Consider the following 144179-nt stretch of genomic DNA (forward strand, 5'->3'; position numbering starts at 1 on the left):
TGTTTTCTGTCAAACCTCAACATGGATCAGCCAATGTATACATATATCCCCTCCCTTTTGAACCTCTCTTGCATCTCCTGACCCATCCCACCACTCTAGGTTGATACAGAGCCCCTGTTTGTGTTTCCTGAGCCATTTAGCAAATTCCCATTGGCTATCTACTTTACGTATGGTAATGTAAGTTTCCATGTTACTCTTTCCATACATCTCACCCTCTCCTCCCCTCTCCCCGTGTCCATAAGTCTATTGTCTATGTCTGTTTCTCCATTGCTGCCCTGTAAATAAATTATTCAGTGCCATTTTTCTAGATTCTGTGTATGTGCATTGGAAAACGATATATATCTTTGACTTTCTGACTCACTTCACTCTGTATAATAGGTTCTAGGTTCATTCACCTCATCAGAATTGACTCAAATGTGTTCCATTTTATGGCTGAGTAATATTTCATTGTGTATATGTACCACAGCATCTTTATCCATTCATCTGTGGTGGACATCTAGGTTGCTTCTGTGTTCTAGCTATTGTCAATAGTGCTCCAATGAACAATGGGATACATGTGTCTCTTTCAATTTTGGTTTCCTCGGGGTATATTCCTAGGAGTGGGATTGCTGGGTCATATCCTGGTTTTATTCCTAGCTTTTTAAGGAATTTCCATACCATCTTCCATAGTGGCTGTATCAATTTACATTTCCACCAACAATGCAAGAACATTCTGTTTTCTCCACACCCTCTCCAGCATTTATTGCTTGTAGACTTTTTGATGAGGGCCATTCTGACCAGTGTGAGGTGATATCTCATTGTGGTTTTGATTTGCATTTTCCTAACAATGAGCAATGTTGAGCATCTTTTCATGTGTTTATTTGCCATCTGTACATCTTCTTTGGAGAAATGTCTGTTTAGGTCTTTTTTCTAACTTTTGATTGGGTTGTTTGTGTTTCTGGAATTGAGTTTTATGAGCTGCTTGTATATTTTGGAAATTAACCCTTTGTCAGTTGTTTCATTTGCTTTTATTTTTTCCCATTCTGAGGGTTGTCTTGTCACCTTGCTTATAGTTTCCTTTGCTGTGCAAAAGTTTTTAAGTTTAATCAATTTAGTCGCACTTGTTTACTTTTGTTTTTATTTCCATTTCTCTAGGAGGTGGGTCATAGAGGATGTTGCTTTGATTTATGTCATCCAGTGTTCTGCCTATGTTACATCTAAGAGTTTTATCATTTCTGGTCTTACCTTTAGGTCTTTAACCCAATTTGAGTTTAACTTTGTGTATGGTGTTAAGAGTTGTTTTAATTTCTTTCTTTTACATATAGCTGTCCAGTTTTCCTAGCACCATCTAATGAAGAGACTGTCTTTGCCCCATTGTATATTCCTGACTCCTTTGTCAAAAATAAGATACCCATAAGTGCATGGGTTTATTTCTGGGCTTTCTATCTTGTTCCATTGGTCTATATTTCTATTTTTGTGCTAGTACCCCTACTAACTTGATGACTGTAGCTTTGTAGTATGATCTGAAGTCAAGAAGGTTGATTCCTCCAGCTCCATTCTTCTTTCTCAAGACTGTTTTGGTTATTCGGGGTCTTTTTTGTTTACATATGAATTGTGAAATTTTTTTTTCTTTTCTAATTCTGTGAAAAATGCCTTTGGTACTTTGATACGGATCACATGGAATGTGTAGATTGCATTTGGTAGTATAGTCATTTTCACAATATTGATTCTTCCTACCCAGGAACATGAGATATCTATCCATCTGTTTATGTCTTTGATTTCTTTCATCAGTGTCTTATAACTTTCTGTGTACAGTTCTTTTGTCTCCTTAGGTAAGTTTATTCCTAGATATTTAATTTGTTGCAATGGTGAATGGGATTGATTCCCTAATTGCTCTTTCTGATTTTTCATTGTTCATATATAGAAATGCAAGTGATTTCTGTGTATTGATTTTGTATCCTGCAACTTTGCTAAATTCACTGATTAGCTCTAGTAATTTTCTGAGACTATCTTTACGGTTTCCTATGTACAGTATCATGTCATCTACAAAGAGTGAGAGCTTTACTTCTGCTTTTCTGATTTGGATTCCTTTTCTTTTTCTTCTCTGATTGCTGTGGCTAGGGCTTCCAGAATAATGTTGAATAATAGTGGTGAAAGTGGACACCCTTGTCTTGCTCCTGATCTTAGGGGGGATGCTTTAATTTTTCACCATTGAGAATAATGTTTGCTGTAGGGTTATCATATATGGCCTTGACTATGTTGAGGTAAGTTCCTTCTATGCCCATTTTTTGAAGAGCTTTAATCAGAGATGGATGTTGAATTTTGTTGAAGGCTTTTTCTCCATCTGTTGAGCTGATCATATGGTTTTTATCTTTCAATTTGTTAATATGGTGTATCACATTGATTGATTTGCATACATTGAAGAACCCTTGCATTCCTAGAATAAACCCAACATGATTATGGTGTATTAGCTTTTTGATGTGTTGCTGAATTCTGTTTGCTAAAATTTTGTTGAGGATTTTTGCATCTATGTTCGTTAGTTATATTGGCCTGTAGTTTGTGTGTGTGTGTGTGTTGCCTTTGCCTGGTTTTGGTATCAGAGTGATGGTGGCCTCGTAGAATGAGTTTGAAAGTGTTCCTTCCTCTTCAATTTTTTGAAAGAGTTTTAGAAGGATAAGCATTAGCTCTTCTCTAAATGTTTGGTAGAATTCTCCTGTGAAGACATCTGGTCCTGAACTTTTGTTTTTTGGGAGATTTTTGATTCCAAAATTGGGAGCTTCAATTTCAGTGCTTGTAATTCAGTTGTTCATAATTTCTATTTATTCCTAGTTCAGTCTTGGAAGATTGAACTTTTCTAAGAATCTGTTCATTTCTTGCAGGTTATCCATTTTATTGTCATATAGTTGTTCATAATAGTCTCATAATCATTTGTATTTCTGCATTGTCTCTTGTAACCTCTCCTTTTTTGTTTCTAATTTTGTTAATTTGATTTTTTTCTTGATGAGTCTGGCTAAAGGTTTGTCAATTTTGTTTATCTTCTCAAAGAACTAGCTTTTAGTTTTACTAATATTTATTTACTATTGTTTCTTTCATTTATTTTTCATTAATTTCTGCTCAAATCTTTATGATTTCTTTCCCTCTACTAATTTTTTGTTGTTGTTCTTCTTCTCTTTCCAGTTGTTTTAGGTGTAAAGTTAGGTTGTCTCTTCAATGTTTTTCTTGTTTCATGAGGTAGAATTGTATTGCTATAAAATTCCCTCTTAGAAGTGTTTTTACTGCATCCCATGGGTTTTGAGTTGTCATGTTTTCATTGTCATTTACTTCTAGAAATTTTTTTATTTCCCTTTTGATTTCTTCAGTAACCTGTTGGTTATTTAGAAACATGTTCTTTAATCTCCATGTGTTTGTGTTTCTTAACAGTTTTTGTGTTTTTTTTTTCTTGTAATTGATATCTAGTCTCAATAGTGTTGTGTTTGGAAAAGATGCTGGATACAATTTCATTTTTCTTAAATTTACTGAGACTTGTTTTGTGACCCAAGATATGGTCTGTCCTGGAGAATGATTCGTGTGCACTTGAGAAGAAGGTGTATTCTTCTGCATTTGGATGGAATGCCCTGAAGATATCAGTGAGATCCATCTAATGTATCATTTAAGACTTGTGTTTCCTTATTAATTTTCTGTTTTAATGATCTGTCCATTGTTGTGAGTGGGGTATTAAAGTCTCCTACTATTATTGTGTTACTGTCAGTTTCTCCTTTTATATCTGTTACTGTTTGTCTTATGTATTGAGGTGCTCCTATGTTGGGTGCATAGATATTTACAATTGTTGTGTCTTCCTCTTGAATTGATCCCTTGATCATTATGTAGTATTCTTCTTTATTTCTTGCAGTCTTCCTTATTTTAAGGTCTATTTTGTCTGATATGAGAATTGCTACTCCAGCTTTCTTTTGCTTCCCATTTGCATGGAGTATATTTTTCCATCCTCTCACTTTCAGCCTATATGTGTCTTGAGGTCTGAAGTGGGTTTTTTTGTAGACAGCATATATATGGGTCTTCTTTTTGTATCCTTCAGTCAGTCTGGGTCTTTTGGGTGGATCATTTAATCCACTTACATTTAAAGTAATTATTGATATATATGTTCCTATTGTCATTTTCTTAATTGTTTGGGATTGATTTTGTAGATCCTTTTTCTTCTGTTGTATTTCTTAACTGTATAAGTCCCTTTAACATTTGTTGTAAAGCTAGTTTGGTGGTACTGAATTCTCTTAACTTTTGCTTTTCTGAAAACCTTTTTATTTCTCCATCAATTTTGAATGCAGTCCTTGCTGGTACAGTAATCTTGGTTGCAGATTTTTCCCTTTCAGTACTTTAAATATATCCTGCCATTCCCTCTGGCCTGCAGAGTTTCTGCTAAAAGATCAGCTGTTAAGTGGTTGCTTTTCCCTTGCTGCTTTTACTATTCTTTGTGTTTATTCTTTGTTAGTTTGATTAGTATGTGTCTTGGCGTGTTTCTCCTTGGGTCCATTCTGTGTACGACTCTTTGTGCCTCTTGAACTTGATCGACTATTTCCTTTTCCATGTTGGGGAAATGTTCAACTATAATCTCTTCAAAAGTTTTCTCATACCCTTTCTTTTTGTCTTCTTCTTCTGGAACCCCTATAGTTTGAATGTTGGTGCATTTTATTGTCCCAGGGGTCTCTGAGACCACCCTCAGTTCTTGTCTTTCTTTTTACTTTATTCTGCTCTTCAGAAGTTATTTCCAACATTTTATCTTCCAGCTCACTGAGTCATTCTTCTGCTTCAGTTATTCAGCTATTGATTCCTTCTAGAGTATTTTTAATTTCAGCAATTGTTTTGTTTGTCTCTCTGTGTTTATTCTTTAATTCATCTAGGTCTTTTTAATTGATTCTTGCATTTTCTCCTTTATGTTTTCCAGGGTTTTGATCATCTTTACTATCAATATTTTGAGTTCTTTTTCAGGTAGTTTGCCTATTTCCTCTTCATTTATTTGGACTTCTGTGGTTCTACTTTTTCCCTTCATTTGTGTAGTATTTCACTGCCTTTTCAATGTATTTTTTTTAACTTATGTATTTGAGGTCTCCTTTTCCCAGGCTTCAGGTTGAATTCTTTCTCCTTTTGGTTTTCACCATCCTAAGGTTGGTCCAGTGGTTTGTGTAAGCTTCTTATAGGGTGAGATTTGTGCTGAGTTTTTTTGTTGTTGTTTGTTTGTTTTTGCTCTGATGGGCAAAGCTGAGTAAGGTGGTAATCCTGTCTGCTGATGATTGGATTTGTATTTTTGTTTTGTTTGTTGTTTATATGAAGCATCCTGTACAGGGTACTACTGGTGGTTGGATGATGCCAGGTCTTATATTCAATTGGCTTCCTTTGTGTGAGTTCTCACTAGTTGATACTCCCTAGGGGCTTCCCTGGTGGCTCAGAGATTAAAGCGTCTGCCTGCAATGCAGGAGACCCGGGTTTGATCCCTGAGTCAGGAAGATCCCCTGGAGAAGGAAATGGCAACCCACTCCAGTATTCTTGCCTGGAGAATCCCATGGAGGGAGGAGCCTGGCAGGCTACAGTCTATAGGGTCACAAAGATTCAGACACGGCTGAGCAACTTCAGTTCAGTTCAGTTCAGTTCAGTTTACGGTTAGTTCTCCGTTATTCTAGTCTTTTGGAGTCAGTGCTCACACTCCGAAGGCTCGGGGCTTGATCCCTGGTCTGGAGCAACGATTCCAAAAGTTGTTTGTTATGGCATTAAGTGAGATTTAAACAAATGTCCAAAAATGAGAATCCAAAGATGAAACCCAGAAAATGGCAGTTACATAATCAGGCAAGTAATAATTAAAATAAATGGAATATACACACATATATATCCATGAGCAAAATCAAAACAAAAATAAAGTACAATAGATTGACCCAGCGAACAAAGGAAATTGAAAATTATATTTACCAGTTAAGAACAAAACTAACTAAATCACAAAGTGGAAAACAAAAGCAAAGTGGCAAGTGGGGAATAAAGCAATGAAAACAAAACTAGCAAATATATTGAGAGGAAAGGAAAGGAAGAAAAGAAAGAAAGAACAGATATGCAAAGTTAAATAGAGGCAGGTAAAGAAGATTTATATACATTAAAGATTAACTGGAAGGGGAAAAGAACAATAAAGAAAAGAAATAAAGGAATAAATGTAGAAAAATAAAAATAATAGGCTTAAAAAATTAAAAATAGAGGGAAATTTTTAAAAAAGGAAAACTCCCCAGAACTGCAAAAGCCAAATGTAGAGGCAGAGGTTTATAACAACTATGGAACATATGATTGAAGAAGAAAAGGTGAAAAAAGCTCAAAAGCGTAACTAGATTTCATAGTGCCAATAAAATCGACAACTACAACAGAAGTGGAAAACAGAAAAAAAATAGGAAAAAATATACAAAAGCATCTACAAAACAAGTCAAAACATAAGAATAATAAGTGATTTTCTTGAGTCACTGCAGTCAAAGTCCTTCCCCTCCCCTGGGAGTCAGAGTCCGCCTCACCTCCCTAGGATCCCTCCAACACTGTGCTGATCCCTGAACCTGTTTGGGGGCAGCTCAGACTCTAATCTGGTCCTACTCCTCTGTGTTCTTGCCTCCAATATCAACAGCTATCAGAACTAGTGCATTTTGTTTTGTGGAAGCTTTCAATGGCCTTTTATAAATTCCATAGGCACAGAGTCTGCCTAGTTGACCATGTGGATTTAATCTGTTTGTACAGCTGGTGGGAAGGTTTTGGGTCTTCTTACTTAGTCACACTGCCCTTGGGTTTCAATTGTGGTTTTATTTTCACCTCTGCATGTGAGTCGTCCCCTGGGGTTTGCTCCTGTGGCTGTCCTGGAGGACTTGGGTTTGCCCTTGTGAGGGCCAGGTGTGGAAGTGGTGAAGCTGCTTGGGTCACAGGGGTTCTGGCAGCTCCAGGTACTCAGGGGAGTTTGAGGCTAGGGCAGCAGGAAATATAGTGCTCTAGAAAGATATGGAAACCAGTTTTGGTCAATATACTACAGTATTCTTGCATTGAGAACCCTCCTCCCTGACAGAGGAGCATGGCAGGCCAAAGTCTACAGGGTTGCAAAGAGTCAGACACAGCCAAAGTGACCCTGTGTGCATAAACACAAGACTTTTTTTGCCTGTGGCTGCTCTGCCCCAATGAGAGTTGAACGTGAAGGTGGCGCAGCTGCTTTGCTTTCAGGCATCCTAGAGGCACCAAGTGTGCAGGGACATGGACTGACTCTGCCACAGGAGTTCTGGCTCTATCAGAGTCTTTTTCGGAGCCTCTTGTAGCTGATGATCAGAAGGCCTTTGGCCAGTCTTTCTCTGTAGGTCCACCCACTCAGGCACTCAGAGGGCTCCTGGGGTCCTTCTCTGTTGTTCTGCATGTCAGGCACATAGAGAGAACCCCCTGGCTGGGGTCCTATCTGTAGTTCAGGGTGTCAAATGTTTGATGGGCCAGCCTAACTATTGTTCAGCTGCCAGTGCTGGTGTGTGGAGGGAGAGAGGCTATGGTGATGGCTCCATCCCCTATGCATGACTCAGCAGTTTCCCCTTGCTTCCATGGCTGCCTGGCTTTCTTCCACAGGCATTTCCCACCACAATCTCCTCCCTCACATCCCCTTGATCCGTCTCTCCGCAGTCAATAGCAGCCCTAGCCCTGGGATTGCTTCACAATCCCTAAACCCCAGCTCCCAGCCACTGGGCCTTCCAGGGGATCTGCATCCCTGTCCAGGGTATATATGGCTGCAGCAAGGACTGTCTGATCCTTATTCCATTTCGGCTGCCACAGATCAATGGAGAGAGAAGTACTCCACGTCCACCTACTCCTCTGCCAAAAACTCTGATTCAAAAATAGTAGTTTTAAATGAAAAAAAAAAAAGTTTGAGAGTTAAAAAAGTAGATTTTTATTTTGATGGTAAACTTCTCTTAGAAGAGTATACAGACCTAGAAGTGAGAGTTGAAGAGCGTGTGCTAAGGAGACTCACATCAACTGTGTCAATATGAAAAGAAAACAAGAACTAAAGGGATAATGTCACACACACCAAATTGTTTGAGTTAAGGAAGTTAGAAAAATTAATAAACCCATTGAATGATAGATGACTTCTATCAAATATCTATGTAATTTCACTTTTTTTTAAACTGTTTGAATTGCATCAAAAATGCCCAGAATAAGAATATTGGACAGATGTAACTTTTTTTTTTCCTATGAAAGGTAAACTTTCTCTTAAAAAAATGTAACTAAAGTAATGAGGGGGCTTCCCAGGTGGCTCTCGTGGTAAAGAATCGGCCTGCCAATGCAGGAGACACAAGAGACACAGTTTCAGTCCCTGGGTTGGGAAGATCCCATTGAATAGGAAGTGGCAACCACTCCAGTATTCTTCCTGGAAAATTCCATGGACGAAAGAGCCTGATGAGTACAGTCTGTGGGGTTGCAAAGAATCCGATGAGACTGAGCAACTGAGAACTCAAAGTAATGAAAAGAACCTGAGCTAATAATTTTATGTTTATTCTCTATATTTTATGAAATAAATACCTCTCCAAATAATTGTAACAATAAAAGTTTTACTTTACAGGACATTTTAAGAAATGTTGAAAAGTTTAAAACATACCTGACCAGAAGTTTTTGGTTTTTTTTTTTTTAATGATCATTGCTTTGAGCCTATGGAGTTAATGAATTGCTTTTTCCTTAAAGCAATTATGCTATCCAACTTATTTTTTTTTTTCTCTTACATTTCATTTCTGTTACTAAGATGAATTTAAAGTACTTTAATTTTGAATAGTGCCATGTAACTAAGTGCAAAGCAACATCATTAAGTGACACTTTAAAATTTCCTTAGCATGGTAAAGAAACAGAAACCATATTATTTACCCAGTAGTTTGATAAGTGGTTTCTTTACTTAGAGGACATTTTGGCAGTTCTGTGTCTCTCCACCCCTACAGTAACAGACTCCAGCAATACCTTATTGTTTAAAATTACAATTTCACTCCTAACTCTAAGGAGATGATTGACATTATGCAGCTTACAAAGATGTATAATAGCATTTAGAGAATGGTGATTAAACTTAGATAGTCTATAAAAAGTGTGGAAAAGTTAATTTTAACTCAATTGCTTTGAAAATCAACAAATTGATTCATGAAGTAAGTTTAACATGTAAAAAATTTAAATGGCCAAATTATTAGGAAGAGTTCATAGTTTTTCTTCTAATACTTGATTTGCAAATGCAAATCTGTTCCAGGTGACTGATCTATCAGTAAATAATTTGAGTGTAGCAAAGTGGCACATTTGCTTATGGTTGGACTTGCCCCAGTCACAGATGAGCCTGAACATAGTTAACTTCAGCCACCTGAAATGAACTGCATGGGAATAACCACACACACATACGAACACCCTGCCTCAGGTCACCTTGTGTCATGGGACCCTCCCATATACATCTGATGTTACAACTCTTTGTAAGATTTCATATAATTCTCCCTCCTCTACCACACAATAACACACAAACTACAATCCTTCTGGCATACACGTCCCAAAACATACTTTCAGTATTGTTTAAGGTATACTGCTTTATTTATTATAATACACGTGCATTTTAAACTACTTAATATGTGTATAACTCTACTATCACTTTTGTTAAATTTCTATCTTTGTTTTATGTTCTACTAAGAAATTTTTTGTATCCCCCTATTGCTCTTTTGCCTCACGACTGTTGTGGCTTTTTAAGGCATGATTTTGTCCTGCAGCATAATTTTCAGTAACAGATGTGTCACATTAGAGCAGGGTTAATTGTAACTTTTTGTTTTCCATTTTTAATGGATTTATATGTTTCAAATATTAGAAAGAATAAAATGACTGAAAGCAAAAGTCCCTCTTTAACCCCTGTCCTCATCCATATTGTAAGTCTCATGAATCTCAGTACTATTAGTTTGTTGTTTACCCTGACAAAATAGTTTCAGGCAATAATCCATCTCTTATTTTTAACTGAATGGCAGAATGCAATGCAAATTTTCTGTACCTCATTTTTAAAAATTTAATAAATTTTGAAAATCTTATTAAGATTCTTTAAGTTTTCTCATTCTATTGTATTACATATATTATAGTACATAAACAATTTATATACATAAATAGAGCATACCCATGGACATTTATATTGGCATTCCAGTCTTAAGTTATCAAAAATAGTACTGCAATAAAAAAATGAACATACTGCCTAGAATTCTATGGGTTATCTAACTGGAATTGCTGAATCAAAAGATGTGATGCACTTGAAATTTTGATAGGACTGCAGAATAGGTTTATGACATTTTATGCTTCCACCAGTAATGAATAACACTAAGTATTTTCCCACAGCTTTGAATATGACAACTTTTCAATACTCAGTATTAGATAAATGCTCTATATTTCATCAGATTATATTAAGCATACCGACAAACACCTAGGCTATGTCCCCTATTATGTTCCATGATACCAGTGGAACATAATACCATGATACCAGTCAGCATCACATGATACCAGTGAGCATCCAAATGCTCAACAGATATTTTTTTGAAAACAAAAGCCCTATAGCCAAAAATAGCTTAGAAAACCTTGAATAGAATATGTTTCCCCTAGAAATTCTCTGAACATTTGACATGCTAATGTACGTCTTGAATACTGAAGATGAGAATATAAGTGAGATATTTCCAAAAACATTTAACCATGGGACACTTATTAACTTAGCATTACACAGATGGCTAGCATTCCTTGGAACATAATTTTAGGGTTATAATTTGTCTAGAGGTTAAGTAACAAAATATTTTAATAACATTATTTCTTTATTGTGATTGATTTCTCTTATTTAATACCTGAGGCTCTAGACAAGGAATAATACAGCTCAAAGATTTATGTACAAATCCTGGTGCTTTGCCAGTATTAGTTTTAGTCACAGAAAAAAGAATTCTACTGCCCTATTGTAATTTACAAAAGTGACTAAACGAGGAAAAATAATTAGTATAGTCAAAGTATTACTAACTGTGATATATAATAAAATATCTGCAAATATGAACCAACTTACCTTTCAGAAGAAAATAAAAAATAGTATTTTTGTCCTAAGTATATTTTATGGGCAGAGAAACCTACATAAGAGAAATTACACAGAAATACATTACTTTTTATATTCTTTTTCCATTACTTTATCCTCTTTATCACTTTCCCATATAGCTTTCAAAATCTTCCAGGCAAAACAAGTTTATGCTCTTATAATCCTTCTTATCCACATTAATTACAGCTAATGTATTAATGCATTTATGTGATAAAAGTTCTGACCTTCAAATAAATTGTGTGAACCCTTCCAAAGTCAAATCTTATTGGTTTTGTAGCTTATTCCGTTGAGGGAGGCTGTGATGAAGTGAGAAGAAAAATGAATATTTATTGGTAAGAATGTGTAGCAATCTTTCTTGAAAGTATTTTGTGTAAAACATAAAATGAACTAAGATCCATATGACATTATTAGTATTAATGATAATTGCATAAGAATTCAAATGTTTGGTTTTTTTTATAACTAGGCTATTTGAAAGGAATTTCTTAGTCGAATTTAGAATAGATACAAAGGTTTTAATGAGAGAAAATTACAAATTGGTAGGCAGTTTGGGACACTAGATGGAACTGATGTATTATTCATCAGGCATACATGGGATATCAACTTTAAGAGAGACTTTTTTAGAAATCACATAACAATGAGGTGTCAGTGGCTCTGCAATGAGTACTTCCTCAGTGCTCTCCACATACCTTCCTTGATTTCAGCAATTTATGTATCAATTCTGGAAGGTGGGTCAGTAACTAACCAACATCTTAGTGAAATAAACTTATTTAGTAATTATTTTTTTTTGTATTGAAATATGCTTTAATATTATGTTTTGCTCATCTGATATGACACAAGCATTTGCATTTATTTGATTTTAAATGTTAGAGTCAACATCCTTCAGCAGAAGACACACATATTTTTGAACAAATTTAGTTTATTACTTGTCCCAGTGAAGGAGAACAAGAATGTTCGCTGTGGTTTTCCAGGGTGTGTATCAGTAAGAGTGTTAGAGGATTTTTGCTTGTGTTAGATGATTTTGGCAAATTTACTGAAGTGAGGTTTTTCTCTAGATTGGAAGCAGAAGTAATTCTATGATTAAGTATTTTACTTAATTTTAGGGAGGAAGAAACACTAGACTCTAGTTTAGCTGTAACTTGTGAAGATTAACAATTACTTGTATTGGTCAGAAAAGGAGGGTGTTTGGTTATCTTTGTCACTTAGATAATGTTCATGCTTTGTCTTCTTTAGACATTATTAAGGTGTGATCTTAGATTTGTCTTCATCCATTATGGACAATTTAATATTGATGGTCTGTGAAATTCTCCATGTTTAATAGAGTACCAGCTCTAGCTGTGAAGCCAGGCTAGCTTGTGGCTACACCAAATCCTGGCTGAATGTACTAGGCCAGCTCCTGGATGTCAGAAACTGTTTTTCTGTCTCTCAGATGTACTCTTCTTTGGACTAAATGCTAATATGAGTTACAACTAAATTTAACCTCAGGAAAAAATGTAGCTCTTTTATTTCTTCCTTTAGCTTTAATTGATTTAGCTTTAGATTTTAATTAATTTAGCTTTAATTTTATTTCTTCCTTTAGCTTTAGCTTTAATTCAGCTGTAGGATGTTTCAATAATGTTATCAACTGAAATGTTTTGTTAAAAGATAGGGAATCATTTTTTCTTACTATACATATTTTTTATTACTACATTTATTATAGTTTAAGAGTTTTAATAAACTGTGTGTGTGTGTGTGTGTGTGTGTGTGTGTGTGTGTGTGTGTGTGTGTGTGTTAGTCACTCAGTCATGTCCAGCTCTTTGGGACCCCATGGACTGTAGCTCACCAGGCTCCTCTGTCCATGAAATTCTCCAGGCAAGAATGCTAGAGTGGATTGCCATTCTCTTCTTCAGGAAGCTATGTACATATCTTCATAAATCCCAAACTAATATTTAAATATTAAAATACTTAAATGGCATATATAAGTATTAGTTTCATAACATGAGAACTAAATGCCCATTAAAAATGAGTTGTAAACAAATATGTGTATAGTGGTTGAAGTTTCTAGTTAATGAATATGTGGTTATATATATAGTGAATTTAGGCAAATTTTTGTTTACATTATTAATGTTTCTGAAGGAATATCCTTTTGCTTACCATGAAACCTGTTTTAAAACTTTGAACTATTGTATTCACCTAAAACTTAGAATGTCAAACCAGATGGTTTCCAAATTATGTGGCATCTATCTCGATGGTTTGCATCCTAGCTATTACATCATTCATATCATTAATGTGGTTGTTATTCCTAACAATTCTTTCACCTTCATTTCCCATAGACCTATGTATGATAATGTTATGTTCATTTCACCTACTAAATATTTCTTGGGTTCATTCATTCTTCTCACATTCCGTTGCTAACTTCCTAGCCCAAGCTAACATTAATTTTTTTTTTTAATCTACTCAGTGCAATAGATCAAATGCACTATCCACATCTAGTCCTGGTTTTTTTTTTTTCTCATCTATTCTTTGTAAAGCAGCCATATGAGGTTTTCAATCACAAGTCTTGCTTTGTGAGAAGTTATATAATAAAGTCTATTCAAAGTGATAGTGAAGCATGGAAGAAGTGATTAACCTGTTAGATAGGCTGATTCTAAAATAAAACCTTTGTTCAGTTGATTCTTAAAGGATGAATGGCAGTCCAAATGCTAGATAGTGATAAAAGGGTAGTAAATGAAAGATTTCAGGCAGACTAGTAGCACAGGGGTCTATTTTGAAGAGATACAGAATGGTCTGTATGGTTGTTTAGAGATCCAGAAGTCCAGGGTATAGTTGGAGAAAAGATTAAAAAATGAAACTAGAAACTAGAGAAGTACAAGATTAGGAGTGTTCCTCTATGCTATGCTATTCCATGATGGTTCAGCTCTTCTCAGTATTAAATTGGAATCCCACAAAGATTTTAAAGACATGGTAGCACACTAAATTTTTGTTTCAGGGGAAAAATCACTCTAGAAACAGAGAATGACAACATAATAAGGGAAATGAATTTAGAGTAAAAAATTCTGTGGAAAGGCATCATAAAATTCTAATGAAGTCTGTTAGGAACATGATGTAAAGCTGGTCTAGTTGACTTGGACAGGGCATGTGTATTGAGGCTATATAGAGGAGACAGACTTGGAAAACTGACAAATATTGAACGTGCAGGGAGATAGAGAATGACAATAGATTAAAGACGTATAAATGGGCTCTCCAATATTATGCTGGTGAAAATAAAGTATAAGAGAAATAATATACAAGTTGATCAACATGAAAGAGGAGGTCTGAAGCCCAAATTTAAATACATTGAATCTTTGGGGTTCTTTTCTATCTTAAAGGTCATCCTAGAGCATGGGAAGTAAAGAATAATTTTTGTTTGGATGTGTAGGGGCCAAATGTGGGAGTGGGAATGTCTATGAGACTACATAGGATATATATGCTTCCAGAGTGATTTTTTTTTCCCCTGAACAAAAATTTAATACTGTTACTGTCTTTAAAATCTTTGTTGGATCCCAATTTAATATAGAGAAGACTCGAACCTGCATAGCATAGCATAGGAAACAAGACTTTCCTGATCTTGTACTTTTAATGCTTCTAGTTTCCTTTTTTTAATCTTTGCTCCAAATATACAGAACATGAAAGAAGATGCTTAACGCAGGCAGAACACTACAGACAACTTCTCTTTAGGAGCAACTAGTCTGGAATGATTTCACAGTGTTTTACATTTGCACATTTTATTCTATTTTCCCCTGGTACTTCTGAATACTTGATTTGTATTTTTGAAGTTTTGTTTTTGTTATTTTAACACCAACCTGTTTCAGCTATGCTCAGGGGAAAAGAGAAAGATGGCTTCTTGTAACAGAGCATTAGAAGACACTGAAGTGGGAATCCCAGGAGCTGGCAAGTTTGTGGAAGCTGGAATCAAAGTTGGGAGAATTGTAAGGATCAAATTTTAAATTCAGTGGAGGAAGTAAAAGACATTTCACTAGTCTTTTTCTTCCTGTCTGGTAAATTCTCTTACCAGGGTAAAAATACATTCACAAATAAGCAGATTTGCTTTAAATTATTGCTCTACTTTTATCAGGTTAAGTTCTTAAAGGTGACTGACAGCTTTCTTCCTAAAAAAAATGATAGCTGCAATACAACGGACCAGTTTAAAAAAAAAAGAAAAGCTTGCAAGTTCTTTTTCAATTCTTTTGTTTGTTCATAAAGATTTTAAAAGCCCTCTAGGACAGAGATTACACTTCATAGAAGTATATTTTACTGTACATATCCTGAGGATCCAAGCATGGTGGAAAAGCATAGAGTAACTTCAGAATAAATATTGCACAATTCTAGTTTGTTGATTAGTATTAGCCCATCAACTCAAATGTGAGATTAGATAATTTGTATTGTTCATTAACATGTAAAATTAGACTTAAAAGTATTCCAAGAATGTACTTAAAAGTGCAGTTTAGGAAATGGCAGAGGAGACTGTATTTTTTTTTTTTTAAGTGAACTTGTTTAGTAGGAAAAAAGAGGAGATATGTTGAATGAAAGAGAAATCACGATCAACATAGAAGACTAAAGAAAATCATATGTAAAAAATAAACTATTTAATTATAAGTGTAGTTCAATGAAATTTTCATCCATTACTAGTATTCTAAGTTGTGAATAAAAGCTAATAATTTATTTAAAGGCTTTGCTTTAAAAATATGTGTGGGAGAGGTTTATTTTAATGGTACATGCAATTTACCTTCTATATCATTATTCTAGTAATAGCCAGCCTCCCACATCATGGTTTCTTTAACACTTCAAAATATTTTTACACATTAAAGACAGATTCTTTACCATCTGAGTCACCAGGGAAGCCCCACATTAGACTATAAACTTCAATTGAAATATACAGGCAATATTTTGTATTTGGGGATGTAAATTTTGTTTCTTTTCTAAAAGTTGGAATTACAAGAATAAAGAAAGAGCTCAGGTAAACATTTTTAGTTTCTATGTTAAAGTGATAATTTTTCTTTTTCAAGCCATGACTAATATTTAAGCTACTATATAGAATTACAGAGGATGATTTTATTTATTCTTTTAACTTTAAATTTTATAGTTTGTTGAAAACACATGAAGATTCTCCATTTTTAACAATGATCTAAAGATATAATAGTATTGGAGCTATAGGCAGCAATGAAAAAAAAAGCTGTACATAACTATAAAATCTCATTTTAATTCCACTCAATGTTTGATGTAAAAAGAAATGGAGTAAAAGCATAGGAAGCAAAACATTGCTTTAAAACATGGTTCCTAGCATTCAGAAAATAAATGGTCATGTGAAGAGTTGACTCATTGAAAAGACCCTGATGCTGGGAGGGATTGGGGGCAGGAGGAGAAGGGGACGACAGAGGATGAGATGGCTGGATGACATCACCGACTCGATGGGCATGAGTTTGAGTAAACTCTGGGAGTTGGTGATGGACAGGGAGGCCTGGCGTGCTGCGATTCATGGGGTCGCAAAGAGTCTGACACGACTGAGCGACTGAACTGAAATGAACTGAACTGAACTGAACTGATGCTGAGTGAAGTAAGTCAGACAGAGACAAATATGATATTGCTTATATGTGGAATCTAAAAAGGGATACAAATGAACTTATTTATTGATCCAATAGGAATAGATTTACTGATGTAGAAAACAAATTTATGGTTACCAGGGAGTAAAGGGTGGGGGAGGGATAAACTAGAAGATTGGAATAGACATATACACACTACTCTGTATAAAATAGATAACTAATAAGGACCTACTGTATAGCATGGGCTTCCAGGTGGCTCAGTGCTAAAGAATCTGCCTGCCAGTGCAGGAGCCACAGGAGGCATGGGTTTGATTCTTGGATTGGGAAGATTCCCTGGAGAAGGAAATGGCAACTGACTCCGGTATTCTTGCCTGGAGAATCCCATGGACAGAGGAGCCTGGTGGGCTACAGTCCATGTGGTCGCAATATCTGGACATGACTGAGCAACTGAGCAGGCAAGCGTGTAAAATATAAAATAATCGCCTCCTGTCAAAATATTTAACTTAATCTCAAAGACTCTTTTTTCCAAATAAGGTAACATTTACAAGTTTCAAGGATGAAGATATCTTTTGGATAGCCATTATTCAATCCACCACAAATAAGGAAAAGATATTTTGACACTAAAGAATATCCAAAAAAGTCAAAACTAAATGGTGAAGCTAGGGCACTGAACGCAAAGGGAAGAGAGGAGGGAGTTAAGCAGGAGAGAAAGAAAGAGTCAGACTAATGGAGTTTCGCAATCACCGTAGATGATATTAATCCAAACAGGTCCAAAGCTCTGTATTATATTCCTTCATATATATATACACACACATATGTGTGTATGTATTCCTTCATAAATATTAGACTAAGACCTCTCCTAGGATGGTATAGAACCAAGTTCTCTTTTTCAGACGGATCCAGCTTGTGACAAATGCAGTTAGCTAACCGTCTGCCGCTGCTATATCTGCTAGATGTTTGCCATATCATTTGCTCTGAGACTATGCTTTCCCCATCTCTCTTTCCAATCACTCTCCTGTTATTCAAATGCATTTTTTCCCAATAAATATTTTACACTTCTGATGTCGTACTGTTTGCTGGTGGACCTGAATGGACACAGTTGATACCTGGAGTCACCCAAGAAGGCAGATGTTAAAACTGAGTCACCTCATACCTGTCAAGGAAGATTACATCCCAAGTGGTGTGTGCTGGATGGCTTGTCCTTGTCCTTGGAGCAAGATGGCAGCCCCTTTCCTAAACATGTCACTGATGGCCATCTGGGGAAATGTCCTGGTAACGGGAACTAACTACTCATGCAATGCTTCAGGTATTTGAAAGGTACAAGAGAGCAATGTATAAAAGTTAGGCGTAATTGGTTGTTACTAAGTTGCATTGATGTTCCTAGTGGAGGAATAATACTTTCTTAGAAAAATATTAGAATTACTTTATCTTGCCTATACCAACAAGTACTGTTACAATGTTTCAGAACATTAATAGTAGTTAACTGGTCAAATCAGTGGAATTTTATGTAGTACTTACACTGTTACACTATGTGGTGGTTCTCAAATCATAGGTATTTTCCCAACCTCAATGAAATGCATGTTTACACAGAGATTGTACACAAATAATCATAGAAGCCTTATTCATACTAGTCAAAAAACTGAAAACAATTCAAATAGCCATCAATAGGTAAATGGATAAACAAGCTGTGGTTTGTCTCTATAGTGAAATACTGTCAGGCCACAGGGAAAAGGAATGGAATATGGCTATAGGCGATGTTATGGATGAATCTCAAAATGACACCTTAGAAAATACATGAAATTCAATCAGATATTCTGAGTCAGTAGATCTTGGAACAAATCAACATTTATCCAAGTGTTCCAGAGTATAGGCTTTCCAAAGAGCTTTAGAGAAAGCATATCTAGACTTGGAATTGAATGCTATATATACTCAATAATGTATCAGAATATAAATTATATTTATTTTGAAGTGGTTTTATGTGAAATTGGGAACTCCAATCCCAGATTATCTTTTAGAGTAATGAGAGTACCTTCCAAAGATTTGAAAGGTAGCCCAAGTCTTATATAATATTCTCACATTTAGAAGTTTTCTCATCCAGTGAAGCTTGCAAGAGTCCAGTGCTCCCCCCACCCCCAATCTCTAATAATATTAAGCTGAGATCAAAGTAGGCAAATTTCCTCTTGGTTGTTTGGTGAGCTGCCTGTCTACACAGCTCACCTAAAAAAATGTAGGTACAGTGAAATGTGTATTAACTTTGTTCTTTAAAGGTGAAAAATAGTTATCCCCAGATACCAAATTAATCTTTCCCAGCTCACAATATGCTGCCAGAAAAAATGGATAGAAAATTAACTGTGACATTCCAAACTGAATATTTGTTAGTGAGAGGTTTATTGTTTTAAATAAGATAATTGTGGGGGGTTAGGGCTTCCCTGGTGGCTCAGAGGGTAAAGCATCTGCCTACATTGCTGGAGACCTGGGTTGGATCCCGGGGTCGGGAAAATCCCCTGGAGAAGGAAATGGCAACCCACTCCAGTATTCTTGCCTGGAAAATCCCATGGACCGAGGATCCTGGTAGGCTGCAGTCCATGGGGTCGCAAAGAGTCAGACACGACTTAGAGGCTTCACTTTCACTTTCTCTTTTCTTTTGGCTAGTAGACCACAATTCCTAAAGACACTTGCTAAGTCAGTATTTTGTGCATTGAGAATCTATAAGGAGACACAGAGTGAAAAGCTTAGTGATCTTCATAATTTCTTAGAGCTTTTCATATCTGCTTTATTCAGTTATAAAAATCGCAGATACTATTGTATCTTCTCTCAACAGTATTATCACAAGCACTTTCTAGCTCTTCTGTCTGCTTTTGCTCTACTTTCAGTTTTATTCTCTAAACTGAGTATATTGATCTTTCTAAGATGCTAATTATATCACTCTCACTTCTTGTTTGCAGAATAAAATTTATATTTTCTTCCAGTCATAAATTTAGTCTTGTTTACCTCTCTAGTAACATTTTAATGTGCATTTCCCTGAAGCATTCCAAACTTAAACCACAGGAAACAATTCTCTACTTTTTTACCCTAAGCTTCTTATCCTTACCCTCTGAGCATAATCTTTCCTCTAGTTGAAACACATTACCTTTCTCCAACACTCACCCCCAAACCTATTTCATCTAAATTTTATACTTTAAGTGTCAGCTTAAACACCACATTTTCTAAGAATACTTGTGATTCCAGAGTAGCTAGAAGAATTAAACTTTTAAAATTCTGACTTATCCTCAGAGACATTATCATTCTCGGGAAGTCCCACACCAGAGGCAGACCATATGGTACTGCCAGCCTGTTATCAAGAACTTCAAAACATGATTTGGATCTTGGAAATTCCTTTATTCATTGCCCTAAACCTATCTCAGTATTATTCTCCTCCAAACACCAAAATTATAACCTGTCACCTTTACTAACCACCCATAAGCACTGAAGAACTTGGACTTATTAAACCTCTACACCACGGCAGGGTTCAGTTCAGTCAGTTCAGTTGCTCAGTCATGTCTGACTCTTTGCGACCCCACGGACTACAGCATGCCAGGCTTCCTTGTCCATCACCAACTCCTGGAGCTTAGTCAAACTCATGTCCGTCGAGTCAGTGATACCATCCAACCATCTCATCCTCTGTCGTCCTCTTCTCCTCCCATCTTCAATCTTTTCCAAGGATTCAGTTCTTCGCATCAGGTGGCCAAAGTATTGGAGTTTCAGTTTCAGCATCAGTCCTTCCAACGAATATTCAGGGCTGATTTCCTTTAGGATGGACTGGTTGGATCTCCTAGCAGTCCAAGGGACTCTCAAGAGTCTTCTCCAACACCACAGGTCAATAGCATCAATTCTTCAGTGCTCAGCTTTCTTTATAGCCCAACTCTCACATCCAACATGACTGTTGGAAAAACCATAGCTTTGACTAGACAGACCTTTGTTGGCAAAGTAATGTCTCTGTTTTTTAATATGCTGTCTGGGTTGGTCATAACTTTTCTTCCAAGGGGCAAGCGCCTTTTAATTTCAGGCAATTAAAGGGCAAGTATAGGTTTGTCCTTAAGTTTAACACTCACACTTCAGATCTGCAGAATTTTTAACTATTCAGAAATAATTGAAACTGTATTTTCAGATTTCCTTTTGACAGGAGATATTTTAATTCATATGTAACTTTTAAAAGCTCGCATCATTTCCTTCATTCAATAATTGTGTTTCTTCTTTCATTCAGGGAATATCAGTTATGTCTTTTGTACTGAGAGAAGCTAAACCTACTCACTGGAAAGCTCCCTTTACTCTTTATTCTGTATTTGTTAAATCAGTTCATACACATCTTCTTATTATCAAAAAGCACACAGTAAATAGTCTAGCCTTTTCAATTCAGAGAAGGGCTAATATGACCCCTATGTATCAGATAGGGTTCTGTCAGGAAAAGATGGCACACCCAAATTGGGGAATTTAAGGAGAGTTTCATAAAGGCTTATTTATTAAATGCAAAGCTGTAGAATGAATTTAGGAAAACCCAAATTCGGCCTACAGGGCTCCTGGGGTTAGCCACGGCATGAAACATGAAGACACAAGGTGGGGGGTGTGGTCCCCAGAGACGTTAGAAGGCCACCTGCGAGGGTTTTGGCTGTGATCATCCGATCAGGAGAGAGACAGGGAAACCCAGTTGCTGACTTCACTCCTAATGTCTTCTGATCCCCTCTTACACTTCCTATTTGTAAATCCAGCACCTTTTATTAATGTCTAGCCCTAAAGCAACAAAATGTACTCTTCAGGAATTACAATTACAGAAGAAAATCATCTCATGTGAAAATTTTCAACTGAAAATTTTTATGCCCAAGGAATTAGACTTATTTCTGTAGGGAGGGATATACATAGAGAAATCTGTATCTGTATCTCCCTGTATATGCAAATGTATATTTCTGTAAGGTCATATACATACATGAGTACATACATGGGTAATTTATTACCTATATAATAATTGTATATATAATATATAATAATATCTTAGACCAATACAATTTTGGTTTACCTAACAAAAGTTCATATAAAAAGTAAAAATAAACATATAACAAGTTATTTCTGTGATACATTTGTGATATCTTCATGTCCATCTTGCATCTTAATTCCCATTAAATAACTTTTTTAAATGAAAATCTTTGAAAATGATTCTTAACTATTTCAGATTAAAGGTAAACTGTTAAAAAAAAAATTAGTGCCCATCAGTCTTTTATCCTGATTTCCAAATTGACTGTCTTTTAGTTTAAAGGGTTGTGAATGTGATAATCCATAACATTGTGAATCATTTCTTCTCTGATAATTAGCTCAATAAGGGAAGAAAAAATAAACTTTCTTTCTTAAGGCCATTGGACTTGAATGTTGGCTTGCTCCTATTAACAACCATGCCACTGACAGAGTGTCTTTCCATTTTATTGACATGGATCTCATCATAAAAACAGAGAATTGGCAGCTCGACATCCAAGAATTTAGGCTGCATCACCACTGTTTCAAGAGAAGCTTTTGGAAAACAAGTATTTCTTGAAAACTGTCTGACTTGTCTACATAAATTATATAGTTGTGAAAATAAGTTGACTATGTTTTTCCTGTATTAAAGTCAACTGTTATTACTAGAACATGTAAGCACATCTGTAGTACATTTTCTTGCCTTTGGGAAAAAAACCTTTTCTGCCCTGTTACAACTAGGTGAGAATGTATGGGTTAGTCCCCAAAACTGGTGTTGTGGATCTTTACTACTCTTTTTCCTTTATCCTCCTCTAAAAATGGAAAAGTAACTGACATACTGAAGAAGGCATTTCCACATAACTTCTATTTCTAAAAGCCAGCGAAAATGCATCAAACTTGCTAAATGTCTATATATGCAATCATTGATGCCATCTTACATTTAAATTTCATTCCAGTTGAACCCATATGTATCATTGATCACATGATATGAAAAAGATATCATAGTTAAAATATGTCACTAAAATAAAACTATTGCTGGTTTTGTGTGGAAAATCCAACTGAGAGGATTAACATAGTCATCTCCTATTACTTTTTCGATACCAAGTTTATCTTTTCAATTGAATCTCCCCATATAGTTAGTACTAGCTATCAGGTCTGTGTGTGCTGAGGTCAGCTCTATTCATCTGCTCAACAAATGTTTATCAAGTGGCTTCTATATATCAGTTTCTGTTGTACATGCTGTGAAAGTTAATAATGAACCTTACTGCATCACTGGTCAGTCCAGAGAAATAATCCTTTACCTCTTCAGTGACATTTTCCTATCATTTCTCAAGTGAAAGGAACTTGATTTAAAAGAGCTATTCACTAAAAAGATAATAATGTAATAATAATTTTGTGTTTACTTTCCAATTAATAAATACCTACTTGTTTCCAATGAATGCACTTGCAGTTAAGGACTTGGCCCAGTATTGGTTTTGGAGCTTTTCACAAGCATTTATTTCTTAAAATATATGTACCCAACCTTTCCTTCCATTTTATTCAATAGATGCAGTCTCTCACAGTACCTCTCTTTTGTACCTTTTGCTCATGTCAGGCACTATCTTGCCTTCTTCTCTAGTTTATCATCTCTCGCACTCCCATTATTATGCAATGCAGTAGACATATGGGCTCCTGAATGCAGGGCCTTGTCACAGAAGTAAGACTGGAAATTACCAAAGGGTATGACTTCTAATAGGAAGAAAAACTTATAACCAGGGTTCCTGCTGTCATTTTCATAAAAAAATAAAAAATAAAACAGGGAGAATAGCCTTAACAGAAAGGGTTAAAGAACACAGAATTGGAGAAATGAGGTTATTTTCTCACTTTGAAATGTTCCTCAGTTCAGTCTCTCAGTCATGTCTGACTCTTTGTGACCCCATGGACTGCAGCACGCCAGGCTTCCCTGTCCAACTCCCAGAGCTTGCTCAAATTCACATCCATCCAGTTGGTGATACCATCCAACCATCTCATCCTCTGTCATCCACTTCTCCTCCCACCTTCAATCTTTCTCAGCATCAGGGTCTTTTCAAATGAGTCAGTTCTTCACATCAGGTGGCCAAAGTATTGAAGCTTCAGCTTCAGCATCAGTCCTTCCAATGAATCTTCAGGACTAATTTTCTTTAGGATGGATTAGTTTGATCTCCTTGCAGTCCAAGGGACTCTCAAGAGTCTTCTCCAACACCACAGTTCAAAACCATCAATTCTTCGGTGCTCAGTTTCTTTATAGTCCAACTCTCACATCCATACATGACCACTGGAAAAACCATAGCTTTGACTAGACAGACCTTTGTCAGCCAAGTAATGTCTCTGCTTTTTAATACTCTGTCTAGGTTGGTCATTGTTTTTCTTCCAAGGAGCAAGCATCTTTTAATTCCATGGCTGCAGTCACCATCTGTAGTGATTTTGGAGCCCAAAAAAAGACAGTATCTCACTGCTTCCATTGTTTCCCCATCTATTTGCCATGAAGTGATTGGACTGGATGCCATGATCTTAATTTTTTGAATGTTGAGTTTTATGCCAGCTTTTTCACTCTCCTCTTTCAATTTCATCAAGAGGCTCTTTAGTTCTTCTTCACTTTCTGCCATAAGGGTGGTATCATCTGTGTATCTGATGTTATAGATATTTCTCCTGGCAATCCTGATTCCAGCTTGTGATTCACCCAGCCTGGCATTTCGCATGATGTACTCTGCATATAAGTTAAATAAGAAGGGTTACCATATACAGCCTTGACGTACTCCTTTCCTGATTTGGAACCAGTCTGTTGTTCCATGTCTAGTTCTAACTGTTGCTTCTTGACCTGCATACAAATTTCTCAGGAGACAGATTTGGTTGCAATGTTAACAACATACAGTAAACCTCCGGTAAATATCACGTTCAGGTTTGCCAGGTGGCACAGGTGGTCAAGAACCTGCCTACCAGTGCAGGAGTCATAAGAGATGCAGGTTTCATCTCTGGATCAGGAATATCCCCTGGAAGAGGGAATGGCAACCCACTTCAGTATTCTTGCCTGAAGAATCTCATGGACAGAAGAGCCTGACAGGCTGCAGTCCATAGGGTTGCATGGTTGGAAATGACTGAAGTGACTTAGCACACATACAAATATCACATTCAGTTTAAGAACCAATTCTAGCCTTGTCTTTTCTGTAAAATAGTCATGATTTTCACTAAGTGAAAATCTGCCTAAGTGTATTGGAAAATAAGTCATGGGTAATACTTTCTTACCTCATGCAGCTGAGTAGAGGATGGAATAAGATAGTACATGTGAAAACTTCTAATCACTTTAACTGAATTGAAGCTACAATAAATGAAGAATCACCTCTGTTCTGCTCACCAGAGAATGAGCAGTAATTTTGCTATGCCTGGCACATGGTAGGAGATCATTAAATGCTTGTTGAACAAATGAAATCTCCCTGGGATCTCTGCTCTTTTTATTCCTCACAATTGTATAGTGCTACAAAGAACTACTTTTGTGCTACCATTTCATATATATCCAGAAAATAAACTTTAAATGGCTAAAGAGCACTACCAATTTTCTTAACGATCTACCTTTGTCTATAACTGGGCAGTTAAAGTCATATGTAGATAAAAGTTTACAGTACATTCAATACAGATTTTTATATTAAATAGAAAATAATTGCTGCCATTAAATATATTTATTTTTGATGATTTGCATTTAAGTAAAAATGCTGCTCACCATTAAATTTCTTTCTTTACCATAAAGAAATTACTCATTTTCCTTTACCTACTTGGGTGGAAATACCATCATTTTAATTTTATTTTTCATATTGATAATGTCTTGAACCCCCATGTGTCAGATTATAACCAGAATCTTTAGGGGTCTTTACTTTTTTCCTAATTTATCCAGAATTACATGAGTATTCTCAGTTCAAAGGGAGATCATCTACCCTCCAAATACCTAGTTCCATCTTGCACTTTCAGAATGTATCCTTTCTGGAGAGAGACTTGGAGCATGTGGTCACTTCCCTAGTAGAATCTGTTGGGGTTTTTTTAACCTTCACTGTCTTTTCGACTCTTGAAACTGGCCCTACATTTGAAATAAACCTCTCATGTCTGTTGCATTTATGTCCTTATTGGTCCAAAGCAAAGATGTCAGTGATGCCCCATTCATGGGTCCCCAAAGTTTCAACTTAGCACTTTTCTTTGCACTTACATGTTCAGACACTTTTCTCAAAGAACCCCTGACATGCTAGTAATCTTTGCTATTTCAGACTATCAGAAAATAAGTGGTTGACGTTTAATTTAAAAATATTTTTATGTTAAGAGAATACTTGAGCACTGTGTAAAGTTGTTCTATAGTTTCAGTGATTGAAATCTGAACTGACAGTCTCTCGATTCACTGAAACTCGACCCATATGCTCAATGGAAACGTATCTAAAAATGAACCAATTCCATTTTCAAAAGGGGATATATGTAACTTTTCTCTTTCTCATATCAATATTGCAGTTGCCCAAAATATAATCCATAAACATAATTTTTGTTACCTTCCATCTTTTTCTAGCTTGTTACACGTGTTTGATCTCCAAGTCAAGCTAATGGGTACTTAGAATGAGCAGTCAATTTCATTCATTTTTCCTTCTCTTATTGCCAGTAATTTAGCTCAGATCTCTGTGATTCGGAGCTTGGAAAAATGTTAAACTGTGCTCTCTTTTCTTTTTTACTCTATTCTAACTTGTTTGACATATTCAAATAAATCTCTGATGACTGCTGCATTTATATCCAAACTAGTCCAAAGCAAAGATGTCAGTTTATGCCCTATTCATGGGTTCCCAAGTTTTCAACTTAGCACTTTTCTTTGCACTTCCATGTTCAGACATTTTTTTCTCAAGGAACTCGTGTACACTTTCCTCCTTCACTGGACAATACTGAATTTAGTGAAAACCTACTTGAGCCAGGCACAATGATAGATCCTAGGGACAATACAAACCAATCTCTGTCTTTAGCACTTAGAGCAAAGAAATGGGTAACCTTGTGAAAATAGGTATACATAAGTGAGTACTAGTTGCTAGGAGAGGTTTCAAGTAAGGAACAAATAACATAGTCAACAAATGAAAAATGATCAGAAAAGACAATTAGGAAAGTGATTTTAACCAAACCAAGAAGAATTTAAATGAGCATTTGCAACTATACAGTTGAATTTTAAAGAGCATGTTTTTTCCCCTTGGTATGGACAAATGAATAGCTATTCCCATCCATATAATACAAGAAAACTAATAGTAATAGCAGTATTGATTGAAATAGCTATAACTTAATACAACAACATTATTACTATAGTGACAGAGTGAAATTAGTTTTGTATCCATGAGATAACAATCAGAGAAATTAGAAAGATGTTTTTATTTTAAAGGGAAGAGAGGGTCAAATATGTGAAAAGCTAAGAAATGATTAAGAAAAGTAACTAGAAATACTAAATCCTGTGCTCCCTGTCCAGTCCAGTTGTGGACTTTCCAGATGTGCTTTTTACATTCAGGCCAATTCAGTCTTTGAAGTAATAATTAATATCCAGGCCCTGTTGACTATTAGAAACCCTTGTAGCCCAGATGGTAAAGAATCTGCCTGCAATGCAGAAGACCCAGTTTGATCTTTGGGTCAGGAAGGTCTTCTGGAAAAGGAAACAGCAGCCCACTCCAGTATTCTAGCCTGAGAAATCCCATGGGCAGAGGAACCTGGCAGGCTACAGTCCGTGGGGTCACAAAAGAGGTGGACACAACTGAGCAACTAACACACACATCATTAAATAGAGGTTGGGATTTTTTTTTTTTCTAACCATAAATGGCAAAAATTCCAAGTACCAATGTATAACACAGAATAAGGGGATGGTAACACATCTGGCTGAGAACAAATCTAGGTCTGGGCTGGAATCTTGGGAAGCCTTTAGTTTTAAGCAACTTTTCTCTCCTTTCCCTGGTGGCTCAGTGGTAAGGAGTCCAGCTGCCAATGCAGGAGATGTGGGTTCAATCCCTGCATCGAAGATCTCTGGAGAAGGAAATGGCAACCCACTCCAATATTCTTGCCTGGAGAATCCCATGAATAGAGGAGCCTGGTGGGTTACAGTCCATGGGGTTGCAAAAGAGTCAGACACGACTTAGTGACTAAACAAGCAACTCATAGTCCCTATAAGCCTTAGTTCCTCTACTCATAAAATGGACATATATTTAATACATATATCAGCAAATCATTCAGTTCAGTTCAGTTGTTCAGTCCTGTCCAACTTTTTGCGACCCCATGGACTGCAGCACGCCAGGCTCCCCTGTCCATCACCAACTCCCAGAGTTTAATCAAACTCATGTCCATCGAGTCAGTGATGCCATCCAGCCATCTCATCCTCTGTTGTCCCCTTCTCCTCTGGCTTTCAATCTTTCCCAGCATCAGGGTCTTTTCAAATGAGTCAGTTCTTCGCATCAGGTGGCCAAAGTATTAGAGTTTCAGCTTCAGCATCACTCCTTCCAATGAATCTTCAGGGATGATTTCCTTTAGGATGGACTGGTTGGATCTCCATGCAGTCCAAGGGACTCTCAAGAGTCTTTTCCAACACCACAGCTCAAAAGCATCAATTCCTCAGTGCTCAGCTGGTTAAAATAGAAATGATATGCTGAATATGTAATATGGTACCTGAATATTTGCTGTGACTACTCTCATTAGTACCCCTATTATTACTATGCCACTACTAAACTCCTACTATATCCTTTACTATTAATGCTACTATTATTACCCTTCTTGTTTTTAATACTATTATTACTAATATTATTAACATCAGTGAGCCTGATTTGCTTTTCATCCAGTACTACAGTATCCAAAGTGAGTTGAATCTATTCTAGAAAAATATGATTTTAGAGTTGAAGGAATTAAGTATAGCTTAGTTTTGTATTTCAAATTTTTAATGCTTTTAAATTCTATTGAGTTAGCATATCCTATATGGTACATATGGTATTAGCACCATGCTGTATGTTCATTGTGTCTAAATATACTCCATTTCAGCATGTATGTTCAAATATTTTTCTCACAGGAATGCATAGTCAAATAAGCTTGCAAAATACTAGTCTAGTAACTGTCCAAGAAAGTAAGCAACACATTATAAATATCAATATTATAGTAAATGCTATGGTAATAATCTGGATATGAAAGTCTTACTTAAGGAAAAATATCTAACTGACAAATTTATGCTATGTTTGACCTATGGGGCCATGACTGGTCAGCATTATGAAGTCTGTTCATTTAGGTATAATTTTGATCAATTGTGCCAGTCAGATTCTTCTATTAAAAATATGAATCAGAAACATAGAAATAACCAGTCAATTTACAGTGGGAGCAGAAGATGAAAAGGTAAAGGGGACTCATTAGAAGCTGAGCCTTTATCTCTTAAACTAAAGTGTAAGTAAGTAGAAGTGATGAAAACACAGGTAATATAAGATGGAGAATAGAGGAAAAGAAAAACATGAGGTGATAGACATAGGAGCAACACAAAGAGAAGCTGAGTCACCACACACAAAAAAAGAGTAATTAATTCTCGCTATTGAGGGCACATGGGGATAACCCTATCCTGAGAGTTCCCGTGTATTCTCCAGTTTCTGGATTACATTTCATACTTTGTAAGGCTCTGGTATATTGCAGGTCCTAGTATCCTATGAGACTGTCTTCATTTCCATAGGTACTTTCTTCAGCGTACCGCCAAATTATTTCCAGTAACTTGATTGATTCCTAAATCTTTACTTAGTTTCAAATGTCAAGCCACAAAAGCAACTGTGCAAGAAATATAATCTTCATTATTTTTATATAACTCAGCCTAATTTCCGTTCTGTGCCACGACTCTATTCGACAGCAGAAACTAAATCCTGGTCAGTTCTATGTAATTCTAGGCATGTCCGGGCTCCCCACCACTGCTCCTGGCACCTCTCGTGCAGTCCTCAGGTATCGACAGGGCACAAAGTAGGGATAATTCATCTGCTGCCTCGAGGTTCTTTCTCTACACAGGTATTCATTACCCTGACGACAGGCAATGCCTTTGGTTCTTTTTTTAAACTGAACTATAGTTGATTTACAATATAATATTAGTTCCAAGTGTACAGCATAGTGATTCAGTACTTTATAGATTGTACTCCATTAAAAGTTATTACAAGATAATGGCAATAAATCCCTGCACTCTCCTGTATATCCTTGTTGCTTGTCTATTTTATACACAGTAGTCTGCATCTGTCCCATATCCTTAATTTGTCCTGCTCCTCTTCCAACTCCTCACTGGTTACCACTTGTATGTTTTCTATATCTGTGAGTCTGTTTTGTTTTCCATATACATTCATCTGTATTCTTTTTGATTCCACATATGTGATATAAAATATGTCTCTGATTTTTGATATTCAAAGCTTTTTGCTATGTTGTTCTCACTCCTAACTGCGAGAATAGGAGCTCTGGAAAATTTAGTGGTGCTGTATAGTTTCTTTCCCCACGCCTCTGTTTTTCTCAAGACCAGTGTCTGAAACACTTGGCAAATGTCTAAATTTGCAATGTCTAAAAAGCTTTGCAAACCTTTGGGAGACTTTCCCAGACTTAAGAACTGTGCTAGCTCAGATGACATTTCTCTACTCAGGAAACTGTTCAGTTCTCTATTTCTTATGCAGTCCTGAGGCAAAGGCACATCTTCTCCAAGAACTCAAAATCTAGGAATTTATCATGTCTCTCCATCCACTCTGGAACCTTTTCCACAATCACCTGGGGAGACAGGCTGAGCACTCATCTTATTCACTCTAATTTAAAGGAACTTTTCTTTGAGGGGAGAAGTTTCTGATCACACTTTGATTAAATAACCTCTCCTTGAGTGTGGAAATGTTGCACGTTTAGACATATATTTTTAGAAAATGACTTCTGATTCCAAAATCTGAGTTATTTGGTTTCATATTAGCCTAATATTCTGACCCAGATTCTTAATAAGGTAAAATTGCTTCATATAAATGTAAAACTATATTGACAAATCTGAAAAACAGTTATCCATTTGTCCACAAATATTTTAAGATCTTTTCAGCATTATATTCTCTATCAAGTCATTGATAGCTATAATTACTTAGTGAGATAGTAGAGTTTGGTTTGGCAAAGTTACTTTTAAGAAAATCAGGATAGTAAGATTATTTCTCAAAGGTAAATACCTAGCTACAATTTAATAATGTCAATTATCTCTTTATCATCACAGTTGTATGTGAAATGTGCTGTTAGATATGCATCGCTTTTCTCTAACACCATGGCAGGATTCCTTAGTACTTACTTTAGTTTTCAGAGGCACACATTTATTTGGTGAAAATGGTCATTTAACCTTTATAGTTACTAAGATTTTAATGTTTCAAATACAATCGGTTCCTCAAGATTAGACCAGAAAAATTATAAATATTTTGAGAATAGAGGTTTTAATGAGTTTTACATTCTTCCTGAGGGAGACATGTCATTTAACTACATACTAGTTTTTTTTGGTTGTTGTTTGTAATAATTATTAATTTGTTTATTTATATGACTGCACTGGGTCTTAGTTGCAGCATGCAGGATTTTCGGTCTTCATTGTAACATGCAGTGTCTTTTAGTTGTGGCATGTGGGTTCTAGTTCCTAGACCAGGGATTGAACCCAAGTCCACGTGCATGGGAGTGTGAAGTCTAAGCCACTAGACCACCAGGGAAGTTCCATACAATGATCTTTTAAAGTAGCCTACGTCCCTATAATTCTGCTAAAATCAGAATTGCAAGTGATGTTCTCATGGCTGATTTGATTCTGCCCTAAGCAGGTTTTATTTTTTTTTTTATTTATTTTTATTTATTTATTTATTTTTATTAGTTGGAGGCTAATTACTTCACAACATTTCAGTGGGTTTTGTCATACATTGACATGAATCAGCCATGGAGTTACATATATTCCCCATCCCGATCCCCCCTCCCATCTCCCTCTCCACCCGATTCCTCTGGGTCTTCCCAGTGCACCAGGCCCGAGCATCCCACCTGGGCTGGTGATCTGTTTCACTATAGATAATATACATGCTGTTCTTTCAAAACATCCCACCCTCACCTTCTCCCACAGAGTCCAAAAGTCTGTTCTGTACTTCTGTGTCTCTTTTTCTGTCTTGCATGTAGGGTTATCATTACCATCTTTCTAAATTCCATATATATGTGTTAGTATGCTGTAATGTTCTTTATCTTTCTGGCTTACTTCACTCTGTATAATGGGCTCCAGTTTCATCCATCTCATTAGGACTGATTCAAATGAATTCTTTTTAATGGCTGAGTAATCGTCCATGGTGTATATGTACCACAGCTTCCTTATCCATTCATCTGCTGATGGGCATCTAGGTTGCTTCCATGTCCTGGCTATTATAAACAGTGCTGCGATGAACATTGGGGTGCATGTGTCTCTTTCAGATCTGGTTTCCTCAGTGTGTATGCCCAGAAGTGGTATTGCTGGGTCATATGGCAGTTCTATTTCCAGTTTTTTAAGAAATCTCCACACTGTTTTCCATAGTGGCTGTACTAGTTTGCATTCCCACCAACAGTGTAAGAGGGTTCCCTTTTCTCCACACCCTCTCCAGCATTTATTGCTTGTAGACTTTTGGATAGCAGCCATCCTCACTGGTGTGTAATGGTACCTCATTGTGGTTTTGATTTGCATTTCTTTGATAATGAGTGATGTTGAGCATCTTTTCATGTGTTTGTTAGCCATCTGTATGTCTTCTTTGGAGAAATGTCTGTTTAGTTCTTTGGCCCATTTTTTGATTGGGTCATTTATTTTTCTGGAATTGAGCTTCAGGAGTTGCTTGTATATTTTTGAGATTAATCCTTTGTCTGTTTCTTCATTTGCTATTATTTTCTCCCAAACTGAGGGCTGTCTTTTCACCTTACTTATAGTTTCCTTTGTTGTGCAAAACTTTTAAGTTTCATTAGGTCCCATTTGTTTAGTTTTGCTTTTATTTCCAATATTCTGGGAGGTGGGTCATAGAGGATCTTGCTGTGATTTATGTCGGAGAGTGTTTTGCCTATGTTCTCCTCTAGGAGTTTTATAGTTTCTGGTCTTACATTTAGATCTTTAATCCATTTTGAGTTTATTTTTGTGTATGGTGTTAGAAAGTGTTCTAGTTTCATTCTTTTACAAGTGGTTGACCAGTTTTCCCAGCACCACTTGTTAAAGAGGTTGTCTTTTTTCCATTGTATATCCTTGCCTCCTTTGTCGAAGATAAGGTGTCCATAGGTTCATGGATTTATCTCTGGGCTTTCTATTCTGTTCCATTGATCTATATTTCTGTCTTTGTGCCAGTACCATACTGTCTTGATGACTGTGGCTTTGTAGTAGAGTCTGAAGTCAGGCAGGTTGATTCCTCCAGTTCCATTCTTCTTTCTCAGGATTACTTTGGCTATTCGAGGTTTTTTGTATTTCCATACAAATTGTGAAATTCTTTGGTCTAGTTCTGTGAAAAATACCGTTGGTAGCTTGATAGGGATTGCATTGAGTCTATAGATTGCTTTGGGTAGAATAGCCATTTTGACAGTATTGATTCTTCCAATCCATGAACACGGTATGTTTCTCCATCTGTTTGTGTCCTCTTTGATTTCTTTCATCAGTGTTTTATAGTTTTCTATGTATAGGTCTTTTGTTTCTTTAGGTAGATATACTCCTAAGTATTTTATTCTTTGTGTTGCAATGGTGAATGGTGTTGTTTCCTTAATTTCTCTTTCTGTTTTTTCATTGTTAGTATATAGGAATGCAAGGGATTTCTATGTGTTAATTTTATATCCTGCAACTTTACTATATTCATTGATTAATTCTAGTAATTTTCTGGAAGAGTCTTTAGGGTTTTCTATGTAGAGGAGCATGTCATCTGCAAACAGCGAGAGTTTCACTTCTTCTTTTCCTATCTGGATTCCTTTTACTTCTTTTTCTGCCTAAGCAGGTTTTAAATGTCTTAATCACAAAGTACTTTCCTTCCATTCTCTATTCAAATAATGTGATTCAATTACTCGACTTTTTTACTCCATGTCCACATTCATTAATTCAGTTAGCAGACATTTATTGAACAGCTAATTGACATATGACAACCACAACTAACTTCAGGGTTTATAAAGAGAAATAAATTCACTCTTTGATGTCTACAATCTGGTAAATGAAAAAAGGAAAAGGCATGGACACAAATAGAAGAAAAGTGTTATTGGGGTTAAGATGTAAATGTTTAAATATTAGCGTAGCTAAGCATAAAAGGAGTGGTTAGTTTTAAGAAAAGAAAGGAAAAAATGTGGGATAAATGCAGCTAGAATGAGAGGCAGAATTAGATCAGAGATGATATCCTTTAGGGACAAAAAGTAGTAAAATCTGAATATAGTTCTGATTGTTCTTAATAGTGCACACTTATATGGCTTTTTTTTTGGGGGGGGGCAAGGGGTTTCCCTGATAGCTCAGCTGGTAAAGAATCTGCCTGTAATGCAGGAGACCCCAGTTTGATCCCTGAGTTAGGAAGATCTGCTGGAGAAGGGATAACCTACACACTCCAGTATTCTTGGGCTTCCCTTATGGCTCAGCTGGTAAAGAATCGACCTGCAGTGCAGGAGATCTGGGTTTGATCCCTGGGTTGGGAAGATCCCCTGGGGAAGGGAAAGGCTACCCACTCCAGTATTCTGGCCTGGAGAATTCCATGGACTGTATGGTCCATGGGGTCACAAAGAGTCAGACATGACTGAGTGACTTTCACTTTCATATGGCTTTTAGTTCATAGCATCCTTACTGGTGTCTATCCTTTCTCTATTTTGTTGACAGCTTTATTTACTCTGGTAATAAGGAGTAACTGGGATTATTATTTAGTTATCACACAAGGAGAATCTCATCAGTAATTTCATAAGACTAAAATACTCACTCATTTTTCTCCAGCATTTAAATAGCTACTGTAGAATGTGGAATAATGACCCTACCAAGATATCTACATTATCAATCCCTGAAACCTATGAATTATATTTTGTTAGGGGGCAGAGGAGAACAGGGTTGCAGATGAAATCAATGCTGTTAATAAACAGACTTTACTGAGCGTGCTCTGGTTGTCCAGGTGAGTCCAATGTAATCACAAAGCTATTTTAAGAGTGGAAGAAGGAGTTAAGAGAAATGGATGGCATCATGAGAAGGATTCAATCCAATGTTGCTGAGAATTGATGATTTTTCAAAGAACCATGAGAAAAAGAGCAGATGGCCTCTAGAATTTGGAAAAGACAAGGAAATAAATTCTCCCCTAGAGCATCCAGTGAAGAAAGGAGGCCTGCCTACCTCTTGATTTTAGGGTATTGAGACCCATGTCAGATTTCAAAACTGTAGCATAATAAATCACTTATTGGCTTTTTGGCTAAGATCAAATGTAACATGGGGGCTTCTGAGGTGACAAAGTGGTAAAGAATCTGCCTGCTAATAGAGGAGATGCAAGAGACACAGGTCCAATCCCTGTGAGCAGGATCCCCTGGAGCAGGAAATGGCAACCCACCCCAGTATTCTTGCCTGAAAAATACCATGGACAGAGGAACCTGGTGGGCTATAGTCCATGGAGTCATGAAGAGTTGATACTTCTGAGCACAACATAATCAATATCTATTGTTTTAAGTCTCCAAATTTGAGATATTTTTGTACAGCAGATACAAAAACAAATAGAGCTATCATCAGTAACCTCTTATTTGGGAACTTGAACTCTATTTTTTGTTAATTTAGCCTGGCTTTCAACCCCTATGATAAAGTAAATATTGCAGGATTATCTGGTTAAAAAAAAAAAAATCTGGCTTTGATTTAATCAACAGATATGTCTGGAGTCCTTGCTACAGACTAATAGTCCCTTCTTTTGTGGGGCTTAAAGTCTGATGAGGAAGTAAGAAAAAATAAAGCAAGGACATTTATTAAGTGCAGCCAAAGAAAAGTCCCATAAGCAATAAGCAATTATAGGCCGACAACCTAAACTAGAAGTTTGAAAGATCTCTTTCCATGAAAAAGTAATATTTAAATATAACCTCAACGATGAACAGAAATTATCCCTAAGTAGGGCTTGGGTTGCAGAATTCTAGAGATCAGGAACTGTGACTGTTCCCTCAAGTGGGAAGGAGGTCACGCATTTCAGTTCAGAGAAGTGAAAGGAACCATAATCTGTCCTCTAACATAACTCCTTGATGAGATTTCACTCACACCCTCCACTCACCAGTGTTTTGACCATGGTGTTTGGAAAGTCTCTTTCCCTCTCATAGCCATATATCCATACTTCATTTGCTTTTCTAGTTCTGTATAAAAAACATCACCTCTCATATGTCACAGCTGGAAACAGTCTTTCTGCCTACTTCTTTAGCACTTTCTCTGTTCCTCTTCCCTGGCATTTATCACTCTCTCCTCTGTGGTATGGTTATTTTTGAGAATTTCTTACTTCTCAGACTAGACTAGAGATTTTAGCTTTTCAAGTGTTCTTGGAAAGTGTGAAAGGGCAGAAAGCAGCATATGGTGTGAAAGCGCTGGGTGTGATACAGAGATTGAGTCTGAAAAAAATAAAAAATTGGAAAGCCGAAAAACATGAACATGCTGCAGAAGGATTAGGAGCTGAATAGAGGCACTGGTAGCATTTAGCCTTTTCGATTTCTCACAAGCCCTGTAGTCACATATGGATAATTGCTTCTCAGTTAAACAATTGTTATGACTGCTATTCCCAATTCTCTGCCAATTACTTCAATCTGGAGATAGACGACAATTATCTATTTAAGTAAAATGTATCTAAAGGATTTTCAACTCTATGTCACCAAATGAGCTGGCACATTCTAGTCACAGCCTGTACCTAACGTGAGAGCATATGGAAGAGAGTATAAAATATAAAGAGTTAACCAAGTTTTCACTGCTTAGCATAGACTATCTGAATATTTGAAAACACTCCCATATTGCATTTTGATATTATAGTGATGGGAAAATACTGAAGGCATAATTTTAAAACTCTTATGTAAGATATTGTACAATATCTCACTATATATGTCATGATATATTGTAATATAACTTTAAAATCAATTATTTAAAGCAATAAAAACGAGTTCTCTCTACACATAATTCGAAAGTTGCATAGGGTCTCCTCCTCTCGGTTCTCATCCAGGGACCAGGAGATGAGGTCTCAAGCAGCAGTCCCCAACATTCTTTGGCACCAGGGACCAGTTTGGTGGAAGACCATTTTTCCATGGAGGTAGGGGTCGGGGTTCAGGCAGTAACGTGTGATGAGGGGAAATGAGAACCACAGATAAAGCTTGGCTCCCTTGCCCCCAGCTCACTCCTGCTGTGCCTCACTTCCTTACAGAGGCAGACCTGTATCCATTCATGACCCAGGGGTTGGGGGCGTGTGCGCGTGCGCACCCGCCCAGTCGCTGAGTCGTGTCCCACTGTTCCCAGCCCCATGGCGTGTAGCCCGCATGGGGACGTGTGTGTGCGCACGCGCGCACTCTCCATCGCTAAGTCATGGTCCGCTGTTTGCAACCCCATGGAGTGTTGCCCGCCAGGCTCCTCTATCCATGGGATTTTCCAGGCAGGAATATTGGAGTGGGTTGCCATTTCCATCTCCAGGGGATCGTCCTGATCCAGGGATGGAACCCACATCTCCGAATTGGCAGGCTGGGACCACTGAGCTAAAGGGATATTTGCTACGGCTGTGTGAAGACAGAGGATGAAAAATTGAGTTTGTGGTACCGCTCAGGTGCAGCATATGAACTTTTCTCTTCTCGCGGGATTATGCCATCCCCGTACTTAAAGGGAGCCAGGAAACACAGTGCTCTCACAGCGTCGGACCGAAGAGGGAGGGCAGAGATATTGGTGAGTAGTAAAACATCCTATGTTGATTTATTAATATACACCGTTTAAAAAAAGGTGTTTTAAAATTAACACGTTAAGGACCAAGAAGTAAAACAGAAAAATACAGAGCAAAATCTTGTTGAGGACCAATGTGACTGTTACACAAATAACCTCTACTGAAAAATAGTAATTAAATGTAAGAAGTAAACACATTCTAATTTCAGCACGAATCATATTCAATAATAAAAAAGGACGCAGTTGACAAAGGAAGACACTTACTTGTAGAAGGATACCAACTAGCTACGCTTGTGGCTCAGTGGGTAAAGAATCCGCCCGCAATGCGGGAGACCTGGGTTCGATCCCTGCGTTGGGAAGATCCTCTGGAAAAGGAAAAGGCTCCAATATTTTGGCCTGGAGAATTCCGTAGACTGTATAGTCCATGTGGTCGCAAAGAGTCGGACATGACTGAGCGACTTTCACTCACTCAGCAACTAGTAATTATGGAAGGAATATCACTAAGTGTTGAGAGTTTGCAACACTGAGGAAACGATTGACTCCAGGAAGGATCGGCTTTGGTACTAAAATCGGTAGGTGAAAGGTTGATTGGACCTGGACCTTCTCATAAAACCAGATTTCCATCACACAGATAGCTGCTGCTCACAAGCAGGAAAATGTGACTCCAACTTGGAGGGTGGTAACTCTGTTAACAATTACCAACAGCGGGGAGGGGGGAGTGGGAAAAAGGTGAGACATTGTTATAAAGTATCACCTGTGAAGTTTTCTTCCAAATACGTTTAACTTGTGTCTAATACATTTTTATCCAATTTTGTATAATATTCAGAAGATAGAGATAGCAGTTAAATGACAAAAATCAGTAAACAACAAATTTGTTCAGATAAAATCAGAAGAGAAAATATTCCACAGGGTAACTAACCCAGCCTCAATAAATTGATGTCATAGAAGAAACAAAATTTGGGGGAGGTGGAGTTATTCTATTTTAGAGATGAGTATCCAAAAGCAAGCTATGTGGTTTTTGACTGAATCTTGATCTAAATAATCCAATAGTGGGAAATTTAGAAAATTTGAATGTACCTATATGCTCTTAGGCAATTTTTGCCAATTTTTATGTATAGTAACGGTTGAGAGATTGTGTATTAGAAATAAAACAACCTAGTTTTATAGAGATATATACTGATATCTTTAGGAATAAAATGTAATGGTGCACTTAATCTATTTAAAACTATTTTAGCAAGAATTAAGCAAGTATGGCAAATTGTTAACAATTGTTCCCTGAGAGGAGGCTTTGTGCCTCTTTTGATTAGGAAGATTGAGAAGACTGGCCAGGCCTGGGTCTTGTATTGTCCATGGGATCTGGCTGCTCAGGGTCCAAAAGTCCTTAAAGAGGCCAAGTTGGTGGAAAGGAAAGTTGCTTTATTTTGGTTGCCAGCAACTGGGCTAGGGGAGGAAGTCTGTCCAAAAACTGGTTCCCTGCCCCCAGGACAGTGAGGGGGAAAGAGGTTTTACATAGACAGAGGGAGGGCTACATGCAGAAATAGATGGTCAGCTCCAAAAGTCATCTTTAGATTGGTCGTTGGTGGTCTGATCAGAGTCATCTTTGTTGCTTTGGGTCCAGTTCATTTTCAGTTCCAGGATCAGTTTGTTTCCATCTTTGAGGCCAGTTCTCAGAATTGCAGCAGCTTCCATTCTGCTGGTCATGCAGTTATCTTCTCCAGCTGGTGGGCTTTCAGTATCTGTAAGACAGCTCACAGGATACGGCTCAGAATACACTGTAGCCTTTGAGGAGGAACTAAACGTCCTCGACTTCGCTTCATGACTACATTATCATCATGTGGTCACCTTTGACTGTTTTCCTCTGTTTTTGTACATTCTCGCATCTTTCTCTGATCAAACTTATTCTTTGGCTCAAGTTTTTCCACAGATAAAAGGCAGGCGGAGGCCATGGGGTGGCAAGGATGATAGGGTCCTTCTCTGTTTCACACAACTGAGGATGGAAGTAGGTGATCAGTCCAACTCGAAATCACAGATGAAGAGTTAAAAGGGGATTGTTTCTTAAAAGAAAGTCAGGATGTGATTACTTGGGAAAAATATAAATGGATTCAGGGTCAGGAAAATAACTGGTAATTATTGATGCATGATTCAAATTTAGATGTCTGACTCTATAAATACTAAATTCTTCCAGCCAACTGTGGAATGACTCACTCCCTCTTTGTTCTTTTATAGCCCTTTGACCATAATGAATAGAATTTATTTGCCATTTTGATTTGTTGTACACATATTTGTTCCTCTATGAGTAGAAACTGATAATTATGTTTTCATCTCTGTTTCGCTTGTGAGTAGCATCCAGTGGTCTCCAGTGATCTATGTTAGAGTGAATTAGTTGGTACTGGTGCTCAGCAAATACTTGTTTGATTATGAGTAAATGAGATAACTGTATTTTTAAAACTCTTATGGTGAGTGTGCTTTGTAGTAACAAATTCATATGCTCCTATAAAGTGTTTAAGAGTTTCTTGGTTCAACAACTTTGTTTTTACCACAGTAAAATTGAAATTGAATGTCTGGTGAAATCTGCAAGATGTCCCTGTACTAAGCTATTTAAATACATACATCAAAGTTTCAACTGAGTAAATTTTATTTGCTTGACACTTTTAATGCCTTTAATCACATATTGGCTTTTCTCCAAAACTGGAATTAATAGCTTCTATTGTCAATCACTGTTTATGAAACTGCCTGAAGGAATATTGTGTTTTTAATTTCATGTTTTGGGGAGTAAGCGAAGTACTACAGTAATTATTCCCATGAATAAACTATAACTGTCTTTATCTGTATGTTTATCTTAATATTCTCCTAAGTTGTTTACTTCTCTCTACGAAGCCTATATCATTTAGCATGTTAATTCATTTATAATCTCTGAATTTTATTTGTTTTGTCGTACCAAAACAGCTTTGAATATAAGAAATACTTCTGCATTTATATTACTCTAATATTTGATCTGAAGTTTTTAAGTGAATGTGTCCATCCATAACCATATCAAACCTTTTTTGCCCACATCAGATAAGCTGGCTAAAACTGGATAAAATTTGTATTGCTATAAATAAAGGACATTTCAAAGCTAGCTTCCTCTTTAGATATTTTCTACCTCAGCAAGTGTGTTGGATATAACTTATAAAAATAACCTTTATTGTCAGTTTGTTTAGCAGCGTAAATAATCTCATTAGATATTCCAAAAACCCTAAAGAAACATTTACTATCCCATTTTACATATATAGAAACTTACATAATTTCACTCAAGAGTCACTCAGCTCCAAAGTGGCATGTGGATGAATGCTTGCTTTTACACTCAGCCTATAAAAACTTGGAGTTTCCTAAAAGGCAAGCATGCGTGCACTGCCCCTGCAAGTAACCACTTTGGTTTGGTGGTGGAGGTGCCGGGCAAAGTTGACATGGAGCCTTGGGAAGATGGTGAGGCTGGTTGAATAGTGGGGACTGCTCAGTTGACCTGCAGTACCATCTGATGCATCCACAGGTGGAGTGGGCAGCAAGGAAAGTGTGATAGCAGTAGCAAGCCCAGAATCCACTCTAGTCTCCAGATGGACTTAGCAGACACTTAGGTGGATGTGGTTCTGGGTGAGCAGGTAGGTTAAAAGCCATCAAAATCCCACTATTCCCATGATATTGTCTCATCTGAAAGAAAGCAGCAGGTCTACCAGTGAATTTCGGTTTATTTCTACCTGGATATGCTATAAGTTAGTCATTAAAAGTATACCTTAACTTTTGTTCTAGTCAGTAAACTTCTTTCATCTCTAGAATTCAAAACTATAAGAATCCCACAGATGTTACTTTTTTATATTTAAAGAATGGAAAAGCTATTAGGGAGAAATGAACGGAAGAAGTCAGGAAAGTACTGGAAATCATGTAAAAGCAGAATTTAAAGCAACATTCAGCAAACAACAAAAATAATCTTGGAATTAAATAGTTCCCTTACTACATTAAGTAATTTAGTTTTGCCCAGACATCCTACATGTTACGTGTGACTATGTTAAATTCAAAAGTTGCTCTTATTTTTCATTTTAATTTAATGACACATATCTACCTGCCAAATTAGGGAGAGGCTATATATTATAAATTTTGTTCAGTGAAAACTTTAAATGCCTCATTGAATTGAATAATGTCCTTGTTAACTAATGTTTGCAGTCCTTAATAATAAGTCTTTAATGATCATATTCCTTGTAAATTTCTTTCAGAATAATATAAGGTATAATAATGTTTCTTTATAGAAACTTCAGATACTGTGGGGATTTTTAGAAACTCTAAAATTGTCTTGTCACCACATGCAGGTCAAACCATTGGGCCAACCAAGATACCATTCACAGCATTTTCATTACTTCTCCCTTGATAAATCATCATAAATAGATGAAGCATTCTGTTGCAAATGATCTATTGTTAAAAACAAACAATAAACATTTTGATAACTTGGGTATAAATGAAAATTCAACAAGAGTTTGAGAAACTGTTAACATAATTTTTAAAGGTGAAATTTGGAAGTGTTATTGTTTCCATGATGTTTTTAAGATCACCAGTGCATTGTGTGATAAATAAGTGGTGCTTAGCTTACCAAATCATGATGAACAACTTAAAGAACAGCAATGACTGATCATAAATAAAAATTATAAATACAACAGAAGTCTCTTTAACTTGACCCTCTCCATTATACGGAGAAGGTAATGGCACCCCATTCCAGTAGTCTTGCCTGGAAAATCCCATGGATGGAGGAGCCTGGTAGGCTGCAGTCCATGGGGTCACTAAGAGTAGGACACAAATGATGTCACTATTTTTACTTCACATTTATTTTTATACTATCATTAAATAGTCATTGTTGAGCAACTTAATAATATAAAACACAAGTAAATTTAAGAAAACACATTGGTTTAATAAATTTTTACAAGTTTTCCACTGAGGAATATATACACCTAAAGTTTCATATAAAACTTCAAAATGATAAAAATATTTCCTAAAAAAAAAAAAATCCTTTCTTAATCATTTTTTTTTTTTAACTTAGGCTACTCTTCCTAGAAATTAAAAAAAAAAGAATCATTGCTATACTTACCATTTTTTTATACTACATATTGGGAGGAATCTATATTGAAATCATAGGCCATTTTTAGTGAATACTTTAGAGTTAGGGCAAAAGAATGCTGAGAACAAAATTTCTTAAAATTGTCTACCTTTCAGTTCACCATAATCCCTCAGTTTTTTGTTCCATCAATATTTATTGAATGTCTGCTATGTGCCAGACACAGTTTAGATGCTCTAAAATGTACACTGATTAAAAATCAAATCCCTTCCCTCCTATACCTTATAGTGGGAAAGTCAGACAAGAAACAAATACACGATATGAAGTCACATTCTCTGTAGAAAAATACAGCATGTAAAGAGATAGTGTGATACACTTGTGGAGTGAGAAGTACTTAGATGCACATTTAAGACCAGAACAAAATGACTGGCTGATAAGGAGCAGAAAGAAGAGAGAAGGCAAAAGTCACTCTGATGATTTTGGGGCTGAGCAGAATTAAATGTAGCTGCCATTTTCTGAACTTGGGGGAAGACAGGGGAGGTGATTAGTATTGAGAAACATGAATTTATGTTTTGCGTATCTTAAACTTAAAACAGCAGTCCAAGAGGAGATGTTAAATAGGCCACTGGATATATGTGTCTGGTATTCAGGTAGAGGGGCAGAACTAGATGTATAATTTCAGTAGCCAACATATGCATGATTTTCTATGTAATCTTTTTAGAAAACAAATTTACATTTCTTTCACATTTTGGGTGGAGAGATTTCAACATTTTATATCTGTATGGCTGATAGGATCAGATAAGAGTTCCTTCTTTTCACCAACTCACATTCTGCATAACTTGCAATGGTTACAAAATTCTAAGCCTTCTGCCTCATAAATCTTCTTTCCTATCCTTTCTTTTGCAAAACAGTGTTTGAATACAACTGAAATAAAAACAGACATAATAATAATTTGAGAGTGACCTCAGAAGTAATTGAATAGTCTATCAGTTCAGTTCAGTCACTCAGTCATGTCCAACTCTTTGCGATCCCATGACTCTGCAGCACACCAGGCCTCCCTGTCCATCACCAACTCCCAGACTTTACAAAACTCATGTCCATTGAGTCGGTGATGCCATCCAACCATCTCATCCTCTGTTGTCCCCTTTTCCTTCTGCCTTCAATCTTTCCCAGCATCAAGGACTTTTCAAATGTGTCAGTTCTTCCTAACAGGTGGCCAAAGTATTGGAGTTTCAGCTTCAGCATCGGTCCTTCCAATGAACACCCAGGACTGATCTCCTTCAGGATGCACTGGTTGGATCTCCTTGCAGTCCAAGGGACTCTCAAGAGTCTTCTCCAACAGCACAGTTCAAAAGCATCAATTCTTTGGTGCTTAGCTTTTTTTATAGTCCAACTCTCACATTCATAGCTTAAACTAATTAAAAAAAAATCTCCAAACATGAAATGATAATACTCTTTTTAAATACACCACTGTAAAAATATAGCTAATTCTGTTGTTTGGGCTGTTCTCAGCTTTTAAATTCACATTTGTAAGCTGCACTAGATAATTTAGGAATGTTCTTTGTTAGATTAAGGATAACTAGTTTTAATTATCCACATGTTTTCCCGAAACTCTTCTTGTGTCCATTGCCTATATTGATAAATGTGATGCCTGTGGCTAGGAATGTGAACTTTAGTTATAAACAGAATAAAAGCTTAGTTTTGAACCTTAACTGAATAAGGAGTTAAGGTTCAAAACTAACTGAATAGCAAGATATTGTGTAATCTGTTATGATGCAAATTCACATCATCATCTCTAGGAATGGACAAGAGGTGATTTTTTTTTTTTTAACACTTACAGTATGAAAGTCTATATTTATTCAATAATCCACAGATGTTTCTTAAACATCTACTCTGGGTTGAACAATGCCTTGGCATTTGAAATACATCAAGAAGTAGTCAGATCTGGAAGCATGAGCTTCTAGAATGGTGAGCTATTTTTAAAAGTACTACTAAAAACAATAGCAAATATTAGTGGCAAATAATTAGATGAAATCCCTTTAAAATCAGATACATACAATTAGACAATCATTGTTATTTCTACCAGGGTTGCAGTTGGTGGGCATGTGTGGAGGTGTGTTAGTCTCTCAGTCATGTCTGACTCTTTGCAACCCCATGGACTGTAGAGCCCGCCAGACTCCTCTGTCCGTGGCATTCTCCAGGCAGAAGTGCTGGTGTGGGCAGCCATTCCCTTTTCCAGAGGATCATCCTGACTCAGGGAAGGAACAGGGGTCTCCTGCATTGCAGGTGAATTCATTACCTTCTGAGCCACTGAGGGGCCTAAACAGGCTAGAAAAGGCGAACAGGCAGTATCCTAGCTCTGTCATTTAAAACATTCAACAGTTACCGATTTTTTTTTTTACTTCATTATAATTTATAAACTTTAAAGAATTACCTACCTTGTCTAGAGTGTTGTGAGTTTTGAATATGTTGCTAAGTGTACTTTGGATGAATCCTAGGACATAATAAACTCTCAATAAATGTTACCGTTTAGTATCATCTACCCTTTTATTCGGATGAGACAGCTGAATGGCATCACTGACTCGATGGGCATGAGTTTGAGTAAGCTCCGGGAGTTGGTGATGGACAGGGAGGCCTGGTGTGCTGTGATTCATGGGGTCGCAGAGAGTTGGACATGACTGAGCAACTGAACTGAACCCTTTTATTCAGTATTGGATTGGAGTTCCTACTCATGCAATAAGAAAATAATAGAGTTTTTAAAATAAGGTTTTGAAAAATAAAACTGCCATTATGATAAAATCTCAAGAAAATCTTCAGAAAATTTTAATTTACAAGAAAAGCTCAATTACTCACCATGGCAGCAAATTTATACAGTGCTTAGGGATACATATAACAAATTATTATAAGACATTTATAAATATTATAAAACTCAGTGGAATAAAAGAGAAACAATTCATGTAGAGATATACCATTTTAATGGGTGTGATGAGTTAATTTGTTTTAAAAATCCCTTTAAAAGCAATTTATTATAATTGAAATTAAAAATAGAGAACATATATGCTTGTGTATATGTAACTTCAAAAGCTGGTTTTGACAGGCTCAGAGAAGGTATATGAGAGGTTAGGCAATTTTAAATATTATATATCTTTATACATGACTTGAAAGTGTTAATCACTCAGTCGTGTCCAACTCTTTGCGATCCCATGGACTGTAGCCCTCCACGCTCCTCTGTCCGTGGAATTCTTCAGGCAAGAATACTGGAATGGGTTGCCATTTCCTTCTCCCAGGTATCTTCCTGACCCAGGGATTGAATCCCAGGTCTCCTGCAGTGCAGGCAGTCTCTTTGCTGACTGAGCCACCAGGGAAGACATTGATACATGACTTAGACACCAAGACATATCATGGTTGTACAGTTTTAAAAGAGCGTGCTTCTGTTTGTAATAGCCAGGACATGGAAGCAACCTAGATGCCCATCAGCAGACGAATGGATAAGGAAGCTGTGGTACATATACACCATGGAATATTACTCAGCAGTTAAAAAGAATTCATTTGAATCAGTTCTAATGAGATGGATGAAACTGGAGCCCATTATACAGAGTGAAGTAAGCCAGAAAGATAAAGAACATTACAGCATACTAATACATATATATGGAATTTAGAAAGATGGTAATGATAACCCTATATGCAAAACAGAACAAGAGACACAGATGTACAGAACAGACTTTTGGACTCTGTGGGAGAAGGCGAGGGTGGGATGTTTCGAGAGAACAGCATGTATATTATCTATAGTGAAACAGATCACCAGCCCAGGTGGGATGCTCGGGCCTGGTGCACTGGGAAGACCCGGAGGGATCGGGTGGAGAGGGAGGTGGGAGGCGGGATCGGGATGGGGAATACGTGTAACTCCATGGCTGATTCATGTCAATGTATGAGAAAACCCACTACAATATTGTAAAGTAATTAGCCTCCAACTAATAAAAATAAATGAAAAAAAATAAATAAAAGAGGCTGCTTTTCATGTGAGATTAACCAAGTAGACCAATGGAAGCAAACAGCGAGAACAGAAGCACTTACATGTGAATATAAGTCATTGATACAAATCACTCAGGAAGAGGTAAGAATGAGCTATTAAATCATGTTGAAATAATTAGCAATCTCCCTGAAAGTACAATAAAGTTAGTGCTCTGTTTCATAAAGAAAGACAAATTTTATATGCTAATGACCTAAATGTAAAAAGCATTTTTGAAACATTTCTTTAAAAAAGGTAAAATGCTTTAATCACAAAAAAATTAGTCTTGTCTTATCTCAAATTAAAACTATAGCAAAAGCACACCAGTAACAATATTAAATTACAAAAAAAAGAAAAAGCAACAGCAAAAGAAAAAAGGAGTCATAGGTTGGCTGAAGATATTTGTAATACATTCATGAAGGACAGTGGATTCAAAATTCATTCCACAAATCAGTAAGAAATCCAGCCACAAGACCATTTCAGACATTGCAAATATATAAATAGGCAGTTCACAGAAGAGGAAACAGGAATGACCAAAAATAAAAGCGACAATCTTGCCATTATGCATGAAGGGTAAATTTAAATAATGATACAGCATTTTACATTTGTCAGATTGACACAGTTTGGCAGTGTTGAAACCAAATGTTGTTGGGGGTGAGGGGAAATGAAAATGCAAATCCGGTTCATTGAGTGGCTCACCGCTGAGAAGGGCATATTTCAGGCATTCTCCCAGGCAGAAAACTCACCTAAGTGATTTTGTAACTCTTAATTGAGTATCAACCTCTGATTTAAAAAATGCTCAAAACTAAGCTATAATTTGTCCATTGAAAGCACTTTCTGTCATATACATTTTAAAGTAAGGGTTTGCCTTCCTGGAATCACAATACTTCATGAATCAGGAACAATAAGCAGAGCAGTTCTACGTGAACAGGAATTAGGAACTGAAACCGTTATTCTGATTTAGACCAAGTATTCAGCATAATCTCACATTTGATATCCTGTGGCCCTTGTGTTGTAATACACAGTTCCTTATTTCAAGATTAAAATTTCAAATGTGTGACAATCCTAACATCAGCGAACAGATGAGAAGAATATTAAAGTCCCCTAGCAGCTGTATGATCAGATTATATACTATTAAACTAGATAGGGCGTGGGGGCTTTCCCTGATGGCTTAGTGGCTGAAAAATCCACCTGCCATGCAGGAAACACAGGAGTCATTGATTCAATCCCTGGGTCGGCAAGATCCACTGGAGGAGGAAGTGGCAATCCACTGCCATATTCTTGCCGAAAAAGTCCCATGGACAGAGGAGCCTGGCAGGCTATAGTCCACAGAGTTGCAAAGACTCAGAAATGACTGAGTGACTAGGCATACTAGGTTAGAGACATTTTCAAGAACCTAAACTAGAATTTATGTATGTATAAAATACATATTAGGCCTGAATCCATAAGAAAAAGATCAAATAGATCAAACAGTTCCATAATTCTAATTACTTGTGTGTACTCTTTAAAGGTCTCCCAAAAGCATGTGGCAACTATCAAAGATCACACTCAATCTCTCTTCAGGGTCCTCAACATTCAGTTAAAAATGCCAGCTGATGAATTTGAAGATAACTGAACTCAGAGTTGCTTAAGTTGCTTATAATTTACATTAATTAAATTTATATGAATATACAATTCTGTTTTATGTCTTTATACATGAAACTAATAGGCATGGCTGAAATATGTTAGTATTTTTACATTTGAATTACATATTAAAGCTTAAGGAAAATACTCCTAATATAGGAAAAAAGAAATCTTGCTTTTCAGAAGAGCATGAAAGTCATAAGAGCAAGTAATACAAGTTTTGAAGTGAAAAAAGAGTAGAGATTGAATTCTGACTCAACTATCTAACAATAATACCCTACTTAAGTTAGTTTTGCTTGCTTATTCTTTGTTATCTCATTTTAGATGTGGGAATATAATTCCCTCTCTCTCAATAATGTTTGGGTCCTATGTAAAGCATTAAGTGCTCTATTGGTACATAAAAATTGTGTAATCCTTCCCCACACTGAATCTGGCCTGGCCTGTGGCTTGAATTAACCAGTTGAAGGTAAGACTGAAGAATCTAGGTATTAAAGACTTCACAGTTTCTACTTTCGACCTTTTGGAGTACCTGAGCTACTACACAGAAATCTAGTTACCCTCTGGAAAGACCAAGTGGAAAAGGTACATGAAGAAGGAGAGTTTCTGAGCATTACAAATGGCAAAGAAGCCTGGCCATCCCTGTATTACATTAGTGGCCCCAGTAAACATCTGTCTAGAACCACATAAAGAATTAAGCGAGATGACCAGAACTCCCCAGCTAAACTCAGTCAATCCACAGACCCTTGAGACACATTGAATGATTGCTGTTTTAAGCCATCAAATCAATAAAAAAAAGGGAAAAAAATAAACCAAAACAAAAACCTAAATATGAAAAACATCTTATGAAAATATTTTGTAGAGCCTTCACTCATTCACTGAAATAGAATTTGTTGAGCTTCTTTTATGAGCCAGACCCTACAATAAGGATAGAGTGGTGAACTCAAACAGTAAAAGTTTCTGTCTATGTAAAATAAGAGTCTAGTAGAATTATATACATGAAGGCAAAATGATTAAAATGAAGTGCTGTGACGGAAAGTTACAAATGCTGTGAGGAAGTGTTATATGATCAAGACTGTCATGCAGGATCCTGAAAAGGTTAAATTGGAATTGACACCAGGAAAAAATAGGGGCTAAGTAGGCAGAGTCACAGTGGAAGATGCATGGTGTGGTGGAAGGGGAAGCTTGTGCAAATATTCTTTAGCAAGGGGCAAGTGTGCAAGGCAGCTACCCGAGGTGCCACTGAGCCTGGAGCTCTGTGAGTAAAGGTGGGAGGAGAGCAGGTTTGATTAAAGCCAGATTAGGATGAGCCTTGCAGACCACGGCAAAGAATTGATTTAGCTACAAAGTGCATACCCTCAATTCTTTCTAATTACATACAGAATGATCTAATTCTTCTCTTAAGAGGGTTATTTTTTTATGATTTAAGTTTGTCTTTTTGAGGGAGGACTGTCTTATAAATATAGGAATGGATTTACAAGTCACACTTGAATTCCACTGAATGCAAATTTTCAGAAGCTGCATATCAGAATTCTGTGTGTGTGTGTGTGTATTTAAAGGTCTTTTTTCACTTCTGATGCAAAGGATCCATAGACATGGGTATTAGGGAAACAGAGGTCTAGAGGAGCAAGAGCTAAGTATATATGTACTGTTTACTTTATCTGCTTTATCTTACTTAATCCTCACAGTTCTGGGGCTTTCTCCATTTTATAACCAAAAAAGCAGAAATAAATGAAGTTCAGCAGCATAATTAAGTTGCAGAGTTAGCAAGCAGGGTAGTTGAAATTCTAATGCAAGCAATTTGATTCTAGAACCCATCCTTTGAAGCCATCAACCAGAGTAGACATTAATCCCATCGCTAATACTGACCTGAACAAGTGGTTTAAGTTGCTTCTTCCTCTTCTTTTTTTTTTTTTTGTGGTATGTGGGATCGTAGTTCCCCAACCAGGTATCAAACTCATGCCCCCAGCAGAGGAAGTGCAGAGTCTTAACCACTAGACTGCAACAGGAAACTGGACTACCCTATTTCTTTAGCCACTTTAAACAGTTAAGTTCTGTGGTTCATGGGGTCGCAAAGAGTCGGGCACGACTGAGCAACTGAACTGAACCGCCTTTTCCCCCACATTTGGGGAATGAGCATCGGTGTACAATATGAGAACATGAAGGGAACTCACTGATACTCAGGTAATCACATAATTACTTCCATACACACGAAGTATGCCATCAGTTTACACTTGCAGGTTCTATATCTCCTGAACAAAAGAGGCTCCAGGCATGTTTCAAAGCAGCTAAGATCCTATTACAACAGAAATAAGCAGGATAAGTGGATTAATTTTTCAGAGTGTAGATTCATTGGCTGGCTGGTTATTGACCTGAGTGAGAGTAAAACTCAGGGACCACCTGTGGAGCTGCAGGTGAGCCGGAACCAGATGTCAGCTGACAACTGAATCAGCTCAAGCACATCTCAAAATACGGTAGATCAGCTTAAAGGAGATGTTGAGTTTTGTGAATATTGAAAAGAAATGAACTAATGATATGTTAGTGTGATCGATCTTAGAAAAACTGGTAGAGCTTGAGGAATGGTGAAGTGGTGAAAAGATAGAAGTGCTTTAGGGGTGTTTTATAAATTCCCTGTGGCATCTTTTCTGGGTCAATAAGGCCACACTAAGAGGGACTGAATTTTCTTCTCTATCCACCTTTATCATGAGCCAACCCATTTTATCTGATGTGTCTTTGGGGCTGAATGAATTAAGAAAGGAAGTTCTGAATATACCACAATATTTTTATCTGGAAAATATCTGTCAGTGTCAGATTTTACTTGTTTCAACAACTCAATTCACTGTGGTGAATGAGAGGATAAGTACACTACACACTTGAAGGATTTTAAAATAATTATTAAGTGATAATTATTAATAGAACCTGAATTTATTAAATTTCTTTATAAATGCTGTTTAACTTCAAGGGATTATGTAGGCACAGAAAACTCCAAGGTAGTTTTCATTAAAATAATACTCTTCCTTCCTCTATAGACAGTTAAAAAAAATTTGTCCTTGAATGAATGTCACTGAACTAAAGTCTAAGGCATAAATGATTATGAGATAAGATAAAGGCAGACCTTTTTTCAGTAGTTTACTGTCTAATGAACAATTTCTAATCCCTTCTTCCCCTACCCCCAGCATGAAATAAATATCTGACAAGAAACGAGTATTTTTCAGAGTAGATTTCCAGGAGACTGAATTATACAGGAACATTTCCATCTCGATTTTATGATGTGTATTTTGTTTTTCTAAAGAAGAATTACTCTCATGGCGAAATGATATTTTAGTGTCTCTATACATAAAATAAATTCATTTGTGAAAGTAAAGGATAAATAATCCATATTTTAAAGGATCAAAGAGACAGTTTTTTTGAGGTCTGCATATGGTTTTATCTATCTTCAATTACTATGATCATATGCCAAAAAAAATCCTGAAATGATGTATCTGTGTTAATTTGGAAGTAGTCTCGGTATATTTTTATAATTTGTGTCTTTCACAGTATCATGTAAAACTTGAGTATTCCATATGCCAATTTGGTTCCTTGGAATACTTGATCATTAAAGTTATATATTGGAGTATTTCCATATTTAAGAGCTATAAACCTGAGGAGACAGATGGCTAAATGCTGGGCAGATAAATAAAAATGATGAATAATTCAAGAAAGGTTACTAGCAGTACATTTGTCCACCACTTTAGTTCAATTTGTTTCTGTCTAGACTACAGCTTGATTACTGAGGAAATATTCAAAGAGGAAAATAATTTTCATAGTTCATGTCCATGATTAAACATTATGTGTTACTTGAAACCATATATCTTATATATGTTACATTTTATTGTAGATATAGTTACATATATTTTGTATTATCCCATCACTCTTAAGTAGAGCATATTTAGTACCTGTTATTTGAAATTATAGCTTGTATTTTCAAAATTCTTAGATTTTTGCTAAGCTTGTATCACTTCGATGTTTTAAGTATGAAGGATTTAATTTAAAAACTATCCCTATGAATCAATGCTAAATATATTGAGCAAAAATTGCCAGAAAAAAATTTAGAATTTGAGCTTAAGGCATATTTAATATGTTGAAAGCTTATTTCAAATCTCTTCCCTGCCTTTCTCTTAGAACATAATAAATGAATCACTCAGGAAACAATCACATAGATATAAAGAGAAAAAAAAGGTTAAAACTTAAAAAAAATAAATATTTGAAGAGCTTTTGTTAAATTTGATAGCTTAAACACATGAGCTTTTAACCAGTACTTCCTGAAATCCCACTAATGTTTAATGAATACATGAAAAAGTTATAAACTTCTGGGTAAAGATGTGAATTACTAAAGAATAGATGTCAAAAAACTTTGCAAAAGAAGGTGAATTGTATCCTAAATAAATTAGCAAAATACAGAAAGCTGAAAACTTACAAATAGCAAAGGATAAGCCAAAGCAATTTAAAAAATTGGAAGCACTCATTAATTGTGAAGATAGGTAGGGGATAGTTCGATGAAAAAGTATGTAGTTAGATACTCAGAGTATCACTAAATCAGGTTAATGTGTGTATGTAAGTTACTTCCGTTGTGTCTGACATTTTGGAGCCTATGGACTGTAACCCTCCAGGCTCCTCTGTTCATGGGATTCTCCAGGCAGGAATGCTGGAATGGGTTGCTGTATTCTCCTCCAGGGGATCTTTCTGACCCAGGGTTCAAACCGAAGTCTTTTAGGTCTCCTGAGTTGGCAAGCAGATTTTTACCACTTGCACCATTGCACACATATACAGTTAGGCAGCTTGAACCAGATAGGCTCTGGTCTTCTGACCCCAGGGACTACAGAAGGAAGGGGTTTGCTTTTCTACTGAATTCTGTAAGCTGGGAAAGTAAGTGAGAGTCCATCTAGGAATGCTAACCCCAGCAGCTAAATTTATTAAATCACTTCCCTTCCCTCAGCCCCCACTATAAACACATATATATGCGTGCATAACACACACACACACCCTCTGACCTCCATCACACTAGCAGAATAGTGATGAGACCATGAAAGATGACCTGCAGAATGGCTTTGTTCTCACTTGATTATCCTACTTGAAAGCCCCAAAATAACAAATCATACTCTCATTAAAATGTTTCATAATCAATTTCTAGGGCTGCCAGAACAAATTAACACTAACTGGTTGGTTTAAAACAAGAGTGATTTATTCTCTTTCAGTTTAAAAGGCTAGAAATTCAAAATATATAGGTGTCTGCATGCAAGGCTATGGTCCCTCTAAAAACACTTGCCTTACCCTAACTTTTGGTGGTTGTTAGCAATCCTTAGTTTCTTTGGCTTATAGTTATCCCTCTGATCTCTGCCACCATCTTCACATAACCTTCTTTCCTGTGTGTCTGAATCCAATGACATAGTCATTGGATTTAGGGCCTACCCTAATCCAATAGGACTTCATCTTGACTTAATTAATTACATCTGCAAAGGCTATTTTCAAATAAAGTGGATGTTAATTTTGGAAGACATTATTTAACCCTAGTGCAGGATCCTTGCATTTTGAATGTGGATAGACATAAAGAATTACTAAGCATTTGAGAAAAGCATAGGAGAAACAGAACTGGATAGCTGAAAAAAAAAAAAAAGGAACTTTAGAAATGTGTAAATGTAAGAAGATAATGAAACCAAAGTCAATATTTTTAAAGATCTAATAGAAGATATTATACTTATGAAATACTAAAATGATTTTTTTAAAAATCAGAAAATATAGAACAAAATATCTTGAAATTATAAGTATGATAGTAAATATAGTTTAAAACACCTATTAACATTTGAAAAATGAAGTTGAGGGAATATTCCAGAAAATAAAATTTTACAAAATAAGAAAAAAGGATAATACTAGTAAAAAGATGAGAAATTTAGAGGCTCAACCCAGGCATTTTAGTATCTATTAGAACTTTCAAAAAGGGAGAGGAAGGTAAATAAATGGTAGGAAAAAAAGTTTTATTTTTTTTCCAGAAAAAATGAAAAAGCCCAATAGTACCCAAAATTATTGAGATAAAAAGAGATATATCAAGACATATCATTGTAAAATCTCAGAAAACCAAAAAAGGATTTTTTTTAAAAGCTTTTAAGAAGGAATTCAGGGAATAGAATAAGTAGTATGGATTGATCATCAGAATACTGGTAAACTGATTCAGCGCTATACTGGAATCTGAAAGATACTAAATTAATGCTTTCAAAATTTTGAGTCAAAGTAATTTCAAATCTATAATTCTTGACCACTAAGCCAGTGTTTGGGCTGGAATGATAGATGATATAGAAATAGACAGGTATCTATTCTAACTTACATGGTACCAAGGATATTTTTCTCTATGCGTGCTTTCTTAGACTTCTAACACTATCTTCTAGCAATTTATAGCACATATTTGTTCATTGTGAAAGAACACTGGTTCATTATTGCTTAAACATAGTGAACAAAATACAATTTTCAGGTAGACTTTCTAGCATAGTTGGATCCATTTTCTAGATTTTAATAGAACCTTGTCTCTAAGTGACTTTGTCTATAAGCTCTGCTTTCCTTCATTTGGCTTCATTCTGTGTCTCTCTCTCCCTCACTGAAAAGGACCCTCCCTCAGTGTCCTCCAGGGAAAACCATTCTTGGAGGTTCCTTTGGAGGTCACACGTCTCCCTGCATTTCGGTTCACTCACACACACACAATCACTTGTACTAAGATATTAGTTTCTCTCTTTGTCTAATCTGTATCTTCTTTTCTTCTTTCAATAGAAGAGTAACATTATGTGATTGACTGATAGAGGCAGATCCATAAGAGGAAGGAGAAGGAAATCTCTTGTTTTTATTTCAAGAGAAATAAAAACAATCCAAACAAACAAACAAAAGATGCCTGTCAGAATAACTTTTGCTTCTATTAAATTTTATATCTAAAATGTATTTTACTCTGTTACTAATACAGATTATATGCATGGCAGGTACTTGTAACAAATGGGATTAGTATTCGCAGAGATTCCCTACTTTTTGAAAGTTTGCTCAGACCACTTTACTTTTAGGAAAGACTTACATGAGCACTACTTTTGCTAACCAAAAGATAAAGGAAGAGAAATTTCACTTTTATGAAAAAAAGGCAAAACTCAAAGATAACATTCAAGGTTTGTTTTGCAGTGAGCTATTAAAGAGGCAATGACTATGGCTGATTCATATTGATATATGGCGGAAAGCAGCACAGTATTATAAAGTAATTATCCTCCAACTAGACATGTGATGGTAGTTGCTCATTTGTGTCTGACTCTTTGCAACCCATGAACTGTTACCCACCTGGCTCCTCTGTCCATGGGACAGAGAACACTGGAATGGGTTGCCATTTCCTTCTCCACACCAATTAAAAATAAATAAATTTAAATTTAAATTAAAAAAGAGACAGTGCGAATCTGGAGCAGGGATAGTGTACGACCAAGCTCCTTTCCTGGGAACTATGCATTGCAGCAACTAACTGTCATACTTTGAACTGTGTCTATGAATATCCATGTTTTATCTGGATTTATTTTATGCATCCTTTAGCAGGATGTCTCCTAAGGTGATTGCTTCTTTGCTTTAAGTCATTTGGGCTTACAAAAAGTTTCATAAGTGTGCTCTACTTTCAGACAGCGAGGGAAACCTGTATTGAAATTTATGCCTATCAAAAAAATTGTACTATTTTCATCTTCTATGTGAGAAATACAGTCTAATGGGTATGTTGATTTAAAAATAAGAGCAAAATATACTTGAAGCGCATGAATTCAGTAACTTAAATGCTTTCCCTCAGCTATAGTACAAAGATACATTCTTTATTTCAGGATATGTTGTAGATAAAAGAACTATGCAGAAGTTAATTTCTAAGATCATTTTTGAAAATAGGGTCAATTTATCATTAAATCCTTGTTGTCACAATAATCTTTTTTTCCCCAGGAAAATATCAAGCGAGCAAATTCAAAGTCATGCATCTGCAACTGGCTGTGTGATTTATTTTTGAAAAGAATAAAATAACTATATTTATTTTTCTTTTTCATATCTTCTAGCAATCCTAAACTCAAAAGCACAATTCAAATTTCTGATAACATCTTTTTTCCCAATATGACTTCTATGTTTTATATTTCAAGGTATTTACTTATTCTACTAGAGTAAATTTATGATTATACAATCATTAAGAAAATACTTTTTATATAACTCTGGCTCCTAATTCTTGTGTGGTGTAACAGGCTACTTAACCCTAAGCTTCAGTGTTTTCATTTGAAAAGAGGGATAATAATGTCTACCTTTTCAAAACAGTATGAGAATTAAATGAGACAATGTAATTACAGTACTTAGCATCATAACAGACATGTCCATTCATTCATTTATTCATACTAATTGTCTGAAACATATAGGGCTTCCCTCATCAGGAAGCTCAGATGGTAAAGAATCCGCCTGCAATATAGGAGACCTTGGTTCGATTCCTGGATTGGGATGATTCCCTGCAGAAGGGATAGGCTACCCATTCCAGTATTCTTGGACTTGCCAAGTGGCTCAGATGGTAAAGAATCCACCTGCAATGCTGGAGACCTGGGTTCAATCCCTGGATTGCAAAGATCCTCTGGAGGAGGGCTTGGCAACTCTCCCCAGTATCTTTGCCTGGAGAATCCCCATGGACAGAGGTGCATGGCAGGCAATAGTCCATGGATTGCAGAGTCGGACACAACTGAATGACTAAGCACAGCCTAATGTATCAATTATTATATTATTATTTTAGATATAATTTTGAGTGAATAAGTGGAAAATATGACCTCATGAAATTTAGGTCATTAAATGCCTAGGAAGTGGGGACTACAGTTACTAATATTGACACTACCTGTGAGGATAAATGTTACTTTAAAATGATCAGCATAGCATGACTATAATTATAAATTTATGAAACTATATTTGCCAGAGATTAATTTGATTATTTGTATTAACCTATGCATGCATGGCAACCCACTCCAGTATTCTTGCCTGGAGAATCCCCACGGACAGAGGACCCTGGCAGGCTGCAGTCCACGGGTTCGCAAAGAATCAGACACAACTGAGCAACTAGGCACATGCATGCTGTCCGGGTCATGCGTCTAACTGGTCCTTGATGAGCAGTGTTTTCTCTACATTCTGTTTCTTTGAAATCTTGACACAAGCTATAAATGTATGTTGCGTCCTGATGAAATAGAACAGATGAAACCCCTCCGTACCATGAAACTAGTGTGGAGTAACACACACACACACACACACACACACACACACACACACCCTAGTACTGAGTCATCAGAGATACGATTGCATGCCTATTTATCTTTGTACCCAACAGAGTGATGAGGACAGCGTTTCATATTCCAGAAAGTCATTTTGGAATTGAAATGAATTGTATAGATTTTGGTGTTTAGTCACCACTATTATCCTAATTGAGCAAGTTCCTCATTTTTCTTGTCAAAGAGTTAAACAAGAGAATCCCTCCTTTCCCTGTGCTACCCACAACTGTCACTTGTACTTACCTTCATCACAATCCTCATTATATGCAGTTATGATTTGCCTACTATATAGTAAAAACTTCAATATGTGATTTTGTTAATAGTATCTATGTGATACATTCACTTAGAAAATATTTGTTAAATAAATGACCTGCAAACTTAAAGAATGCATCCTTATTATGTTTATAACACATATTATAATAATTTAATGCATTCCTTACTTCATGCCTTATTTTAATTATTGAATTGTGCTTATTTTCTCCTAAAATATTTGAGAATGCCTAATGAGCAGTTAGGGAAATATAATATTTTATGAGGGTTGTTAGATAAAATATTGAGTAAGGATTTTCAGCACACCTGCACAAACTCATTTGAAAACAGAAGATAGAGAGTTGTTTGTCTAGCAGAACAGTGCCTTGGTGATAAAACAGAAAATACATGCATTATATTTTATTTCCAGATGGCACAGTGTTACAAAAGTTGAGTTCAACTAAATTATTGTGGAGATGTCTATTCTTTAAAAATATTTGTGCATAATAAATCACTTCTAAAATTCTGAGGACTGAGTTTGCACTATTTATGCAATATAAATTGCACACCTAACAGTGAAATTCCAATTAAATATCAGTTATTTCTTTGTTCCTTTGGCTATTGAGAAAATTAGGTGAGCTTCATTTGAAAAGAGCAGCTTGTTCAGTATATCGTAAGCTCTAATTTACAAGTCAAAATGATTAAACTATTCAATGAAAGGAAATGTTGAGAATGAAGAAAGTCTTGTGGAATAAAACATTATCAATCACTTTAAATAATTATTGAAAAGCACATTTATATGAATATCCAACAAAGCAAGGAATGAAAAAGATACTTTTGAGTTGAAGTGCAGTTGATTTACAATATTAGTTTCAGGTATACAACTTGGAGACTCAAAACTTTTCTAAATTTATGATGAAGTATTGGCTATATTCCCTGTGCTGTAAAGTATATCCTTGTAGCTTATTAATTTTATGTATAATAGTATGGACCTTTTCATTCCCTATCCCCACCTTGCTTCTTCTCCCTTCCTTCTACCCCCCAATAACCACTAGTTTGTTCTCTTTATCTGCGAGTCTATTTCTGTTTTGTTATATTTATTCATTTGTTTTATTTTTAGATTCCACATGTAAGTGATAGCATACAGTATTTGTCAATTTCTGTCTGACATTTCATTAAGCATAATTCCCTCCAGGTCCATTCATGTTGTTTCGAGGGGCAACATTTCACTCTTTCTTATGGCTGAGTAGTGTTTCTGATCCTGGGAAAGATTGAGGGTGAAGGAGAAGGGACTGACAAAGGATGAGATGGTTGGATGGCATCACCGATTCAGTGGAAATGAGTTTGAGCACGCTCCGGGAGCTGGTGATGGACAGGGAAGCCTGGCATGCTGCAATGCATGGGATCACAAAGAATCAGACATGACTGAGCAACTGAATTGAACTGAATATTCCATTTGTGTGTGTGCATGTGTAAGGGACAGTATGCTCTATTTTCTTTTATCTATTCATCCGTTAGATTGCTTCCACATTTTGGCTATTGTAAATAATTCTGCTGTGAACATTCAAAAGCTACTTTTTAAAAGGAAAAAAAAATAGCATTTTTCCGTATGTTACAATACTCTTTTTACCATTGGGTGATGTCTTAACATTCTAACTGCTGACAAAAATAAGCTCTAAAATTTCACTGACTTTAGCCAACAGAAGTTTATTTCTTGATCATTTAAGTTCAATATGGAAGTTCCTAGTTCATGGGCTTCCCTGGTGGCACAGATGGCAAAGAATCTGCCTGCAGTGAGGGAGACCTGGGTTAGGAAGGTCCCCTGGAGGAGGGCTTGGCAACCCTCTCCAGTATTCTTACCTGGAGAATCCCCAAGGACCGAGAAGCCTGGTGGGCCTGCAGTCCATGGGGTTGCAAAGAGTCGGACATGACTGAGCAACTAAGCACAGTCCATGAGTGGCTTTCCATTTCAGGGCTGGTTAGAGATCCAGGCCTCTTTCTTTTCTGTGATTTCACCATTCCTAGAGATTCACAGTCTTCTGCATTTAGCTGGCAAATGGGAAACAGAGGGTAGATAAACAGTTAGAACTGTACATGGAACAACAGACTGGTTCCAAAAAGGGAAAGGAGAATGTCAAGGCTGTATATTGTCACCCTGCTTCTTTAACTTATATTCAGGGTACATCATATGAAATGTTGGGCTGAATGAAGCACAAGCTAGAATCAAGATTGCTGGGAGAAATATCAATAACCTCAAATATGCAGATGATACCACCCTTACGGCAGAAAGAGAAGAAGAACTAAAGAGCCTCTTGATGAAAGTGGAAGAGGAGAATGAAAAAGTTGGCTTAAAACTCAACATTCAGAAAACTAAGTAACATTCAGAAAACTAAGATCATGGCATCCGGTCCCATCACTTCATGGTAAATAGATGGGGAAACAATGAAAACAGTGAGAGACTTTATTTTTTGGGGCTCCAAAATCACTGCAGCCATGACATTAAAAGACACTTGCTCCATGGAAGAAAAGCTATGACCAACTTGGACAGCATATTAAAAAGCAGAGTCATTACTTTTCCAACAAAGGTCCATCTAGTCCATCTAGTCAAAGTTATGGTTTTTCCTGTAGTCATGTATGGATGTGAGAGTTGGACTATAAAGAAAGCTGAGCACTGAAGAATTGATGTTTTTGGATTGTGGTGTTGGAGAAGACTCCTAAGAGTCTCTTGGACTTCAAGGAAATCCAACCAGTCCATCCTAAAGGGAATCAATCATGGATATTCATTGGAAGAACTGATGTTGAAGCTGAAACTCCAATACTTTGGCCACCTGATGCGAAGAGCTGAAAATAAAATATGCACAATGTATTTTAGAATACAAGGGAAAGGGGGCTACAGATTTGTGATGGAAAGTTTATCTCTACTTCATTCATTCAGGGTCCCTCTTGCATAAGAAATTAAGTCATAGTCTTACATATTGCTTTATTATTCTGGCTTGAAACTCCCTAAGATTTTAATGTTTATGTTTTCCTCTTTAATTTGGGAATGGAGGGTCTAAGGATGGAAAAGAATGCTGACAAAAACATTTTATAAATAAATAGTTAACAGATAAAGATATATGCATAAATCAGTTAAGATTGAAAATTTCTGATCCATGCTCCTTATTGTAACACCTGATTATCCATCTTTACAAAGAGCTTTTGATAATAGCTATAGCATAAATATCCCCGGGATGGGGTCGCACAGAGTCAGACACGACTGAAGTGACTTAGCAGTAGCATAGCATAAATATAGATATTTCATCTAATTGATCCCTTGCTTGTGACCACCTTTACAAAATACATTAAAGAGATTGTAATCTTTAATCAACTACTTTTTTTTCAGCAAGGAAGGGTTATAGTTATCATCAATTAAGCCAAATTAAAATTTAAGTCATTGTGATACTCTTCCCTGAAATAGTATTCAAGAAAAGATTTATTGGAAATGAATTAAATTGAAATTAATATAAAATTTTAATTTAACAATTGGATTATATCTTCTAGAGTATTTTAATTCTTAGACAAGGGAAATGTGTTTTTTTTTTTTTATATATTTCTTCTTTTTTTTTATTATTTTTTTTCCTTTTTTTTTTTTATTTATTTTTTTTTGGTCATACATTGATATGAATCAGCCATAGATTTACACGTATTCCCCATCCCGATCCCCCCTCCCACCTCCCTCTCCACCCGATTCCTCTGGGTCTTCCCAGTGCACCAGGCCCGAGCACTTGTCTCATGCATCCCACCTGGGCTGGTGATCTGTTTCACCATAAATAGTATACATGCTGTTCTTTTGAAATATCCCACCCTCACATTCTCCCACAGAGTTCAAAAGTCTGTTCTGTATTTCTGTGTCTCTTTTTCCATTTTGCATATAGGGTTGTCGTTACCATCTTTCTAAATCCCATATATATGTGTTAGTATGCTGTAATGCTCTTTATCTTTCTGGCTTACTTCACTCTGTATAAGGGGCTCCAGTTTCATCCATCTCATTAGGACTGATTCAAATGAATTCTTTTTAACGGCTGAGTAATATTCCATGTTTTGAAGTAGAATTTAAATTTCTCTTTTTGATCTTACAAGCTATCTGAACAGAGACTCAAACTGTTAATAAATACCGTGGGAGACAAGGAAGACAGAAATTATTTGAACTTTTATAAACTAAAATATCTTCTCATGGCTTGTATGTCTTTTGTATAAGAGTCTCATATTATTTACATGAAAATAAAATATGCACAATGTATTTTAGAATATAAGAAATACTACATCATGCTGCTTGTGAGTAAAACCTGAAATTCTCATATTAAGTTTGTTTAGATAGTTATTCTTCTTTCTTGCATTTTTATAATTCTCATTTACCAATTAATTTATCAATCTTATATCACCTTCCTTTCTTGATTATTATTATCCCTCTGGCCTCAATAAATTCATTTTCTCTTGCAGTTAAGACAAAAACCATTAACATTATCTGAAAGGTTCTGCGTGATCCAAACTTTGACTACCATGTCAGACTTATCTGTATTTTTCATCACTATAGCCTCAATGTTCAAAAGTTATTCACCCATAATTTTGGCATGTCTAAACTGGAAATAATTGTTAAATATTACCTGAACTCATTGCTTCATTCATTCATTCATGTAAGGATACTTACTGATCAAATGTTCTGTGCTACACGTTGTACTTTGCCTAGAGATATGGCAATGAACAAAATAGATATGTTCTCCATGATCATGAACTAGTTTACTCAATAGCTACAAACACACACACATACACACAAAGCCTTTTGAAACTTCATGTGTATACACATAAATATATATTTGCATGCATATATATTTATATATGATTATATATGTATATATTTATCCTTTGTCCTAATTTATTTTTACCTACATCTTAAGAATCTAAACCTCTATCATTATTTCTTCTTTCATTTATTCTTATCAAATATAATTTTTTTAAAATTATAAGTTATACTTAAAATTTACCATCTTAACCATTTTTGTGGCTACAGTTCTTCATATTAAGCATTTTCACTTTGTTATGCAACAATCTCCAGAACGTTTTCATCTTGTGAAACTGAAACTCTATACCCACTAGACAACTCTCCATTTTCTCCTATCCAAACCCTGGCAACCACCATTCTTTGTGTTTCTATGAATTTGACTACTCTTGAACAAAACCTCATTTAAGTAGAACCATACTGTATTTGTCTTTTTATGGTTGGTTTATTTCATTAAGCATAATGTCCTCAAGGTTCATCCATATTCTCACATGTGCCAGAAATTCCCTTTGTTCTAAGGCTGAATAATAGTCTGTTGTATGTATATACTGTGTTTATTTATTCATTTATCTGCTAATGAACACTTGGGTTGCTTCTATTTCTTGGCTATTTTAAGTAATGCTGCTTTGAATATGGGTGTACAAATGTTTCATGTCACCAGTTTCAAATTTTTTTCCGATATGTACTCAAAAGTGGGATTGATGGATTATATGGTATATGTCTTTACTTTTTAGAGGAACCTCTATACTATTTTCCCACAATGACTTCATAAGAAACTGGTGTTAAATTTTCAACTTTTAGGTCTGTCTATATCTCCATTAAGGTTGTTGTTCCTGATGAATTGACTGTTTCACCATTGTATAATGTCAATCTTTATACTTCAAAATACTCATTTTCTTGAAGAGCATTATTTAGTATTAATAGAGCCACTCTAGCTTTCTTTTCATTGTTTGAGTAGTATATCATTTCCCTCCTTTACAAGAAATAATATTTCAACCTGTGCCTTTCATATTTAATTTGCCTTTTGTACACAGTAGAGTAAATTATGTGTTGTCCTGGGGAGCATGTGAATATGAGTCTGGCAATGAGTGACCTGATAAATAACCCCTAAGCACCATTCAGGTCATTTTTATGGTCTTTCAGGAAGCCAACAGTGCCAATCAAGATTTTTAAGGACTGACTGCCTTTTGTACTCACCGAAGATAGTATTTGATAGAGTTATAGAGGGCACCTCTAAATTAGGCGTTATGTCATTATTTGTTGAATTGTATCAACGTCCAGGGATAGAAAGAAATTTGGAAGCTAGAATAGGTAGGTTTTTACTAGCAGTTCATTATGTTACAAAGAGGTGCAACTGTATCAATGTGCTGGGCTAATATCAGCACTGTTTATACGCACTGTTATCTTCAGATAGCAATAATTTTCTTCTTAGCAATCTTTTATTTTCTGTTTTAACACTGGGTTATCATTCTCCATTTAGTTGGTGTCCATTTTTATACTAATATTAATTTTGAGTTTCCCTGGTGGCTCAGATGGTAAAGAATCTGCCTGAAATGCAGGAGACCTAGGTTCAATCTCTGGATCAGGAAGATCCCCTGGAGAAGGAAATGGCAATCCACTCCAGTATTCTTGCCTGGAGAATTACATGGACACAGGAGCATGGCAGGCTACAGTCCATGGGGTCGCAAAGAGTTGGACATGACTGAGGAACTAATATGCTAAATACTAATTTTATTTCATGCAATTATAAAATTTCTTACATCTAGTAGGCCATTATTTTCCTTTGTCCATCTTTTTTAATGTGTGAACAGTTTTTCATTCTTATAAATATTACAATAAATTTCTTGCATTCCTAAAAAATTCAATGAGAATTTTAATTATTTTAATTATATTTAATTATATTATATTTCTTCAAATATATAGATTGTTATATAACTGTTATGCTTCCCAAGTGATTCAGTGGTAAAGAATCCTGCCCAGCAGGAGATGTGGGTTCAACTCCTCGGTGCAGAAGATCCCTTGGAGAAGGAAATTGCAACCCACTCCAGATTTCTTGCCTGGAAAATTCCATGGGCAGAGGAGCCTTGTGGGCTACTGTCCATGAGGTTGCAAAAGAGTCAGACACAACTTAGTGACTAAAACAACAAATAGTTGTTATATTCACTTTTATATTGTACCACTCATGAACATGTTGTATCTCTTAAAATCATTATAGGAAAAGTATCTTAATAATTGTAAGTTTAATTCTTAGTATTTTAGAATACATTTTTAATTATTTTCTAAGAATGCCTTAATTGTTATATTTTACCTTGCTTTATATTTTAGATTATTATTCCTGGTACAGGGGATAATTGAGTTATTTAATAAAAATTTCATTGAATAGTAACATACATATGGAAAAGTGTATAAATCATAAATTTATACCTTAGTAATCATCATAAGATTGAATATAATTGTTTGCACTTCATCTGGTAAAGAAATAATACTCAATCTTCTAGTACTTCCAACTAAACACTGCCCTCTCCCCACTCAAACAAATACTATTCCAGATTTTTAATGCCAAAGATTTTTTTAATCCTTCATTGAACTTTGTACAAATTAATTCTTATAATAAATAGTATTTGGTCTGGTTTCTTTCATTTAAAATTATGCCTGCAAAGTTTATCCCTGTTTTCTGTGTCTCATAACTTCATTTATATTGTGGTTTTGAGATATTCCATTATATAAATGCATCATTATTTTTAAATCTATATTTGATGTGCTTCCTTGACATGTTTCTAGTTTTGCCTACTATCACTTACTACTACAAGTGTTTTTATACATATATTTTGGAGCATATATATATGTATATATATGCATTTTTTTTTTTTTGATGAATACCTAGGATGGAGTGGCTGGGTCCCTAGAGTATGTGCATGGACACTATATTGAGATTTCTTTAAAGGCTTGGGATTGGTTTATGTTCTGTTTCACTTTTGGTCAGTTTTGGTATTGGACCTTTTTTTGTTTTTTTAAGTAAGTCTTAATAGATGTGTGAATGAGAAATCATGAGCATGTCCATAAGGAGCTTTGGGCCAGCATGATTTAAAACTGGAATTTTATTTTCTCTTCTTGACACTCTCAATTTTATTGTCATCTGAAAAACTACTGTATTCTATTTATACATATATTAATTTTCTTCTTTGTTATCTCAATTCGTCTAGGTAAAATCAGGAAAAAGAAACCATAGAGTAATTTGACCAGGTAAAGTACAGCATAAGGAATTATTGACTATAAGATGGAAATAGAGCAATGAGAGGGTGACAAGTAAGTGTAGAGAAAACTTTAAAGATGATGGGAATAGCAATTTATAAAATAGTAATGGAAATAATATAATATGCCATCACTCAGAGAGCTGATATATAACCCCCAAGTAAGAGTTTCATTCCTGCTAGAAATGTGATCGATACTTTGTTGGGGGGAGCATAATTGTGAGTAACTGAATGGCAGAGAAATTGCTATAGTGATGGCAGAATTTGCAGGAAATCCACTCTATTGAATGCCAGGAAAAGCTTTTCACAGGGAGACATCTCATTAGAAATTCTGACTACAAAACTGTCTGATGAGGTTGCTGGCAAAAGTTGTTGGCTTTGAGTGGTGATAGGTACTGTGGATTGAAGGAGCCTGGCCATGGGGAAACCATGTGCTCTGCAGGAAAGTGATGCTGGAGAAGCTGCCTGCAGGTGTTATATGAGGGCTGCAAAGGAGCGCACACAAACCAGGAAGCAAAACTTTTTTCTCCTGCAGTGTCCCTTCATTACCCTTGATTGACAAAACATCATGGCAGCTGGCAAAGAAAAATCACATTTAAAGGGCTAAGATTCATTTTCACAGAGCAGGCAAAAAGGGTGAATTTGGTGCTGAAAAGCAATAAATTAATAACTTGAGAAAGCCCTTTCTGCTCTTCTTGCTTTGTTCAGGCACATAAGGATCAAAGTTTTCTCTCCACACTTTGAATTTTGGGCCATCATTTCTTATCACTATACATAAGGAAAATGACTGGTTTTCTTCCATTGTATGCTCCTTAACTTTCAAAGCAGCTGGAATATAGAAAGAATACAATGAATATTTTTGACTTAGTGAGTAAATGCTGAAGTATGTAATGTGCTGTGCTGTCGCTTCAGTCGTCTTCAACTCCTTGTGAGCCCGTAGACTGTAGCCCGCCAGGCTCCTCTGTCAGTGGGAATTCTCCAGGCAAGAATACTGGAGTGGGTTGCCGTTCCCTCCTCTACGGGGTCTTCTCAACCCCGGGACTGAACCCTCATCTCTTACACCTCCTGCATTGGCAGGTGGATTCTTTACTACTAAGGCCACCTGGGAAGCTGGCTGAGATGGTAAAGGATAAGGTAATACTGAGATCTGTATCTCAATATGACGCTTTTCCCTAAGCCTCTGGACCCATTCATCTGACTGCCCTACATGTACTACAAGCCAAACTCACTGTTCTTCAGATCTGCTCCTCTGTCTGTGTTCCTGTGTTAGTAAATGGGACCACTTCAGGCACAGTGGTCCTCTGACTCAACATAGCAACCGAAAGTCTCCTTTTTCTCCCTTTCATTCTATGAACTTAATCAGCTTGTCTGGTTTATGCAACTATTTCTCATTTATTGACTACATTCCCAACTGTTAATTTCTTGACTCAGGTTCTAGTCACTTGTCCTTTTAGTTTATCATGAAGTTCTCTCTGTTGGCCTTTTTGTCTTTGGTTTTACAAGCCTCTGATTACGAGCCTCATACTACTACCCCAGTTATCTAATAAAATGAAAATCCTACCATGTAACTCCTTTCCTTAAATCTTTCAGAGGTTTTCTATCTCTTAAAGTAGAGCTTTTCACCTTGTGATTTCATGAATCCCCACTGAATCCAATGACCTACAGGTCTTATAAAAAGGAAAAGGAACAGAGAGAGAGGGATTCTGGGACTCACGTTCTTTCTTCCTGCTGAGAAGCTTAACTTTGCCTCTTTTACATATCTTTTGTAAGATTTTGTTTGAATAATGTTTTTCACTATAAGCAACTACAACAAAAATTCAACCAAACAGTTTTGAAAACAATTGCACTAAAGGATAAATTCCAAATATTTGAAAAGCATACATGGTCATGTACAGTCTGGTTTTTGACTAAAATGTAGCCTTTTTCTAACCCTGCATACCTCACCAAGAAAGCAAAAATCAACCACACCCATACTTAATTACTCAAATTTCCCTGAATATGTCACATTTTAAAATATATTCATTATTTTAAGAAGTAAATCTTGAGTCCCTACTGTATGCAAACTACTATACCAATTGCTGGAAACATAGTCGTAATAACAGATAGAAAAAAATTTCAGATATATAGACTGTAAATTCATGAAAAGTGCTATGGAAGTTAAAAGTAGGATATTGAGGGTAGAGAATTTGGGAGCAATAGTCTTAATTGTAAACATAGTGGTTAGGGACATTCTAATGAAGATGGTGGCATATTATTAAAGCCCCGATGTTAGTAAAGCAAGCAGTCAAGACACCTGGGGAAAGCGCTTTCCAGGCAGACAACAGAAAATGACAATTCTGTCAGGCAAGATCATGCCTAGAATATTGGAGGTACAACAACAACAACAAAAATGTGTCTACAGCAGAGTTGCTGTTGTTCAGTTTCCCAATCATTTGTGACCCTTTGAGACTCCATGTACTATAGCATGTCAGGGTTCCCTGTCCTTCACTATTTCCTGGCGTTTGCTTAAACTCATGTCCACTGAGTTGGTGTTGCCTTCCAATCATCTCATCTTCTGTCATCCCCTTCTCCACCTGCCTTCAATCTTCCCCAGCATCAGGGCCTTTTCCAGTGAGTCAGTTCTTTGCATCAGGTGGCCAGAGTGTTGGAGCTTCAGCTTCAGCATCAGTCCTGCCAATGAATGTTCAGGGTTGATTTCCTATAGGATTGACTGGTTTGATCTCCTCGCTGTCCGAGGGATCCTCAAGAGTCTTCTGCAGCACCACATTTTTATGGCATCAGTTCTTAGGCGCTCAGCCTTTTTTATTGTCCAGTTCTCACATCCACACATGACTACTGGAAAAGCCATAGCTTTGAGTATATGGACCTTTGCAGGCAAAGTAATGTCTCTACAGCAGACAGAACCAAGCAAAAATTAGTGAGAAATGAGATTATGGATAAGATGCGAACCAAACTATTAAGGACCAAACAGGTCATTGTAACATTTTTGGCTTTTACTCATAGTGACGTGCTGTATTAGATTCTTAGGGCCACAAAACAAAGTACCACAAACTGGACGGATTAAAACAGCTTACATTTATTCTGTCACAGTTCTAGTGACCAGGAATTTGAAATTAAGATTTCAGCAGTGACATTCTCCTTCTAATGTCTCTTGGGGAGATTTTCATCCTTGGCTTTTCCTAACTGCTGGAGGTGATCAAAGAAACTTGGCATTACTTGGCTTTTATCTGCATTACTTCAGTCTCTGCCTCTGTCATCACATTACATTCTTCCTGTGTGTCTCCCTCTCTTGTGCTTATAAAGACACCAGTTGTATTCATTATCCTCCATTATAATAATGATGACTCATATTCAGTTCAGTCGCTCAGTCATGTCCAAGTCTGCGGCCCCATGGACTGCAGCACACCAGGCCTCCCTGTCCATCACCAACTCCCGGAGTTTACTCAGACTCATGTCCATTGAGTCGGTGATGCCATCCAACCATCTCGTCCTCTGTTGTCCTCTTCTCCTCCTGCCTTCAATCTTTCCCAGCATCAGGGTCTTTTCAGATGAGTCAGCTCTTCTCATCAGGTGGCCAAAGTGTTGGAGTTTCAGCTTTAGCATCAGTCCTTCCAATGACTATTCAGGACTTATCTCCTTTAGGATGGACTGGTTGGATCTCCTTGCAGTCCAAGGAACTCTCAAGAGTCTTCTCCAACACCACAGTTCAAAACCATCAGTTCTTCAGCGCTCAGCTTTCCTTATAGTACAACTCTCACATCCATACGTGACTACTGGAAAAACCATAGCTTTGACTAGATGGACCTTTGTTGGTAAAGTAATGTCTCTGCTTTTTTAATATGCTGTCTAGATTGGCTGTCATATTGGCTATATTTTAACATAATGGAAATAGATCATTACAGATGTAATTAGTTTTGTTAATATGACAGATAAATTAACAAAGTGAATCTATAATGACATATTTCCTAATATGTTTATTTTCAGAGGGACTAGAGAGTTAGGACTTCAATTTCTAGGGACACAATTCAACCCATTATACATAGGAAGCAAGAAAATTTTTTTGTAGAAGCTACATGATCTATGATTTTAAAACTATCTTTTTGGCTACTGTGTTTAGAGTCTGCAAATGTGTGTGTGCACGCGCGTGTACGTGCATGCATTTGCTCAGTTGCATCCAACACTTTTCAACCCCATGGACTGCAGCCCACCAGGCTTCTCTGTTCATGGAATTCTCCAGGTAAGAATACTGGAGGGTGGGTAGCCATTCCCTTCTCCAGAGGATCTTCCCAACCCAGGGATAGAATGCAGGTCTCCTGCATTGCAGGCAGTTTCTTTACCACTGAGCCACTATGGAAACCCTTGAAAGCAGGCAGACCAGTGAGGAGATGATGATAATTATTAACAGTGTTGGACCAAGTTGGGAATAGTTGAGGTGATGTAGAAGTGGTAGAATTTAGATATATTTCAGAGTTAAAGTTTGTGAGACTTACAAATAATTTCAGCCTAAATTTGAAAGACAGCAGTATAAATAATTTCAACATTTTTGAGATAAATAGAAACATGAAATTGTTAACTTGAGGAGAAGATTAAACAATAGAACCTAGGAGGATAACATAAGCAATTCAACTGAACACAATAAATTTGAGAAATGCTTTAAATAGGTTGCCTGAAAAGTATTGGTTTATACCTATTGCCTGTATTGAGTATAATGCAGCATGTCTCCTGGCATTTTATATCTTAACAAAAGAGTTCTATTTTAACAAAAGGTTCATATTAGTAGTAATAGTTTACTGTGGCTGCTACAACAAATTTCCAAAAAACAAAACAAAACGGTGGCTTAAACCAACAAAATTGTTTTTTTCAGAGTTCTGGAGGCCGGGGTTGATTTTTAAAGTTCTGAGGAAGAATTCTTTCCATGCTACTCTTCTAGGTTCAGGTGGTTTCCAATAATCCTTGGCATTTCTTGACTTATAGATGCATCACTTCAAACTCTGCCTCTGTATTCACATGGCTTTTTACTCTGTGTATTCCCACCAGGGAAGCTCCTGGTGGTAGTAGGAGAGACATTTAATACCAGATGCCAAATACTATGGCCTGATTGTGCTTGCAAGTTGCACAAAACCCCAGGCCTAAGGCAAGCCAAATTAGTGGAAACTTTCAACAAATATAAGCTAGGTATATGTGAAATATGGACAAAAAATAGCTGAGAAGTCCTGCCAGAGGGTATAAAGAGAGTAGTCTGACACTCTTGCTATAGTAGTTTTAGCATTGAATTTATAGTATAGCTATAAAAATCATTTTTTCATTTTATTGTTCAGAGTATTGTATTCTCTTTTACTCTTTTTACTCTTCCTCTTCCTTTCTCTTTTCTTTTCTTTCAACACACTAACTATATTTAGGGACCACATCAGTTCAATATGATCTCATCTTCAGGTCCTTAATTATATCTACATAGACTGTTTCTCTAAGATTGAATTCACAGGTTCTGAATAGACATCATTTTTAGGGGGTGGGCAGAAGGTAAATATTCAGCCCATTTTAAATAGTTGCATTAATATAAAACAGATTGGCTTTGGTAGATTTCCACTTCATACTTACAACTTCTGTTGTAGTCTTGTCTGGCTGTGTGGTAGACATGTAAGGAATAAACAGCTTCTCACTTTAATACATGGTGTGATCTGAAAATAAGACCAGAAATATCTTGTCATTCTTTTCAACATTTCCAGTTGCAAACGACTGGCATTTTCTTTTCAAGGACTATATGCAGGACACTTACTGATGAAACCAAATTTATACGAACAACAGCAACAACCTCCCTCTAGTCTGTTGGTAGTGAAAGTGTTAGTCACTCAGCCGTGTCTGACTCTGCAACCCTGTAGACTCTAGCCTGTCAGGCTCCATCGAATTCCCCAGGCCTGATTACTAGAGTGGGTAGCCATTCCCTTCTCTAGAGGATCTTCCTGACCCAGGGACTGAACCCAGGTCTCCTGCACTGCAGGCAGATCTTTTACAATCTGAGCCACCAGGGAAGCCCCTGGGGGTAGTGAGACCTTTAATACCAGATGCAAAATACTGTGGCCTGATTGTGCTTGCAAGTTGCACAAAACCCCAGGCCTAAGGTAAGCCAAATTAGTGGAAAGTTTCAACGAATATAAGCGAGGTATATGTGAAATATGGACAAAAAATAGCTGAGAAGTCCTGCCAGAGGGTATAAAGACAGTACCCTGAATACTCTTGCTATAGTAGTTTTAGCATTGAATTTATAGTATAGCTATAAAAAACATTTTTTTCATTTTATTGTTCAGTAATGCAATAAACACTTTGACAGTAATAGAAGTGAAAGCGAAGTCGCTCTAAATTCTTCTAAAACAATTTCACTCATTTAGAATTTTTCTTGTGCACATGTGAAAAATGACAGAAGCATTCCATAGTAGATGATACTAGTTTTATATCAAAGACTTTAAATACTTCAGATAGAAAAATCATTAACTTTAATAACACTTGACATTTTCATTCAAATTCATAAAAGACAAAATGTTGACAATGTATATTGATCAGATGGAATGACAAAATTGTCGCTATGGTTTATTGTAAATTCAATTGAATGGTTCAACATTTAAAATAGAATGAATTGATACTAGGTAAACAAATTTTGCTGCAGAAAATCTAAGAGGTTAAAAATTGTGAAAGTTACTAAATTAAAAAGTTTGGAATTAAATGCATTTACCTATACGGGACTTCTCTGGTATCTCAGCTGGTAAAGAATCTGCCTGCAATGCAGGAGACCCCGGTTTGATTCCTGGGTTGGGAAGTTCCCCTGAGAAGGGATAGGCTACCCACTCCAGTATTCTTGCGGTTCCCTGTTGGTTCAGTTGGTAAAGAATCACCCTGCATTGCGAGAGACCTGGGTTCTATCCCTGCGTTGGGAAGATCCTCTGGAAGAGGGCAAGACAACACACACCAGTATTCTTGCCTGGAGAATTCCCATGAACAGAGGAGCCTGGCAGGCTACAGTGCATGGGGTTGCAGAGTCAGACACAGCTGAGTGACTAAACACACATACACGCAAACGTGCTACCTGGGGCTTCCCTGGCGGATCAGCTGTAAAGAGTCCACCTGAAATGCATGAGATGCAGTTTCAACCCCAGGGTCAGGAATATCTCCTGGAGAAGGAAATGGCAACCCACTCAAATACTGTTGCCTGTGAAATCCCATGGGCAGAGGAGGCTGGCAGGCTACAGTTGATGGGGGTCACAAAAGGGTCAGACTAAACAACAACAAATACATGGTACAAATCACATAGTAAATTGATTGTAGTTCAAGTATTTTGTCAGAACTGGTGTTAGATACAAAAATATCTCCAAGTATAACCACGCTTAGTTTCTTTGTGTTCATGGAGAGATATTTGAGTCTTTGAAGAATTACTTTGTAAATGAACAAAAATGCCCTTTAGTCATCTTGAATGATTTTGTAAAGTCCGCTAAATTTTGTGTGTATTTTATCCTCTTATTTTTAGAACTATTTTAAATTTCAGAAGTCCCAGTTAAGATAACATGTGAATACTAACTTTAGACATCTGACTGCATGTTTTAAGAAAGCAGACAGACAGGTGTGTGTGGAATGCAAGAGAGAGGTCTAGGCCATCAGTATATAGATGGAAATTTAAGCCATAAAACAGGACTTTTTCTTCTACTCTGGATGAATGAATCATCAATATTTATATGTACAATTACAGGCGGTAAAGAATCTGCCTGCAATGCAGGGTTTGATCCCTGGGTTGGGAATATCTCTTGGAGAAGGGAATGGTAACCCACTCCAGTATTCTTGCCTGAAGAAGTCCATGGACTGAGGAACCTGGCATGCTACAGTCTATGAGGTCCAAAGAGTCAGAAATGAGTGAGCAACTAATACCCACGTAATCCTCATTTAAGTGTGTATTAAAAACTACTTTTCAATCTGAATGCCTTTACACTAACTCCTTTCTGGAGTGCTGTGTTTTCTAGAGTGTTGTTTTTTCGTAATAGATTTTTGCTTAACCTAGATTAATAGAGTTGTGAACACACGCACAAATATCTAGTACAATAAAATTATGTAACATTCATTTCATATTTTTTCATACTTAATAAAATTAAGGAGTGGCAATTGAGTGTATTATTTTTATGGTTGCATTCTCTAAGCAGTTTAGAATAACTATTAACAGTTTTAACAGAAATTCAGTATTTCATGCAAGGAAAAGGCTGAGTATAAAAGAGGTTTATCCCTAGATTTCTAACTGCTTGCTGCTAAGTCACTTCAGTAGTGTCCGAATCTGTGCGACCCCACAGATGGCAGCCCACCAGGCTCCCCCGTCCCTGGGATTCTCCAAGCAAGAACACTGGAGTGGGTTGCCATTTCCTCCTCCAATGCATGAAAGTGAAAAGTGAAAGTGAAGTCGCTCAGTCCTGTCGGGCTCTTAGCGACCCCATGGACTGCAGCCCACCAGGCTCCTCCGTCCATGGGATTTTCCAGGCAAGAGTACTGAAGTGGGGTGCTGTTGCCTTCTCTAACTGCTTAGTGGGGCAAACAAAAATCTTTCTCTGAATGTTCTGTCAGAAACTTGAAACCCAGTGTAGAAAAAGCTGATTACAGTTTCTTGGCCCTTCTAATTATTCTCCAAATCTTTCTTTCTCTTACATTTCTGTTTTTACTTTGGAATCTCCAGTTTTGAATGATCTCAGCTTTAAACTAATAGACTCACTTCAGATACTCTTCATTTTTCCCTAAATGAGTCTAGATATCCAGCCTTGCAGTGTACCACTGCGGTAACTCTTACATCCAAGTCTCCCCCCTCAACCCTTTCTGTCCTCAGCTTGTTCTGGCATCCATTTGATATATACTGAATGATTAAAATATATTGCTAAGGAGTATCTCTGCTTCTGATCTGTTCTGTACCCAAAACTTCTTACACAGTGCTATCAGTTTAATCTCTCTGAAGAATATCTAAAATATTCTGATTATTACATAATCAGGTCACCTAATGACATTTTATGTCTTATGGTCTTTGAAGAAATTTATATTCCTTGAATCATCAACTGAATTTTATTCTACTTTCTAATTCTGCTTTTTACTATTCTATTTTTACACAGTATGGTCTAACCAAACCACTTCTTCCCACATATAATACACATTTTCTCTCATCAATTCCATTCTTGAAATGGTTTTTTCTGCCCACTTCTTCGTTTTCTCACTTCTACATGTTATAAAATATGTAATTAAAATGTTACCTGGCCTCAGAATGTCTTGTATAAAATTAAGCTGCTGAGTTATAGCTCTGAATGTTTATTTTTATAAAATCGATTTATACATATGAGCTATATAAGTTCATATAGCTTTATGTAACTTCAGTTCAGTTCAGTTCAGTTGCTCAGTTGTGTCCGACTCTTTGTGACCCCATGAATCGCAGCACGCCAGGCCTCCCTGTCCATCACCAACTCCACGAGTTTACTCAAACTCATGCCCATCGAGTTGGTGATGACATCCAGCCATCTCATCCTCTGTCGTCCCCTTCTCCTCCTGCCCCCAATCCGTCCCAGCGTCAGGGTCTTTTCCAATGAGTCAACTCTTCGCATGAGGTGGCCAAAGTACTGGAGTTTCAGCTTCAGCATCAGTCCTTCCAATGAACACCCAGGACTGATCTCCTTCAGGATGGACTGGTTGGATCTCCTTGCACTCCAAGGGACTCTCAAGAGTCTTCTCCAACACCACAGTTCAAAAGCGTCAATTTTTCGGCACTCAGCTTTACGTAACTTACTAGAGTTCAAATCTTTATTCTATTTTCCTTACAGAGCCATTTTCCCTATATATGTTTGTTTATTTTGGTGGTGATTTCCATAACTCCAAAGAACATACTTTGTTCTTTTATCAATTTTTAAAAATGTAGGTTGAAAATGGAAAATTGAAGGCTTTTTTTTTGAAGGTTTTTACCTTCCATAACCTATATGTTAGATAAATCTTTCTTGGTCGTCACTTGTTTTAACAAAAAGCAGTCTCTAGATAATGGCTTTCCAGTCTGTCTATAGGCCATTGAATACTCTTATTCAAATCAGCTCCAATACTTCCTGGCCACCTTTCCTAAGGGTTCTATTTCTTTTCTTCCTGTACTTTAAGTTTGAGGAGAGACATTTTTCTAGACTTCCCATAGTAGTAGTTAGTAAAACCAAAACTTTAAATAAGATCAGAGATAACAAATTGCCTTCTAACAGATAGGATGAGATTCAGCTATTCTAATTATGGTTACTCTCAGATCTAGTCCCATGATCAAAATATCTGGGAAATGCCCCTCCTAGACCAGGTCTTGGGCTGCCTCCTATGGTTAATGTCAGCTTACCTTTGCAGACTCGGAATGTACTCAGTCTACACTGCTCAGAGTGTAGTTGCAAGAACATTCTCTAAGGCAAGTTATACCTCCTGAAGCCGTGCTTTTTTTCTTCAGATCAACAGTCTTAAGACAAATGAAAAATCAGAATATCTTCTTTCCTTAAGAAAGACCCACAGGGTGGGTCTTATAGCCTTTAAGTTGTAATCTCCAGAATATATATTATGCCTGTTATCCAAAAATTAGATTGTTCAGCTATATACAGTACCTTATGTAGGATAACATATGTTATTCTAACAATGTTAGAGTTCTAACAATAGAATAACAATGTTCTATTCTAGGTAGAGCTTTTGCAATTATCAGACTCTGATTTATTAACATTATTCAATTGAGAGTTAGGTATTTTGTTAATCCTTTCTAAAATCTTCCCAATCTCATAGGATGCTATAGACACTCACACACTTTTTACATAATCAGGTGACAGGGAACATGCTTGGTAGAGATGAAATCCATAATTAAAAAGGAAAGTTTTGCTAAGAGAAACATTATCTGTACAAATGTAACTTTTCTTCTAAAAAGGTGGCCTCTTAAGTGATCATGTAGAGAATTCAGGTCTCCTGGCTTCATAACACTTCAAATAATTTCAAAACTATATCAGGTTTTTGCTGTATTCTGTATATCTTACCAAAAGGAAAACTATTTATTTACATCATTAAAGTACACTATTTGTTTCTCTATTTTGTACCTTTCTTTTTGTATTTATTTTTGGCTCTGCTGGGTCTTCGTTGCTTTGCACCAGTTTTCTCCAGTTGCAGTGAGCAGGGCTTACTCTTCTTTGATGTGCTCAGGTTCCTATTGTGGTGGCTTCCCTCGTTGCAGAGCACAGGCTCTCGGCACTCAGGCTTCAGTAGCTGCAGCACACGGGCTCGGCAGTTGCAGCTCCTGGACTCGGTAGTTGCGGACTCAGTACTGTGGGCTCAGTAGTTGTGGCACATGGGCTTAGTTGCTCCGAGGAATGTGGAATCTTCCTGTACCAGGGATCGAACCCATGTCCCCTGCATTGACAGGCAGATTCTAATCTACTGGGCCGCCAGGAAAGTCCTTTTATAACTTTCTTATTACAGTTGTAAGGCCCTTGGGACTGGTACTTAGAACTTCCAACTCAAAGGACCGAGTTCTTCCTCAACTTCTTAAAAACTGCAAAAGGAAAATTTGCTATTCTTGTGGCCAAGAAAGGTAGATTCATCTTGTGTATAATCTGGAGTTTCCTTTATTCTTGTGTGCAGAGAGGTTGATGCTTGATGGTTGTTACCAGGTGGCAGAAGACAATGGAAGAGCTACTTCTTTTTGTCCTTTTCTGTAATTAGATGTTAAAATTGTATAACAAAATGTGGCATACCAAAGTTAGGTGACACTTAAATATGTGTAATTTACCAAGGAAATGTATGATAACATATTCAATAACATGTGGACCTCTCATTCAGATCAAGGTTATAAAATATTCAGGATGTGTGTTTTGAAGAAAGAATGTAGTTAGTAAAGCTACCTTAAGAGAAAATGTAGTATATGGTATTTTCAAAGTTGATCACAATAATCTCCAAACATTGATATTTGTTATCTAGAAGCAAAGTCAAATTCTCTCTGCTGAATCTGTAGTGTGACTCACTTGTAAGCAACAGAAAGTGGAAGAGGTGATGCTGTATGTTTCTGAGGCTAGGCCAGAAAAGCTAAGGAAACTTCCACCTGTTTAGCTGGATACTTGGTTTGGAGCCTAAACTACAGGTATAAAATCCAACTGTATCAAGGCCACTGGGAAAGGTAAAACTAGGTGCCTGTCCAGAACTTCTGTAGAGGTCATAGCTGATAGCTAGAATCAATTGCTATCCACTGACTGAAAACATCTCCAGATGATTTCATATCCCTGTGGTCAAGTTGTCTCCCACCTTCAAGAGTTCCCAGGATGGGCTTCCAGACAGCATGACTTCCACGTCAACCCAACTATAATTCGTGACCCACCAAGTGTCTAGCACTGTAACGTGAATTACCAGTAAGTTTAAAGCGGTTTACTGCACAGCATAGGAACTAGAATAGCAGAGCCCCACACTGTGAGGATGAATGGGAGAGAGGTGGGACATGCCTGAAGAGCCGCTGAAACCTGAAGCATCCCTGAAGCCTGCTGCGCATGTCCTGCGTTGGAGGACCCAGGACTGACACCCGGCAGTGAGCGTGGTGGCGGCAGAGCCGAAGTCATCCCGAGAGGGCCACGGTAGGCATTGACCACTGACCACAGGGCATAGAGGACCGTTTTCTGTAGATCAGAAGTAGGCAAAGTGGAAGACGTCTTGCACAGAGACTTGTTATGTCCTCTCGGAGATCACCTGGGAGGGAGAGGAAACTGCAGTTAATGTCTGGGAGTGAGCTGAGATCGAGGTGCCTAGTTGAAGAAGAGGTATCAGATACATCAAGGGATCTTTGGTTAGGAGGGCCCAGCAGGGAACTTCTGGAGAACCTTGAAAGTTGTCCAGGATAGAAGCAGTTTTAATATCTGCAAGGGCCAGAGAGTTAGAAGTCAGAATATAAGTACAGTACTACACTATACCATAGTAGCATATATTAGTATAAGAGTGTGAGATAAGAAATTTCTTATCTTCCTTTTCCTCTCCTCAAAAATCCCAGTTATATTTAGGGCAGAAATTAGAGGAAAAATAAAAAGTGAAAAAACAAAAACCCTAGACCTTTTTTAGAAAAGGAGAATTGATCTAGTGGGCTTGCAGTTTAAGCCATAGTACTGCCTAAAAGGCAGAGTATGTGGTCCCAGCACAGATGGGTAGCTGTGGTGGTCAGAGTCAGTGGAAGTCCTGTTTTGATTCTACTTCCCCTATACTTTCTGAATATTTAATAGGATCATCATCATCAAGAGTGGGGCTGGAGAAGAATATGCATGTTTGAGGAGAAAGAAAAGCTATAAAATAATCATCAGGAAGAGTGACTAGTGTTACTGTTGGATTGTGTGTATGTGCTCAGTTGTGACTGACTCTGTGATCCCATGGACTGCAGCCTACCAGGCTCCTCCATCCATGGGATTCTCCAGGCAAGAATATTGGAGTGGGTTATCATTTCCTCCTCCAGGGTATCTTCCCAACCTAGGGATTGAACCTGCATTTCCTGCATTGCAGGTGAATTCTCTCCTGCTTAGCGACTGGCATCAATATTTCATTTGAAATTGGTGAACCAGAATTGAAAGTGATGAAGGCTCAGTATGGGGATCTATTACTCTCCAGCCATTGGCTCTTGAATGGACATACAGTTTAGAGAAACAGTTGGATTTGGCAAACATTGAAGTTTTACCAGATAAGGGTACTGCGTGGTAATGTAAAAAGGGGTGATTTTGATGTGAAGGGGTGACTTGAAATGTAAAGCCTGGTAAAGGAAAGTAGAAGGCTAGTAGAATAAAAACTGGAGGTTCTGAGCAGTTGGAGTGGGGACAAGAGAGGAAGTGAGTTAAAAAGATAGCAGACAGTTATCTTAATAAATCAGTGAGAAAATTGAAGCTTAAAATATGTTGACCCATTACAAGGAGAAGATTGCACTGTATAGAATTATATGTTATATATAAATATATATTATTATATCATAATGTATTATAGCATTTATATATTAATGTTATTATATTGCTAATGTATTATGTGTAATATTACTATGCATAATAATTATATATTAACAATAATTAGGTTAATAAGCAAATTATAAGTTACCAAGGATATATCACTCATTTCTTTATATCACATATATCACATACTTAAATTTTGTTAGCCTTGGAGACATTCAGAGAAAATCCTTCCAACTAAAACACTTCACAATTTTACACTACATTCAAAAGATATGTTTATAATTTCTGTTTGTTTTTAATGAAAATGTTTGTTCTACTCAACCTGCCTGTATTTTTTTTTTTAATGAGCAAATACAATGTCTATTTTAGATGACAGCTATTTTGACAGGCACTGAGAAGGCTAGTCAGTATAAATCTTTTGAAATTTTTCAAAATTAATTTTGTTGTTTAACTGAAATGAATTCACATATTGCTCTCCATCACACACACACATTCTGACATTCTCATTACCATTTAAGAAAGATGAAAAACAATCAGAGAATTCATATACAGAATTGCATTCCATCTCTCGGTATAAATTATAATAACTATAAAAGAATATATATGTGATATTTAGTATTCTGTATTCTTTTCCAGTTCTTCTTTTTAAGTGATTTAATTTATTCACCAAGGCCTGCAATTTTCAGATTATTTATAGATACAGAAGCCATTAAGCCTTGCTGCATAAATGGTAAATAATGACACCATGAAAATAATCCTTTAATATTACTTTATGAATATGTATGATGTTATTGTGAGTAATATTCATTTCTCAAAACTTCCCATAAATGGATAAGTACAAATAAAACAAGTGGAAGGTACCCAATCATATTGGTTTTGTACATACTTTCTATATAAACAATTTATTTAAATATCCTTTTAATTTCTGAAATTTTAGTTCTCTTGTACTTGTTTTAAAAAATAGCTTATAAATTTCTCTTTGCTACTAAGTGATAGAAAAGAAGACAAAGCATATTGTAGTGTAGGTGAATGCTGCCAAGTGGAAATTCAACTTCTTTCTTTGTAGTTTTTAGGAATAAGGTTGAGATATAAAAAATAAATAAATAAATAGCAAGCCCAAATCTACCACCTGCTGAATTGTATACTTCAAATTTGAATGTAGTTAAGTAAGAATTTTATTTTCAGTATTGCTTTCATTATTGACTTTGAATCCCAACTATCCTGAGAGATTTAAAAGCATTTTTATTGTCAAAAATGTGATACTTTGTTAGAGCTACATGCATCATAAAAGTTGAATTGTTATAGTATTCCTTTATGAAAACTTGTTTTTCTCAATTATAATTATTAGATACCTATTATAAATGCCATACATATAAAAATGGCATAATGATTTTAAATTTGCTCCGGAATGTGGTTTATGAATTTAAATTGTCCAACCTCTGGTAGACATGAACTCTTTAACAGGAGACAGTCCCCACTCAGAGTTGTCTACTTTGTTTTTTTCTACTTTGTTTTTTCACTGTTTATCTAAAGTGCAATAAATTTGGTAGAAATATACAGTTAAATGCAGGCTTCCCTGGTGGCTCAGATGGTAAAGAATCTGCCTACAGTGCAGGAGACCTGAGTTTGATCCCTGGCTCAGAAAGATCCCCTGGAGAAGGGAATGGCAACTGATGCCAGTGTTCTTGCCTGGAGAAATCCATGGACAGAAGAGCCTGGTGAATTACAGTCTTGGGGGTCACAAAGCATGGGACACGATTGAGCGACGAACATTTTCACATGGTTAGATCTTATTATGGTTAATAACAATAACAATTAATGGGATATCCTCCATGAAAGTCTTGTATACAATTTTAGGTAAGTAATATAAATAGCTATTTTGACAAATAGTAGGATAGATTTTAAAGTTATTACTTTATATAAAGAAAGGCTTTCTACAAAGCAATTACTACCCCTCTTTTTGAAACAAAGTAATATGTTTTAAAAGAACATGTACTTTCAACATTTTTTTCTCAATATAGTTCCTTGCTTTATTATCTTTTTCAAAAGAGTAAATTCAATGTTTGAAATTTCAGACCCAGTGGAATGATATCTTAAAAACAAACAAAAAAAGAGCTATTAAAAAAACACACGAGTAAATGTAAATGTGGGGAGAGAGAAGTGCTTTGTCAGGCAAATCTAATTTTAATCTTGGGCTCCAGCATTTACTTGCTTTGTAAATTTTAAAAAAGCTGCTTATTTTTTATGGAACTTTAGTTTCTCTTTTAATATGGAGAACATAATATCTAACTTAAATGTTGTTTTGCGGATTAGAAGAAAACTGTAGAGAGTGTACGGCAGAGTCCTAGCATATAGAAGACAGTGGATGCTAGTGATTTCCATTTGCGGTGTTCTTGAAATTATCTCATAGATATAGCAACCTTTTTACCTACTTCACAGCTTTGCTTCACACCAAAGAGTAGGGTGAGTTATGCTTTAAACCTGAGTGTGTGTGTGTGTGTGTGTGTGCACGCGCGTGCGCGCTCAGTGGTGTCTGACTCTTTGTGACCCCATGGACTGTAGCCCACCAGGCTCCTCTGTCTATGGAATTTTCCAAACAAGAATACTAAGGTGGGTTGGCATTTCCTGGGATCTTCCCAATCCAGGGATTGAACCTGCATCTCTTGCATCTCCTGCATTGGCAGCCATATTCTTTACCACTGTGCCCCCTGGGGAACCCCAAAGCTGAGAAGTGTCTGAAAATTGCTTGTCCCTTTACTAAGAAAGGTGAGCAATCTGGCTTAATGTGATCACATTTAGGTATCATAATATCTCAATATAAAATTAATACCATGCTAGAGAGGTTAAAGAAATGGCATTAATGATGACAATTTTGAAAATAAGGAAATTAATATGGCAGGTGTGATGAAAGCTTTCAAACAATAATAGAACAGTTTCCTATTATTTCTGTATATCAGTAATTATTCTGTATTGAGGCTTAATTACTGTGACATCTTATGCTTGTCCCACAAAAAGAAAAAAAAAGAGGTGATATTATCCTTATTTACTGGAGGGGAAAATAAGGCTTAGGAAATTTAAGTCACTTAGCAAGGTCATTAAACTCGTAATTGGTAGATAGAACTTCATTGCTTCCTCAGTTCTTTCTTTGGTTCTTTGTATCACCAGCTCTTCTCAGCCTTAGTAATAACTTAAATGACATGCAATCAGAAAGACCTTCCCTGGGAAAATAAAGTAGTTGTTTTGCATTTTTGATCACACATTAGTATTTTTCATCGTATTTATCATGTTTTATAATGGTTTCATTTACATAATTACCTACTGTGTCTTTCTGACACTCCAATGTAAAGTTCCTCAGTCTTGTACCTAGTTTTTATCTTACTAATTATTGTATCATCAACTTTTAAAGAGTACTTAGTATATAATAGGTCCTCTACAAATATCTGTTGGAAAAAGAAAAGGAAAAAAGAAATTACTATTCTTTGGTTTGATTTGTTATAAAATGTAGTGGACTAAATGGTGGCCCCAAACATTTTAGATTCAATTCCTGAAAACTGTGCATGTTACCTTACGTGATAAAGTTTGTGCTAAAGGAGCTTAGATTAGCCACGTGTGCCTTAACTGCCACCACAGGGGTTCTACTTGGAGAGACAGAGAGAGATCAGACACAGAGGAGAAGGTGATATGAAAACAGAGGCAGGGAACAAATTGATAGGGCTTCAAGCCAAGGAATGCCAGTACCCAACATAACCTGAGGAAGAGAGGAATGGATTCTCTCCTAGAACCTCCAGAGGAAGAGTGGTCCTGTCCACACCTAGATTTTGGCCTAACAAAACTGATTTTGGACTTCTGGCCTCCAGAATACAAAACAGTAAATATCTGTAATTTTAAACTACCATTTTGTGGTAATTTATTATACCAGCCATAGGAAACTAACACATGCACTGTTTAAAACATAGAAAAAAATAAAAACAGTAACTTAATTCCTATATATTCCTACCCAAATATAATATTGATATTTATCATATATGATTCAGATATTTTTAGAAACAATGAAGCTATAATAGTACTCTTTCCATATCACCCAAACTCCCCAAGGTTAGACAGTACCTTGAGCTAAGTGTGAATTCTTCCTATGTGTGTTTTCATATTTAACTAGACATTTATGCATCTCTAATCAATATATAGATTGTGTTAAAATTTAAGTCACTGTTAACTTTTACATAAATAATGGAGTAGGAAATGGCAACCAACTCCAGTATTCTTGCCTGAAAAATTCCATGGACAGAAGAGCCTAGCAGGCTACAGTTCATGGGGTTGCAGAATCAAGACAACTAAGCAACTGAGCACACGCACACATTTATGTCTATATGCAATGTTTAGTCGCTAAACATTATGTTCCTAAATATTTTTATCTAAATGCCTATTCTTCTAGTTCACTCATTTTAAATGTAAGACCATTTTGTTTAAGACCTAAACATCTATTTATTTTCTTTTGATGGATATTTATGTGGTTTCTAATTTGTTTTCATTGCAAACAATGCAATTAACATCTCTGGGCAGGTTTTCTTGTATATTGTTTGAGACTTCATCTAGCAAATATTTTTAGAAATGGTCCTGCTGAGCTGTTGGAAAAGCACATATTCACCTCTATTGGCTACTGACAAATTGCTATCCAAAATGATTATACCATTATATAATTCACTGTGAGTACATGGCTGTTTCTATTTCCACATTCTGTGTGAAATGGTATCTCAATTTTAAAAATATTTTTATTTCCCTACTTACAAATGATATTGGACTTTTGCTAAGCTGATTGCTTGCTCTTGGATTTTTTAATTTTTCAGTGAATATCCTTTGGCCCATTGTGTGTATGTGTTTGTGTGTGTGTGTGTGTGGTGGGAGTGGGAGGGGGTAGATATGTTACTATTTTTAGTAGTTTTTTTATATATTATGAACGCAAAACTTGTTCAAAATGTCTTCTACCAATCTTCTATGATTTACTTTTTATCAGGTCTCTTCTCATATGTAAGTTTTTTTTTTTAATTTTAATGAAGTCAAATCTACCTTTCTTGTGATTTATAGGTTGTTTTGCATGTGTGTTTCGTAAAAGCTATCCCGTTATATGTTTAAAACGTAAAGCTTAGTTTTCTGCACTTAAGCCCTTAAACTTTCTGGAAATTACTTTGTGAGTGACAGAGTAAATATTTCATTTATTATTTTCACTTGATTAGAAAAATTTGCCTCCATATTTAACTGAATTATTGTGAATCAATTCAATGGATAATGGGCAGCTAAAAATACAGGCTATTTAAAGAATTTTCAAAATTAAAAGAAAAATGTGGTTCCCCAAATATTTCCAAAACTGTTGAGTTTAATCCTCTGCCTTTTGAAGCAATACTCTAGGACACTCCAGGCATCAGCATACATTCATCTTCTGTTCTATTTTTGACACACAAGATCTAGACTTAAACAGAAAACGGTTCTTGAGAAAATAGAAAAGTTCATCTCTAAGTCAATATTTAAAAGTGACAAGCATCTCTCTTGAACTCCATACCAATTATAATTCAACCTGCAGAAAAGCTTTATACTGACAAGTGGTTATGGTGATTTCTAAATGTCAAATGTGCTGTGGTCATGCTGACTTCATTCACTCAGGTTTCAGGTATAGGTAATAGCATCCTGAGTGAGAAAGTCAAGGTTCCTGAGCCAAGCACAACACAGGGGGAAGATAGACTATATAATTAGGTACATTAACAAATAAGAGTTATTTTAGTAATCAATAGATGCTATAAATAACATAAAACCAGCTGATGTAATAGTGAGTGGTGAGGGTAAGATTCTTAGGCAGGATGATCAGGAAAGAAGTTCCTGAGGGAGTGACAGCTGATTTGTGACCTTAGTGACCAGAAGGAGCCTATCATGCTAGACACGGGGACGGAGCGCCAGGATGAGGGCGTAGTGTGCACAAATAACACACATGAACGCACTCGAGGAAGAATAAGAAAATTAGTGTGACTGGAACACAGGAAGCCATAAAGACAAAGAGGTGTATATGTGTAACACTAATTTTACTCCAAGTGCAGCATAAAAACCTTGGGTGGTTTTAAGTAGGGATGTGGATTGGTTTAGTTTATGTTTCAAAAGACACTTCAAAAGGCCTCTTGGTTAGCTCAGTAGAACATGAGATCCTAAGAGACCATTCAAGATAATAATAGATGAATATATTACAAGAGACAAAAGTGGCCTGAGTGACCAACCAGGATGTTGTTGTAGATTTTATAGTATTCTGGCAAAAATACTGAAGTCCTGGGCTAATGTTGATTGTAGTTTAATATAACTGCACATATTTGATAAATATATATGAGGTGAATATATATGTTTGAGTTAAATATTTTATATATACATATATACATTTGAGATAATTTTTCAAGGTAGAACAAAGATGGCTTTTTAATGAAGGAACGATGGATGTGGAAGGAGGGAAAGAAGGAAATCTAGCATGGTTTTGTGGTTTGGGACTTAAAAACAGTCTGTGAGTATATCATTTACTACCATGGATAAAATGGAAGAAGGGCATATTTTTGTAGAGATGAGATAGATGAGAATTAAGTTCTGTAATATTTCTGTCATGATATGCTTATTATTTATTCAGGTAGAAGTGACAATAAGCAGATGATCAATTAAAAAAAATGTGTATTTCTACTCTTTTGCCCTAAACCATCTGATAATGAACACAATTTTATTTACAATAGCATAAAAATAACAAAATGCATAGGACTTAATATAGCAAAAGGAATGCAAGACTTTTTCCAATATAAACTATAAAATATTAAAAGAAATTAAACAAAAATAAATAAACGAAAGCAATTCCATGCATAAGACTGAATATTAAGATGACAACATTCTTTAAATTGATCTACAAATTTGATATAATCCTTATTAAAAATTCCAAAGACTATTTTTCCAGATTTGGAATAGCAGATGCTTAGAGTTGTTTGGGAATACAAGGAAGTCAGAATAGCCAAAACAAGTTTTGTAAAGAGGAGCAAAGTTGTCTGACTCATAATTCTCAGTTTCAAATTCAGTTCCTACAAAGCCACAGTAATCTAAACAGCACCAGGATGGACATCCTGATCAATGAGATAGAATTGAAATTCCAGTAAATAAATCTATATATCTGTAGTCAGTTAGTTGACTTTTGATAAGGGTGCCAAGATAATTTAATAGGGAGAGAACAGTCTCTTCGACAAACGATGCTGTGACAATTGAATGTTCACTTGTGGAACAATGAAACTGGACCCCTTCAGACCAGAAACAAAAATTAACTCTAAGTAGGTCAAAGACTTAAATGTAAGATATCAATCTATAAATATCAAAGAATGATTCATAGGGATAAGTCTTTGTGACCTTAGATTCAGTAATGCTTTCTGACATGTCACACCAAAAGTACAATGAAGAAAAATTAAATAACTTTGTCATGATAAAAATTAAATACTTTTGTGCATCAAAGTGTAGGGAAAGCAAAGACAACCCATAAATGGGAGAAAATATTTTCAAATAAAATAACTGATAAGGATCTATATGAAGACTAAATTTAAAAACTTGTAAATCAACAACTAAAAAACAAATAAAAATAGGGAAATGGTAGGAATAGGTGTTTTCTTGATAAAATGTACAATATGCTCATGAAAATTGCTCAACATCATTTGTCCTTAGGAAAATGAAAACCAAAACTTCAATAACTACATTTGAATAACTACATTCAAAAAGATGGACAAAAACAAATGTTTATGAACATGTGGAGAGCTTAAGTTCCTAATATACTGTGTTAATAATATAAAATGGTGCAACCACTGTGGAGTTGTGAAAAGCTAAGCATCAAGTCTTTACATGACTAAGCAACTTCTACTCTTTGGTATATTCCTGAGAATAAGAAACACCATATGCACCGCCCCCCCCCCCCAACACATACACACACAAAACAGTTGCATGCAAATGTTCATAATAGCATTATTTATTTATAGTAAACAAAATATGGAAACAACCCAAATGTCCATCAAACAATGTATTGGTAAATATGATACATCCATACAATGGTTAGTAATTATTAGAAGAAATTAGTGATACATGGATGAACTACATTAGCTACAACATGGATGAACTCTGAAGATATTACCTAAGTGAAAGGAACTAGTCACAAACCACCACCTATTATATGATTTCCTTTATATGTAATGTCCGGAATAGGAAAAGATATACATAGAGATAAGGTAGATTAATGGGTTGCCAGGAGCTGAGGAGAGAGGGGATTGGAAGTAACTGCTAATTGGTACTTAGTTTCTTGAAGGGAATAAAATATCCTAAAATTAGATTATCATAATGGTTTTACAACTCTGTGAATATAGTAAAAATGTTGACTTGTATATGTTAAATAAGTAGATAGCATGGTATGTGAATCCTATTGCAATAAAACTGTTAAAGAATTAAAACAAAAAACTGGAAATAAGATCTACAATATGAATATTATCTAAACAATTTTCTTTTTTAGAAATATGACTGCATAAAGCCTTTATACATCTTTATATAATAATTGAGACAAATGTTCATAGAAATATTTCATACAATAATATCATTTTCAATGTTTGCAGGTTTTAGAAACTTCTCTTAAAAATTTCACTTCCATATTTGAAAGTAAATGTAATGAAAGGGATGTAAGATAGGAAATAAGTAACTGTTCCTGTTACACTGCTTTGTCAATGGCCAAAATTGTTGATAAAACCTCTTTGTACATTTCTGTACAGAAAGCATGTGTTTAAGAATAATGGGTGACATAATGGTGCACTTAATATCTAAATACCAGTATTACTTAGCGTTTAAGATCACAGTCCTCAAAGTCAACCTGCTTTGTTGTCTTTGAAAACAGCAACAATCAAAAAACATGATTCAAACAGAATATTTTGCAGAATGATTTTTTTATTCATATGCAACAGAAATAAAAAACAATTTAATTTCCTCCTCCTGCTAAATCCAATCAATCAACATACTGTGTTTAACTGCAATGTGAAAGCATTTGGCCAAATGCATAAATGCATAGGAAGAAGTACATTTTTATGGATGCTAAAAGGGTCACACAGTATTTACTGCTAATGAAATGAAGAAAAAATTCTACTGTAGAATGTTGACAGTTGTTAGGAATAAAAATAATTGAGAGTCCTAGCCTTTCATATATATGAATATCCACAGAGATGATGAAAACCTTCATGCCTGCAAGAAATAATAGCAAGGTCACTTATTGAAAAAAAATTAATTTTAGGGTGAGAAAAGGTGAATTTAGCTGGAAGATACTTGAGAGAGAAAAATAAACCAGGAAACAGAATCAATAGGTAAAAGGTAGGAGGTCATTAACCACAGGCAATGCTGATTTTTTTGTGTGAACTTAAAATGAATACTGTGTAGATTCTTTTTGGAAGTATATTTTAGCTAAAATAGTATACAGAAACTATTCAGAAACAATGAAAGTACAATTTGTAATTGAGTCCATTTGCCCAGAAATATTTCAGGAAATTATTCTGAAGGTCAGAATATAACATGCTTTGATGAGCATATGAGTGTAAGAGCATCAGTAGAAACTCATGTTCAAAAAATGAAGGACTAAATAAACAGTTCCAGTGGCCTTAACTCGCCATGTTGCTATTTGTATTTGATCTCTGAACAGCAAGGCACCATATGACTCAAAGAAGCAAATACTGTGTCATCTAGTCCTACATTTACCATAGTACATCAAGAAAGGATTTTAGCACATAACATGGAAAGAAAGTTTATCCATTTTTACCAGAGAAGTTATATTTTAGAAAGTTTTTATGTACAAAGCAATTGAGTATAACTAACTGAATCCAAAAAGAGATGCACATAATTCTCCATTGGAAAAACACTACCTTTTTTTTTTTCCTTAAGAGATTTTGTCTTTTAGAGTAATTTTAGATTCATAGCAATAATGAGTACAGAGGTTTCCCATATAACACACACACACACACACACACACACACATATAGCCTTATTCATTATGTTAAATTAATAAACCCATATTAACTTTGTACCATTTAAAGTCCATACTTTAGGGTTTACTCTTGGTGTAGCAAATTCTATGGGTGTAAATAAATGTATAAGGGGATGTATCCACCATTATAGGATCACACAGAGTAATTTCACTGCCATAAAAATCTGCTGTTTTTGCCTATCCATCCCTATCAACCCTTAAACCCAGAAAACCACTGACTTTTTACCATACCATCTCCATAGTTTTGCCTTTTTCAAAATGTCTTATGGTTGGAATCATATGGTATGTAACCTTTTCAGACTGGCTTCTTTCGCTAGGTAATGTACATTTATGTTTCTTCCATGTCTTTTCAGGGTTTGATAGCTCATTTCTTTTTAGTGCTGTGTCACATTCCATTGTTTGGGGTTGCCACATTATATTCACCCATTCATCTATTGAAGGTTATCTTCCAGGTTTTGGAAATTATGAAAATAACTGCTGCAAATATCTGCCTGGTGATTTTGCAAATATCTGCCTGGTGATTTTTATGTGGATATGTTTATTCAACTCCTTTTGGTAAATACTGAGTAGGATTGCTCTATCACATAGTAAGAATGTGTTTAGTTTTGTAAGAAATCATCAAAGTGTCTTCCAGAGTGGCTATACTATTTTGCATTCCAGCAATGAATGTGAATTCCCATTGTTCCACATTGTGGCCAGCATTTGGTGTTGTCAGTATCCCGGATTTGGGGCATTCTAATAGGAGTGTCATGGTATCACAATGTTAATTTGCATTTCTCTGGTGATCTATGATGTAGATCATCTTCTTATGTCCTTATTTGGTATCTACATGTCTTTTTTGTCGGTGTGTCTAGTAAGGTCTCTGACCTATTTTTTCATCAGATTGTTTTCTTGTTGAGTTTCAAGATTACTAGTATATTCAGATAACAGTTCTTTATAAGATGCGTCTTTTGCAAACAATTTCTCCCAGTTTGTGGATGGTCTTTTTACTCTCTTAACAGTGTTTCTCAGAGAGCAGAAGTAATCAATGAATTCCAGTTTGTAGATTATTTTTATCATAGATTATGGCTTGCTTATATCTAAAAAATTATCTCTACATTTAGATAAGGCAGAGGAACCAGAGATCAAATTGCCAACATCTGCTGAATCATCAAAAAAGCAAGAGAGTTCTCGAAAAACATCTATTTCTGCTTTATTGACTATGCCAAAGCCTTTGTGTGGATCACAATAAACTGTGGAAAATTCTGAAAGAGATGGGAATATCAGACCACCTGACCTGCCTCTTGAGAAACCTGTATGTAGGTCAGGAAGCAACAGTTAGAACTGGACATGGAACAACAGACTGGTTCCAAATAGGAAAAGGAGTACGTCAAGGCTGTATATTGTCACCCTACTTATTTAGCTTATATGCAGAGTACATCATGAGAGACGCTGGGCTGGAAGAAACACAAGCTGGAATCAAGATTGCTGGGAGAAATATCAATAACCTCAGATATGCAGATGACACCACCCTTATGGCAGAAAGCGAAGAACTAAAGAACCTCTTGATGAAAGTGAAAGAGGAGAGTAAAAAAGTTGGCTTAAAGCTCAACATTCAGAAAACTAAGATCATGGCATCTGGTCCCATCACTTCATGGCAAATAGATGGGGAAACAGTGGACTTTTCCCTGTTTTTTTGTTGACTGACTTTATTTTTTTGGGCTCCAAAATCACTGCAGATGGTGATTGCAGCCATGAAATTAAAAGACGCTTACTCCTTGGAAGGAAAGTTATGACCAACCTAGACAGCATATTAAAAAGCAGAGACATTACTTTGCCAACAAAGGTCCATCTAGTCAAGGCTACAGTTTTTCCAGTAGTCTTGTATAGATGTGAGATTTGGACTATAAAGAAAGCTGAGTGCAGAAGAATTGATGCTTTTGAACTGTGGTGTTGGAGAAGACTCTTCAGTGTCCCTTGGACTGCAAGGAGATCCAACCAGTCCATCCTAAACGAGATCAGTCCTGGGTGTTCATGGGAAGGACTGATGCTGAAGTTGAAACTCCAATACTTTGGCCACCTAATGCGGAGAGCTGACTCATTTGAAAAGTCCCTGATGCTGGGAAAGATTGAGGGCAGGAGGAGAAGGGGATGACAGAGGATGAGATGGTTGGATGGCATCACCGACACAATGGACATGGGTTTGGGTGGACTTCGGGAGTTGGTGATGGACAGGGAGGCCTGGTGTGCTATGGTTCATGGGGTCACAGGGAGTCAGACACGACTGAGCTACTGAACTGAATAGAACATTGGTTTAGGTTCCTTTATCACACCACTAAAAAACTGGAACATGGCTTTAGGTTTTAGTGTTTCACTACTTCTTTCAAGGCTTCTTCAGAATGAAGTCCATCTTTATAACTCCAATGCTTTGTAAAGTGTCTGACTCCTAAGAAGTATGCAAAATTTTTTATTAAATTAGTCTATAGTGTTCATGATGTTTGCAGTGGTAGGTTGGAGGTGGTGGAAACAATAGAAAATCTAAAGTCTCTAATCCTTTTGAAAGGAAAAAGACAAAGCTTACTTCCTTTAGAAACTGACATATTAAATTCATTTTTAACACAAATATTTATCCACTAAACACAGCTGATGTCATGTCACTCCATTCTCATACCTACCTCTTTTAACATAAAATTTCCTATGCTCATATTTTCATCTCTCTTTGTCTTCTATCTCACTTTTTCCTTCCTTGGCCTTCAACTTTATTTTCTTATTTTTCAATGTGATAAATCTCTACTCAACTGAGACTGACCTCATAGATTGGCTGATTCATACCAACCATGTTAACCTTTTTCCTTATTGCTTTTCAACTAGAGACTAGAAATTCTGGACTGATTCTTCACAAATCCCCTTTCAGCTGAAGATGGCCAAGTGGCAGGATTCTTACAAGTGGGACATACAAATTGTCTTATAGTAGAAAAATATTGCTTTCCCTACTACAGTGTCAGATTTTACTAGAGCTTACCATCTAGTTCTTTCCTGAATCTGAGTATATTATCTGGAGCTATAGTGTTCTTTTTTTTCTTTCTTAAGCATAAAAAGGGCAATTGAGTCAAAGAGATACTGGACCTGACTTTATTGTTCAATGTAGTTCACTGACTGTCTCCACATTTCTCATCATCCAGAGAAATAAATCTGTTTAAATATTCTCATATAGGCCAAGTAATAGTCATCATTTGTCCAAGACCAACCAAGATATTATCACACCTGTGATGAATTCACAACCCTTCTAGATGAACCTGATGGTGCCCTTACCTGACATCTCTCCATTATTTGTTTATAGTGCTTCTTTAAATCAGAGTTCTTATTCTTTAATTGTATACCTGCTGTGGTGTTTTTCTCACTTGCTTCTAGATTGTGATCTTCATGAGGGCACAGGTTATATTTTATTTATTTTTGAACAAAATCTAGAACATGTCTTGAAATGTGTAGTCATACAACCAGTGTATATTAAGCTGAAAACATTTTTATGGATTTGGTATGGGGGTAAAACAATTTCTTGACCTCTGAGAAAGTTATTTTTAACCACTGGTCCTTGGTAACAATAGCCAATATGGTAAAGAGACAAATACTCTTTAACACAAAAGTGAAATAGGTTCAAAGAGGGATTAAGAGAAGGATATTTGTCCCCAAATGTTTCAGATTGTGAGGTCCTTGGTAGAAGACAATACAGTAAGTCTTACTGAGCCAGCTAGATATATCCGTTCTTAAGGAAATCACTGCTTCCTTTATGGCAGAGATATTGAACCATAATTAGTGGTACAATAGTCTATCCAAACCCCAAGAAGGCCAGAATTAACTTGTATTCAATTTTAAAATCAGACACATCTGGACATTCACATCTAATCAAACCCTCAGGTTCCCGCATGTACTTGACAAAAGATGGAAGGACAGATAAAGTTTCTTTCTTGCAGAAGATACAAAATTCCTGATCAAACAATGGTGAAAGAACCAGTGGCCAAAAAAACCTTTTAAATTTGTAAATACTTTTGAAATTGATGCATTAAATTTAATAAGATTAAGAAAACAGTTCAGACAGAGTAGAGGTCTAGGTGGGCACTTCCAGTTACCTCTGAAATGATGAGCTTTCAAAAAGAATAAATGTGCTACTGAGTTCCTTCTGCTAACAACTACGAGCAGTATACCTTGGTTCTGTATTTTCTGGCTTCCTGGGTGGTTCAGCGGGTAAATCCACCTGCAATGCAGGAGACGTAGGAGTGCAGACTGGATTCCTGGGTCGGGAAGTTCCTTTGGAGAAGGAAATGGTAACTCACTCCAGTGTTTTTGTCTGAAAAACCCCATGGACAGGGGAACTTCATGGGCTACATGGGATAGCAAAAGAGTAAGACATGATTTATTGACTAAGCAACAACAAATATATATTAAATATATCTCATTAATTATATTAAGTATGCTTCGTAGCATAAGGCTAACTTCTATACTTTAGTTCCAATCAAATGGTTTTTCTATGTTCAGTTGAAACTCTCCAGTATGTTTACAATTACAGCTTTGATCTTAAAGGTATTATATGAACAGATAATTTATATGTGAAAAAGTACTTCTAAGTACATATTGTGATTATTTCTTTCTACCAGTCCTCACTTTAAAGTAAATGAAATTGATATGAGGTGCTACTATTGAGCTCTTTTATTTTACAGTCAAGCTGTTATTTTTATATTAGAACACAAGCATTTTTATAAGAAAATATAAAAATGAGTTAAAGCAATATTGACTCCTAACTCTCATTAACACAGGATTAACTTTTAAAGAATAGGATTGAATTAGCAAACATCTATTCATTTTAACTCAGAACAAAATTACCCTGTAAAATAGCAGTGCACCAAACGATAAATAAATGCATACTGAAAACTGACTTTTTAATTCAATGCACATAAAGCATGTAAAATTAAACCCAAGAAAAGGAGCAATTTAAATGTAATCAAAGAGGAATTTGAGTGGTTTAGATAGAAAAAAAAGTACTTTTATTCTGTCCTTCCATTTATCTTCATGTACTTACAAAAATTCTTCCTCATTTACTTACATGTATCTTTATATTTCCAAATTTTAGAAAATAGAAGTTTAGATGCCAGAAAATGTTGATTTAGATAACACAGATGTCTTGGGGGGGCGGTGGTGGATATTCTTCCTTAAGCCCTTATGTTAATTAAACTAGAAGTGCACTCTTACAGACTTGAGCTATTCAAAAGCCTTCCTGTGATTTCTGCTCTTCACTTCTGCCTTAAGTTGTTCAGGTTTCTCACTATTTGATATCCCCAACTTACTTCATCAAACCTAGGTGACCTCTTTATATTTCTCAGTATATTTTCCAATGGTGCACAGTATCATACACTGTATAATTGTACTGAATATCAAGAGGGAGTGAAAAATCACATCATGAACCAGAGAGATTTCTGTTTTCTATAGGACTTGCTCTCATTTTTTACTATCTGGGGCTGCTTGAGTTCCATTCTACAAACTTATGTAGCGGAGAAAAATATAATTTTCCTTTTATCCTTCTGTGCTCTTAACTGAGACCTCTGTAATAAAAAGATTAACAAAATAAAAGTTTATTAACATGTGTATCTCATGTTTATGTGTGAAATACCAGGGGAAAAATGAGCAACTCCCAGAGATGGCTCAGAATTCAGGATTAAATACCCTCTTAATAGGGGAAGGGGAGAAGGGATGGAGCCCTCTTTGAGTAAATGATTTTTTTTTAGGAAAAAGGAATGGAGCCTTAGAATAAAAAGTGATGTGGTCAAACTCTGTTCAAGTGCTGGGCATGCAGTGAGGACGGAGAAACTGAAATATGAAGTTTCGTGCAGAGAAAGGTTTATTGCAGTGGCCCAGCAAGGAGGACAGGGCTCAAGCTCAAAAGACCCAAACTCTCTGATGGTTTTCTTGGAAGAGTTTTTATAGGTAAAATTTGGGGGAAGGCTGCAGGATGTGTGGTCTTTCTCTAACTGGTTGATGGTGAAGGAAAAGGATGGTATTCTAGGAATAGGACTTCCCTGGTAGCTCAGCTGGTAAGGAATCCACCTGCAATGCAGGAGACCCCAGTTCCCCTGGATTGGGAAGATCTCCTGCAGAAGGGTTAGGCTCCCCACCCAGTATTCATGGGCTTCCCTGGTGGCTTTGTTGGTTAAGAATCTGTCTGTAATGCAGGAGACCTGAGTTTGGATCCCTGGGTTGGGAAGATCCCCTGGAGGAGGGCATGGCAACCCACTCTAGTATTCTTGCCTGGAGAATCCCCATGGACAGAGGAGCCTGGTGGGTTTCAGTCCATGGTGTCACAAAGAGCTGGTATCTGCCTTCAGTTTCAACTGCTGCTGCTGCAAAGTCATTTCAGTTGTGTCCGACTCTGTACAACCTTACAGAGTCCTGCTTGGTTTTGATCCTCCCTTTTCTTTGATTTGATAGTCCTTTGATAGGACTTCCCTGGTGGCTCAGAGGGTAAAGCATCTGCCTACAATGCAGGAGACCTGGGTTCGATCCCTGGGTCGGGAAGATCCTCTGGAGAAGGAAATGGCAACCTACTCCGGTACTCTTGCCTGGAAAATCCCATGGATGGAGAAGCCTGTTGGGCTACAGTCCATGGGGTTGCAAAGATTCGGACATGACTGAGAGACTTCACTTCTTTTTTCTTTGATTCTCCTCAGTCTTGAGGGGAACAGGTGTTAGACAAGAAAGAGAATGACATTTTGGATAGAGATTAATTATAAATTGCAGAGAAACTGGGTTTTAGGGGGAACTCGGTTTCAATGGAGATTAGAAGCCAAATCCAGCCTCTGTACCTCAGCTCCTAATCAAGTCTCAGAGACAGGGTTTTGCACCTCAAAAAAGAATAGCTTTATTGCTTTGCTAGGTAAAAGGGGCCACAGTGGGCTAATGCCTTCAAAATCGTGTGCCCGAGACTGGAGCGGGTAGTGAGGAGTTTTATAGTAATGGTTCAAAGAGGGTGTGCTCAGCTTGTGGACAGTCTGATTGGTGGGTGATGAGGTAAGTGGGAGGCAGCATCATCAACTTTCTGTTTCCACCAAGTTTTGGGGTCTCTCTGTTTGTGGGCAGCATACAATTAACTTCAGCACCTGGTGTGGTTTTTAATACCTGCAAAACAGCTCAAAGATATGGTTATGTATCTCCCTTGGGAGGGAACTAGAAATTTGCCTCAAGGTTACACTATTGTTTCTTGACAGTTCCTCCGTTGTTTCTCTATCTCCTGCCTTCCCTAATTAACATCTGTTTGAACCTGCCATATGGGCTTCCCAGGTGCACCAGTGGCAGAGAACCTGCTTGCCAATGCAGGAGACATAAGAGACCCAGGTTCCACCCCTGGGTTGGGAAGGTCCCCTGGGGAAGGTCATGGCAAGCTACTCCAGTATTCTTGCCTGGAGAATTCCCATGGACAGAGAAGCCTGGTGGGTTACAAAGAGTCAGACATGACTAAACCTGCCATGCATGCATGAACCTGCCATAGGAATTCATGGAAGTTCTTGGAGGCTAATGAAACCTATTTCCTATAATCAAGAAATTGGTGACAGAGCAAGGCTTTTGTGCCCAGGAGCCCTACAGGGTCCTGCTCAATACCAGTGTGATGGTTTGAACAAAATTTGTCTAGGTGAAGTATTGACTTTGTTACTAAAATTGTGGCTCTCTGTGCACCAGTGCCAAACAGAAATATGGAGACAATTATGGAGGAGGAAGAAAGAGTGACTTTATTATTTTACCAGGCAACAGGGAAACACAGTAGCCTAGTGCCCGAGAGCTGTGATCTCCTCTCTGGTGAGTAGGGAGAGGTTATATAGTCAAGCAGCAGTAAGTGATAAGGATTAAGGCAGTAACAGTCTTCATTCCTTCTTCAGTAAAGCTTCAAAACGGTGGGGTTGCTGACAAGGTTAAGCTTTGTGCAGGGTCTCAGGTGGTTGGTCTCCTAATCTTTTTTTTTTTTTTTTTTAATTCTTTATGAGCCTCTCTGGTCCCTTTAATCTTGCCTCAGATGGTTTCATTGCTGCTTCTCCTTTGATTAGCAACTGTTCTGCCCTTTGGACCTCAGAGAAGGTCATAGAGGCTTGAGTCTTGCCTACAAGAAGTAGGGGACTAAAATGCCTCCATGCCTGGAAGCCCCACAGGGCCCTGCTTGGCATCAGCTTCTGGTTTCCTCTCTCCTAGCAAGAGTCAATCATCCTTGGCTGGTGACATCCCTGGGAGAACATTTCTGACTATTGAGTTCCTTTTTGAATTTCTGTCTTTTGGCAGAGAAGGGGAGTTTAGAGAAAGCCCCTCCCTGCATTTGCTGTTTTCTAGGTACCTACAGATCAAAATAATCAATATCAAAATCAACCATATTTTGAGTAGTATGTCCTGAACTACTGGAGTCGTGGTTTGGATGTCATATTCTGCTAGCCATCGCTTGCAAAGCTTATAAACTCAACATCTGCCTCTCTTTGCTGTAACTTCCTAGAAGTGTGGTTCTGTCTGTTACCCTTGCTGCTTTTCCTTCAGAATGTGATATTCTTGCCCCTTTAATATGTTCGGGGTGTGCCTTTGGATATTAGCTATCTGAAAAATTACTGGGTATTGTAAGCATATGTATCTTATTTAAATTACTTTTAAAATGTTATAAATGTTCTCCTTTTTCCTGATTAAAAAAAAAAATAACCCAGAGCTTTTTTTTTTTTATTTGTTATCTATCCACATTGCTATATGTTTCCCTATCCCAGTTAGTCTGATTGTTGCATTGTATGCCAAAAGCTGCTTTGTCACATTTTATTTAATCATTTCTATTTAATGGAAAATGACTATCTACATTCCTGCCAGCCCAAATAGTGCTTGAACTGATGTAGTTCCATGAATGATTTCTCTGGGGTATATATCTAGAAGTCAGAACATTTGTTCCAAGAATTTATGGTTACTTATTTTCTAAGTACTATCAGACTGCCCCCAAATGGCAGAATCTGATTATTCTCCCAACAGAAAAGCACATCCTACCACATCCTAGACTGTATTTCATCTTTTTCTACTCATTTTAGTCAATTTGAACTATTGCACTGTTGTTAAAATTTACATTATTCTGAATACTAAAAAGGTTGAACTTATTTTCATAAACTTTTCATAAACCATTCTGTGAATTGCCTACGCAAATTTTCTCAATTTTTTCTTGAATTTATTTTCTTGTTAATTTTAGAGTTAATTGCATGATAAGATATTAGTTTTGGAGAGGTTTAGCTGCTGGAATCTCTTTTCCCAGTGTGCTAACATCTATTTGCTAAATGCATCTCTGGTTCCTATTGCTGAGAAGAAATATTTACTGTTTAATTTGTGATGTTTAACTTTTAAATGTGTGAAAGAGAGTTTATGGCTAAATAATTGCTTCATAGTGAAAGAAATGATTGTTTTTCATGGGAGAGGGAAAAACCTCAAATGAGTGAGACAAAAGCATCTTAACATTAAACCCAGTTCTTATGTCATTCAAACATGTAATTCGTGAGTTTGCTTATAGGATAAGATTGGCAAATCATCTTTTTCTAAATTTGCAGCAAATCAGGAGCAATGAACTCAATAAAAGTGTATGTTTCAATGACAGATACTGAACTTAGAGTTCTCAAAAAAGTTGATAATAAATGTGTAACCTTCCCGATATATTTATTGGCATTTACTATCCACTCTGGGTACTCTGGTGATATCACTGGACAGAAGTCAAAACCAGAATATACACATTTACTCAAAAAGCATCAGATCTCCAAATTAATAAGTATTTAAAACATTGTGTCTGAAGATGTAAAGTTAGCAGGGGCACTTGTAGAAAGTCCATTTACATAATACTATGTAAAGTATGACTTTTTAATTGTATCAAATGACTATTCTGCTGAATTAATTTGGCTCATTTTTGATAACAAGTTTGTGTGTGTGTTTGCACCTCTGAGAAGTGTGATGATAGCAATTGATGTGTTAGATCCATTAGCAGAAGAGCTTCGCAAACAATTACATGGTGCCAGTCCACCAGTGTCATCAGACGCCTCAAACAGAAGGTCAGTTAGTTCCAATAATGGGTCATTTATACACCCAATTTGTGGAATCAGAAAAAAAGTTTTGGAAGTTCACTCTGTCAGAAACATCTGACATTTTTGTGAAAGATATTTTAAATTGAATTAAGAGGCTCAATTGTAAATATGAAATTGTTTTTTGTTATAACAATACAAATTAAAAATTGAGAGGAACAAAATGTCATAGTATAAGTATTGCTATTATGAGCTGAAGGAACTTCTGAGCAAAAATGGTATTGGAACTTTGAAATTTATATTTTTAAAAATTCCTGCAATTTATAATCATGTCCCAAGTGGAAATGTTTTACCAATGAAAATAGAAATGGTAGTACTAAAAGATAATTACTTTTATATTTGCACAGAATATTTTTAAGGGGGTGATATGTGTGTGTATATACACACTAGAACTTATAAGAAAATATGTATATATATATATAAGTACATTTTCTCACTTTTATGCTTTTAAAGGAGCTTTTTTACAATATCTAAACTTAAAAAAAAACTTGTAAGTTAACTTTTCTAGAATGATATTAAAATGTTTGTAAATACATTCTCTAAAATTTTGGATCTATTTTGTTCAAACTCAGCTGGAAATCTTTAATCATATATTTATAACCAAAGACTGAGGAAAATTCAACTTTTGAAACTTTTCATAAGTTTTAATTATTGAAATTAAACTTAAAAAAAGAAACACATCGAACAGTATTCTCTCAAAATCAAGGTAGTAAATTGTGTGATAAACTCTATGTTTTAAAGTATTTAATTTTGAAATTTATCTTTGTTCTTTAGAATATATATGCTTATGGGATGAATTTTCCTATGCTCTTATTTTTAAAATAGATTTATATTCTACTTGAATGTAATGGAGTTGCATTTTATATTTCACATCTAAATTTGGTGAAGCATTCAAATAATCAAAATTATAGAAAATAATTCAGTTAATTTTATCTTGTAAATATCATTTTTGAAGAAAAATACCTTCAGGGAAGGCAGAAATATGATATCTGCATAAATATTTCAACTGAAATGTTTACAATTTTGATACAAAAAATTAATAACATCAAGGTATATTTTTCTTTGAACTTACCAGCTCCCTCAGCATCTGTGAAGAAATTATTTTTAATTTAAAAATTATGAGCTATTGTGAGAACACAATTAAACTTTTTAATAATTCCAAATTTATTAATATAAAATTCATTTTTGAGGAAATTATAGGAAATTTTACTAAAAATTAAGATTAACTCACTACTGGAATCTTTGACACTTATGGCTTTTGGGTGCTGTCCGTTCTTCTAACTCAGTGCTAGGCTTCTTTGGCTAGCTCTCTACTCAGCTTTTCTCTTGATGATTTGACTGCACTTAGCATTCCCCTGGAGAAGGAAATGGCAACCCACTCCAGTATTCTTGCCTGGAAAATCCCATGGACTGAGGATCCTGGTAGGCTACAGTCCATGGGGTCGCAAAGAGTCGGACACAACTGAGCGACTTCACTTCTCCTTCAGCATTATATTTAATTTCTAATTGTATTTTTTAGCATATATGTGTGCTCAGTCCCTGCTGTCGTGTCCGACTCTTTGCAACCCTATGGACTGTAGGCTGCAGGCTTCTCTGTCCATGGGCTTCTCCAGGCAAGAATACTGGGGTGGGTTGCCATGTCCTCCTCCAGGGATCTTCCTGACCCAGGGTTTGAACCTGCATCTCCTGAATCACAGGCAGACTCTTTACCCACTGAGCCACTTGGGAAGCATATTTAGCATATATCATCAGAGCCTAAACTGAATTTGTGTCAGTATGATATGAAATGTAGGTAGTCTGTTCTTCTGTCAAAGCCCTAATATATGACATTGATGTTTGAGAATATTTGTATTGAATCAGAGTCCTAATTAGAATATAATTGGTTGGCCACACTCTACCAAGGCATTTTTTAGCTTGTTATGCTATTTCACAGTTGCATCTGCATAATATTTCTTTGGAATTGTCTCAAAAAAGAAGAGCATTCATATTCAATATAAGCCAAAGCAGCATATCCTCTAAAATAAATGTAGGCTCTGTTTCTCTAAGATGCATGAGTGTGTGCAGTCAGTCGCTCAGTCATGTCTGACTCTTCGCAACGCTATGGACTTAGCCCTCCAGACTCCTCTCTTCAGGGGATTCTCCAGGCAAGAATACTGGAGTGGGTTGCCATGCCCTCCTCCAGGGGATCTTCTCAACCCAGGGATCGAACTCATGTCTTAAGTCTCCTGCATTGGTAGGAGGCTTCTTTACCATTAGCACCAACTTGGAAGCCCGTATCTAAGGTATGGGGTCATTATTCAGATGAGCTCTGTTAGTGGGAAATGGAACCATTGCCACATACTCCGGTCTGCAACTCAAAAAAAACAATTTATTATATTCTGCACTGGGGTCTTTCTGGTAGAGAAGGCTCTTTTAGCAGTGCACTCAGTACTCACATGAGATTTATTTGCCTTTTTAGTTGTGTATTTGTTTTGTTTTGTTTTTGATAGCTTTTGATAATCATATTTTACTCATCACTCTGGTTTATTTATGCCATATGCTTAGGAGATCAAGAAACTTATTTAAGTAACATTAACAAACTTGAGACAATTTCTTTCCTAGTATATACTGATATATTCCTATATATACTGGTATCTGCTGATATTGAAATATTCTAATGAAGTTTAGGGTTTCTTTTAATGGCAAAGCAATGAAGTTGTCACATAAATGCAATTAAATGAATTTTTAAAATTAAGTAAAAAAAAACATTAAAAGACAGAAACTTAAGGACCATTTTATCTCAAAAATTGTAACAGGAAAGATTTTTGTTGTTTAGTCATTCAGTCATGTCCAACTCTTTCATGACGATATGGCCTGTAGCCCACCAGGCTCCTCTGTCCATAGGATTTCCCAGACAACAATTCTGGAGTGGGTTGCTATTTTCTTCTCCAGGGGATCTTCCCAACCCAGGGATCGTGTTTCCTGCTTGGCAGGCAGATTCTTTACCACTGAGCCACTTGGAAAGCCCAACAGGCAAGAGTAAGAATAAAACATTAACAATTTCTTAGATCAAGATGATAACCTAAATCTCTTTGGATTTAGCTAGGAAAAAATAGATACAAGTAAGTGAGAGAGCAGAGAACAGAAACCTTGTCATTTAAAGGTACCAGCAAAAAATAATAATAATAAAAATAAAGGTACCAGCAATTAGATTGAATTGGAATAATAGCTGGAAATATGAAGGGATATATATTATGTTGAGCTGGAAAAACAAATGGAAATATGAAGAGAAAAGTTAGCATCCCAAAAATCATTGAAGGAGTGACTTCTAAATATAAATTATAGATTGTACACAGACATGATTGACAACTAAACTGGCATATATGAGAGAGACCCCTGTGGGAACAACAAAAAACAAAAACTAGGCAAAAAATAAACAGGCAGAGAGAAGAAAAACAATCTATTTTTGAAAGATCAATCAATGAACTTGAAGCTAGATCAATAGAAATTATCCAATTTGAAGAAAAATATTTAAATGATTAATCATAAACAGAGTCTCAGTGATCTGAGTGACAATTTAAGTCCAACATATGGCCGAATAGATTTGCAGAAAGGTGGAAGAAAGCAAAAGGGAGAAAAAACACTTGAGGAAATATTAACTGAAAACTTCCCAAATTTGTGGAAAACATTGGTTTACAGATCCAAGAAGCTCACCAAACCTCAAGTAAGTAAAACACAAGGACTCTATTACCAGATACATCACAGTCAAATTGTTGAACAGAGAAAGAGAAAATCTCAAAAGCAAGCAAAGGAAAATGTAATGGTATGAATAACAATAAAATAAACGGATGATTTGTTAGAAATGAATTAAACTATCTACGCCAGAAAAGATGGAATGACATTTCAAAGGATGGAGGAAAAACAAATAAGTATAGTTAAGAATTCTATATTGCACTATGCTATGCTTCAAAAATACAAATAAATAAAGATGTTTTTAGAACAAAAAGTATCCTTTTTTTGTCTGTCTGTTGCCAATAAATCAGACTGCAATAAATGCTAACAAAAGTTCATTCTTAAAGCAAATGTCATTAGGTGGAAGGAATTTTGGGGAGAGGAAATATTTTTAGAGTAATGATATATTTTACGGTCAGATAGATGGGGAAAAAGTGGAAGCAGTGACAGACTTTATTTTCTTAGGCTTCAAAGTCACTGCAGATAGTAACTGCAGCCATGAAATTAAAAGATGCTTGTTCCTTGGGAGGAAAGCTATGACAAGCCCAAGACAGCATATTAAAAAGCAAAGACATCACTTTGCTGACAAAAGTCCATATAGTCAATGCTATGGTTTTTCCAGTAGTTATGTATGGATGTGAGATTGGGGCCATAAAGAAGGCTGAGCATCGAATAATTGATGTCTTCAAATTGTGGTGCTGGAGAAGACTCTTGAGAGTCCTTCGGACTGCAAGGAGATCAAATCAGTTGATCTGAAAGGAAATCAACCCTGAATATTCATTGGAAGGACTGATGCTAAAGCTGAAGCTCCAATACTTTGGCCACCTGATGCGCAGAGCTGACTCATTGAAGAAGACCCTGGTGCTGGGGAAGATTGATGCTGGAGGGAGAAATGGGTGGCAGAGTATGAGATGGTTACAATGCATCACCAACTCAGTGGCCAGGAATCTGAGTAAATCCCAGGAGACAGCGAAGGACAGGGAAGCCTGGCATGCTGCAATCCATGGGGTTGCAGAGTCAAGACACGACTGAGCAACTGAACAACAATAACAGATCTGTAAGTTGTGGAAAGATATTTGAGGGAAGGAAATATTTTGAGTGATGGATATATTTTATGGTCAGATTGTGGTAATTAAATATATTTACTTATCAAATTTCATCAAATTGCTTAATCTGTTATCATATATAAACTATACCTAAAAAAATAAGTATTCCAACAAGAAAGGCCTTCAGATGAGTGGAATAGTGTGAAGTGCATGATTTGGTTCTTACTGTGAAGAAAATAATTTCACCTTACTGTCTACAGCATCACGCTTCTAATAACTCCTGACAGAATCTTGAATAAAATTTTTACTGGAGCTAGGATCATAGTAAAAAATACCAATAATGAACGTTCAGCATAATTGTAAATAGAATAGTTTCAAGTAGTTGGTTAATTGACATTTCTTTAGGGTAAGATAATTCCAATTTAAAATACTTCTAAATTGACTAAGATAAAATAGATAATCTGCTAATGGTACTGGAAGTAAAGTTTGTCAGTTTGTTTCTTATCAGATCAAAAAACAAAGTGTAATGGACAGAATTCTCCTCATTTTGACTTTAATATAGAAAACTCAAACTTTTAGCTTTAAAACTTATTTAAAAAATTGACTCCCAATAAGATAAGAAAAATTGAGTAAATTAAATCCTGAGGCCTATATACTGAATAAAGTGAGAGAAAGTGACACTTGCTCTAGTATTTAATGAACCCAACTTTCTCAATAGGTTAAAAATGTAGTATAATGGAAAATATAGAGTAAAACAAAAAGAAATTAAAGAATTGATATTAACAGTTTTATAGCCTGTTATAATTATTTTGTTTGTTGTTAATATGGCTGAAACATTTAAGAGGATCTTATATATTATACATTAAAAATTTGTAAACATTGAAAGCAGTGTCTGTGTTTGGAAAAATATAATTTGCTGAAACTATATTTATTAGCTCTATTTGTGCATCTATTTATAACAACTATTTTTTAAGTTTAATAAACTTAGTGGATAAAACTAATAATAGTGATAAATGTGTTAGTCACTCAGTCGTGCCTAACTCCATGCGACTCCATGGGCTGTAGCCCTCCAGGCTCCTCCATCCATGGAATTCTCCAGGCAAGAATACTGGAATAAGCTGCCATTTCCTTCTCCAATTAGTGATAAATAGTAATAGTGAAAAAACTAATAATAATTGCTCTCCATGCAACCAAATATTGGTATTTGGGAGGAGAAGAACATCACCATATAAAACAGAGAAAAAGATATCTTTCTTTGCCCTCGCTCCCCTCAAAAATTCACCCATCAAATAAGCCTTGGCAGCTTCCTAGCTTCCTTTCTTTAGTTCTCCTGAACCATAGCAAAGTTTCTGCTTTATCATATTTCAGGAAATAAGAGGAACCCGCAGAAAGGGAAAGACTATCTAAAAGTTTGATAATATTGACAAAGCATGATTGCTTTGGCTCCGTATGAAACTCATTCCTAGATGTAGGACCTTTTGCCAACCCCTATGATGGACTTAGCAAGTTGAGATTCTTTCCTGGAGAAGCAGAAGGAGAAATGTCTAATAAACACATATAAAGTTCACTGATGCCTTGTGTTAAATGAGAAAGGCAAAAATTATGCAGTCCACAATAATATTGACTCCTTTCACAAAAATCATCAAGCTGGTGAACAACAACCAGCAGGGAAAACAACGTGTAAACAGTGTACAAGGGCAAAGCATTAAACACAGAATGATAATTGTGAAGTTCTGACATGAAAACTTAAAAACAAGAAAATTCATGCACTCAAGTCAAAATGTTTTAGATAGAAGAGGATATGTGAACTCTCATAACAGTAATTCCTTAGGAGTTTTCTTTTGTGTCAGGCACTGCTCAAGGTCATCTGCATATATTAACTTCTTTAGTCTTAGGGTCTGGCCTGTGACTATTTCTGCAAATGTAGAATGAGGACACATAAAGGTTAGATGGCATACTCCAGTGACATAGCTGTTTCATTAGACCAAATTATATTAGAGTAAAGGTTGAGATAAATGGTTAAAGGATCATAGCTTACTAGTTTAAAAGGCCCTTAAATACTACTACCACTGATATATCTGTCCTATGTACCAGCAAATGCTGATAAAAATATTAGTAAAATAATTCAAAGTCTCTTTACATTAAGTTGCTAAAGCAGTAATGCATAATTTTATTATAAAGATGCTAAAAGAGAGGTAATTATAAGAAAATTTAATGACCACATTAGTTCATTTTTCTTACATTTACTGTGAAACTCTGTTTTAGAGAATTTTCTCCTTTATTGAGCTCTGGCCATGAAAATATGTGTTCAAAGAAGAAAATAATTGGGTTCAAAGAAAAAATGTTAAAGACACAAACCAAGAATGATTATTTACTTGGACTGGATGCCCTCCAAGTTGAAAATCAAAAGTACTTAATTAAGACTTGAGACTTCTGTTGATATGGTGTGAAAAAAGCAATTTCTCTTGCTTTTAAGATAAAATGTGTTTTGTAAGTTTTCTGTCCTGGAAACAAAATTAGCACAGGTTAGTATTTTGATTAAATGTATATAAAAATTTATTGACTCTAAGTTAAAATATATAGGAACATGTAATTCAGATGTTTAAAAAGAAATTTTTCTTTCTCAGGCTTGAGTGTTTTGGCATGGAATTTCCTAGTTGCAATCTGGGGAAATCTAAGTACATTCTTGGTCTTTGCCAAGGGGCAAGTTATGGAACAGGAAAAAAATGGGGGCAGAGTCGGGGTTTGAGCTGGGAAAGTAGGTGGATTACTCAAATTCCTCTCTAGTCCTCTTTTAATAAAAGATTTATTTATATGTGGGAGAAGGGGAATCAGGGTCATTTTAAACAGTAGAGAAGTCTATTAGTAAAGTCATTTAACAAAATATTAAGCAAAATATCCTGAATCAGAAGCCTGAGTGTCTGGTGCATGTGTGGATTAGCATCTGATGGGCAGAATTAGCAATTTGCCCCAAACTGCCACCAAGCTGATATTCTGTGGCATCCCTGTGCAGAGACTAGATTTAGCCAAGTCAATACAGACAATTGAAAGTCAATTCTGGTGAAGGGGAGGTTGAGCTTCCCTCCTTAATGAATAAAAGAGACTTAGAGAAAGGCTCAGATAAGAAACTGCTCAAAGTGAAGAGCCTTATTTTTCTACATGCCACATAATATGCCTTAATGTAAATATTTATTTTTCTTTCTTACTTATACTTCACTCTGTATGACAGTCTCTGGGTCTACCCATGTCTCTGTAAATTACACAATTGCATTCATTTTTATGGCTGAGTAAAATTCCACTATATGCATATGAATACACACACACACACACACCCCCCCCCACATACCACATCTTCTTTAACCATTGCTCTGCTGATGGGCATTGAAGTTGCTTCTATGTCCTGGCTATTGTAAATAGTGCTGCAATGAACATTGGGGTGCTTGTATTCTTTATTAATTATGGTTTCTCTAAGTATATGCCTAATAGTGGGATTGCTAGGTCATATGGTAGTTCTGGGTTTAGTTTGTTTAGGAAGCCTGCATACTGTTCTCCATAGTGGCTGTATCAATTTACATTCCCACCAACAATGTAAGAGGGTTACCTTTGATCCACACCCTGTCCAGCATCTATTATTTGGTGAGGGCCATTCTGACTGGTGTGAGGGGGATTGGGATTGACATACATACACTCATGTATAAAATAGATAACTAATGAGAACCTACTGTATAGGACAGGGAACTCTCCTCACTGCTTGTGGGGACCTAAATGGTACTGAAATACAAAAAAGAGGGGATATTTGTATATGCATGGCTGATTCACTTTGCTTTTCAGCAGATAGTGACATAGTAGTGTAAAGCAACAATATTCATAAAACAAAACATGAAGAGCCAAAGAAGAAAGCAACTGGCTCTCCTGGGGACAGCACGAAGGGGAGGGCAAGGTGTCTTGGCCTCTTGATCCCTTGAGGAAATCGTTGACTTCCTCTGAACATGGCCAGAGAAAGGCCAGAGTGAGGGACTACAAGGTAAAGCAGGTGGAGGAGCCTGGCTTCTCTGATTCAATACAGGCACCATTTGGACATGAACAATCAAGTCATCTTTTATCACAGCAACAATTTAAAGTAGTTAAGTCTAAAGTTTCATGGGCAAGGACCACCCCAAACAACCCAATCTGCTAAAAATAGATTACTGGACTCACTCAGGGAAATGATAAAATCAAAATCAAATGTTTAGATTGCCAGAAAATAAAAAAAAAATAGCTCCATTAATTTAAGTATCTTTAAAATTTTTGGTGTTCAACACTTACCACATAAAACTAAAGAAGAGTTCTAAGAAAAATCTCAAAGACCGTATTTCTTTCATATCCATTTTCTACTAACTGTATGAGGTTCTGGTTTTTATTTTAGGTCTTTTACATTATTATTTTCTCTAATATACCTTAGGGGAGATGTTAAAATTTCTTCTAAGATTCCATACTGTGTTGATATGCCATTAGGAAACCACATGTAGATTTGTAAACTATAAACCTACTTTGAGATAATTTGATAGTATTTTCAGAGAAAATTATTAATAAGTTCTTTAAAAAAATACCTTAGTTGATTCTGATTCTGCAACCAGGGTATTGATTTGCTTTTATCCTTCTCGGCGGCTCTTTTTTTTCTCTTTTTATTGAACCTAAATGTACTCTTTCCAAAACACTCCCTACAAGCTGTGAAACATTTTAAAGATCACATTCTAAATTTAAACAAATTTAAATAAAAGAGAAGGTTTAATTTCATATGCAGAATACTTGTGACAAGCTCTAAATGGTTACTTCGTTGTTCCTCAGCCCTGTCATATTTGCATACTTTGTGTCTCATGGGAAAAGGATAACATGACAAATTTGATTTTATTTTTGTCTTGAATTAAGGGAAAATTGAAATGAATCCTGTCTACCAGTTGTATACTTATTTTCACATTAATCAAGACTATCATAAAAAATGGACTCAAATCTTAGTGAGAAGTTCAAATGGTTGAGCACTTATTGTGGATCGCTGGTAACTGCCAGTGACTGGCACACCTATTTTACAGGTTTAGTAAAATTTAATAGACAGTAATCCCTGCACTGATAATTTTGTTCTAAGAAGTAGTTGAGAATATAAGCAGACTTTGAATATAAAATTAGCTTAAGTATGACAGCATATGTGTAAAACCAATTTAAAACCTTACCATAAACTTACGAATATAAAGCCCAGAGAACTAGGAGTAGCCCTCATAAAATCATTACAGGAAAGCTTATATGAATATTACGTCTGCACCATGAGCATATCCAACTTGTAGATACCCACATTAAAAATACTCTCATATCATCAGGATATTCTAAGTTGTTTCCAAAGTTCCGCTTATTAGATCATTTTATTTCTCTGTTTCCTGATCAAGTTCTGGCATGAAAAACAATATCAAAGCCTTGTTGAATTAAACATTGTCAGATTCTGTCAGCATTTCACAATGGCATAAATGCAAGTCATGAAAATTTAGATGCCTCTGTTGCACTGAATATCAGTTCTTTACACAGTGGAATATTCATCTTTTCATTCAGTTCAGTCGCTCAGTTGTGTCCAACTCGTTGCGACCACATGAACCACAGCACACCAGGCCTCCCTGTCCATCACCAACTCCTAGAGTTTACCCAAACTCATGTCCATTGAGATGGTGATGCCATCCAACCATCTCATCCTCTGTCGTCCCCTTCTCCTCCCGCCCTCAATCTTTCCCAGCATCAGGGACTTTTCCAGTGAGTCAGCTCTTCGCATCAGGTGGCCAAAGTACTGGAGTTTCAGCTTCAGCATCAGTCCTTCCAATGAACACCCAGGACTGATCTCCTTTAGGATGGACTGGTTGGATCTCCTTGCAGTCCAAGGGATTCTCAAGAGTCTTCTGCAACACCACAGTTCAAAAGCATCAATTCTTCTCCACTCAGCTTTGTTTATAGTCCAACTGTCACATCCATAACATGACCACTGGAAAAACCATAGCCTTGACTAGACGGACCTTTGTTGGCAAAGTAATGTCTCTGCTTTTTAATATGCTGTCTAGGTTGGTCATAACTTTCCTTCCAAGGAGTTAGTGTCTTTTTAATTTCATGGCTGCAATCACCATCTGCAGTGATTTTGGAGCCCAGAAAGATAAAGTCAGCCACTGTTTCCACTGTTTCCCCATATATTTCCCATGAAGTGATGGGACCAGATGCCATGATCCTATTTTCTCAATGTTGAGCTTTAAGCCAACTTTTCCACTGTCCTCTTTCACTTTCATCAAGAGGCTCTTTAGTTCCTCTTCACTTTCTGCCATGAGGGTGGTGTCATCCGCATATCTGAGGTTATTGGTATTTCTCCCGGCAATCTTGATTCCAGCTCGTGCTTCATCCAGCCCAGCGTTTCTCATGATGTACTCTGTATATAAGTTAAATAAGCAGGGTGACAATATACAGCCTTGATGTACTCAAGGACATCATTTTCCTATTTGGAACCAGTCTGTTGTTCCATGTCCAGTTCTAACTGTCACTTTCTGACCTGCATACAGGTTTCTCAAGAGGCAAGTCAGGTGGTCTGATATTCCCATCTCTTTCAGAATTTTCCACAGTTTATTGTGATCCACACAAAGGCTTTGGCATAGTCAATAAAGCAGAAATAGATGTTTTTCGAGAACTCTCTTGCTTTTTTGATGATCCAACAGATGTTGGCAATTTGATCTCTGGTTCCTCTGCCTTTTCTAAAACTAGGTTGAACATCTGGAAGTTCACAGTTCACGTATTGCTGAAGCCTGGCTTGGAGAATTTTGAGCATTACTTTTACTAGCGTGTGAGATGAGTGCAATTGTGCTGTAGTTTGAGAATTCTTTGGCATTGCCTTTAGCATAAGCATAATTAATAGCACTACCCCTAAAGCATGGTGCAGAGAGCCACCTCTTACTTCTGCATGATGAAAGCTACTTCCTTAGACACAGATCTCATCTTTTGAAAAAAAGTGAAAGGTTTTGAGAAATACATTATAATTTGTTCTCCTGTCAGATAATAAGTATATTTTGAGATGAAGTTAGCTCTGAATACTTCAATGATAAAGGACTGATGATATAACCCTAAAAAACTGAATCACAAAACAGTCCAAATAAATGCTATTGTGATAGCATGAGAGAGAATTTTATTTGAGCCCTCCGAGCATTTCTTGCCAGTATGGGGATTGATTCTAAATGGGGTGGGCACAATGAAGGACAGAAATGGTATGGACCTAACAGAAGTGAAGATATTAAGAAGAGGTGGCAAGAATATACAGAACTATACAAAAAAGTACTTCATGACCCAGATAACCATGATGGTGTGATCACTCACCTAGAGCCAGACATTCTGAAATGTAAAGTCAAGTGGGCCTTAGGAAGCATCACTATTACCAAAGCTAATGGAGGTGATGGAATGCCAGTTGAATTAATTGAAATCCCAAAGATGATGCTGTGAAAGTGCTGTACTCTGTATGCCAGCAAATTTGGAAAACTCAGCAGTGGCCACAGGACTGGAAAAGGTTGGTTTTCATTCCAATCCCAAAGAAAGGCCATGCAAAAGAATGTTCAAACTACCACACAATTGTACTCATCTCACACACTAGCAGAGTAATGCTCGAAATTCTCCAAGCCAGGCTTCAACAGTACGTGAACTTTGAACTTCCAGATGTTCAAGCGAGATTTAGAAAAGGCTGAGGAAACAGAGTTCAAATTGCCAAATCCGCAGGATCATCAATAAAGCAAGAGGGTTCCAGAAAAACATCTACTTCTGCTTTACTGACCACACCAAAGCATTTGAGTGTGTGGGTCACAACAAACTGTGAAAATTCTTCAAGAGATGGGAATACCAGACCATCTCACCTGCCTCCTGAGAAATCTGTATGCAGATCAGGAAGCAACAGTTAGAACCGAACATGGAACAACAGACTGGTTCCAAATTGTTAAAGGAGTACATCAAGCCTGTATATTGCCATCCTGCTTATTTAACTTACATGCAGACTACATCATGCAAAATGTCAGGCTGGATGAAGCACAAACTGGAATCAAGATTGATGGGAGAAATATCAATAACCTTAGATATGCAGATGACACCATGCTTATGGCAGAAAGCAAAGAACTAAAAAGCTTCTTGATGAAAGTGAAAGAGGGGAGTGAGAAAGCTGGCTTAAAGCTCAGCATTCAGAAAACTAAGATCATGGCATCTGGTCCCATCGTTTCATGGCAAATAAATGGGGAAACAATGGAAACAGTGAGAGATTTTATTTTTTGGGGTTTCAAAATCTCTGCACATGGTGACTGCAGCTGTGAAACTAAAAGAGACTTGCTCCTTGGAAGAAACGTTATGACCAATCTAGACAGCATATTAAAAAGCAGTGACACTATTTTGTCGACAAAGTCCATCTATCAAAGCTATGGTTTTTCCAGTAGCCATGCATGGATGTGAGAGATGCACTATAAAGGAAGCTGAGTGCCAAAGAATTGATGTTTTTGAACTGTGGTGTTGTAGAAGACTCTAGAGAGTCCCTTGGACTGCAAGGAGATCCAACCAGTCCATCCATCCTAAAGGAGATCAGTCCCAAATATTCATTGGAAGGACTGAAGTTGATGTTCCAATACTTTGGCCACCTGATGTGAAGAACTGACTCATTGGAAATGACCCTGATGCTGGGAAAAATTGAAGGCAGGAGCAGAAGGGGACGACAGAAGATTAGATGTATGGATGGCATCACTGACTCCATGGTCATGGGTTTGAACAAGCTCTGGGAGTTGGTGATGGACAGGGAATCCTGGCGTGCTATAGTCCATGGGGTCCAGAGTGACTGAACTGATTCTGATACTGAGAGTTGAGGCAGTATTATTTTCTGAACTTTTTATCACCCTCCTTATAATATTTATTCTCTGCTAGTCTTTGACTTGCATAATCTTTGGTTCCCTGATTGTTTGATTCCATCTTTCCTAGGAACTCTCTCTAAGACTCCAGATAAGGGATGTGGTCCTGATTTCAAGTTTGGTTTCTAGATAGGATTCATCCAAGTACCACTTGTCTAGCATAAGTATTATTATATCCAAGCTGTTTACAAAACTAACCATTCTGAAGCACTTTTTGTTTCACTGTTTACCTGAGATTTTAGACTTTATGTGTTCTCACTTAAGAGGATTCTCTAAAAAGCCCAAGATAGATCTTTACTAAGGCATCAGTTTTGAGTAAAGAATTTACCACTCAAACTTGTTTGATTTAATCCCACCTTGATTAACCAGAGGTGAAATAAAAGGAAACAATTCAGAGTAAAGCAGGGGAGCTCTAGGAGCTTACTTGTTTTTCTTAATCCTGCTTAGAGGTCTAGTTTCCTGGGTTTGTGCTTGTGTGATCCCTTATGGATCATAGCCTAATTCATTATCATTCCAGACTGTTCTTCTGGAGCAAAAACCGTCTCAATAGTTACCTAAACACATTGCCTTGAACTAACTACATCAGCCATGTCTATTGAATAGCGTGACTGACGATCAGCAGCTGGAAAGTTCCTCATGGTGTTGATGCACCATAGTTTGTGCCTAGCTACAGGGAAGATTTCAAATTCCAAACTCATTGTTCCTGGGCGTATCTTGCGTTACTCAGGGACAGGTGTCAAGGCTGTTTGTTTTGGATAAAAGTCCCTTTTAGTTTTGGAGTTCTGTCTTTGCTCATTAATTTATATTAGTACTTACTGGAACAGGCACTATTCTAGGTGCTGGGGTTTAGCAGTGAGTAAAACAGACTGCGTCTGTACCATTGTGAAGTTTGTAGTCTGGTGGGAGGGAGACAGACAGTACGGGAGCTGGTGAAGAGTGCAACAAAGACAAGTAGAGTGGAAAAGGAAAGAGTGTTGGGGGTACTATCTTCTACAGGGAAATCAGATATGACATTTAATTTTTGATAATGAGATTTACAGTTGAAGAACAGATATTTCTAAGAGCTCCTAATGATATTAACCTATCAATGGTCTTTTAGTGACAGCAAAATCATAGTTCTTTCAGTAAACATTTTCTCTTTCCTTTCTATGATATGTTCTTACTCAGTCTTTGATACTGAAACCCACCATGTTTTTTTAAGCTGAGTCACTCATGGTGCTAGAACATAAAATATGTCTGAGAGTATTTTTCTCCACTGTAAATGTAATAAAAGGAGAGAAAACATGGGGGTGTTGTAGGTGAATTTTTAGACATGGAACATATTGTTGCAAAATTTTGGGTGAGTTTGTGTCCATCTTTTATCAATGTCACTCTCTTATCATCTGGCACTCTTGGAATCTGTGAATGTTTACATAAACATTGACCTGTATGGATGACTCTGCTTGCAGACCACATCTTTTCTCACATGCTTTTTTGCCTATTAAATGGTGTAAATTTTTAGATTCTGCTCAAAGTGTAGAGTATTTCCTGGTAATTCTAAATAAACTCAGAACAACTGTTACTAATCTGAATGCCCTTTATATGTGATAGGTGAAGAACTTTAAAACTGGCAAACTGCTTTTTGAATGTCTTCTAACTGTGCTGATTTCAGTTAATAGAAGATAGAAACTTGCCTGGGCTTAGCATTGGGAGAGTATACCAAATATTTTAATGTAATTATTTTAGAGGAAGAAATCTTCTAATTGACTATAGTGTCTTGAAATCCCCTCACTGTGTATCTCATGAACAAATTTTTGCCTTGGTTATTTACTTCCAAAACTTCTTTGTGTATGATTTTGGTATATCAGGACTTATATAGGTTATATGCTAACCCTGGCTTCCCAAGTGGATCAGTGGCAAAGAATCTGCCTGCCAACCCTACATCTTTCACTCTTGATTCTATAGTATCCCTTATGATGAATAATCATTTGACACACAGAATGAATGAAAATGTTAATTCTCCTTTTTATCATGGATAACTAACTAACATCCACTGTTGCTGACTTCCCCTTCTCTAAATGTAATACTGGAGAGACTATAATAATGTGAGTGAATTTGAGGGATTCTGAAACTTAAGAACTGAATTGAGATAAGTGTGTGGAGGCCAAACATTTTTGATTGCAGTGTCAGATAGAAATGATAAGAGCTGGATTCCTAAGGACAGCAAGAGGCTAGGGGTTAATACTTTGCTTTTGTCCTTTTCCTCATTTCCCAGTGTGAGACCAATGATAGTCTAGGTTTTGCAGGTAAACATTAGCAATTTAGTATCTGGCAGAGGGATTTGTGGGTTGAGTGTTCCCTTCTCTCTACTTAACTCCAACGACTACCTGATTAAAAAAAAAAGTTTGTTGTTCAGGACAGTTACCTGAGAGAATGTCACACAGTAGAAAAAGATGGACCTGGAGGAGTAGCAGCCTGCAGTTAACACCAGAGACTCATCCTGAGGCTTAAGTTTCCTCAATAATGTTTAAATGTGATGAAGCAAAATTAATGGATATTAAAAAATAAGAATTTAAAATAAGCATATTTTCAAACATTATAAATATGCCTTTGAAATGTTTGGATAATGAAAATACAAAATAGGAATAGGAAGGTATTAAAATAGTCAACCTCAAATATTACATGCCAAATTTTGAAATAAAGAAGCCAACAGTTGGTTCAATACAACACAGAATTAAGAAGTCAAATTTTAAACTGATAATTCTTTCAGAGGGCATTAGAAGGAGATAACCAAATATAAAATCAGTAAAAAAAAAAAAAAAAAAAAAAATTTAAAAGATCAAAATATGACAGTAGACAAACATGGAAAAGAAAAATACTTGGAGGGGAGGTGTTATAGGCACATCTTCCGGGAAGCAAACTCACTCAGAAGGACAATGCAGATAGTGGAGTGCAGTTTATTACACCGGCGGGCCCAAGGCAGAGTCTTCTCTTAGCCAAGGACCCTGACCAGCATTTGTGAAAATCTTTTATACCCTATGTGTACATGTCTGAACCCACCACCCCAGATTCCTTGAGACTTAGAAAGGAAGGGTAAATACAATCACAATAACCTCATCATTCATGTGTTATGTGTTCAAACAGTTAATATTCAATAAGCCTGCGGTTACATTCCGACCAGTTAATAACCGATAAGCCTGTGGTTACATTCCGAAAGATACTGTCCAGAGGCAGGGGTGATTAGAGTATGTTCTCTCTTAGGCGATGAGTAACCTGGATACGTTGGATGGCATCACTGACTTGATGGGCATGAGTTTGAATGAACTCTGGGAGTTTGTGATGGACAGGGAGCCCTGGTGTGCTGTGATTCATGGGGTCGCAAAGAGTCGGACACGACTGAGCGACTGAACTAACTAACTAACTAACTAGCTAACTAACCTGGATACGATATTCAAGGTTCCCCTGTCCAGAGGGGGTCTTATCCTTCCATTGTTGTTCCCACAGGCACTAAGCAGAGAGTTCAGAGTTCAATGGAGAGGCGGCCGAGCATGATCAGCATGGACAGGCCTAAGATGGGGTCCAGGCCCTATGAATTCCTTCTTCAGATGGAATATTAAAGAAAACACTTACTTAAAATTTCCCCAAATAAGGAAATATTTGTTCAGTCTCTGATTCATGTCCAACTATTTACAACCCTATGAATTGTAGCATGCCAGGGTTTCCTCTCCTTCAATATCTCCCAGAGATTACTCAGACTCATGTCCATTGAGTTGATGGTGCCGTCCAACCATCTCATCCTCTGTCCCTCATCCCCTTCTCCTCATGCCCTCAATCTTTCCCAACATCAGGGTCTTTTCCGATGAGTCAGCTCTTTACATAAGTGGCCAAAGTATTGGAACTTCAGCTTCAGTCCTTCCAATTAATATTGAGGACTGATTCCCTTTAGGATTGACCGGTTTGATCACCTTGCAGTCCAAGGGACTCTCAAGAATCTTTCCCAACACCACAGTGCCAAAACATTAATTCTTCCATGCTCAGCCTTCTTTATGGTTCAACATTCACATCTGTGCATGACTACTAGAAAAACCATAGCTTTGATGATACAGACCTTTGTCAGCAAAGTGATGTCTCTGCTTTTTAATATGCTGTCTAGATTGGTCATAGCTTTTCTTCCAAGGAGCAAGCACCTTTTAATTTCATGACTGCAGTCACCATACCCAGTGATTTTGGAGTCCAAGAAAGTAAAAGCCCAAAAGTTAGTGAGTCATCCAGCCCAGCATATCACATGATGCACTCTGCATATAAGTTAAATAAGTAGGGTGACAAATATACAGCCTTGTTGTACTCTCCCAGTTTTGAGCCAGTCTATTGTTCCATGCCCGGTTCTAGCCCAGTTTTATTTATTATCACTGTTTCCACTTTTTCCCCATCTATTTGCCATGAAGTGTTGGGACCAGATGCCATGATCTTTGTTTTCTGAATGTTGAGTTTTTAAGCCAGCTTTTTCACTCTCCTCTTTCACTTGCATAGGATGTTTTTTTTAGTTCCTTTTCACTTTCTGCCATTAAAATCGTATCATCTGCACATCTGAGGTTGTTGCTATTTCTCCCAGCAATCTTGATTCCAGCTTGTGAGTCATCCAGCCCAGCATTTCACATGATGCACTCTGCATATAAGGTAAATAAGCAGGATGACAAATAAATGGCCTTGATGTACTCCTTTCCCAACTTTGAACCAGTCTGTTGTTCCATGCCTGCTTCTAGCTGTTGCTTCTTGACCTACGTATAGGTTTCTCAGGAGGCAGGTAAGGTGCTCTGGTATTCCCATCTCTTGAAGAAGATTCCATGGTTTGTTGTGATCCACATACTCAAAGGCTTTAGTGTACTCAATGAAGCAGAAATGTTTTGGAATTCCATTTGGAATTGCATTTTTCTGTGATCCAGTGGATATTATCAATTTGGTCTCTGCTTCCTCTGCCTTTTCTAAATCTAACTTGAACATCTGGAAGTTCTCAGTTCATATACTGCTAACGCCTATTTTGAAGTATTTTGAGTGTTACCTCACTAGCATGTGAAATGAGTGCAATTGTATGGTAATTTGAACATTCTTTGGTATTGCCATTCCTTAAGATTGGATTGAAAAACTGACCTTTTCCAGTCCCTTGGCCATTTTTGAGTTTTCCAAATTTGCTGGCATATTGAGTGCAGCACTTTAACAGCATCATCTTTTGAGATTTGAAATAGCTCAGCTAGAATTCCATCACCTTCTCTAACTTTGTTAGTAGTAATGCTTCCTAAGGCCCACTTGACTTTACACTCCAGGATATCTGGCTCTAGGTGAGTGACCACACCATCATGGTTATCCGGGTCATTAAGATCTTTTTTGTATAGTTCTTCTGTGTATTCTTGGTTCCTTTTCTTAACCTCTTCTGCTTTTGTTAGGTCCTTGCCATTTCTGTCCTTTATTGTACCCATCTTTGCATGAAATATTCCCTTGGTATCTCTGATTTCCTTGAAGAGATCTCTAGTCTTTCCCACTCTAAGGAAATGAATAGGGTGTTAGAAAATTTTAAACAAAGATCATGCACTAAACAAATCAAAGTATTCACACATGAATTCAATCACTTGTAGACCTTAGAGCTCAAGAATTATAATTAAAGTCCCGAGAAAGACAGCATATTGACTTAGATTTTCCAACAGCATCACTGAATAAAAGAAGAAAACAGGAAAGGTTTTCAAAGATTTGAAACAAAAGAGAAATATGGGTGGTTATAACCAGTCATTACAAGGAAAAGCAACAAGTTTTACTCTTCCACTTATGAAATAACCATTTATCTTTGTCATATTTGCTTTCCAAAGCACATAAATGGTAGAAACCAAGAATGAAAACTCTAGGACGATGGCTATCTGTATGTGTGGTGATAGAGGGATAGGAATTTGGGGCAGAAGACTAGAGGGAAGTGGTGGTTTGTTGTGGTTCTTGTGGTCTTGTAGATAAATCAAATAAAAATAAGTATAAAAATTGACTTATAGGAAAAATAATTATAAATACACACCTTAAGTAGCTACACATAACTATTGATACAATAAAAATTAATAGGTATACTTCCAGTTAAACATGGTAGAGTGATTAAATGTTTGTCTTCTACTCTCTCCTAAAATAATACTTGTATGTGTATTTTCAGTCCCTCATTTGTGTCTGACTCTTTGTGATCTCGTGGACTGTAGCTTTCCAGGCTCATATGTCTGTGGAATTTTCCAGGCAAGAAAACTGGAGTGGGTTGCTATTTCCTTCTCCAAAAATATATACTCAAATAAACTTAAACAAATAACAGTGGGCAAAAAGAGAACTGGAAGGAAGACAACATTGGATGAGAGGTGTCAACATAATTTTGGAGGGTGAAAGTAAATCACAAAGTGGTCACTTACTGAAAGCTGAGGATGCTAAAATTTAAGTGTGGCAAAGGGGAAGACAAGAAGAAGATGATTATTTGCTTCCCCCACCCACAGTGATCAGGATTCTAGGACCTGGATACTTCTGGGGAGTTGGTACTCAAAAAAAGTGGACTAAAAAGTTAAAAGTATTTGTGGAAAATCATACATAGCTTCCTCCATTGCAATGGACAAACAACTATAATTCTCTCACCATGAAAAGACAAAGAAAACTGAAAAGGAGATTCTATACGCAAAGACTCTAGGCATAGCAAAGGACAATGGATGGGGCATGTTACTGAAAACAGAGGAATCATAATCAATGTCTACATTCATGGTAAATAACTGTGGACTCACTTCTACTCATCTTCCAGAAGCTATTAACAGGACTTTAGCCTTTATTGAAGAGAGAAGACTCCTTTGTGGAGAAATTAGATAGTATAAAGAATTTAGCTAATGGAATTAGCTGTCTCCCAAAGGAATGGGTGAGGCATTTTGTCTTATCATAATATATAGTGATGTGCCCCCACTAAAACCTCCAAGTTAGCAAACCATACTATTCACTCAAGATTTTCACTCTCAAGTATAAATGAATAGCCATGGACCTTTAGATATTCCAGACAGCATCTTATATCAAAGAAAAATGAATAAAACCAGTTAAAAAATTTAAAAATATTAAAACTTGCAAAAATACAATATCCCTAGAGATAGAAAGTGATATGTATTTATACAGTAAAAATTATATAGAAAGGGACACTCAGAAAACAGGAAAATGTTCTTGGAATGACAGTATGACAGCAGAAGGAAAAAAAGTGGAAAAAGTATGGACTATACAAAGAGTAGGCTTAAAAATGCAGAGAGATGAAAAAGCCTTGTGAAAAATAAGAATTTAGAGAACAGGTCTAGGTAAGTTGGTATCTGGGAAATTATCCAGAAACAATATGAAGAAAGAAAATGGATAAAAGATAATAATTGAAGATATATTAAAGGCTGTCACTTCCTACAATACGTAGGACTAAGTGTTCTACAAGTATTTCTGCTATGAAACAATTTAAGGTACTGGGTGATATGTGAATCATCTCTCAAGCTGTTATAATTTTGTAATGTTTGAAAACATTTTTTTAAAAAAAATATAAAGCTGAATCAAGAAAGTAAGCAAACTCCCATCCAGGCAAGAATGGTGCAGGAGCATGAATCCAGTTTAGTCTGTGTGTTGAGTTCAGAAATGCCCTAAGGGCACTTGCCTCAGGAACTTGAGTTTTAATGGTTGCAGTGAGGAAAAGAAGTAAGACCTAGTGTCTGTGCAAGGTAGAGAATCAGAATAATAGCCCTACACAGAGATTAATGAAGGTCTACAATCTCAGTGTCAGAGAAACTAAAAATAATCCATTCTCTAAAGGCAGTTGTTTGATGCACTTGCCGCAGCTTTGGCACTTGTTTGTAGAATGAAAAGTCACCCCAGAGAATTCATAACTGTAAGTTACCCTCATGCAAGACTGCTTTAAATTCCCACTACACAGGTGGTATCAAAAATATCCAACCTTGGAAATTAATTTGATGAGACCCCAAGTTAGGAGCACCTTGAACAATCACAGATATTCTCTAGAGGATTGGACCTTCACAGCAAGGCTCATAGAATTCACTCAGATAAATCAGTGCACATGTGCTCACAATTAAAAAAAAAAAAATCTCAAAATGCTAGAGTAAAACAGCAGTCTACCTTCCTTTCCCCAGAGATAATCACTTTTACGCCTTCAGTCTTTTCTTCTGTTCTTTAACTTCCATATTTATAAAGGATATAAATAAGCCACATATTTATTCTGCAGTTTATTTTTTGTAGATGAGACTCTATTATCTTATTACTATGTAAGAAGAGCATTTTAGTTTTTTTTTCTGCCTCCCTGTCCATGAGTATTTGTTCACACACTTAGAACAAATGCACATTCACTACTCCCAGTCACATAATATAGTACAAGAATTTTTAAATCAGTTTTAGAGTTCTTGAGTTTTGATTATTTTGGAAAAAAGGCAGTTTACATTTGAGCCACAGGGACTATATTTGTAATCAAAGTATAGCTTTTTTTCCTCCACCGAAGTAAAGTTTTAACTCATCTTTTCATTAGCTCTTTTTCATGTCCTATGAATCTATCATTAATTTACTCCCATAGGTACAAAACTCCTTCAGTGCTGAAGTACCTCAGGTCATAAAACCACCTGCATTTCCAGAGAAACCCTCCCTTAGCGCCCTCAGCTCCCCTATCTGGTTCACTTGCTTTCTAGCTCTGCTGCCCACTTACAAGCCTGGTTTTTATTTCAGTGAAATGCTGAGCACCTTCTTTGCCACCTGCCTAAGAGTCCATGATCCTTGGTTCCCCTGCATTTCTGTAATTAATTTTTAATTTATTCATTTATTTTTGGTTAGTCAGTCCTCCAATAACATACTAAGCAAAGTGTGCATTGGATTCTATGTTTATAATGTTTGCATGTCTAAAATCATCTTTAACTCTGGGGAGCTAATCAAAGAAAAAAAGACTAGAATGACTACTAATATGCATAGAAGGAGGTTTTTGGTCTCATCAGCAATTCAGAGAATCATGTCACAGGGAAGATGTGAGAAATTCTGTGGTCTGGCAATAGAGATATTCCAGGATAGTGGATGGTTTAGAGTGTGCTCAGGAACATGCATCAGTGATCTATCTAGTTTCAATAATATTCAGATCCACTGTGTGTTGGTTTTCATTCGATGGATTACACCTTAAAAAATATTTCATTTTGAGCATTGCCAAGTACAAAGTGTTATGCTACCCATTGCCGTGTCACTTCCTATGTGTTAAGTAAAATGGGATAATCTCCTCCTCCTTACCATCACCCAAGGATAAGTTTAGACTCTTCATAGTAGTGAAAAGTAGTGTAATTGTTTTTATAGAGAATAATTTTAATTAGAAAAAAAATATAAGTAACTCAACTTGGATTAGACTCATTATTATAGATGAAGTTCACAGTGATATGCCAATTAAACAACATATTTGAAGTATTTCGCTTCTCTTGTTTTCACAGCTGTTTGTAAGACCTCCTCAGACAGCCAGTTTGCTTTTTTGCATTTCTTTTTCTTGGGGATGGTCTTGATCCCTGTCTCCTGTACAATGTCATGAACCTCCATCCATAGTTCATCAGGCACTGTCTATCAGATCTAGCCCCTTAAATCTATTTCTCACTTCCACTGTATAGTCATAAGGGATTTGATTTAGGTCATACCTGAAATGGTCTAGTGGTTTCCCCTACTTTCTTCAAGTTAAGTGTGAATTTGGCAATAAGGAATTCATGATCTGAGCCACAGTCAGCTCCTGGTCTTGTTTTTGCTGACTGTATAGAACTAAGATCATGGCATCCGGTCCCATCACTTCATGGCAAATAGATGGGGAAACAGTGGAAGCAGTGGCTGTTTATTTTTCTGGGCTCCAAAATCACTGTGGATGGTGATTGCAGCCTTGAAATTAAAAGACGCTTGCTCCTTGGAAGGAAAGTTATGACCAACCTCGACAGCATATTAAAAAGCAGAGACATTACTTTGCCAACAAAGGTCCGTCTAGTCAAGGCTATGATTTTCCCAGTAGTCATGTATTGATGTGAGAGTTGGACTATAAAGAAGGCTGAGCGCCGAAGAATTGATGCTTTTGAACTGTGGTATTGGAGAAGACTCTCAAGAGTCCCTTGGACTGCAAGAGGATCCAACCAGTCCATCCTAAAGGAGATCAGTCCTGGGTGTTCATTGGAGGGACTGATGCTGAAGCTGAAACTCCAATACTTTGGCCACCTAATGTGGAGAGCTGACTCATTTGAAAAGACTCATGCTGGGAAAGATTGAGGGCGGGAGGAAAAGGGGACGACCGAGGATGAGATGGTTGGACGGCATCACCATCTCAATGGACATGGGTTTGGGTGGACTCCAGGAGTTGATGATGTACAGGGAGGCCTGGCGTGCTGCCGTTCATGGGTTCTCAAAGAGTCGGACAGGATAGAGTGACTGAACTCAGAATTCATTTGAAGTATTTAATGTATCAAAAATATTCAACTATAGAAAATTCATGTATTTTATATGTGTAGGTATAAAGGTATAAGAGGAAATATTTCTAGTTTCCAGGAGTTTACACACTATAAGGAAAGAAAGACTCACTTACAAAGAAGACATCAGAAGGTAAAAGGTGATAAAGACTCTTATAAGGAGACATGTTGGTATTTGATAATGGGGATTACTGCTAGTTGAAAGCTTCATGGTTAGGACCTTGATGAGTAAAATACTAACCATATTTAATGTATGGATATCTGAAGTATGGTTAATAGTTTACAAATATTCACAGTGTTTCAAAACCCCAGAGAACACTCTGAGAGCTTGAAATAGCTGAAATAGAAGAGGAAATGTCCAACTTGTACTTTAGGGCTATTCTTATGGTTTCTAATGTTGACTGGCTTTGCTGACCATTTTCTAAGAAACAATTTATAATTAATTCTCCATATGTTTTTCATGTTCAGAGTAGGTAAGCTGACATAGTTCAGTAAAATAAGCACATTTTATATTAACTGCATGTGCAATTATGTAATTTTACTTAAAAGTTATTTTATCAGAAAATATAAAGGTTACTTGCAAATTTATTTGACCTAGTGTATGAAAGCAGCTTCTCTGGTGGTTCAGTGGTAAAGAAACAAAAAGAGTAAAGTGAAAATATTTCTAGTCCATGGAATTCTCCAGGCAAGAGTACTGGAGTGGGTAGCCATTCCTTTCTCCAGGGGATCATCCCAACCCAGGGACTGCACCTGGTTCTTGTGCATTGCAGGCAGAATCTTTCCCGTCTGAGCCACCAGAGAAGCCTGGAACCCACCTCCAGTATAGGAGACACAGGTTTGATCGCTGCGTCAGGAAGATGCTCTAGAGAAGGAAGTGGCAACCTCCTGCAGTATTCTTGCCTGGGAAATTAGAAGCCTGTCAGGCTACAGTCCATGGGGTTACAAAAGAGTTGGACATGATTTAGTGACTAAACAAGAAATAATATTTATAAAAATGAATAGTTTAATTTTAATCCCTACTAGTGTTTTATTAAATCAGTTTTGTTTAAAACCACAATAAAATGATTATACTGGTGATTTATGAGTGACTGGAATTATTTCATAAGGTTAGAGATGTGTTACTTTTTACAGTCATTTTTATCTTTTTTTTCCATCTTGAGGAGTTTGTACATGAAGCAGCAATTGCAATTCTTGAGATGAAAATTGCCTTTCAAAGGCCACAATCATGTATGTGAGAACTTTGTAAAGATGCCACTTGGGTATTTGAGTTGCTGATTGCATTTCAAATGAGAAAAGGAGGCTTATAAGGGCACTTCTTGAGGCTTATACTTTCTAACTCACAACTTTTCATATACAAATGATATTTTACAGGTCATTGAGTTCTCATCTAGAACAATTTTGTAGTTGTGGGAATTTTAAGGTTCTGATTATAGGGGGAAAACATGCTTATGGCATCCATGTGAATATTTTCTCTGGTCCATTGACCAACTTGCAGTGATGCTATCTGTTTGTTCTGCCCTAAGATTTTTTCAAATCACTTTATATTCCTTTTTTCTTTAGATTCATTCTATTGATTGTATTTTATTTTTATTGAATTGATTTGGATTTAATCTAGAAATGATGAAAAGATCAGGGGCTCCAAATTCAGTGAAGTATGTGTTCAAATCCCAGGTCTGCTGTTTATCAGCTATGTCTCTTTAAGTAATTTATTCTGCTTCACTTTTCTGAAAAAATGGGATAAAATGTCATTGAGTTTATTAACAATTAGATGAAATGCCTCATGCAAAATGGCTAGCATAGTGTCTGGCTTTCTAAGAAGTATTCAATAGTCTCATCCTCTTCCTTCTTAAATAAAGCTACTATTTCAGCTTTTCAGTATACCAGCTAAGACCTTAAATTGAGCTGCACCACCTTTGGTGACTTAGATTCCCGTTAATTAGTCATGTCCATTCTTTTTTTAAGTGTGTGAGGTTACAGTTGATTGGTTGTGAGTAATAATAAAACATTTGGAGTATTTTTTTTTAACTGAATGCAAAACTCCTACCTCTCTCTTCATTGTCCTTCTCTTTGTTTGATATTTAAATTTTTAACAGCATTAATTAGCTCACCACTTCATTTTACATAGGTTAAACTACATTGGTTCTTAATTAGATAACCTAATTCTTATGCTAAAATGATCAGAGCTTCCCTGGTAGCTCTCAGCTGGTAAAGAATCCACCGGCAACGCAGGAGACCCTGGTTCGATTCCTGGCTCAGGGAGGTTCACTGGAGAAGGGGTATGCTGCCCACTTTCCTGATGGCTCAGATGATAAAGAATTTGCCTGCAATGCAGGAGACCTAGGTTCAATCCCTGGGCTGGGAAGATCCCCTGGAGGAGGGCATGGCAACCCACTCCAGTATTTTTAGTGCTTCCCTTGTAGTTTAGCTGGTAAAGAATCTGCCTGCAATGCAGGCGACCCCAGTTTGATTCCTGGGTCGGGAAGATCCACTGGAGAAGGGATAGGCTAATCCTTAACAGCATTAATTAGCTCACCACTCCTAAAATGATCATGACTTATTATGTTGAACCATAAGAATGAGTTCAAACTAATACATTCAAAAAGAAATAATAACATCTGAGACAAGTTTAATAAGTATTGATTTTACATTATGATGGGCTTTGCATTAGTTCTTTATTTCTATGTACAACGTGCACATGTGTGTGAGAGAAACCGAGAAGTGATAGACGAACCCTGGTTTCTTAAGAGAAAATGAGTCCTGAAGAAAGGGGTTATGTAAGTAGTAATTTGGGGAGGGAGGAAGGGAAGTCTATTGTTAGATTAAGAGGTAAATTTTGATTTGTCACCAGGTTCTCTAATTTAAATAATTAACTTGAGATGTTTCTTTTTGAATAAATGCCAAATCCTACTGGATTTTTAAGGAAGTTTTTGTGAAATAAAGATCAGCTTTAAGAGAATGCTTTACTTTTCCTCCTTAACATCCTCAGCATTAACAGATAAGTTGAAATTCAAATATAATCCTGACAAACCTGAACAATTTGCAGGTCCATAAATAGAGCATTGAGGGAGTTCATCAGTGCATTGTGTGCATCTTCACTTCAGCTAAGAAAATCATCATTCCAGATAAAAATAATTCTTTTCCTAAAACATCTCCACACATTTTCAACAGTCACTCAGCAAATTATCATTTCAGTTCTTTATATAAGAGGATAATACCGCTGGTTAAGATAATGACAGTCAATTTCCCACTTAAATTTTTTTAATTGTATTCATTTTTTTTATAATGTCTGATCCTACTCAGTGTGAAATATGCAAGAAAATCCCTGGATTAATGTCTTAATTACAGTGTTGGTTAATGTTGCTAGGTAGATGATTCTTCAGTGTTGAATATTTTAAAAAGGAGGCTTATTTTTTTTTCAACTCTCTGAGAAGATAAGCTAATTTTAAAAGAATGATCTAGTTTTATTCACCCCTAATTCTGGCAGATGAACTATTTAGGGGGCAAGGATAGAGAGAAGTTCTGTGTGACCTTAACAATTTGGACTTCTCTCCCCAGAGTTACTGCAATGCTGGGCCTTGCTGACTTCCCCTTTTGCCAGCATTAAAGTCCAATGCTGAGGTCCTTGTATAGCACCATTTCTTCGGGGCTCAGATTGATTTCATTTCACCTCTTCCATCAAGGAAAGGACACTGTAATACATCTGTATTTTGCATACAGGTTTGCCTTCATGCTCACAACTTGTCTCCCAGTATCATCATTAGTGAACTTTTATAAAGCCTTAACAATGTTGTGCTGGCAAATATTTAACAACCAGTTATCTAAGAATAAGTACACATGTATATTCATACATATACTTATAAGAATTATATAGTAATATAGTGTATGTATGATACACATACAATAATATATGAAAATTTATTCCAGTTGATTCTTACAAAATGAGTTTGATTTATGCTGACTTCTATCTACAACAAACTATTGCTGCAACTAATGAATTAATGACACTCAAACATGAAGGATAATTGATGTTTTCCTTTATGTTGATAAGACCCAAGTGAAATAATAAAGATATATATAAGAGTTTTACTCATTGGTTCTGATGTATGTGATTTTTTTGTTACATTGGATAATAGTTCTTGAATACTGAAGAAAGTTTTTCTCTCTCTCTTTGTTTTTTTTTTTTTTTATTCACAATGTGATAGCTGCAGACATGACATATTTTAAAGAGAAATGTCTGTTATTAACATTTTCTCCATTGTTTTCTTAAATCTAGACAATCAACGCTAAAGTTATCAGTGTAGTGTTTTCCAATTTCAGGCTGAAAATATTCCCGCTATGGTCAGTCTATCATCCACTAAACTTGGACCTGGACTAATTTGGTAGCTTATTTAGTATTTCCACCATTTGGACAAAGTAGGTGGACATAATTCAAGACCATAGAAGATTGTAAAATATAATAAAACAATTAAATGATAAAATCTGTATGGATTGCTTTTACTTTTAATACATTTTGTTTAATTATGTTAGATTTTTGATATTCATCTTTATTAATTTCACTTTGAATGCTCACACATGAAGAGTTCTAGATCAGAGACAAATATCTTATTACTTAAATAGTAAAGCTCATCAGATGCCCCCATTTGCCCTTTGCTGTAGCCCTGGAATGACGTGATAAAAACTAGGTCAAATATGCCACTCTGGTAGCTGAACTCTATTTAAACAAAAAGTGAAGAACAATGGATTTTCTCCATTTTTCTATAGAAGAGGGACAGTCATGCTCCTTCGAGAAGGAAAAAAACAAAGCAAAATAAACACACACCCAAACCCACTTTTGTTTCTTCGGGGCAGTTGGAAAGAGTCCTAGGTTCTCCCATTCTGTATCTTACTCTGATCTTTGGAATGTAAATGCATCTTTCCAAGGGTCAGGTAAATCCCAGGTGACTGTCTTTTCTGACCTAGATATTTCTGCAAAGTTTTGGCTTCAAACCTTGCGAAGCAGCACCCAGTGTTTCTGACACCTTAGGAGCTTAACCCAAGAAACATGTCTTGGCTATTACTATTAATATTTGGCTCTCTTAGGGAGGTAAGAGAAGTTTTATCACCGTTTGGATCAGAAAAATGGAGAGATGGCCACAAACAGTTCTCAAGGTATGAGAATGCTCTTTTTACCGAAGTGCTAAGAAACTCAGAGAAGTTTTATTTTCCCACAGTAAGTTTAAATAATTTATTTTTTCATAATGGTTGTGCTTAATAACCAATTTTGAAGTTTTAAGCAATCGGAGAAGGAAATGGCAACCCACTCCAGTATTCTTGCCTGGAAAATCCCATGGACAGAGGAGCCTGTAGGCTACAGTCCATGAGGTCGCAAAGAGTTGGACATGACTGAGTGACTTCACTTCAAGCAATTTTACAAATTTGTTAAAATTTCACCAGTTTTCTCTCAGGAGTCAGTATGATCAGTCCAGGATCCTGGTGCACTGTTCATCAGTATGGTATACATGTAAGTTTCCACTAGACAAATAATTTGCTATAAGGCAAAAGATATGCAGGAACAGGCTCTCCCCTGTAGAATTCCTTCAAAGTATCACAAACCTACTCATGGTGAAATAGCTTCCCATAGATTTATTCAGAGCTCCATCTAAGGGGCACACTTTGTGATGCTGGATTATTGTTCTATAGAACACAATTTATCCCTTAAAACAGGTTGATCTGTAGGGTACTCTCTCCACTGACAAAATATGAGTGGAGGAACTAAGGAGGTCTAAGTCAATGAGACCTCTTTCATATTATATTGAAGAATCTTCAGAAATTTTTTGTTTCTCTTGTCTATAGCTTTACATTTTAGACTCAGATTTTCAGGTCCCAGTGCCTAAGACAATGTTAAGCTAAGACTGTTGGCCAACAGTTTTTGACTCCTGACACTAATAAGCCAACAGGTACAAAAGAGTTCTGCTCTACTCTCAGGTATTTGTTTCAAATTAGCAAGAAAAAATTAGGTGGCTGCTACATTATGAAAATAAAGAGGATTGTGGTGGATTGACAAATGATCCCCCAAAAGTGTTGCTTATATCTGGGATGTGTGAATTATGCAAACGAACTCTGCCATTGTGATTAAAGTAAGGGTTTTGAGATGGGGAGATTATGTTGAATTATTTAATTGGGCCCAATGATATAATCACAAAGATCCTTACAAAGATAGAAGGTAGAAACAGAGGGACAGAGTCAGAGATTTGAGGACAGAGTGAAAGAGCTTACAGAAAGAATATCCTATAAACCCATTTTAGACTTCTGATCAGCAGAGCTATAACATAATAAATGTGTGTTAAGTCACTAAGTTTGTGATAATTTATTACAACAGCAGTTTGTAGGAAACTAATTACAAAGGCTATGTCCAGAAACCTGAGGATTCATTGGGGAAGTTTTTAATAACAGAAGTCAGTGGGAAACTGACAACCTAAGAAATACAAGATAACTTGTAACCTGTGCATATTATAATTGGGATTACCTACCAGTTAAAAGTGCTCAACATGATCAATCCAGCAGTAAGTAGCTGCAAGACGCATACAAAATAAGGGGTGAAAGCAAGAAACTATGATTTTCGACTTAGGCCTTATGGTCAGCAACAAAAGTGGAGATTATAGCAGACTTGTTATATAGAACATAGGGTACGTACAGTATCGTGTGGCCAACTAGCCATGACTCTGGCAATATTTGTTTATTCTATTAGGAGACAGCCATTTCCATTTCTTAGTTATGAAATTCTGTTTTAGTTCCAAACCTTTTAGATGCTAGGAAAAATACTCATTTTCTCTGCCAAATTCTGACCTTTTAAAGTAGAATATCCCTTGAGGATGCCTGTTTCCATAGTGTTCACTTTGGCTCCTTTGCAGTGGAGCTATAAAATAGAAATGCTGCCCCTGAATCTGTGCATGCACACATAAGCTGAGTTAGTAGCTTGGATATTTAAAGTTCCTTCTAATAGGACAAGCAAATAGACTCTTCTTGTTTATCAAGTATGACACATTTTATTAGTACCTAAAAGGGATTTGGGGAATAGGAGAAATTTATACCTCAGAGGGAATGAGATATAATTAAGGAGTATTGTGGAATAAGTCATCTTCTGAGTGACTGCAGTCAAGCTGATAATATACTCAATTAGATTTTCTTAGTTGTAAAGCACTGAGCCTACCACTTCAGTTAACCACGTCAGGACACATCATCACATTGCAATTCATACATATCTCATACCATCTCCATGGTATTCTTGGAGATGCATGCTGAATTCCTAATCAATGGGCTACTGGCTTTCTCTCAGTTGGACTTAAGTTCCTGCATCTCTAGCCCCTTAATAGTGTTCACCATGGCTCTCACAGACTTAATTCTTTATAAATTAGAAAATATCACTTTAATTCATTCTAAAAATGAAAAAAATTAAATATTAGAGATATCTAGGCTTTTAACACTCAAGTTGATTTTGGAGAGTGTGACTGATTTTAGTTAAACAGGATGTGAAGTGAAAGTCACTCAATTCTGTATGACTCTTTGCGACCCCATGGACTATATAGTCCATGAAGTTCTCTGGGCCAGAATACTGGAGTGGGTAGCCTTTTCCTTCTTCAGGGGATCTTCCCAACCTAGGGATGGAACCCAGGTCTCCCACATTGCAGGCAGATTCTTTACCAGCTGAGCCACCAGGAAAGCCCAACAAGACTGGAGTGGGTAGCCTATCCCCTCTCCAGAGGATCTTCCCAACCCAGGAATCAAACCAGGGTCTCTTCCATTTCAGGTGGATTCTTTAGCAACTGAGCTATCAGGGAAGCCCAATACTGGAGTGGGTAGCCTTTCCCTTCTCCAGGGATCTTCCCAACCCAGGGATCGAACCCAGTTATCCTGCATTGCAAGTGGATTCTTTACCAGCTGAGCTATCAGGGAAGCCCTAAACAGGATGGCATGATATCAATTCCCATTATCTTCCGCACCATTCACTTGAGGGTTGAGATATATTTTCTGTAAAAACCTGTTATTCTGTGGACTGAAAGCAGTAAAAACATATGTAATAGTAAATGCGGTTTTCCAAATTAGTACTGTGTATAGATTGGGCTTCCCACGGGGCACTAGTGGTAAAGAACCCACTACCAATTCAGAAGTTAAGAGACATGGGTTCGAATCCTGGGTTGAGATTTTCTGGAGGAGGAAATGGGAACCCACTCTAGTGTTCTTGCCTGGAAAATCCCATGGACAGAGGAGTCTGGCAGGCTATTGTCCATAGGGTCGCAAAGAGTCAGACATGACTGAAGCCACTTAGTACTAGCACTAGTAGGTTACTAGCAGTTTCTCCATTTGCTCAAGAAAAGTGAAAAATAACAGTGTGAGATTGAAACTGCTATTGTTGCTTGCAAAGGGGAGCAGTGCCCTTTACAATGATTTTGTTAGCTGGACAAAGAATATTGATAACCTTTCTTATCTTGCCATCATAAAAATAATCTACCTTCCTGTGTCTCTGTCTTCTCTACCTTTGTTTCTCTAACAACAGAAGCATCTTTGCTCCTGTCAAGGCCACGCTCTCAAGTTTGGGCTGTATTTCATTATCAGTTCTCAAATGTTGATTGTTTAATTCCACTCTCCACTCTACATTGTTGAATGATCCTTGTCTCCACTGAATTGCTCAAACATATTCTTGATGTTCAGTCTTTTGTTGTTTTTTTTTTAATGGTTCTTAACCATAGATCTTCTTCGGCCTCTAAGCTTCTTGTCTTCCATTCACTTCTTGGTAGAATGTTCTTTTATCTGATGGTTTGTGGATTTTCTCATCTCCCATTCTCCCCTCAGCTTTTCAGTCTTTGTATTCTTTATCTATCAATTCAGTGAGAATAACTGTGAAGGTCATCAAGGACTAAATAAAAAGATAATTGCTCTTTTCTCTCTCTCTCTTTTTTTCCTAATTGAGTTATAAGCAGTCTCTGACACTGTTGTCTGTCCACTTACTTGAAACTTTTTCTTCTCATTGCTTTGTGATAAAAGCACTCTCTTGTTTTTCTCTCTCCTTGACTGTTTCCCTTTCAATTTCCTTTCTGTTCTTTTCCTCCATTTAAACTCCAATGTTATAGTGTCACATTTTTCTGACTCGGCACCCCTTCTCTTTTATTTGCATTAATTCTTTTTACATAATTTTTTATTATTTTTGCTGCATCAAGTCTTCACTGTGATAAGCAGGCTTCTCCAGTTGTGGTACATAGGCTCAGTAGTTGCAACACACAAGCTTAGTTGCCCCAAGGCATTTAGGATCTTAGTTCCCTGACCAGGGATCAAACCCACATCCCCTGCATTGGAAGGTGGATTCTTTACCACTGGACCACCAAAGAAATCCCATTACATGGTTTGTTTTAAAGTCAGAATTTTAAATACTGTGTACTGAAGACTCTGTATACCCATTCCTGCCTTCTTCCACAATTCCAGACTCCTTCCACCAATTCCAAATGTTACATCTCTAAATGGATGACCACTTGGCACCTCAGATTCAATATGTTCAAAAAGACCTATGAATTGCTGTCCTTAACCACATTCTGCTGCTTGTTAGTCTTCTACAACTCCGTAAGTGTTTGTGCTCAGTCGTTAGACCCTAAAATTTAGCATTTACACTTCATTTCCTTTTACTCCTCACTCCCACATCATCCTATCCTATTGTACCTCTCTCTAAAACGTATCTCAGAACTATCCTTTTCTCTCCATTTTCAGCTAATAACCACTTTTGCCCAAGTTCCTGTCCTCTCTTGTCTGGTCTCTTTTCATATATTCACAATTTTCCCCCTTGTTGTCTCCTAAAATCTTCCCACACAGCCAGTGAAGTGATATTCAATATGGTAATTAGAAAATGTTGTTTCCTGACTAAAATCCTTCAAAAGCCTTCTGTCACTACATACTTATGACTCACTATTTATTAACAGAGTTGGAATCAGAATGTACTGTACTCAGAATGTACTCTGTACTATTTTACCATGCCATTCAAAATCACTCTTGGAATTTTCCTCTCCATTTCTGGTTGTTTTCATGAACTAAATTCTGTAGATTTTTCTTGTTACATTCATGTATTGATTGGCAACCTTATTTTCTGGTATTAAACATACAAGATCAGTGAAATATCAAAATTATTCACTCTATCAAGCAATTTAAAGTATCTTCCTCTACAGTTTAGGCCCAGTCCAGATTTTTAAGACTATAGCAGGAAAGAGAAACATGCTTTGTCGTGTCTCTCTTCCTTTCTTCATCAACTCCCTGACTTGATAGCTTCTATTCCTGGATCCTCCAGAATCTGATATAGAGGAAAGAAGAATTTAGAAGAAATGGCAGTCTTACATGACTTTTGCTGTTATACCTGTTGTTGTATCCTTTTATGATACACAGCATAAAAGCAAGTTTGTGTGTTTGGGTTTTTGTTACTTTTGTTTTGAAATCCATCATTCTGTTGATACCTCCAACTCTGTCTTTTTCTGGTATGGATCATATTCCAACATTTGATCACTTACAACTCACCTCTCCACTCTTCCCTCTGACACTGTTTCTGACACTGTGAGTTATTTCTGACGCCATCATATCACAGGGACAGACAGATCTCTTTGGTGAGATCCCACCATCTACTTCCTGTACCATGCTGAAGCCAAAAGACGTGATAGAGGTAATGGATGATTATCAAGCGGAAACAGACACTTGATAAACAATGTCTTTCTTTAGTCTGTCAATAAATTCTTCCACTGCTTTAATGTGATCTAGAGGTTGGTGATGAACAAAGAGTTTCAATGTGGGTTTTGATCCACCCCTTCGGCAGCTTTATTGTTGGTCAAGCACATCTTGCGGTTGTTACTGTTGTTTTCAGTTACTCAGTTCCGTCTGACTCTTTGTGACTCCATGGTCTGCAGCACACCAGGCTTCCCTGTCCTTCACCATCTCCCAGAGCTCATTCAAACTCATGTCCATTGAGTTGAAGATACCATCCAACAATCTCATCCTCTGTTGTCTCCTTCTCTTCCTGCCTTCAATCTTTCCCAGCATCAGGGTCTTTTCTAACTTCGCATCAGGTGGCCCATGTATTGGAGCTTCAACATCAGTTCTTCCAATGAATATTCAGGACTGATTTCCTTTAGGGTTGACTGGTTTGGTCTTCTTGCAAGCCAAGGGACTCTCAAGAGTCTTCTCAAATACCACCATTCAAAAGTATCAGTTCCTCGGTGCTCTGCCTTCTTTATAGTCCGACTCTCACATCCATACATGACTACTGGAAAAAACATAGCTTTCATTAGATGGACCTTTGTTGGCAAAGTAGTGTCTCTGCTTTTTAATATGCTGTCTAGGTTTGTCATAGCTTTTCCTCCAAGGAGCAAGCATCTTTTAGTTTCAGGCAATTAAAGGGCCAGGAACTCTCAAGAGTCTTCTCCAACACCACACTTTAAAGTCATCAGTTCTTTAGCGCTCGGCCTTTTTTATTGTCCAGTTCTCACATCCGTACATGACTACTGGAAAAATCATAGCTTTGACTAGACAGACCCTTGTTGGCCAAGTAATGTCTCTGCTTTTTAATATGCTGTCTAGGTTTGTCATAGCTTTTCTTCCAAGGAGCAAGCCTCTTTTAATTTTATGGTTGTAGTTACCATCTACAGTGATTTAAGGAGCCCAAGAAAATAAAGTCTGTCACTATTCCTATTGTTTCCCCATCTATTTGCCATGAAGGAGTGGGACCAGATGTCATGATCTTTGCTTTTTGAATGTTGAGTTTTAAGCCTGCTTCATCACTCTCCTTTTTCACTTTGAATAGACTCTTTATTTCCTCTTTGCTTTCTGCCGTAAGGGTGGTGTCAACTGCATATCTGAGGTTATTGATATTTCTCCCAGGAATCTTGATTCCATCTTGTGGTTCTTGCCTCTTATTGTTTCCAGCTTGTAGGAAACATATAAAATTACACACACCAGAAATCATCTCCTTAATTGTTGACTGCATGTATTATAAATCTAGTTTTTTCACCTTGTTCACATAGTTTAACAGGACTTGGCTCTTGCCTATCTCTCCTACCACATCTTATAGCACACTGATGCTCAAACAGCACTGGCTTTATGTCAGAGCCTTAAACAGAAGCTTGTTTTTACATTAAGATGTTTTGTTTGCTATTCCTTCTTTTTGGAATAATCTTTCTCATGATATTTCCAGGGCAGAATCCTTTTTGTTTAGTGCTTTGGTTAAATACCCGTTTCTCAGAGGAGCATTCCCTGACCTTCCTATCTGTAGTAGCAACGAAGCTACTGTTACAATAAACCTATCACATTTCTGTAGAATATGTCCTCCCCCTTTCTCTCAGGCAGCCATTCCACTCCTGTCATTCTATCTACAAATACCTAACACTTCATTCTTTTTCTCTTATTTTATGACTTTGCTTCTTATTTCTGTGAGAAACAAGAAACATTAGTAAGGATACTACAGCATCTTCCTATCACAGCATCCTTCACGTGGTTCCTTCTATCCTTTGGTATTTGATAGCAAGGGATGAAGGGCTTCCCTGGTGGCTCAGTGGTAAAGAATCTGCCTGTGATGTGGGAGTCTTGCAGGAGAATCAGTTTCTTCTATCCCTGGGTTGGGAAGATCCCCTGGAGAAGGAAATCACAACCTGCTCCAGTAGTCTTGCCTGGGAAATCTCCATGGACAGAGGAGACTGGCGAGCTACAGTCCTTGGGGTCGCAAGAGTCAGATACAACTGAGCATAACAGTGACAACAAAACATAGCAAGGGGTTAGGAATGAGAGAAGTTACTCTCTCCATTCACTACCTATCTTTTATATTGTGTCTTCAGCTGAGTACATACCAATTATCATGTCCTCTAGAATTGCTGCAAATCATCAGTCAAGAGTTGCATAATGATACACACACACACACACACACCTGTAATTAAAAACTAAGTATAATTTTAATCATCTATTTTCCCCCATACCTTCATTAATTATGTTAGTGAGTCTTATTGGGTCTTATCTGAAATGTATCTTGTCTGTAAATCTGACCTTTTTTTCCCAACTTCCAGTGCCACCACTAAAATATGTAGTATTTATCACAAATTATTACCTGATAATCTTTCTTTCATTCTTTTTCCCTTTTTCCCTACCTGCTTCTCATCACTAATGTACAAACCTCATGGAAGCACAGAGCTAGCCTGACTTGTTTAGTGCTAAATCCTCAATTCTTATAACATTGCCTCTCGTGCTATAGGTACATTATAACTGTATTGAATAAGCAATTAATCATCTCCTTTCTCAGAATGACTGCAGGAAACACAGTATTGCTATTGATGAGTTTCATCATCAGATCTCATTAACACTCATCGACATTTTGAGAGATACTTGGTTCTTCATGCCGGTTTAGTAGATCCCCTTATTATCCCTCACACTTATCCTCAAGGTAGCTTTTTTACACAAGACTTTGTCAACCTGTAGTTTGTTGAGCACACAATCTTTATAATGTCTTTGTTCCTCTGTGCTTTCACTGTGGTTGTCTCGCACAAGATCTTTAAACATATTGCATTGACAGAAGTCATTCCATGAAGTGAAAATATATTGAATAATGTTTTACCAGACTGTTCAGTACATTCTTAGTTTTGAGACAAAGTAATAATCATGGTTAATAAAAAAAAAACATCAAGAAGGAACAAAAGTAATATGTCTGGAAAAAGTATATTATGGCTAATTTATGTCATGAATCATCTTGTCTATTTAAATTAATGATGTGTGTTTCATATGCTCCCAGCCAATTAAATTTCCATAGGCAAGGCTTTATGATTTACCCTAAGTGCTCCTAAAGACAGTTATAAAAACAAGTGAGTATATTTAGTTTAGTTATCCACTGAGAATCTGAATTGCTTTTTAAGAAATTATGACCAGTCTACTCATTTTAGAGTCCCCTTTGAGGGAAGATGGATCATCCATAAAAGCTTCCTATCAAGTGGGCATTTTACCCACCTGACCCAGGAATAGGGAACTGAAAACATCGAAGGGCAGCAGTTAAAAAAAAGCAACTGAAGCAGTATGCCTTGAGACTGAGTCAGACTTGAAGAGGTCTTAATTAGGCTATTGCAAACTGCAGATAGGAAGGAATAGAGACTATGGGTAACTTGGTTTTTTGTATCTGCTCCATGACTGGAGTCTGCTATCCAAAGAGATACATCCTTTTGGAGTTCCTTAGTGGTCCAATGGTTAGCTCTCAGCACTTTGACTGCTATGGCCCCAGATTCCACCCCTGGTCAGGGAACTAAGATCCTGCAAGCCATGTGGCGTGGCACCTCCCCCAACAAATAAGCAAGAGATATGTTCCTCATGTTAACTCCACTTTTATAGTCAAATATGAAATTGGATCTATATTTTGCACTGTTGTATTCCATTCATCTCATAAGAATGTCTTCCCTTGATGGTCCTCTGCAATACTGATTTTTATGTAATCTTATCACAAATTCTACATATTTCAAATTATTCTTGCTCAAGGCAAAACGTATGTGTTAATGTGCCACTTATCAATTTCTTTCTTCTTATCTCTACATTCACCCTTCAGTATACACTTTTAATAATAAATGGACTCTCTCTAAGCATTTTTGCTGCGGCATGAGCATAATGTTATGTTTCCTCATTAGAGAGCACTGGAGGTGTTTACAGGAGGAAGGGCTTTTTCTCTAGTTTGCTTGCGTCAGGATGATGGGCATGTGGACACCTTGTGGAGCTCTGGCCCAGTCGTACTCACAGATCACATGGCCCCTCAGTGACGTTGCAGCCTCCCCCCCAGCATTACCCAACCTGTGGGGAGCCCTCAGGCCTGCTGCCTGTTGTGTCTGATCTCCTGTTTCCCATCTGCATGCTCAAGATCGCTGCCTGGCCCCCAGTCACCATGGCCCAGCGTGTTGGCCTGGGCCAAGTAGTGAACTCTGCTATCTTGCTTTTCTGCTCTCGTCCTTCAAGGAGGTCTGAACTCCAGCCTGGCAGGAGGATGTTTAACACTTTGTCCTTCCTAAGATACTCTCTGAGGCTTCTCTGGTGACTCAGTGGTAAAAGAACCTGCCTGCCAGTGCAGGAGACACAGGCTTGATTCCTGAGTCGAGAAGATCCCCTGAAGAAGCAGATGGCCACCCACTCCAGTATTCTTGCCTGGGAAATCCCATGGACAGAGGAGGCTGGTGGGCTGCAGTCCATGGGGTTGCAAGACAGTTGGAAATGACTTAGTGACTAAACAACAGCAACGAGATACTATCCATCACGTCTAGATACATATAGAGTTATCTTACATCTTATAGCTATTCTCTTATCACAGTTGAATAACTCTTTATATTAAGCTACATGGTTGCAATATCCTGACTGGACTCTAGTGCCTAGAACTTAATGTGCCAAATTTAATTCAAGTAAATAATATTGTGTCCAACTTGGACAATACCCCAACTTTTCTTCTCATTATCTACTAGGTTACTCTCATGGCCTTATTTCTGGTGAGTAGGAACATTTACTTCCTAGGTTTCTATGGCATTTTGACCTATTTACCAATTAATCAAATTATGTGTTTACTAAGTCTCCTTAATAACCAATTTCTCTTTCATATTTAAATTAATGAAAGTTAGGACCATCCTGCCTTTTGTTTAATTTTTAAGTGGTTAATAGCTCTTGGATCCTAGGATTAGGATTTCTTAACTAGACTTGAATATTAAGGCATCAATAGTTCTCTGATTGTATTAAACCTAACAGACATTTAGATTATGCAGTAAGTGAATTTTACCCTTTGGCATTAAACTTCTTTGATAAAGAACTTTAAAGGTCATTAAACAGAAATCAGTTCTGTTGATATCTAAATGATTTTTTACATATGGCCAAATTTGTGAAATTGCTTGGCAAACAATTATACTTTTCTGTCATTTTTTAATCAAATAAATGATCCAGTTTCATATATTGGATGAAACTTCAGAATACATTTTGAGATATTTTGAGAATCACTATTGGGGTGAAGAATTTTACTGGAAACTAGGAGTGGCTTTTAGCTTTCATGTTTCAAGAAATACCATTAAAAATATTTTAAGTTCAAGGCACTTGGAGTAAAAGAGAATAATAAAAGTATGCTGCTTTACAACTATTTTTTAAAATAAAATTATATACATTAGCTGAAATTAAGAAAAAATTTCAAATTAAGTCATGATTTCCAATTTAATGAACACATTTATTTCAAACTTTTTAGAAAACATGTACCTAAAGCACTATCCTTAGTATTCTAGGTATAAGATGAATGAGATAAAATTCTGCCTTCAAAAGAGAATAAAGTGATAGAAACATAATTACAAATTAGTAGCTCATGAGGCTATGGAAAATGTTGAGCATGAGCTAAAGATAAAAATAAACAAAAACTCTTGGAATTGATAATTGATTGCAGCAACAATGTAGAATATAAGGTTAACATACAAAAAAAAATTGCTTTTACATATATCAGCAATGAACAATTAGATTTTTTTCAATAGATTATATAGACTTTATTCAATAGTTCATGAATGGGGTGCAATCCCATCTAACAAATTGAAAGGTGCTTGGATAAGCTGTGCAAAATGCAGGACCTTTAAAGGCAGAAGGGGTGGAATGAGGGAGTTAATAATAAAGAGTGGACTGTTTGTGACAAGGTCACCTTCCTTTAGGGATGCCAGGGATCTATCAGTCAGACTGTCAGTCTGATGTTGACCAGGTAATTTTAGATTGATTGATTTAAGACTCCTCTCCTGGAAGATGTTAAGCTGAATATAAAGTCTCAATTTGGTGACATAATTCAGTTCAGTCACTTAGTCATGTCCAACTCTTTGTGACCCCATGGACTGCAGCATTCCAGGCCTCCCTGTCCATCACCAACTCCCAGAGTTACCCAAACTCATGTCCATTGAGTCGGTGATACCATCCAACCATCTCATCCTCTGTTGTCCCCTTCTCCTCCTGCTCGCAATCTTGCCCAGCATCAGGGTCTTTTCAAATGAGTCAGCTCTTCGCATCAGGTGGCCAAAGTATTGGAATTTCAGCTTCAACATCAGTCCTTCCAGTGAACCCCCAGGACTGATCTCCTTTAGGACGGATTGGTTGGAGCTCCTAGCAGTCCAAGGAACTCTCAAGAGACTTCTCCAACACCACAGTTCAAAAGCATCAACACTTCAGTGCTCAGCTTTCTTTATAGTCCAGTTCTCACATGCATACATAACCACTGGAAAAACCATAGCCTTGACTAGACAGACCTTTCTTGGCAAAGTAGTTTCTACTTTTTAATATGCTGTTTAGGTTGGTCATAACTTTCCTTCCAAGGAGTATCTTTTAATTTCATGGCTGCAGTCAGCATCTGCAGTGATTTTGGAGCCCAGAAAAATAAAGTCAGCTACTGTTTTCACTGTTTCCCCATCTATTTGCCATGAAGTGATGGGACCCGATGCCATGATCTTAGTTTTCTGAATGTTGAGCTTTAAGCCAACTTTTTCACTTTCCTCTTTTATTTTGACCAAGAGGCTCTTTAGTTCTTCTTCACTTTCTGCCATAAGGGTAGTGTCATCTGCATATCTGAGGTTATTGATATTTCTCCTGGCAATCTTGATTCCAGCTTGTGCTTCATCCAGCCTGACATTTTGCATGATGTACTCTGCATATAAGTTAAATAAGCAGGGTGACAATATACAGCCTTGATGTACTTCTTTTCCTATTTGGAACCAGTCTGTTGCTCCATATCCAGTTCTAACTGTTGCTTCCTGACCTGCATACAGGTTTCTCAAGAGGCAGGTCAGGTGGTCTGGTATTCCCATCTCTTGAAGAATTTTCCACAGTTTATTGTGATCCACACAGTCAAAGGCTTTGGCATAGTCCATAAAGCAGAAATAGATGTTTCTCTGGAATTCTCTTGCTTTTTCAATGATCCAGCAGATTTGGCAATTTGATCTCTGGCTCCTCTGCCTTTTCTAAGTCCAGCTTGAACATCTGGAAGTTCACCATTCATGTATTGCTGAATCCTGGCTTGGAGAATTTTGAGCATTACTTTACTAACGTGTGAGATGAGTACAATTGTGCAGTAGTTTGGGCATCTTTGGCATTGCCTTTCTTTGAGACTGGAATGAAAACTGACCTTTTCCAGTCCCGTGGCCACTGCTGAGTTTTCCACATTTGCTGGCATATTGAGTGCAGCACTTTCACAGCATCATCTTTTGGGATTTGAAATAGCTCAACTGGAATTCCATCACCTCCACTAGCTTTGTTTGTAGTGATGCTCCTTAGGCCCACTCAACTTCGCATTCCAGGATGTCTGGCTCTAGGTAAGTGATCACACCATTGTGATTATCTGGGCCGTGAAGATCTTTTTTGTACAGTTCATCTGTGTATTCTTGCCACTTCTTAATATCTTCTGCTTCTGTTAGGTCCATACCATTTCTGTCCTTTCTTAAGCCCATCTTTGTGTGAAATGTTCCCTTGGTATCTCTAATTTTCTTGAAGAGATCTCTTATCTTTCCCATTCTATTGTTTTCCTCAATTTCTTTGCACTGATCACTGAGGAAGGCTTTCTTATCTCTCCTTGCTATTCTTTGGAACTCTGCGTTCAAATGGGTGTATCTTTCCTTTTCTCCTTTGCTTTTGGCTTCTCTTCTTTTCACAGCTATTTGTAAGGCCTCCTCAGACAGTCATTTTGCTTTTTTGCATTTCTTTTTCTTGGGGATGGTCTTGATCCCTGTCTCCTCTACAGTGTCATGAACCTCTGTCCATAGATCATCAGGCACTCTGTCTCTCAGATCTAGTCCCTTAAATCTATCTCTCACTTCCATTGTATAATAAGGGATTTGATTTAGGTCATACCTGAATGGTCTAATGGTTTTCCCCACTTTCTTCAATTTAAGTCTGAATTTGGCAATCCCTGGTGGCTCAGATGAAAAAGCGTCTCCCTGCAATGAGGGAGACCCAGGTTCGATCTCTGGGTCAGGAAGATCCCCTGGACAAGAAAATGGCAACCCACTCCAGTACTCTTACCTGGAAAATTCCATGGACTGTGGAGCCTGGTAGGCTGCAGTCCATGGGGGTCACAAAGAGTTGGACATGACTGAACAACTTCATTTTGTAACATAGGCATAACACAAAAGTGATTCTGTTTTGAGTCTGTTGTCTCTTTTTTAAAGGTCCCCCCCTTAATCAGACTCTCAGCTTAGGTGAGAGATGTGATCAAAATCTAAGGCAATACAGATGGCAGTGTATATACATCAATGCTATTCTCTCAATTTCCCTCACCCTCTCCTTCCCCAGTCATGTCCACAAGTCCATTCTCTATGTCTGTGTCTCTAATCCTGCCCTGCAGATAGGTTCACCCAGACCATTTTTCTAGAGTCCATATATTGGTTGTTGCTGTTGTCTAGTCACCAAGTTGTGTCCAATTGCAACCCCATGGACTGTAGCCTACCAGCATCCTCTATTCTTGGGATTTCCCAGATAAGAATGCCGGAGTTGGTTGACATTTCCTTCTTCAATACATGCATCAATATACAATATTTATGTTTTTCTTTCTGACTTACTTCACTTGTATAAGAGGCTGTAGGTTCATCCACCTCAGTTCAACTGACTCGTATTCATTCCTTTTTATGACTCAGTGATTGCCATTGTATATATGTACCACAACTTCTTTATCCATTCATCCTTCAATGGACATCTAAGATAACTAGTGGGAAGCTGCTATATAACACAGGGAGCCCAGACCAGCACTTTATGATGACCTAGAGAGATGAAATGGGGATGGGGTGGGAGGGAGACACAAGAGGGAAAGAATATATATGCAGACATATTTATATATATATAGTTATGATTGATTTGCACTGTTTTATAGCAGATACCAATACAACATTTTAAAGCAATTATCCTCCAATTAAAAATAAATAAATTTAAATGTGAAAAGAAAAAAAAATTAAGGCATTAGCACCACTTCCTTCTACAACTTTAAAATTCTTGAACTTTTTTCTGATCCTTTGTGTGGTATCACAGGTCATGGTATTTTTGCCACATTTCTGTGATATTCAAAAATCTTTAGGTTTACATTTTTAAAGTCAGCCATTCTGTT

Source organism: Cervus elaphus, chromosome 21, assembly GCF_910594005.1.
Source record: "Cervus elaphus chromosome 21, mCerEla1.1, whole genome shotgun sequence".
Taxonomy (NCBI): Eukaryota; Metazoa; Chordata; class Mammalia; order Artiodactyla; family Cervidae; genus Cervus; species Cervus elaphus.